Here is a 121,896-nt window from a genome sequence, read left to right as displayed (position 1 = left end):
GGTATTCCTACTGCCTCCTAAACCTTCAGTTTTAACTCTCTGATTACTTGTTGTATAGACTGCCACACTAGCCCTTCTTCAAAAATTCTCATGATGAGGACATTACAGCAATTACACAGGAGGTCAGCAGGATGCCATGGGCCTCCTTATTGACCAGAACTATTTTACTCTTCCTTCTACAACTCTGCCTGCCTAGGTGAAGTACTGCAAGCTCGCTGAAGAAGGAGCTGTGGTTTGTGTTTAAATACTGTGTACAGTGCAAGTAGGTGCTGGTCCAATACTGAGGGTCATAGTTCCTACCAGAAGACAAACACCAGAGCAATTAATGAAAAGACAGCCTGCTGTAGTTGGAAAGGCAGTTCAGCTTCTTTAGTCCAGTGGACAGCACACCTTAGATAGCAAATTCTGAATGACTCAGTGGTGTTTGCTTTATTTTGGAATACTGATAAATCCTTCAGGTATCATCCCAGCAAATAAATTCAGTTCACGGGTGTATAGTGAGTCACGTCTTTCATATTAGCAGAAAAAACCCATATGTGATAAAGCATTGCAAGGGGTTAAAGAATGAAGGAGAAATTATCTTTGAAAACAAAATTTAAATAATTCAATAATAATATAATCTTCAAGTTTCCAGTCTAATTTTCTGTATGCTGCAGTGGCACGCTTGTTACTTCTAAATAAACAGTGGAGGGGGGGAAAAAAAGAAGTTAAAATCTCCTAAAAGCACTTAATTTTAATTTCCTCGGCAGTCTGGTACGGCCCTAGAGCAGGACTACAGCCCCCAGCAGCCCCCGCGCGGCCCCGGGGCGCGCACCCAGCGGGCCGCGCGCGGCGCTGTCGTGGCGCTCGCGGGTGAAGGGTCCGCGGCCGCCGCGCCAAACCCGCCGTGTCCCTGCGGCGTCCCGGCCGCCCCTCCTCGTCCTCGTCCTCCTCGTCCTCCTCGTCCCGCTCCTCCCGCGGCAGCGTAGGGCAGAGCCATGAGGCGCGCGGGGCTGGGTAAGCGCGGCGGCGGGGCCGGGCCGGGGTGCGGGGTTGTGGCGGGGCTCGGGAGCTTTGGCGGGAAAAGGCCGTCAGCCCCGCCTCGGCCTCTGCTGCTGGCCCCGCTGGATTTACGGAGCAGGGGTTGTGTTTTGTTGTAGAATTACAGGATTGGGTTTGGAAGTGACTTTAAAGGCCATGTAGGTCCAACCCCCATGCCATGACAGCTTCCTCTAGACCAGGCTGCTCAGAGCCCATCCAACCCTTCCAGGGATGGGCAGGCACCCACAGCTTCTTTGGACAGCCTGCTCCAGTGCCTCACCACCCTCGCAGTAAAGCATTCTTTATTAATATTGCATTAAACCTACTGTCTTTCAATTTGAACCATTCCCTTGTCCTGTCACTACATGCTCTTGTAAATAGCCTTGCCCCATTTAGTTGTGCTGTTGTTTTGTTGTTCGAATACCATGTTAGTTTGAGCTGTGTTCCAGTTTATAGACAGATTTGTTGCTCTTCTATCTAGTCCTCTCCAAATTCATAAATAGTTAATTTGGGGGTTTTTTAAGTGCTTCTCCATGGTTTCCTGCCATGTTTAGGAGTAAGAAAACAAGAATCCCAACTGTTATGAATTTATTACAGATATAATCTGGTGCAAATTGAGAAATCCTTGCAGAGTTCCTGCTGAGTGTTCGAGCAGCTTAGGCCTCATTTTTCAGCCAGCAGTCATGCTGATGACTAGAAGGAAACTTTGAACTCCCACGTCATGTTCTACAGCCATGTGGGTGCTGTGACGGCACTGCAAAGCTTAGGAGATGTTTACACCCCTCAGTGCATGACTGAGTTCTGGGGCTTCCTCCTAGAAAGTATTTAGGGCTGAACCAGGCGTGTCTGACACTACCTTAGATTTACTCCTACCCTTCAGATTTGTATTGTGCAGTAGTATTTTCATGAAATAAAACAAACCTGGGAACGCTTCTTAGTGAATCAAGAGAGGCGTTAGGATGTGTCTCATTAAGAAGTGGGCATTTGGTAGTGCTTAGGTCTTCAGTCCTTCCCTCTGTCAGACTGACAGCTCCCTCTTGGCTGGAGTGGAGGCCACCCCGCTGTGTGCTGTTCCTGAAGAGGGGATGGATGTTTATGCACGGAGTTCTGAAGGAAGTGTGCCTTCTGACTGTTGTGCTTGCAGGTGATGGAGCAGCTGCAGGGAGCTATGGCTACACCAACAGTGGCTACAGCGTTTATGAAGAGGAGAACGACAGGCTCACAGAGAGCCTGCGGACAAAAGTCAGTGCCATTAAATCGGTACGTAACTGCAGTGGTGCTGCCACAGTCAGGAAATCCAGCTCTATGAATCAGGGAAGCTGTACACTTAGTTTGAAACAGAAATTTAAAAGAGTGATTGTTAGCCTGGTTGGATGACAGGTGACTGCCAAAGCTGCTCAGGTGGATGGACAAGGGAGGAAAAAGCACAAGGAAAGGTTCGTGCCTCAAGATGAGGGCAGGGAGAGATCGCTCACCAACTACCATAATGAGCAAAACACACTCGACTTGGGGAAGTGAATTCATTGACAGTCAAATCACTAGGGTAGTGAGAAACAAAAGACTTAAAATGCCTTGCCACTACCTTTCCCTTTTTCCTGGGCTCAGCTTCACTCCCAATTTCCTATTCTTCTTAACCCTCAGTGGTACAAGGAAATGGGGAATGGGAGTTGCAGTCAGAAAAGATGTCATGTGAAAACAGCTCTTAGAAATAGCATGCTGATATCCTCTGAAGGAAAAGTTTGGTGTTCTGATGGTTCTGATTCCTTTCAGAGATTGAAGACTTCTTTTAAACAAGTCTTAACTGAAAGACAGCTCTGAGATTAAAGTTGTGTGGATTTCTTGTTCTTAAAAGCTTAGCTTTATAAAGCACGTTACAGTGAATTTTTTAGGCCTGAACTCACTCGAATCTTACTGCTAATACTGTTGCTTAAAATTGGTTTAGTCTCAAAGAGAAATTATACAGGTTTAGAATATGAATAGAGCAAGTTAAAGGGTAAAAAAAAAAGCTTTGACCTTTGTTATCAAATTTCATTTCTTGTCTCCTGCTGTGGTGTGTTACATTTCAAAATCCATGTATGTCAACAGAGCAGTTCATGGTTCCCCAAGGAGATCTTTCTGGAGTTGTGTCTTTTAGTGCAATGCAATAATCTTGCCATATAGAATAGCCTTCACATAATCCAAGAAGCCTCATGTAAAATCAGTTTCACTCTTGATTGAAATGTATCAGTACAAGATAATGAGACTCAAGTTTTGACATGTGTAAACAAATGGGTTTTGGCTAATCCAAAGCATGGGGGCCTGGAGTCCCTCCATCCCAGGAGCTGAGCAGGGTGTTCAAGGCCAGCGTGCTGATAACAGAGGAAAGGCCTCTAAGAGTCAGGCTCAGTGTCAGTTCTCCCCTGTTTAACTCCAGAGCTGCTTCAAGCCGAGGCTCTTCTGGCTGGCTCCCACCTTTGTGATGTTGCAGCTCCAGCTGTGCCTGGTCTCATACCTCCCTCATTCCAACCCTAGCCTGACTTCACTTTCTGGCTTGACCTGGGACTGTCTCAGGCTTCTGCCCAGGCTGTTGCTGGGCCTGGACACTGTCTCAGGACTGGCTCCAGTGCAGCTTTCCTCCTCCGTCTGTTCTGTGACATAAAACAGAGAAGGGCTACACAGGTTCACTGAAGAAAGTCCTGTTTATAGCACAGCAGCAGCTTGTCAAAAGAGATGTCTTTGCAGGTTACAAGTGTCAACTCCAGCAACACTTTGAGTCAATCCAATGCTCATGATTCTCTCTGTTGTGTGCCAGCAGTTCTAACAGTTGTTCCAGGAATGGGTAATTGCTACTTCAGACTTGACTAGATCTTGAGTTTTTTAAAGTCCATCCAATAATTCAAGTAATGCATTATCTGGAAAAGGGGAAGAGGAGCATTGAGTACTTCCAGTGACTCTTTAGACTCATCTAGTCAGATGAAAAATCTTTTATTTCCCTAAGGGTTATTGATAGACTACTGTGCATGTTTTTGTTTTTGAAAATATCATGTATTTCACTGGGGAAAATGCTAGTCATGTCATGTATTTTTGACTGGGTTCTCCATGTATTAAATTATTCTTCATATTTGATACTTTTTGATTTTTGTTTTGATTTTTTGTTTGTTTGGGTTTTTTTATAGCTTTCCATTGAAATTGGAACAGAAGTTAAAAACCAGAATAAAATGTTATCAGAAATGGTAAGCATTGAATAACTAGCTTTCTTTAAAATATGGGTCAGGATTAGAAGTTAATAATGTAAAGCATCCTGTCTTTTACTATGAACATTGGTATTAAAATTTTGACAGCTTGTTGTTGACTGTAACATGTGACTGATTTGTCAGCAGTACCAGTATTTCTGTTCAAAAGGATAAGATGTGCAAATACATTGCTCTTAAGGCACAACCTTCATCTTTATGCTTCAGATAGGAGTATAGGTTTTCAATCAGCAAATGTCGAGTATCATTAAAAAGGTACTTCTATATTTAATTGTATTCAAGAATAGAAGAAAGAAGCAAAAAATAAGGGAGTCAGAAATGCCTTTTTTGCTTACACTTTGCTTCGGCTTGGGGTAGTAATAGCACTGGATAAATGGGTGAAAGCTTCTGCCTCTAAAATAATTTTAGTTCTGGAAACTGAAAAAACAGGGAAAACTATATTTAGTGAGTGGTAAGAGTATTTCTTTCTCAGAGTAACATGTTCTTTTGTTTGCTTGGCTGTTTTTTTTTTTAATGTAGGAGAATGATTTTGACTCTACGGGTGGACTTCTAGGTGCAACTATGGGCAGACTGAGAACACTCTCCAGAGGAAGCCAGACAAAGCTATTATGCTACATGATGCTCTTTTCTTTATTTGTTTTTTTTGTGATATACTGGATTATTAAACTGAGGTGATGCATGTTACCTCTGGTTTACATTGTATAATTTCAACTGTAGTCTTAGTTGATGAAGACATTGATTTAAAGTGGCACATTTTGTGGATAAAACAGTGAAATTTTTGTAAATTGCATTAACAATTAATGCGAAATTATATAAAGTTTTCTTAACGTATCAGAGTTTTCCCATCATCCCCTGTTTTGGGGGGATTATTTGTAAATATGCAGAAACAGCCAGCATAGCAGGATGGATTTTTTTAGGGGAAAATAGTTATTAGAATTGATAGAAAAAATTCAAATAACAGTGGTTATTTAAAAATGAAGTAATTGCAGAATTTCAAGGCTTTTGTTTTCATTCTGCTTTTCATTCTGGGCCATGCTCTAAATTAGAGCTCCAGTTTCAGGCATATAGTAATTTCAGTTGCAAGAACACAAAGAATATGTGCATCTTTCTAAACAGATCTTACCTGTGGAGTATCAAAGGCTGGCCTGAAGCTAGCAAATGTAATAGTGATAGCCACAAAAATTACTTTTTTGTTTAGGTCTGATGATGTTTAAGTAACTTTATCTGAGCGTTTTGGAAAGAAGTTACTTAAAACTGGATTTTTTATTTTTCAATTTAAATGTGACAAATCATGTTTACACATCTACTCTTTTAAGCAAATGCCTTTCATCATTGGGACCAACCAATATGGACACAGTACAAATGTTTTCTTTATATTTAAAGTATATAAAACTGAAATGATTCAATTGAATCACTTGAACTTTAACCATTTATGTTTATTTTTCAGTGAGTGATAGTCCCTAAAATCTACAGTGCATGATGGCAGATATTTTGAATTTTATATTAAAGTATATTATGATGCATTTGTTGGAGGTGCAGTCACATTAGGGTATTTTATTTTGAAGACACAGTTTTGGCTCACCAAGTAGTTTCTAATAATTGAGGCTATTACGTTGCTGAGTTGAACATTCAAAAAAAATTAAGTTTGCTAGATATTGAAATTATATCTACAAGTTTTGGAAAATCTTTTTAGAAATACTGTATGATGTGTTACCATTAACAACCAATTATGAACTTACAAATAAAGTGTCCTGTAGTATTATCCTAGCTAGTGTTGTTTATATACATTTTTTTCTACATTTCATTTGGTAGAATACCAGTGTATTTTTTGGAAATGGTGCTGTATTTAGGGGAAATTTTTATTGTTTTAACAATAATACAGGCTGCCTCTTCCAGCGTAAATGGCTGCTTTAGGAAGACTTTTAAGTAATCATGCACAGTTTTCATATGAATGTGTTTATTTTCAATATTTTTCTTAATAATTATGCACACAACATGGTACATTGCTGCTGAAGTTCAGGCCTCTGCAAGCTTCAGATACACTTAAACAGTTGTTAGTAGAATTCTGCAAATAAAAATTTAACACAACTCCCATCACCAAAAATACATGACAGAGTGGAGTACAAATTGATAGGGATTTGGCAAAGATGACAGAGCTCATTTTAATGATTGCTTTCTAAAAGTGAAAGATAGGGAAGGTACCTGTAATTGAGAGGAAAGGCACTGTTCTGGGGTTTCATTATGGCAAGGAATAATTTGTGCCATGATTGTTCATCTTGAAAGCAAAGCTATACTGAAATGAGATTAAGCTACATAGCTTCCATTTGTATGGAGGTTCTGATTCGTAATTGTCTGCATAGATGCTCTGAAGTGTAGATAAAGCTTGATTAAAGAACATATTTTTTTTCTGTCTGATTAGCATGGGTCATTGGAAAACTTAGGTAACCCACTGAGAAAACAGAATGCAAGGTTTCAGAGTGCTTCATATCAACAAAAATTTGACACTGGAAAATACAGAGTGGTAATGGTGAAAAACATTGATGTGCATTCTGATTGCAAAATTACTGATCTGTTTTCTGCTCGAAGTGTACTGGCTGCTTGTCACCTTCATTGTGCAGCACAAGTCATGCTCTTGCTTTCTTATTTTTCAAGGAAGAGTGCAGATGCGTCACTTTCTTGGAAGTATGTCCATGTATTTGCATATGATGGAAAGCATGGTTTCATCTGTGCCACCTCCTATTGACATCAATCTAAAGTCCCTGCAGAAATATAAAGGGTAGATTTAAACATTTGCATGCTGTTCTGATGGTGCTGTGCTGGACAGCTTGCCCAGAATTATTTACACACTGCATACGAACACCACATGCCCGCAGAACACCTCATCCACTGGCTCCTGGGCAGGTGGTCTGTGACGCTTCCCACAGCACCCCTGCTGGGCCCGTCCCAAACCTGAAGGTGCCTAAGCCTGCAGTTGAACTGTAGGAGGGGAGGGAGCTTTTCCAGGGCCAGCAGCAAAAAGCATTGCAACATTTAACTTTCCTTAGCTGTGGTGAAAGAGTCAACCAGTACCTGAGGTATTGGAGAATTGCACAGAAAGGGTACAATTTCCATTCAAGGTTTTTAACCAATCCAGGTTTTTCTAATGGCTATATAAGATCTGGTAAAAGCCTTATTAGTATTATATAGAACCTTAATGTTACATAGTATAATACTACGAGTAGTTCTGTATAGTATTCTAGTGTAGTTTTGTATAGTCTATAGAGCTTCTGTGCTTAAGTATTAATGCCTGCAGAACTTAATGCTTCAAGAATATTTACTCTTATTTGATATTTCTCATCACACTCATTTAAAATCTGCCATAACCATCCCAAGTCAACCCTAACAAGTATTGCCTAAGTTCCCTGTGCTAGCCAGAGTGCTAACTACTGCAGCCTCAAGCAATTCTACTCAAAAATATTTTACCTCAGTGGCGAAGGAAAAAACACCACCAATAAAACTACCAGAACAATTCCAAACTACCTCTACTTAGCAGACCTGGAACAGTGGTAGGTTGCTTGTTCTTAGTGCTGTGGTGCTGTCTGCTTTGTCAAGCTGCAGAAAGCCCCGACCACTGCTCAGCATTTGGCATCTTCACTGTAGCAACAGCAAGTAACTAATCTTCTGAACTCCTCTGTGATGTCAATAGAAATCCTCTCTGCAGCAGGAATCCTGGACACATGGGGCTTGTTTATATGAAATTATAAATAGGCAGTGGTAAGATCTGGCTTCGGTGGTGTGTGACAGACAAGTCAGGCTGTCACATATAAAGACACATTTCAGAAAAACAGAACACTTTTTGTATGTTTTGTGCTTGTGTATATCTTTACAAATTTGCTGATAATTATATTTTTGTCTCCTTGGGTGAGATAAGGAATATTTCTTAGAGAATCTACAGCCAGGTGACTAATGCTGATCTCTCCTCTGGGGAGCCAAGACAGAAGGTTTTCCCCTAATTTAGGCGGATCAAGATGACAAAAGACACAAATGATTTTAATCCAGCAGCCCTCTTCTGGGAAACAAACTTACTTTCATCATAAGAAGATGAGACCAAGGGATTAACAATCCTGCCAGCAACTCTGTAAGTAAGCTGGGAAAGAGCACATAGTGAAGTCAGCTTCTATATCAGTTATTTAATGTATGCTTATGGTTTGATAGTTTATCTTATATCAAGAATGCATTACTAATACAGCACATAAATATTTCAATGTATATAAATATTGGAATTCAATTGCTTCTGCTGTAAAGGCTTTTGATCTGGCACAATAACATTGTGCTTTTGATTTCTGCATCACCATTTTGTTGCCACATGACAGCAGCACATCCTGAACTACCTGCAGCCCTGCTGAGGTGAGCACCAACCTGGGGTGGCTTCCCCCTAACCAAGGACCATGAGGAGCCAGCCTGCAGCCTACCAAGCAGTTTGTAGAGGTCTGCTTTTGAGGGACCAAACCTCTAGCTACTTGTTGAATGTCACTGGATGCTGTTTTCTTTAGAGAGTGAGAGTTAACCTGAGGAAGGAGAGAAATCCAACTATTGTGTTGTATGCCTCTAAAATATTCCCTGTAAGGAGTTTCCTTACATTCAGGAAATCCCATGTGTCTGAAATACTTACTGTAGATTATAAGATTTCACTCAACCAAATCAAGATATACAAATGGTAAAAATTAATCCATGTTTTAACGAATAAAAGCAAAAAAATTCTTCAATGTCAAGTTAAAAAAAATGCATTTAGGAGGGAGGATGAGGAGCCCTTCCCACCCACCAAACTCAATCCAGGTAAGCAATAACTCCTAGTTAGGTAGCAACAGGAAAAAAGAAACCCTCCACATTGTGAAATCATGTTTCCCATCTCTATAGAAGCCATGTCTTACAGCCTTCAGAAATGTGTCAAGCACTGCTTGAAGGAGAAAAAACAAGCTCCCTTTAATCTTGGACTACCCTAATTTGAAGGTTATGAGATAACGAAGTTCTTCTGATTATTAGGAACCCTGTAATTTACAGCCTGAAAATGTGTAATCCAAATAGTCTGCAGTTTAACATTCCTCTGTTGGCTGGTGTTGACCCCTCTGCACTCTGAGGGACGTTTGGACCTTGTTTTTGCACAAGTTAAGCCATGTCTATTACCCTGCCCCTAAAACAGTCCCAGTTTTCCTAAAAATCGGGGCCTTTTCCCAGTCTGAGTGATTTCCCCAGCCATAAAGCAGGGACATGTACTCATTCATAGCACAAGCAAACTTTTAGATCTTGTAATGTGCTATATACAGCTCATGGCACACTAAATCTGTCTGTAGCTTCAAGCTGGTAAAATGTTGTGGTGTTTGCAGTTGTGTCTTCCAGTACCATTTATTACCTACAGCTGAGAAGCTGGGTGTGCTCTGGGAGTTGCTCTACACTACATTTTCCTCTGGAAAACCATATGGAATTGGATTGAGGCACTTTCTGTTCCCAAACAAGCTGAGAGGAGCCTGCTGCACTATCTATGATGCAGGTGTCTTCATGAAACTTCAAATTTCCTGCCAAAATAAACTAAGAATTTTTTTTTCTCTTTTCTGGCAGTGATCAGTGCCAGTCAGACAGGGGGAAGAAAGTGAGTTTTGGTGATTTAAGCCCTGGTATCCCCTAATAGCCTAGCATGATGGCAGCAGTCCCTCAGAGATGCTGCTCTGTGCCTCCCTGTTTAGAAGGCCATTAGTAAAAACCTTACCAAGGTTTGCATAGCTCAGAGCATCACTGCTTCCCTGGCTATTTATACACTGCTGCTTTTCAGCACAAACTGCACTTGATTACAAAACCTTTACCCTTTTTTTCTCATGACTCACAATTTCAGGTTTTAACCATTTTAAGGTTCTATTACTAGCAAGAATTATCTCCAAAAAAGATGAACCCTCAAGCCTAATATTTTGTAATTTCTTCCATATTCAGACTCAGCTAGATTACCTATAGGCTGTCTAAATTAAGCAGAATCTGAAGGAGGCTTTGTTCTAGAGAGAAGAGTTTGAGCTGGTGCCACCCAGTGCAGCAGGCCTCTGACCAGGCTGGCACAGCCTGGTCAAACCCACAGCTGTGCCTGCCAGTTCCCATGACCCTGTTCCTTCCCCCTCAGGGACATTCTGAAGGCCAAGATGAGGAAATGGGCATCACCTTGGCTTGCTCTGAGCATAAAGCAGGGAGTCGAGAATAGCTCTACTTTCAAGTCATCACTGTACAGTTCCCTGCCTTGATTTGCTGTCTTAAAGGTGGATGTCATGCGCTTCATCCCCTAAACTCCTTCTCAAGGTATTCACAAAAGTCAAAGTGGTAGAAAGGCATCTGTCTCAAAGCCTTTGCAGAAAAAGTTGGGAACTGCAGATTTCGTTCCACAGATGACAGGAACTGGTATTAAGTCTTGTCTCAGCAGTTAGCTACGGACTTCAAAGCAAATTGTCTTCGTCAGCAGAAATGGATAAGTTTCATTTTGTTTGGTACAACTATACTATATGGAAATAAACTGATTAAACTCCCCAGTTGTGTGGACTCACTCAAGTTTAGACATGTTTTGTAAAGAATGAAAGACTATAAACAATGAAATAAAAAGTGAAGCTGAATGAAGTATTTGAACTAACTTTTTTAACATGTGAAGGAAAAAAAAATCTAGACGGAAATACATTACTTATAAAAAAATCCCTTAAAATTATACAGAAGTTTGTTTTTTAACTATCCTCAATCACAAATAGACATTCATATTGCAATAACTACATGACATTTGAGGAGAAAAATGAAAATGTGTTTCTTCTGCAGCTATGCATTTGCAATGCTACTTACACTTCTATTTCACATGAATAGTCAATATTTTTCACTACTGCTTTCTTGAGTCTTTTTCAATGTAGCAAGTAAAGAAATGATAGCATTCTCCCCATCACAGCCCACAGGAGAAAAATTTGTAAAAACTGGAAGCAGTTAGACATGATATTTAGCTTAATAACAATGTTAATTAAAAATAAACTCAAGAAACTAAATTCTTTTAAGACAGCATAAGTACTTCCTATAACAACTGAAGTGCACATAATTACTATTAAAATATATGGATCACAACCTGAAAATCTTTAAAACACAGGAAATCTGAAAAATTGCAATAAACTTGATACTAAAAGGTTTCTTTCATCTATCTCTCATAACCTGGGTTTTTCATATAGATGATGGGCCTCTTCAATAATAGATTTTTGCTAAGTCACGATGTCTTTAAGGCCTTCTAGACAGAGGACATAAAAATAAGCATGACTCCAGGCTAGTGCTTCCTTCTCCAGAATCCTACTATTAGGGTACAGTTTGGAAAGTCTATTCTTTATGCTTTATGGGTTTTATATGGCTTGCATTTTTCTGTGAAACCTTTTGGTATTTGGGCTCTAAGCTTCTTTTTTTTTTTTTTTTTAAACCTATTCTTTTTATTAGAATCTGTACAAGTGAGACATTTATATATATAAAATCAACGCAGTATAGACACCTACATGGTGAAGCAGCTCTCTTCATGCTTTCTACAGAACAGGAATTAAGGAATGCCAGTTGTTCTACAAAGTTTAAAATGTAACTGATTAAATGACAGATATGAATAAAATAAGTTGGCAGTTTTGTGCTGTTTCTGTTTATGATCTCTAACTGACTGTAATAACTAAAATTCAGAGACTTCATGCACTAACTATGCATTGTGCTGTATGTTCTTTGAGGAGTGAGTAACAGCCTGGTGTGTCGAAGACTAACCTGCATCTCTGTGGGAACTTCATAAAGATTATGCTACAAAAATGTTTGAACATGAGGACTAGATGTCCTGCTGTGCAATTATACTGCTGCTACTGGACAAACATCACAGTGACGTGAATGGTTACTCAGACTGTTGTACTAAAAAGAAGGGCTTTAGGGAAGTTGCTGCTTTGCTTATTGTTACAGATTAACAAGATTCTATCTTGAACGTGTAATTGTTTATTTAGGTAAAACTCTCCTTGTCCGTTCCTCCTGGACCTTTGGTTACTCAATGATGGAATTTTACTGATTCATAGAAAATTTCAGAGTATAAATATCACACTGTCTTTACTCTCATTTATAACAGTATTTGTTTTAGAAGTATAAAGATACATTTCTTTAGCCAATTGACTGTGTATGCCAACAGGAAACACTCTGGATTTCTAAGGAAAAATGTGACTGTGCTGTTATACTTGGAAATCACTCTGGAATCCACACAGAAAAGCCCTGCTTACAGTTAGCACTGCTATACTGGGCTAGGAAATCTTAAACAAAACTATGTAAAAGCACGTACACGTTAATCTGTCCAGACTACATAATTTACACTAAGTGCTGCAAAGACAGGGATTAATTTTATTCAGATTGCCTACTGTAGCTCTTAACATCTCTGTCACCAGTGACCATTACTTGCTAAAATAAGGCTGTGAAAAAAAAAAACCTAAGGAAAACCATCATATTGACAGCTGACTTAAAACCACCATCATAAAGCTGTCTGTACCTTTTTAAGAAAATTTCAGGAGTCCACTTGTCAAAAATATTGAGGATCTCTTGACTTACTGCAACGGCATTATTGGTCATAAAATGCTATTAAAAATGGAAAAAGTAACTTAGCCTACCCAAGAAGAAACATGCTTTTTGCAGATTTTCTCAAGTGTTCTGTTCTCACTTTACACAGACTCATTTACCGAAACTTTCAACTAACTGAACCTCTGATTTGGCTGACTTTGGGTTAGATATTGTCTATGTAAGGGCTGAACAGAAAGGTGTTACTGCAAGAGAATCCAAGGTCAATTTTGGTCCTTCCACAGAATGTAAGACGCTGAGGCCAGATACCAGGAAAACTGTTTCCTTAAGGAGAACTTTGCTCTAAGTAGATAGAGACTAAAATTTGAAGGGACTTCAATTAATTTGCAAAAAGGCCTCTGTACCATTTTAACAATCTAACAACTTTCTGGAAGCAATTACATCTCTTGTATGTCTCACATGGTATACAGTGTGACTAAAAGGGTGGAGACTGCTATCAGAACAGACTACTGCAGAAGCCCAGTGGGGAACTCCAGTTTCACAAGTCTGGGGAAAAGGTAAAGTTGATTTTTATTCATTTTAGAAGAAAGCTTCTGGTTTTATTTCTGTTCTTGTAATCAAGATTACAAGCAAACAAAAAGCAAAGAGAAAAAAGTCACTGGTTGGTAGCTCTCAATATTCCCTCCCTTTTTTCTACTCTGTGGCAGATACCAGAGGACCATCACGGAAAATACTGAGTTTTCCTCTTTCATTTGACACTTAAGCTAACCTGTGGGCAGTTCAAACTTCAGAACTGTAATGCAAAGCCAAGATTTGGCAAAAGAGTAGTAAGTTCCAACACATGTCTACCCAAAGTTAATTGCACTGGGTGTCCTTTCATTCACAATCCACTTCAGTTACATGCTATGAAGCGGAACAAGACCATTCACACTGGTGAGAAGCTGGAGCTCTTTACAAGTAGGTGATTGTTTAACAGGACATTTAAGAGGCTAAATTTCAGTTAAAGCCACTTTGTATTTTCATCACTCCCTTACCTGTAAAGCCTGCTCACGAGAACTTCACTGGTGAATCCCATTCCTCCCCAAAACTGGAGACAGCTATCAGTCACTTCACGGGTCAGACGACCTGCCTTTAGCTTAGCCATGGAAGCAAATTTTGTCACATCGTTGCCTTCTATATAGAGAGCTAATAAAAAAGAAGAGATAAAAAAGCAGTCACTTTGGAAGTCACCTCCCCATGTTCCTTTAGCCCGACAAAGCTCTTTGCACATCTGGGAAGCCGATGAGGGAGCTCACCCACGGCGCGGTGCAGCAGCGAGCGCAGGAGCTCCACTTCGGTTGCCAGCTCGGCCAGGCGGAAGTGCACGGTTTGGTTGTGCAGGACAGGCTGGCCAAACACCTTCCGCTGCCGTGTGTAGTCTATAGTTTCTTGTATAATTTTTTCCATTGGTGTCAGGGCTGGAAGAAACAAAGCACAGAACACAACATCATTTTAGCCAGATCTGTTTAGCTTCTTGTTGAAAGAGAAGTATTTCTTCACATTGTACAACAAACACATTAGTTTTATAAAGGAAATTGTTCTGTACACCTAGTTTGGGATGCAGCTTCAATTCTGAGAAGAGTCTGGTACTTCCTTGTACCTTGAAGACATCTATCTCACTTGAGCCTTAACTGCCAAAACCTGGAAGAGAGGGAAGAGAAGTGGGCAGGAAAGAGGGAGAGTCATAAAAAGCAGTACCAACATGATGAGGTAAACTTTATGCTTAGTGTCTTATTTAGGGCGTTAGCAAAAGCTTGTGGCAACTCCTACTTTCCATGCTACCTGTGTCCTGAAGGTTTGTTAAAATCCTCGAAAAAAAATCTGAAGGCAGACAGTGTAGTGTGCTTGGTGAGGAAGGCTGTAGAAATGTAAATTGAAGGAAGCCTTCAGGGAGAAGACAGAAACCTATTCTGAGATCAAGGAACACAAATAGTTTGCTTATTATGTCTGTGTTCTGTGATCCCAGCACAGAGAAGAAAAAAAAAATCACACCCACTTAAAAAAAAATTTAAATAATTCTCCTAATGGAAAACAGAATGAAAATAGGGTACTGCTGTAAAACAGGTGAGAGAGGCAGCATACGATGCTTTAAAAGCAGAGCTAGTTTGCTGCTGCTTTTTGTGCAAACTGAGACATCTCATTTTAAACAAGAAAAAAGGGAAAAGTTTCTCTTCCAAGGCAAACCAGCCTTGAAGTGAATGACTAAGCTATCAGTCTCTTGCAGTGTAGCTGGGATAACAGCAGATACAGAATGCGTGGAGAATTTTGTTTGGCAAATATGGACTCGTTACTATGAGAAGCAGCAGGGCATGATTTCACAAATCTATCTGTATGAGAAGAGTCACATTTTCTTTTTCAAAATATGCATATCCACATCCATTTGCATTTAAAGTCTAAACCACAAAACTCTGAATGTGAAATGCAAAATAAACCTAAGCCTTGGACTACTATGAAATCCCTTTTCCTACCTGCCAGTTACTCACATGATAGTCCCTTGCAGGAGCCTGATGTGCTTCCACGTCCCTTTTTCTTTGTTTTCAAGATCACTGTTATTTAAATTTCATCTCTGAACTCCTGTCCTGTGTAGACTCTGCATCCCACCAATTCCCCCTGCCATGATCATTCACCATCACTTCCACAGAGCACCATTTTTCACATAATGTCTCCACACTCCATAGGTCATCAGCTTTTCTCCTTGCGTAAATATTTCCCCCTCCTTTCTCATACAACTAACCTCAATGACTATTTTTTCAGAAAAGCATATACAGGAATGTCCTAATTTCTTCTGTGTTAACACACTATGTTGTCACCCAAATGCTGGCTTTCTGGACAGGAAAATAAATTTCTGTTTTCAGGAACATCTCTGGAATAGAAATACTGTCCTTCCAAAGGACAATATCACAAAACACTGTAGCATGTATAACACCAACAGCTTTTTTACTTCTATGTCTATGGTCTCCAGCTTGAGAAATGTAAGGAAAGAGGAAGGAGTATCCAGACACCACTTGTGCCTTTCCCTCTTACTGAAATCTGGGAAGAATACAGCGCAGTCTGAGCTGCTGGGTGGGAAACTAAACAGTACCTGCCAGTGCTAGGAGAGCAGAAGGGAGGTGGAAGGGATAAAGACAAGGGATTAATCTTGTGTTGGTCTGTCAGTGCAAGGTGCTCCAGCACAGCTTGTGTGGTTCCCAGCATCCAGCACCAGGGAAAGAGGGGATGGGAAACAGCAAAGAGGAGGCAGGAGCAAGATCAGCTGGGAAGAAACAGGACAGAAACTGTTCAGGTCCTGCTTGCAAAAGGTCTAAAGATCGTGAAGGGACTTTGGCCAAACTCTGGTCAGGCTGTCACCACACATGGCTCAGACTGGGGATCCGGGAAAACTGCTCTTATAGTGTCCACTTTTCCAATTCACTGCCTCCTTCCTGCCCCTGCTGATCCAGCCTTCTGTTTCCTTTGCTGCTCTTCTTCTTATTTCAGGAACTGTCATTTGCACACAGAAACAAACAGAGGAAATCTAAGGACACTCCTGGGCTGCTTCAAAAGAGGCCATCAGGTCAAGGGTCATGATTCTCTCTGTCTACTCTGTTCTCCAGAGACCCCATCTGGAGTACTGCATCCAGCTCTGGAGCCCACAATACAAAACAGCCATTGATCTGTTGCAGCAGGTCCAGGGGAGGGTCCTGAAGAAGATTAAAGGGCTGGAGCACCTCTCTTATGAGGACAGGCTAAGAGTGTTGGGGTTGTTCAGCCTGGAGCAGTGCAGGCTCTGGGGAGACCTTATTGCAGCCTTTTGATATATAAAGGGAGCTTATAAGAAAGATGGAGACAAAGTTTTTACTGGACCCTGTAGTATCAGTACAAGGGGGACTGGTTTCAAATTTTAAAAAATGTAGATTTAGATTGAACACAAGGAAATGGAACTACATGATCTTCAGGGTCTCTTCCAACCCAAACTATTCTATCATTTTACAATTCTAAGAAATTCCTTATGAGAGTGGTGAGACACTGGAACATGTTGTCCAGAGAAGTTGTGGGTGCCCCAAGACACATCCATTCCCTGGATATGTTCAAGGCCAGGATGGATGGGCTTTGAGCAACCTGGTTTAGTGAAAGGTGTCCCTGCCCATGGTGGAGGGGTTGGACGTGATGAACTTTAAAGGTCCCTTCCCAAACCATTGGTGCTCAGAGCTCTGAGCACAGCTCTAACATGGCAAAGCCTGGCTGTGTAGCAAACAGCACCAAAATGCAGCACATCATGAATACCATGACAGCCACCAGCCATGTTCAACAAGATAACAACAGACAGCACTTTCCCAGCCATAGGAATTCAGAGAAATGCCATTCATAATAGGGAACCCCCCTCTTTTTCTGTGTATTTGTTTCCTTTTCCTACACAATGTTCCCCACATCCTCAGACAAACTTAGCCCCATGGGATTCAACTGACAGCACATGCAGGAAATGTCACTCTAAAGCAGCCTAAGGAATGTATAGACTACCGCACAGCTGAGAATTGTGAAAGCACTTGAAGCTGCCAAATGCAGCAACTCCATCCAACTTACAGAGTTTCCTCGTAACTCCATCCAACTTATATTATTACACTTGAAATTTCTGCTCACTGTAAAGACACTTTGTCTAGTTGCTGCGTTTCCTCTCAAAAGAAAAGGAAATTAATGTTTTTCCTAGGTTGTGACTGATCACTCTCTAATGAAATGTACAGTGAGCTCTAAGCTGAGCAATCTGATTCTTAAGGACGTGTGTTGCCTATGCAAAAGGATCTGTCATCCTGCTTACTGGCCATGACTCAATGGTGCTCATAAAACTGAAGTTGCAGGAGCAAATAGAATTTATTAGAAAAGTGCCATTCTGCTCTCACATGCACACTGAACTCGCTCTTTGTCTCTGAGTTAAGCAATTCACAAGACAACTGTTTGCTTTTTTTGCCATAGCAACATTCTTTTCCTGTGATCAGTGCAACAGGCCCTCAAACGGACAGTGTTTACCAAGTGTCACAACACAGGACACACATAGCATCTTTTTTCTTTCAATGAAGCAAGAAACACAGTGACTTTGACCAATATCTTTGATGATATGTCACTCAGAAGAAGAGACCACACCTGGGACCAAATTTTGCAATTCCAGGAAGTTAGTTTTCCATTTGTATTTTAAACCTGTTTGACTGAAAATAGATTTTAAAAGAAAAAAAAACCAAACAAACCAAACAAGTGAAGAAAGATACTGGCCACAAAAAAGATAATTAATGAACAAAAGAAGTCTAGAGCATGTGATACTTGAAACTAAAAAAACATAAACTCCCCCACAAAACAAAGAGAAACAAAACAAAAAAACCCAAACACAACAAAATAACACCCAAAAAGGACAAACAGAAAAGTCAACTTTCTAATTTATTTCTAAGTTAAAAGAATTTTCTAAGTTAAAAGAAGCAGTGAAAGTGAGGATCCCAGGACTGGTGCCTAAAGCATTTAAAAGCAGACTGATGATTTTCAATGTCACAGTCATGAACTGGGAAGGAACAGAAATGTCCTACTGAGAGGCAGAAGTGAAGACCAGGATTAAACACGCAGACCTAATCACAAAACTCCTGAAGGCACTCACATAGTTTTGCACATCTGAGCCTTCACCTGAGCAGTCATGGTTGAATGTATGTGGAACTATTTGCAGGACTGGAAGATAACACCTGTAGAGGCTGTGATACAACAAACTGCACCCATCGAGTACTGGGCTCCCTTCTGAACACTGGTTACTCTTGTTCTTGTTTACCACAATTGGTGAAGTTTGCAGCTTGGCCCAAACCACGGGTCTTGTCCCTGCTGGCAGTGCTTTAATGAATTTTATATCAGATGTTTGAAAAAAAGCAAACCCAAGGGGTCCAGCAAGGTTTATACAGCAGCCACTGCAGAAGGCAGCTCCCTCTCCTTGGTGAGCTCCTGGACTCTTCCTCCCTGCTGGCCCCTGCCCGGCTGTAGCAGGCAAGGAGAGATGCCCTTCCCAGGCTGCTCATCCAGGGCAAGGGTTCACCTGCTCCTGCTGCGTTTTTTTGGAGAAAAAAAGGAATTGAAACCTGGTGTTCCAGTTCCTGGCAGAGCACAGTGACAGCCAGGCAGTTGTGCAAGACTGGACAGTACCAAGCTGCCGTGGTTTCACAGGAGTGATCTAACCTGCCAGGCTTTGTGTGCTGATGCTGTCAGTGCGCGTCACTTTGCCTGGGGCATGACTAATGCTGCCGGCTACTCTGCTGCCTAGGGAGTCTACTGCAGCCCAGAGCTTCTTATGGTTTGTTTAATTTAGACTTCAAACTGAGCATGAAAATGCACAATGCACATCCTTGCAGTCTGTCTACACCTCAATTAAAGCAGAAGCAGTGGTAGGATCACAACTCCTGCTTGCCTGAGTCTGCGGTGACATCCTCAGCAAGTGTAACCTCCTGTCCCTTCCTAAAACTACTCTCACATGTACTATTTATCTCAGGCTGAGCTAAGAACTTTGTCTCAATAAACGATTTTTCAAAGGCATTTGAACTCCAAAATATTTGGTCTGTGATGAACCCAAAACAGTGAGTGCTTTTTTTATTTGTTCACTGAATCAAAACACCACTTCTAAGAATGCTCAATCCCCAGCCACACACAGACAGTGACAGACAGGGAATGCACAGGAGCATGAATGCAGTGACATTATTTAGACAACCCTGGAATCTAAAGAGGACCAATTTTCTTAGAGTGAACCACATTATATTTAACTTGAAGAAGCAAACACTGAGGGGTAGGGAGAAAGTTTGCAGGCTGAAAGCAGACAATCCAGACTTGGATCTCGTTTCCTGGAATATCCAGAATCCATATAACCCAAATACATAGATTTGAGTACAGCCTGAGCTCTGAGTAACATAAACTCTGTAACAATATAACTTCAGGGAAAGGAATGTACAACTTATGTCCAAAGTGTACAGAGGTAAAACACATTTGCAATACAAAGCTCTGACATCCTGCAAGAGCCACTTAACTTTACACAGCCAATAATATAATTTTCTAAAATCCATGGTCAGCATCATAATACACAGGAAACTACAGGAAAAGTCACCGTCCTTCTATTTCATGCTGATATTTTGATAGCCTTTGCACTACATTTGTAATAGACATAACATGATGCCATATTTTCTTATCAGCAGAGTAGGAACAAGAAAAAGAAACAAGGCAATAAAGACCCTCTGCAATGGCTCACAAAATATTTTCGGCTTTGGGTTTTTGTAAGAAAAAGGAATTTTTCTACAGAAAGGGAATGTCGTCTGTATCCAGGCTATGACGGATTTCAAAAACAGATCCTAAAAGGTCATCACAACTTACAAGAAGAGAAAAGTGCTGTTAGTCATGCGAAGAGTGACCCCTGTGTCCCTGCCCGGCTGCAGAAGCACGAACGATGACTTACCACTGGCTACTCCCCACAGCCGCTCTTCTTGGAATTGCAACATCTGGTACATGAAACCCTTTCCTTCCTCACCGATGAGGTTCTTGCAGGGGACCTTTACATCTTCAAAGAAGATCTGAGCTGTGTCCGATGACCTCATACCCAGTTTGTCTATCTTTTTAGCAATATGAATGCCTGAAGAGAAAGGCGTATGAGAAAGATCACAAAAAATAGAAACACTATGAACAAATACACTGTTTTCAGAAAGAAAAGTCTGCAGATGTGAATGTATGTTCCAAGACAACAATGCAACCTACCTTGAAGAAAAACATAACAGTATTCTGGAGTAAAATGGCCTAAATCCTATTTTAAAAGATATTTCCACTTTACTAAACCAGCAAATAAGAAATTTTAAATGTAAAATTCCCACTTTTTATTATATCCCCAAATAATAAATATTTACTGGTTATAATACTCCACACAGATCTTCAAACAATGCAATATTTATTTGTTTATGTTTGATTTTTATTTAGCGTTAGAATAAAATGCTGAAATTCAATTTGGCAGTATTTGCCAAGTGCCTGCACTGCTGTGAAACAGTACACAAATATTCAGTAAGGACAAAAACAGAGCTACATTTTAAGCTGCAGCTAAGAGTATTTCTCCTCCTGGAAATCCTCTTCCTTCCCTCTCTTCTTCATTTATCCTGTCCTTCCTCGCCTATGCTGATTTTTTCTGGTGCAGTGATCACTCTCAATTTTCATTGTGTATATGTTTGTGAGGAGGGTTTGTTTCCCCACAGACCTCTCTACACAGCACTGACTCTGACCCCATGTGCGCTGGTCTGTTGAAGATGAGCCTGGTTCATTCAGGTCTGGCCACATGAGGGTTCAGCTACCTCGTCACCCTGGGCAGGACTCCTTCCCGTGGTTTGTTTTTTCATAGCTACAAGTTCTTCCCTGCTGTTGTTCAGATGCAAGCATGGCTTATCCCTGTGCAATGAGAGTTTAACAGGCACCTACTGTTTTCCCAAGACATTTCTCTTGTCTTCAGGTTTTATCTCCCTGTTGATCTGGAGCTAATTCAAATATTCAGGGTGAAAGTCAAGAATGTTTCAAAAGCAAAAGGAGGACAGCAACCAGGCATAAGGATTTGTGCATAACACGTTAATTACATCTGACGAGTCTGTATGTGTAGCAAAACAGTCCTCCAACTCAGCATATGTATCTTTGCCAGAAAACCAAAGCTTTTTACTACTCATGTCCATGTTATTCCAACCAGCTTTGTGATGAGAAGGTATTCTGTTCTTATTTTCCTCTATTCTTTTTCAATCCTCCACTGCTCTCTGGCATGGCTCATTAGAATCTGGTTGGTCACCACACAGATTGTTCTGGTTCCTCTGTCCTTGTTCACATCTTGCTATTCCTCACAGCTTTCTGAAAACATCTCTTTCTGAACTAATACAGACATCTCACCCTTTACTCACAGGAGGCCTTCAGACATATGAAAATTACTTTGGTTTTGTAGGCAGATGAAGTTGGCAGTCATTTCCTTCAAATTTACTCTCTCTGGCTGCACTAAATAAGGTTATGGAAATTTTCATCTCTTCACAGAGATAAAATACTGACATTATTTACAAATGCCAAGACTTCTCTGAGAACAACGTTCATGGACTTCCACAAGTTCCACTCAAGATTTTTTCTCCACCAACTGAGCTGTAAACAGCTTGTATAAAAAATACTTGCTTTGATATATGATCAATGCAGCAGTAAAATCAGGACAGCTGTATAAAAATTCTTGACTTTTGAATTGAAAATTATCCAGCAATTTGTACTCAGTCAGCCAAAAAATCATTTGTGGTTTGTTTCCATATTAAAAACAGAGCTAAATAACCACACACTGAGCACTTTAGAAGCCCAAATGAAATCTGGAACATTGTTTCCCATTGGAATACTGCTATTTGGTTTCTTTGAGAGTTGCAGAGATCATGTATGGTCTAAAGCCAACTGGCTTTATGTAATCACTGCTCCTCCTCCATATGAAGATGCACTTACTGCTCTTGTTAGTGGGTGGTTTAAAAGGACTCTTCTCAAGAAAGCACAACTGCTGCCAGTTCATTATTATATTGCTAAATCAATCCTGCTGTTTACTTCCCAGATCCACATACAACAACAACTATTGAAGAAAGCTCTTACAGGCTTGGTTAGTGAACTAAATATGCTGCTGATTTCTACCCGTAATTCTTCCAGATTGGGTTGTCATTCAATTTTCATGGGTCCAGCAGCATCTCCCTTTATAATGCCCTACCAGTTTCACTTGCTCTTAATTCATGGCTCTCACCCACAAGGAGACCAAGCTGCATCAATCTCATGGGATGCCCCTTCTGAGGCTAGCACATGCTTTACATCGTGGAAGACAATCATACATAATCATCTCTTTGGCCACCACGGGGGCATCAAAATCTCCCTTCGTGTAATTATCTTCCTTCTCTTCCTAAGGAGTGCTATAAATGAAAAACTACCACCAGCAGCAGAAATTACTGGCCCAGATAACTCCTGGTGTTTGTCTGCATTAAACAAATTACACACAATAACTCACAAATCTGAATTTAACAAGGCCAAGCACCCGTCTTACTAAAATCACTGTAACAGAGCCATTTGAGCTACTTGCACCAGTATCATTGAGACGGATTGCTATTTCTCTCCCTGGGCAGATCTTCCCAAGTGTCTTTGATTTTTCATTTTCTCCCATTCCTCCAGCCTTCTGACAATCTCTTTTATTTCCTGTATTCTGTTTTGAGAAAAAGACAGTTGCTCTCTCCTGACACCATTTAGTGCCATTACAAATGGAAACAGACATTTTAAATTGCAATCCAAGAAACACACTCTTTCTCTTTTCATGGTTGCTCTTCTCCTTATTAACTCCTCCTTGCAATCTCCCCTAGAGCTATCTGAGGACTCAGGACAAACCAGAGGACAAAATAGTTGCTATATCAGAGCTGCAAGCCATTTGTCTATATACCTCATACACAGACATTTTGCAACTTGCTAGATTCCCTTTCATTATATTAAACATTCAGCTGCATTTTAAAGACACTGTTATTGTATGAGGAGTATTCACCAAATCTGGATATCTACTGTGGATCCATGGTGCTGTTATCCAAACTTCCTTTATGAGAAATGTATTCAGCAGTGTCTGTCAAATCTAGACCATGATTTGCTTCAGCCCAGATTAGAGAGTATATATACCTAAAATTAAATAAGCAAATCCTACTTTGTCTATCCAATAAACTATATATTGTTGAAATTAATAACTCATTTTCAGACTTGGCATTTTCTTCTCTCTTTTTTTTCCCCCACAACACGATATAAATACAAAACAACTTAGATTTTTAGCAAAAATACACCACAGATCCTTCCTTACCCAGCCATACAGGCTGGTGCCTGCAGAGGTGAGTCAGATATAACACATTTGCTCTCTATTGCAGTTGTTTTTCAGCTTTGACACACATACATCCACAGACGTTTGAGGGTGCATCATTCTGTGATGTCCTCCAGACACTTCCCGTACAGCCTTGGTCTGCTGCCCTCCATGGAGCACAATCTTTAGCAGACAGACATCCTTAGGATGTATCAAACCAGATGGAGCTTCCTGAAAAATCTCACTTCTGATATGACTCACCCACAGAGCACAATCAACAGTCTTAATACCTCATTTCAAAAGGTCACCAATCTTGGTACTGTGACCCCTTTGGAGATAAATATGTGTATCATCACAGAAGAATTAAAACATATGCATTTTGAGGAGCACAAATTTTGTTCCTAGGAAGAATTCTACACTTCTGCAGATCAGAATAAGGTGTCTCAGACAATTTTGCTACTCTAAATCTATTTAATGCAGGTAAAGAAGGTCTGTGTGTAGGCTGTGAGATCTAACATCTGCCCTCCTCTAGACAACTTGTGCCTTTTTGGAATGAGCCAATAGCTGAAAACCTCTAAGTCAATTTCTATGTATTTTATCTGCCACCAACTGTGGGTCAGCTGCTTTGTTGTTTTAGGAAGATTGATCTCAGAGAAGAAGTACTGCATTTGCATTCTGACCCTTCCATGAAAAATCACAAGGACTTCATTCATTTATCATCACATGGCTGATAAGTGAATCTACCTGGAAATTCAGAGCAATTCTGGATGCAAGTTACATGTTTGCTCATCACTTCTCAATAAGGATGAAGTTCACAACTAGTGAAGCAGCTCAGGTCTGCCTTTCACAAACTCCCATTCAAAGCCTGTCTTGCATGAGCAGAGGTAGTAGAAGCTCACAGTTCACTCAGAACCTGCTTGATTCCCAAGGCAACTCACTTGCTTGACTTACTCCATGCTTAAATTCACTTAAAAGACATTCCCTTAAGAAGCTCTCATCATCCTCTTCTGCAACACTGGAGACCTGGGGTTTGTTCTCAGTCTAATCCACTAAGTGAACATAGAGACATTGCCTTCACTGCTGTGGTGGTGTTCCTACATGTGAAATGCCAATAATGGCACATACTTTGTGTGTAAAATACTCTGAATTGAATGAACAAAAGGGCCTTGAGTATAAATATCTTATATATAAATACATTAATATACAATATCCTAGATTTAATAACTATTAAATTGCATTAAACTGTTTGCTCGCATAAAATAAACATTAATTTTAAAAATTAAGCACTAAATATACTATATATTATATAGTATATTAACCTAAATTAATATGTTGAATATTTTTAAATATAAAAATGAGTCAAAACTGAAAAGGTTTAAAAACTTTTGGACAGGTGTCAAAACTGCAAAAGATCCCCATGAGTGCAATCTTAACTGCATCCTCTCTGGATGATGTTCTTCATGCACATAGCACTCGTGCATTCTGCAAGGTCTGCAGAGCACTCAGGAACAGACACTGAGTGGATGTACCACGGAAACTGGTAGCTTTAGCTCAGGAAGTATTTCTTCCATGTCTCCACCTGAATTGCTAGTCTTATTCAAAACCAAGTCCCTACTTCCAGGATATTTGAATCTTTCATTCCAGCCCACATTTAACTCTTAGACTATTTTTATAATTTAACTGGCAATAGCGCCCTGGTGAAAGGATCCTGTTGCACAGCACAGCCATGAAACACTCTGAATATGCTTGCAATTCTCTTCAGCAAGCCCACCGGGCTTGAGAGGTATTTCCCAAGTTTGAAATCTCATCTCTAAACTCTCTATCCTTTTACTTTCATATGGTTATGAATCATTGCCATGAAAATGTATCTGAACAACTTCTCTAAATATATTTTTGGTTAAACACCTTTCCTTCTTGTATTAGGCATATAAAGAATACCAATAAAATCAAATAAGAAGACAAAGAGTTTTGATTTATTACCAGGTAGATTCATTGGCAGACATATGAGAGATTTATTTTGATGGGGAGGTCCTTCGCTGGTGTTTGCCAGGAGGCACATCCAGTCTGCCTGGCTCCCGGATGTAATCCACATCTTACCACCATTTATGACATATTCATCGCCCTTTCTCACAGCCGTTGTCTTGATATCTATTTCAAAACACAGGAAAGGAAGGGTTATTCTTGTGAAGGAGGGGTATATCGGTCCAGGTATGACTGGCAGGCTCACTCCCTTGCTCTCAGACAGAAAACTATTTGGCTCTCCCCCATACTCCCCTGTCCTATAACCCTTCCAGGCCATAAGGCAAACCAGTCTGGAAAACTCAGGGAAGGCAAGCTAGGGAAACAGGACCACTTCTCCCACCTTCCTTTAGATGGAGTCTTCATCCCAGTGGATAAGAGCAGGATAAACTTCCTTGGTAAATGTGGGGGTCAGAAACTTGTGAGAGAAGCATTTCACTGTGAGGTGATGTATTAAGAGTTTCTCTTACTGTGTACCTTAGTCCTGAGGAGGCCATTAATTCCAGAGTCATGACTTAAACAAACACAAGCCTTGGTATCTGTTAATGCATAAACATAAACCAACATGCACTTCCTGCATGCTCTTGGTCACTGTGCTGCATTTCGTTCAAAGCTGGTAAACTACTAAAGGCCAAGACTGAATGCATTGAGTGTCTGAAGGAGTTCTAAACACAATTATTTTATTGCAGATGAAATGCAATAAAATTTATTTTCATCTGCAACGGTTCACATCATGCTGCAAACAGCCCTACCTGCAACAGACAGCCAGAGAGAATCATTAGTTATTATTTATCCTCCAGCAGAGTTTCCAAAGGGATCCTTTCTTTTCCCTGCAATTAAACTTCTTTGACAAGAGCTCCCCTCGTTGACGAAGACTCTCCAACAGATATCCAGCTGTAAGTAGGTGATGGTATAAGAGAACCCTACCACACTCCTAATTGCACCTGTGAATCCAACAAGACTATGAAATCCAAAAGAGACCATGCACTGAAGGGGGATCATAGACTTGAAGGGTAGGAGTCAAACACCAAGTGGAGTGGGCAGGCATGTTTAAGTCATCTGGTTACACTTTCATACACAATCACCTCAGTCTGCACATGCACATTCTTCCCTAGGGCTCTAAACACAAACCAAAAGCAAACCCAAGTATCTGAGCTTAATTTAGGAGATAAACTGGGACTGAGGTCAGCATGGCTGAAATTTTTTCTTGTTAATGAAGGCATAGGAGAAAAATGATGGGAGAAAATTATATAAGGTATAAAATAAGGAAGTATGGGATATAGCTATGGCTAAAGGAATGTAAGCAAGGGAAAGAGATGGTAATCATGTGGATAAAACCAGCAGACACAGAGGAATTCATCCAATAAAAAGACTGTGGCAAATCTGTCCAAGGAACTCAATATGAAATCTGTATAATAATGAATGCCAAGAAGCTTAAGTAATCTAAAGTACTGGCAGTCATAATACATGGACACAGACATTGGACACTCATATACATGGAGACTAAATAATAAATGAAAGACACACAAGAGCTGGAACAAGAAATATGACTGTGCTGAAATGGTGTGACAGGGATGGGAGCATACACAGTGATTTACATCACACATCCCTTTGTTGTGGAACAGCCACTGAAGAGATTAGATAGAAGTCCCATAGAAGGTCTGCAAAGGAACAATGAGCACTGTGATGTTACCACAAATGTAAATAGTTCTTGCAGGCATGGCGTCACAGGGGCCTAACCACCCAAATACAGATTAAAGAACAAATGCTTTACTAATGAGAATGTTCAAGTACTTCAGATTCAACTGATCACAGTTTGCTTCAAACACTTGAGAAATAACTATTTTAAATGATCTTGTGACTAATTGATTCTCTTTAATTAGAGATTATCAATAAAGATTATCAAATCAATATATAATATGTAATATTATATGCTTTATATATATATATGTATATATATAATATGTTTAAAATATAGCAGGCTTTGGAAACCTACTTAACAATTTACTGTGGTCAAATGGACTCAGGAATATGGCTATGAAGATAATTTGGAATATTTGACAAATTATTTTCCCTGACAGAACATATCTCTGGGAAAAGGCTACTTCAGTGGGTGCTCCATAACCCATTTTTGGAGGCACACACCACTGACTCTCACACCCTCTTATACAGCATTCTCTGAGAAGCCCTTCTAGGAAAGAGCACAAGGCATCTCCAGAGGTGAATAATACAGCTGGTGCCATATAAGCAGCCAGGGCTGGTCACACCACTGTTCAAATCACACATACTCAAGCCTCAATTTTCTTCTCTACTGCACTCAAGTCCAGCCACACACTTAAATAGATCGGACTAAAGGTAAGGTTGGCTTCAACTTTTAAGGTCAGTATTACAGTCAAAGGTAGGCAACACACATCCTTAAAGTAAAATATGAAGAACACATATCTGAAATTTACATCATCAGCACAGGAAAAAAAGCCCAACCCAAAACTTTAAAGAAATACCTTCAAGTCTAACTGAATGAATAATCACTTCAAAAACCAGGAAATTACTTGCAGGAAATGAACAAGATTAATCATGAAAGTAAGCTACAATTTGGAGGTTAGAATACAAGTACTGCAATAGGTTGAAGTTAAATCTTGCAAATGAAAACCAACAAAATCAAAGAAGATTGTGGTGGCAAACAAAACTGCTTCAGCCACAGAAATGAAAAGAGGATGGGAAAAAATGAGGCATATAGAGAATACTTCAAAAAAAAGAAATATTTCACAGGAGATTACAGACAGATTCAAATATGATTGACAAAGCAAAACACCTACAAGAAAGATTAAAATTAGTGAAAACAGGTTTCCTGTTTTGGCAATCTGCACAGCCTCAAAATACACTTGGAAATAAAAGATAATTCAATTTACCCATGGTATCTTATTTAAACCCAACCTGATTTATTATGAAATAGGATTTTCTAGAGAAAAATCCTACTGGATCCAAGCAAGTGAAATTAACACTACTAGGTAACTCTGAGTTAAAATTTGAAAATACAACAATTAGGACAAAAGTGGAAACATGCATAAGGAACTCAGCAAAGCAGAAATTGCATCAGGTTACATTAAAAGAAGAAGTTCTGATGTGCAGGGAGAGTACCAGTTAAGCCCCTCCCTGGATATCAGCCTCTGGACAAAACCTACTGAATATTTGCATAATGATCTTTAAAGGGACAGGAATACACTAATTAAATTTGCCTGTGACAAAAACTTGGGAGACATCACCAACAGAGACAACTGAAGTATGGCCCAGCAAGAAAGGAACAACCTCGAGTTTTCAAATGCAACATGGCACGTACAAGTACTCAGACACAAAGCAGCAAAAGTGATTACTAAATCCTGCCGTGTTTCAATAGCAAATTGGTAATGAGGATGATCCACAGTTAATCACAGGATTCACAAGTCTGCAAGCTGTTGTGTAACATCATGTATTGGAGAGTAATACTTCTACCAGGGTTGGAAATGTATTTGTGCCATTATAGACACCATGTGAAATTCTGAGGTTTTAGGCTCAGAAAAGACAACCTCAATCCAGAAAAGCAGAAAGGCTGGATTCCACAGAGACAAAATGGAGCAAGATATTTATGTTGAAGAGGTAGACACGAACAGTGTTACTAGCTGCAGATACCTGAACATAACTTGAAGAAAGAGGACGTGTTTTCCGTGATGTGCTCTTATATATACCCACAGACTACCTTCTATAAATTGTGGGATCAGAGTAAGATAGAATGAGACAATGTCATTCAAACTGACACAAATGTGTACGCTTTGTAGTACCAGAATCCTGAAACTAAAGACACTTTGTGTACCATCTGTACTGCTCTGTTTTTCTTCTCAAGCCAATTCTGTGCTAGTTTTGGTGCACATGGTCGCTACTATGGACAATATAGAACAACTACACTTGAAAGTAGACAGGTGTTCCTTCAAATTGACATGAATCTTGTATTAGACTAATATACACAGTCCCTTTTCTTCTCTTGAATTCTGAATAAGTTAGTTTGAGGCACATTTCAGTTCTCATGTAAACATTGGTTTTGTTTTCTGTGTTCAGATCACCTTCAGTTATTTTGGAACTGCAGGCAAAAATGTTAGAGATACCTTACTCTGTGTCATTCTTCAGGTTAAAGTATACTCGCTCACATGGCAGAAGCACATCCCCAACCTTCACATCTGTGAACAGCAGCCACAGCCCTTCACTTCTCTTAGGGAGACAAACATTCCAATAGCATCAGCAACAAAGGGAAGCACCAAGTGCAGTGTCTCACACCTCAGTCTGTTTACAGCTGGGCCATCTGGAGATGGTGTAAAATGGTGCAACTCAGAACACAAACTATTGTTGCTCATTTAATTGCCCTTCAGAAGCAATGTAAGCTGGATTTGGCATTTATATCAGGGATCAAATCTTCCAGGACACGGGAAGGGAAGGGACATTTCATCCTGTAGTGTGTCTCCAAGATGCAGCACAGGTTCAGTAGATAATCCTCTTTGATTCCAAATTGGTTTTTAACTGCATTCATCTATGTGTATCATACCACTTTAACTAGATGATAAATAAGATTGAAGGAATATTTATATTACTTATTATCTGGAACACTGCATCCAGAAAATTAAATTCCTATTTAGAATTTTCTGATAGTCATCTAATTAAACTAGAGAGGCATTTATTAAAATAAATGATGTTGTATTTCTTACATTAGCAAAATTCAAATTTATAATTACCTTAATAAATAAATTATTAAGTGCTATTATAAGATTTGTTATTTAATTCTTAATAATATTTACATTATAACAACAATAATGTAGTTTAAATTATATTGAAATTCAATATTTTTATATTTATTATTCATAATTAATAAGTATTATTAATAAGTACTATTTAATAAACACCTCTACTAAAATTATGGAATTCTTCTTATGAATAAACTCAATTAACCCAGAAAGGAAAACAGCAATAAAATATGCAGGAAGATTTAGTCCCATTATTTCATTATCTAAATTAATGTTCTTGAAATCTACCTGCTGCAACCTTGCTCGAGCACTGGATGTTTATCTATTTGCCTTGAAAAAACAACAGGAGTTTAGTCACAGAGGTGGATACAGGAGTGCTTGGATTAAAAATATCTGTCATACTTGGCAAGTTTGTCTGCGGGAAGATGTCTCAGTAATTTGTAAGAACACAATGTGGTCAACTTGGCCATGCTCTGTCCAACAACTAAACCTATAAAAGTCATCACTTATCATTCCCTTTTCCGTGAAGTCCATGATTCATCATCAGAGGAGACATCTTTTTTTTTTCAGCCATATATGTTTTAATTTAATTTTTCAAATTTTCGACTGCCTCAGGCACCTCAGAATAATAGTTTAATTTGTCCAGGTTTGTAAACATATTCTTGCGCTAAACCAAGAAAAAGAGTTGCATGCAAAGTAACTAAATCACAAAGATAATAGATTTGACATTGTAAATCCTTCATTAGCTCTAAATAAAGCAATCACCAATTGAGAGATATTTTTGCTTCACAGGAATGACAGAAGGGGCTGAGGTGAAGTAAGGATGAACAAGAGGAAACAATTCCAAAAGTGATGCCGTCATTTTCAGAGCAGAGAGGCTCTGTAGTTTTCCCCCGTTCAGTGGAAAGGTCTTTGTCCAGGCAGTTGAACAGGTGATGTTCCCTGTACTGGAGGTGGCTGTGCAGCTGATGAGGTGCTGGAGTGCTCCTGCCAGCAGTGAGCCTGGACAGAGCAGGACAGCACTACAAGAAAATTGGGGCCAGCATAAAAGTTCCATTAATCTATTGTGCTCAGCCTATACAAGGTTACTCCCTTTATTCACGTGACAAATATGATAAAATTGATTGCTTTTGGATGTATGAGAAGGATGTGTTACATTTCTGGAATGTTACTTTTTGCCCTCGCCACACCAGACTTTCCTTCCTTTTGTTTCTTACAAAGGATGGGGGAAAAGTGAAGGGTCAGGAAAAACAGATTCTTTCCATTAAAACATCAGGCTGTCTAAAACTGACAGTTTGCTAGGTTAACTTACTTGCGACATCTGACCCAGCTCCAACTTCACTGACTCCCAAGCAAGCCACAAAATCACCAGCTACAGTTGGTACGAGGAACTGTTTTTTCAACTCATGAGAACCAAACCTGCAACAATATAACGAAAAAAGTAGGATATTAAAACCCTATGAAGGTAAATTTTATTCAGAAGTTAGTTACAAATTTTGTTCTTCCCACACAGTGATCAATTTTCTTATAACTAGGTAAAAGCTGTCCCAGAGCCAAAAGATAGAATAAATACCCTCCAAAGCTGTGATTCAGTCTTCACCAGAAGCGCAGTCACAATAATTTCAAAGAAGTTTTAAAAAGCATTCAGGCATCTTACTCCAACAGAAACGTGTGGTCTAGATGGCCAAAATCTATCTTCATGGCTGTTACTTTAATAGTTCCAGATCTAAATAAATATAACCCCTGAGCGTTCCTCTCAATGCTCCTGCTCTACTCTGCAACCAACAGGATGGAGGACTTGCTGGTCTCTGCTGTTCTGCACCATCTCTTTGCCAGGTTTTAGTGGTGACTGAAAACTTTTGACATGTGATGGCCACAATCTGCAAATACCTCTATTTAAATTATTTCTATTTCACAACTACATTTAAATGACACAGTAAAATGCATTAATGCTTCTTCCAGCTGTTCCTTTATCTCCACAAAAATAAAAAAGGAAACAGCAAACTGTGGATGGTATTTTAACACAAAAATTTCACTTGGGTGTATTTAAATTCAGTTAAAAGGCACACGCTGTTTTCCTGTTGTTTAGAAGACTGCATCCATTCAAGATATGCTATATCTCATTTCATGCTTGATTTTATCCTAATTAAAATTCACTGAATTCACTGATTTCTTCTTGCAGTGTGAACAGTGAGTTCATGATCTAGTTCTCAGACCTTTCTTGTGCCACTGAAAAATTCCTTCGGTCATGAAATGTCTTCGGTGTCCAGGAACCCATAAATTCAAGTTCCTCCTCAGCCTCCTCTTTGTTGTGAGGCTTCTCAGGTCATCATCACCCCTCACCTCCTTAGGCTCGCTGGGGCCTCCTTCTGAAACATTGTCCCACTACTTCCAAAGGGGCTTGCCATTCAAGCTAACACTAAGTCATGCCCTCCAAACAATCCTGGTCAAAGGACATGGGACAGGCATGTGGCAGACACATTTGGTGTGCACAAGGAGCTCAATTCCTAGTCCTGTCCCTGCTGAAAATCACAGCAGCAATCCCAAATAAATTCAACTAGCAAGTCTGGAGTGCCGACTCCTTCCTCTAGCATTCTAGAGCAAAGTACCCATGTCTGTTAGGCAGCAAACTTTGTTTTCTAATTTTCCATGGGGCCTGATAAAGTATGGCTAGCTGCACATTCATCATCAAAAAAACCCCAAACAGCCCAACCAACAACATGGAAAATCAGATTATGAGAGCAGATAGTGGTGATTTTTGGCAATGCTTTCTAATGCTTGAAACTTTGCTAACCTTTAGCATTTCAACAGAGGATTTTCACAGCAAGAACTTTGCTTAGAATAATATTTTGGTTTGATGTCTTTCTTTGTTTGGAGTTCCAGAAAACAGTTCAGTTCTTTCCAAAAATGTGATTATAGATGTTATTTTGCAATCAAAAAAAAAAAACCAAATTGGTTGGGCAACAATATCTTCAGAAGATGGTAGGTCTCTATGCCTTGCAGGAGACAGCTAGCTTCTTGCTCAGCTGCTAGCTTTTGTGTTAAAAACATGCCACTTTTGTAAAATTCTACCCATCTTAAATTTGCTTACTATTTGCCTATGAACAACTGGAAAAAAAAAAAAAAAAAGGAAAGTTCACTGCCTACTGCTGAGATTAGCAGCTCTAAACTGATTTGGTGATGTGACACCCTACAGGCATGTCTATAAACTCTGGGAAATGTGTCTTATTCACTGCCTCAGCTAGGAGCTGTTTTCTCCACTCTATTTGTAAGCAAGAAGGGCACTATTATATCTGAATGCATTTGAAAGACCTGGCAGAAAGTTAAGTTCCAAGCCATCAAAGGTCAGATCACTGCAGCATTTTCTATTTAGTTCTTAAATTTAGAAAATCTTACTATTTCACTCAGGGGATTGGGAATTACAGGAATCACATTCATGGAGTTTGTAGGTACACTCAATGTGTGCAGCATGAATGCTGAACAAAGCCCAAATTTATGAAAGCCAACAAAAAGCTACACAGGCTTTTTTAGGGTTTGATGGTTGATTCCCACATTATTGTTTGATTTGTGCAACAATGCATAGCCAAGACGCAAAATCTGACTTATCTCTATGAACACGTTTAGAATCCCCACAGCACACAGATACTTTTAAAGAAACCATCCAGGACATGGGTGCCATTTGAATCCATGACCCAGGACAAGCAGTTGGTCTTCCCACACACAGCATGAGGTAAAGATGCACGCAGGCAAAATTTCTTGTAGCAACCAGCTTTCTCTTTTCATTGCCAAGTTGTACTTTTACATGTGGTGGTGGTGGGGAGGCATTGTATAAATAGCCAGTGGAATTGGCTCAGCAGTGGAGGAGAAATTCAATAATGCAGATACAAATTCAATTAAAGATTTTATCAAGTTAACAACAATTTCAGTCTTATTTTCCAAGAACTTCCACTTTAGGATTTCACTAGCACAAATATGCATAATTTTACTGTTTTACTACAGTACAACAGAGTAACAGAAGGCCAAAAATCTGCAGTGGAACAAAATCCCATTTTCTTTTACCGACAGATTTTCTTTAAACCCCTAAATAAAAGGTTGTCATGGGGGCAAGGTAGTACTGTCTGAAGTCTTTTAAAATACTATTCTTATTCTCAGTTGGACTATAGCTAAGCCACTGCTGCAAGAGACATACTGAACTCCTTGCATTTAGCAAGCTTTTCTTGCATTATGTAAAGGAGAGGAGAACTTTAAGAAAAATTTGTTGTAGATGAGACCTCCAGTGAGAGCCCCTAAATTTAAAATTCATAGCAATTCGAGGGGGGCAGGAGGGGGTTTATATTCTCCATTTCAGGAGAGGCTCCTGCCTTCCTTAGCAGGCACCTGTCTTTCCAAACCAAGACAGGGAGGAAAAACACACAACAAATCAGATTAAGAAAATGCAGGAGCCTGAATGATAATACGTGATTAAAATGGGTACACTGATGCAACTGATGAGAAAAAGAAAAATTATTAATTGCCTAGAATGAGCATAGTTAGGAAGCATGATATATGTGCTACAACTTTAGGACTGACACCTTGCAAAGCTGGAAAAAGAGCAAGTAAATTATAAAGCAGAATTAGACTGATCCTAATCATTACAACTAAATGTATCCTTAGTATTACTGCACTGGGATATAAGAAAAAATAAAAACATGAACAAACTGGATTCTGGAATTAAATTTTTTAATTGGTTTTGGTACCAATTTTTTATGTTTGTAAACATATTATCTACTACTCAACAAGGTTTATGTTTTAATATATAATCAATATAACTCAACTATTAAAAAAAAAAAAAGAGACAGTATTTTCTCCCCTAAAGCAAACTGAGAGAAGTAGAGAATAGGTTCTTTCCTCAGGCATTACTGAGTAGCAAGTAGGCAGTAAATCTACACAGTATTGTTTTTTTTCTACTCATGACAATTGGGTTTTAGGCTAAACCAAACTTTCTGAAAATTACCTTGCAAGAGCAGGGGTAGCCATGCCAGTTTGCACTCCAATGGCCATGGGAATACCTCCACAATGGATATTTCCCAGCTCTTCTGCCACTGCAATATTATAGGAGAAGTCCAAACCCATGCCGCCATACTCTGAGGAAAAAAGAAATCTGTGATTCTCGTATTCTAGACTGGCATAAGCAACGAGAAAAACAACAAAAAAAGATTTTACTACTGCAAGGACTTGCCAACTGCCATTTAACTGCTAATTTTTAAGTATTTGACAATTACCAGCTTCCCTTTCACAAAAGCAATACCCCATTATTCTCTACAATACTGAGAACTGAATTGAGAATGACACCTGCTCTAATTATCAATGTGCACATCAGGTCACCTCTGAGTATCCTAAGCAGCCTCATTACTTTTATTGGAAACAGCAGGAAGAAGTGACATGCTGTTGTAAATGATACCAGAAGGCAAAATTATTCTTTCCAACAGCAAGGTCATATGAACAAATCACACCACAAGGTAACAAGTGCTTTTATTTCCCCATGATAGCACCTGACACCCGCTCTCATCACACATTGCAATCATCTTTCTCAGACACAGCAGCCAAGTCAGCACGGACCACGACCACACACAGGTCATGTTTCTATTCTAAATCACTGCTGTAGCTCAAAATTCATGTTAGATACAACTGCAGTACTGAATGCATTTATTCCACACTCTGCACCCAGTCTGTGCAGTCATTAAAGCACTCTTGGTTCACAGGGAACTGACAACCTGGGGTGCTGGCCCAGTGCCAGCACAGCCCATTGCTGCCCCTTCTCCTCCCAACATTCCAATCTGCAAATTCAATTAAAGAAGAAATTATTCTTCACCTCATTCCCATGCCCAGTGCTGATAAACCCACTACACAGTGAAGCACAGAAAAAGACTACATTGCTATGATGGATGAGGTAATTTTTAGCTATATTAAATAGCTTATAGTCCAAAGGAAATACAGTGAGAAAGTGAAGGTTAAGGTTACTACTTGACGTCATTAGTTGACTGAGCAGCTTTGATTAGATAATGTTGTCTTTTTTTTTTTTTTTTCTTTTAGCTCTTTTGAAGACTGGCTAAGAAAATTTCAAATAAATAGATACAGACCGTCACCCCTCACACACACAATAAGGGGCAGATGACCCTTGTCTGTTTTCACTTGCTGACCTCAAACACTGAGTACACCCTTCACTGACCTGCTCTGAAGTTTTCAAAAAACACCATTAAATAAAGGTCAAAACACCACAGTGCATATAAACATGAGGCTTTGCATGCTATCATCTGTTTCCTAAACCCACAAAATCTACCTTTGTGCATCCTTTCTTTGCTGAAAGGAAAAACACAACAGGAAAGGATAAGCATAAAGTTCTGTTTCCAAAAAACATTTCTCCTTAAGTTGTACTGAATAGTCTAGACTCTCAGAATTATAAAACTGCTGCTTCTCAAAGCTTTTGCTTGGAATGTTTTTTTAAAAATACGCACAAAATTAAAGTTCCTGCTGGGAGCTTAAGCAGTGTAATGAAACATCAGCAATGTGGAAATGTGTTTAACATAACCAATAATTTAATTTTCTTGCCTTTACACAGCCCGTATCAATAAATAAATGTTCTGAGGAACAGTAAGGAATGTATGTGCATGCAAAGGCAAGACTATTTAAAGAATCTGTCATGAGAGATTTTGCTAATTTGGTATGGATCTATAGCGGAATTATAATAGACAACCTCATTTTTGGCACCTCACAAATCCTTTTAATTAGATTTTTTAGATTTTATTTTAAATTGACCGATGCTTTTATTGCCAGACTACTGTTATTACTGATTTTATCTTTAGTTTTGTCTACCAGGCAGTTATATTCCCATCTTTCACTTAAATTTCACAGACCAAAACCTTAGTTTCTTGATTTATCCAAAGTAACTTCCCAGGAGGTATGTTATGCACAAAAACTGACCCAAAGAAGGGCTACTTTATCCAAGTGGACAGCTTAGAGACATTCTTTGTGCATACCACAATCCATTGTATTTTGTCACATAACAGATGCTTCTTGCTCTCATTTGAGATAAATTACTAAGCAGTACACTGTAAAAACAAAATAATGCAAAAGGCCAACTTTTAAAGGAATAACAATGAACGGATTTCTGACCAAAGGGAATAAAGGAGCAGAACGAAGCTTTGAGAGCTGGAGGTAGAGAGGGAAGACCTGCCAGGAAAAGAGATGATAAAATCCCAAGATTTTATAATCTGGGGATAGATAATGCAAGAGACTACCACAGATGCAGGCAGGAAGGGCAGAAGCAAATGGTAAAACCATTAATCAGACCACACCTAAGTTTTCATCAGTTCTGTTCCAGGAGCCAAGAAGCTAAAGTTTCATGGAAAAATGTGAGTGATTTGATGGACAATGATAGAGCATGTCTTTTTGAGCCCCGAATACTTGATCGAGGTGAAGATTGATTTGTCAGAGCAGTGTGAGCCATTATATCCCTGGTATTTCAGGTAACTTAGGCCATGGCTAAACACACTTGTGTCCCATCTCTTTGGAGAACTGGCCCTCCACACTGAGCCAGGCTGCCAGTGGTGTCACACACACCATTAGCAGGCAGTGCTGGCTACAAGCACCAAAGGAATTTCCTCTTTTCCTCAGTTCCTAGTGGCAGCCTGGTGCCCACAGACCCACTGCCAGCACTCCAGACAGAGATTTTGGGGCTGGTGTGAGCACATTTCCCTCCATGTCATGGGACGCAGCTCTTAATCTGAGACAAAACCACCAAGCCATTCTTATTTCCATCTGCTTCAGTGATTATGGTAAAAGGTTCATGAAATTAATGTTCAATTTTGATTTGGAACAGAACTTGGGAATAACTCTTTTTGGAAGAGGGAAGAACTTTCTGGAATAACTCTTATTTGTGAAAAAGGCAATATGCTGGGGGTAGTAGGTTTGTATTTGCAGTCTCATCAACAAACATCACTTCCTGGAAATATCTTTACTATGATGTAATGCTAATAGGTCAATTAAATTTTAATTCAGAAGAGCCTAACACCATGCCTAACACAGGAGCGAAAATTTTGGTGAAAAATACACAGTGAAAGAAACCAAATCAATTCCAGACTTGATTGCTTTAGAAAACATACAAACATACACACACACACACACACACACACACACACACACACACACACAAAATAAGCAGCAAAAAACCCATACCAAAAAACCTCCAAATCAAGAATTACAAATATTTAAATATTCACAAGTAAAAACATTTCTGGGGTAAATATTTCAGTTTACTTTAAAATGAGATGAGGGACCTTTAGAGAATTGTTTGGCTACATTACCATTTTTAATTTGCATGAAAATAAAAATAACAAAGCACAAAGTAGATTAAACTAGGCAAAAAGTCTAATGCACTATTGCTTTTATAGCTGAAAACAGGCAGAAAGAGACAACTCAGCTATGTTCAAATTGTTACAGTTTTGATGATAATAGCACAACTTCCAGCTCTTAAATGGGCTAATACAATATCACATTGTTGGATGTCAGGTTCTTTTACAAAGCAATTAACATATAAGGCCCAAAGCAGAGAGCACAGAAACATACAAATAAATAAAGATTCTGCACTGCAGCCCATGGGAAGGACCCAAGCTGCAGGAAGGAAAAAGTGTGAAGAGGAAGGAAGAGCAGAGAGGATGTGCTATGTACTGACTACAACCTCCCATCCCCATCCTGCTGTGCCACTGGGGGTGGGGACTGAGGTAGATGAGTCAGGAATGAAGAATGGAAGATGAACCTGGGAAGAAGGGGAAGACGATGGTGGAACATTTTGTTTTAATTTGCCTTTGCTTCTCACTACACATATCTGCTTTAACTGGAAGGAAATTAAAATAATTTTCCCCCAGCCAAGTCTGCTTTTTACTGCAATGGTAACTGGGGGCCAGTCTCCCTGACTTTCCTCGACAGCCAGGCCTTGGCATTGTATTTTCTGCCCTGTCCTGTTGAAGAGGGAGAGTGAGTTAGTGGTTGGCCAAGATGAACCCACCACACCATGGTCAGTATATTAACCTATTCCTTTAAATTGGATCTCTGCTTTTCTACTAATCACCACCATCACATTATTTTAACATTCCCAACCCACAAAAGCTCCTTATTTTATACAGATCAGCAAAATTTACATGCCATGTTTGTAGATCCTGGCAGTGGAGTAGGAATCCAAAAGAACACAGCGAATCTTAAAAAACATTTGTTTTAAAAGACACAAGTGTACATTCTACTAAATCTGACAATTTAGGGTATCAGGAATATTACATATGAATTCAGGGCAGGTGGCACAAATGATGCCCAAAACTACAAATAAAAGAGCAAGACATGATCTCCAGTTGCAACATGCCAAAAGAGAAGGACTTCTGAGAAGACCAGTTGGAAAAACAAAGGCAGAGAAAGTCTATGAAAAAGGAGTCATAAAGGCAAATGAGAAGCTGAAGTCTTTCATATAATCATTTCACTTTTGTGAAGACCAGGGCATTCCTTGCCACTTGTTCAAGATCCCTGTTCCAATATGACTGTTCCATGATGAGACTTGAAGTTTCTAGTTAAAAATTTGTAAGAGTTTACAAGTGTCTCTACTTGGAATTTGCTTCTGAACCCCATCTAGTAGCTGTTAGTGGGAATGACAATATCTGTGGTATCCAGAACTCCATTTTAAATGCTTATATAATTTATCTTGTTTGCTTACATACTTTCCAAAGTTTCAAAGAAGTGTATCTACACCAAAGAAAATCACTCAGTATTATTTCTACTCTGGGCATCTACCACAGTGCAAAAAAAACCCCCAAATGTGTGCTCTCATATTTGTCAAAGACAAAACATTAATCGAATCCCAGTTTGAAGACAGGTCTGAGAGACTCCTATATTTGACATTAGGATGACAAAGCTAATTGCTAGTTTTCATCACAGCCTACAATTTTAAATCAACAGAAGTAAAATTTAAGTGTTGAAACCTTATTCACCTGTCATAAATATGGTTCAAGAATTTCAACTCCAGAGAAGTACAAAGAACCTTGAATCTACATAACTGCAAATGTCATCAAGTAGGACAGTACAGAAATCCATATCATAGTTCCTTTCCTCTGCTTTATATTGAAGGAATTTAAAGAATTAGCAAGGGTGCACTCTCTGTCCTGTGTAATTTCCCATAAATCCATTCTGAAAAGTTGAGACTGATGAAGTTCAGAAAACACCTCCTGCCTTCTTGATTATTTGCTTCTGGACGGGTGTAGAGGAAAAAACCTCTCATTAAGAGTAGCAGAAAAACTGTGAGTCCACTTTAGCCTTGTGGGGATTAAGATATATGTGGTTTTGGGCTATTTCCCCCCCAGATCAATTCACAAAAAAATCAAAACAAAGCAACAAACTAAAAAAACCGACAAAGGAAAAACCTCCAGACACAAATAAACCATTGCAACAGATGCAAAGATCCTTTTAACAGATTACCTTAGTAAGGGAAACCAAACTCCCTCAGTTTGAATGAAATTTTGTCCCAAACCAGGAAAAATTATAGTGCTTCATTATTTTATTTGGTTGATCCTAGAAAGATCACAGTCATCTTCAGCACTTGCTCTCTCCCAGATACTACTTAATCCAAAAATTTCAAGACAGGTAAGGACTTATGCTGCTAACCAAACTTTTAGTATCACTTATGATCCAGTAGCCCTTGGAAAAGGAAAAATATGGATTGGTTTCTCATTACTTTTCAAGCACTCATGGTTAGCAGCACAAATACAATCCCAAGAGCAATTAACAATGCAAAATGTGTGTTCCTGCAAAACTCCTTCTGTATTCTGCATTATTCTGCACTGTATTCTGTATTCTGTTCCTTTTTGCTACAGAAGTCATCACAGTTGCCACCACAGAAATGAAATTTACTGAGGCAAATAAGGTGATTGCAGACCAGATCAAGACTGGTATATACTGTAAAATAAAGGAGAAACTTTTCACACAGTGTAAGGATAAAAACTCTCCTATGACACCACCACAAAATACCACAGAGGAACTTGGCAGTGCCTGTGACTGAGCAGATAAATACCACCACTGTGCAGATAAATGTACCACACAGACCTGGCCCCAGCTATGGACAGCATGGATACATTTAAAAAAGGTTCAAAGCTGTATAGAACACTTTAAAAAGCCAGAGCAGTATATTCTAAATCACCAAGCTGCCAATGCCTGCACTTGCTACCATCTTATTGCTAAAACATCCCTCAAAATTTTTTTCAAATTTTCCTCATTTTCTAAGTGGTTATGCAGAATCACCCAGTGACACTGAGTTAGCAATCACATTTGCATAAAACTTTGAACTCAGAAGGTTATCAGAGCTTTTAAAAACAGTATCACACAAACCCCCAAAAATGTGTGCAAACAATGCTATGGGGAAGGAAAAGCTAAGCTGCCCAGTACAATAGAATAAAATGTACACATGGCAACATAAGACACATTAACAATGTAAAAGATGCAGCAGCCAAAAAAGAAAAGAGGAGAAAGAAGATCCAAAGTGCACATAGCGCCAGGCACCAGCTATTGCATCAACTCCAAGCCAGAGAAAAACTTTAAGCAATGCCTGCTCACAGACTCCTCAGGTGTCTTTTGCCTGGAGTTTTAAATGGAGCTTATTTCCCCCCAACTCCGCTCTGATACAACATCTGTTCCAAAAAATTGGAATTTAATCAAAATAGCTTACAGCTTTTTCTTTAAGGTTAAAGAGCACAGATCTCAATTACTGTACATTTGAAAATGTCAGTCAAACTAAATGCCACAGCAAAAAGAAAATGAAATCAACATCAAAAACACACAAAATGAAGTCAAGAAGTATAAAGGCTGACTATCACCCTTCCTGAGTTTCAGTGGAAAAGCTGTGTTACTTCTCATCAGGATTCTCTTTGGGAAGGAAACTCATAAACAAATCATAGAATGCATTTCAAGGATATCACCTTTGCAACCTGCCTGTTGCTTGAGGTCAGTCAACCAGCAACAGCTGCCAGCCTCCTTACGTACAACCAGCACACACGCTGCTACCAGCAGGCTGCCAGCCTGCTCTAAGCTCTGCTTGCAAAGTAAGTTCTCTGAGTCAAGTGTATCCAGCAGTGAATGCTTGTTCTCTCTCGCTTAAAGGTGGCCACCCTTCTGATGATCAGGCCACCACTGCATCAAATCCTTCAACAATATGTGTGTCCACTGCAGTTCTCCTGACACATGTCAGCCCTCAGAGGCTCTGAAATCTGTCATCAGCATCTGTCAGCCCCATGTAAAATGTGCACTTCCTCGCAAGAAAATGTCTGAATGGCTGCTCAGCTGTCTTAGACATATTTGTTCACATTGAACAGGTAATAATTAGTCCCACACCTGTACAAGGATGAAGCAGGTATGTATGTGTTGCTGGTGCTTCTATTCAGGACTCGTCCTCTCACATGACTCCCACAAATTCCTACAAAAAGTTTACGTTACTCTGCATCATGGCAAATTTTCTTCCAGTAGGATCTTAAGTGTGAATGCACAAATAGACAGTATAAAGAACATACAGTAATGCACAGACATTCAACCATCCATAGGTCAACAGGGAAAGAAAATGGGAATTGACTTATCAATGGGTAACCAACAGAGATACAAAGAACAAAGAACTCCAGTTTAAGCACAACAGAGAGAAGAGTAACAGGACTGAATACAAGTATGTACATTTGTAAGGAATTTTTAAAAGCTGCATGAAAAGGAGTCACTGTACTCAGTTTTGTAGCTCTCTATGAACAAAAAGCAGACTTACTGCTTTCAATTTTTCAGGCATCCAATTTATATAATTCCTTTAAGGTATCAGGATATACAGTCAATATTAAAAACATAATTCTGTTTCTTCTGAGTTCCAAGTAAATAAATAATTAAACTGAGAAGCAATAGTAAGTGATTTAAGGATTACAGATTTATTACATTTGCTACTTATTGAAACTTCTACGCTAAGATTTAATACAAAGACTAAATATTTATCAGCTGAAAGCTATGTTTAATTTTCTTCCCTACAAAATCTTTTTATTTCAGTCCAAGATAATAAATAGCTTGTTGGAAATTCACATTTTTCTGACATGAAAACTTTAGATATTTAATATGTCACACCGAAAGACAAAAATTTTACTAGATTACACTTTCTAAAAATTGCAATCTACAAATGGAATTATAAATTGAGAATTTTAATTTTGGGCATGGGGGGAGAAACTTGAAATAACGTAAAAAAAATAAATCATCATGTGTGCAGTGAATAATGAAATAAACTTTGGACATGCTCTGGAGCAAGCCTGGCCAGCACAAGGGTTTTAGTTCAGTAGCAGCAAACTTGGAACAGAAGTGCACTGCAGGACATTTCCACAGGAATTCCCAGCACAGACTTAAAGGACTAAATTAATTTCCATTAAAATTTCCATTCATGGCTGACTTCTTAAGTCCTCGAGATATTGGGGTCAGATACTAAGAAAAAGATAACATGCCATCCTAGAATGCCTGCCACATTGCAGGTCAGCATAGTCCCAGCACAGCCACAGCCAGCAGATTATTAAGGAGACATCCATCAAGTAATGCTGCAGCCAGAAGCACACCCTCTGTGATTAGATAATTCCCTTGTTTATAAATTCTCTTCAGCTGGCAACATCTGCATCTGCACACTGACACAGCCTTCAGCTCCTGGGCTCTGGCAGCTCCCAAGCACCCACCGTGTGGGACAGCCCATCGTGCTGCTGGAGCACCTCCAGAGGTTTCAGTTCCCAAGTACAGCAGAAACCAAAGAAGACCATCTTCTGTATTTGTGATTGTTGAGAAACCTGACTGGTTTTGAAACTGCTTTCTGTTAGCAAAAGCAAAGCAATAAAAGAGTATTTCTAGATCTGAGCAATGGATTTTGGTGAGCTCTTCGAGATAAAACCCAAATTTGCAGTTTTCCAGGAAAGGCAATAGGTTTGATCTCAAATGGGGAATAAAAGTCAAATAAAAATTAAACTATTTGATTATTTTTATAACATTAAATTGTATGCTTCTGTCAGGTAACTTTGGTTTTTTTAAAGACACACAAAGGAAAGATCAGAATAAAAGCCACTTCTGGGGTAAAAATTAAAGCATTTTTGCAATGTCAGAACAATACCTTTACCTTCATTTTCTCCAATAAAGTCAATATTTCCATAAAATGGATATATTTCCATGCTTTCTCTATTCTTGACAATTTTAATGGAGAAAAAATTTCATTGGCAACTTTTATTTAGTTTAAAGAATGTGGATAAAGGTTTTAAACCATATTTATAGCTGCAAATATCTAGGTAATTTCTCATTTTCGCTATGATTCTGTGTGCATCCTTGTCCTTAAGATTTGTCAGCCAGACTGTATCATGAAACAGATTATTCCTCTCTGTTTGTAGAACAGCTGACACAACAGGATTCTCATCTAAACTGCAATCTCCAGTGTGAAATATGCTACTCTACTATTTTTATTTATGCTGACATTGCAGGTGTGCTTTGTATGTGCTACTGGCCAAAACCGAAATGATTTTCAGTACAGTGCAAGCATACCACAAATAAAATTCCCCATTCAAGATTATTTTCTTCAAAAGGACCTTCTACTCAGAGTGTTATATTACTTCTATAAGCATTTCATCACACAATGTTGTCTCCTCCAAGAAATTATTAACATTATTGAACAGGATTATATTTTTCTTCTTATACATTTAGTTCTGAAACCAGCAACAAATCAGCTCACAAACCAATGAAAAGCAGGCTGTTCCAAGGGGGAATAACAGCACCCTGCTGCAGACCAGATAAAATGATAATACAGTTTGCAATAAAAATGACATCAAACTGCCTATTACACAATTACCAGTGTAACCCACTGGGGTCCATAACATACCTACGATTAACCTAGGGCAAAAGGGAACAATGACATTGCTAAAGAGATGAGTTCAGACTGAGATGAGTTCAGAAAAATAACAGAACCTCCTCCCCAGAATATCCCTGTCGCCTGCCTTGATTCCCAATCCCACCTGAATTATAATTAATGATCCTAAGAATCCATGCACCCAGTAGTTAAGTACCCTTTTGCTATATAGTTTAGCTGTAATTTTTTACAACAGAAATAGAAACAGATTTATCCATAGCAAATTAAAGTCTACAGCAAGGATGCATTTGCACCAGTTGCTATTTAAACACTTAAGACTAAAGTCAGATCTCTCCCAGTTGTGAATATACAGGCCATTCAGGAACCCAAGAAGGGTTCACTCCTCATCTCAGTAATTTACTTTTTCATAACTAGCTATACAACAAATTTTATTTCAAATTCTTGTTCTCAAAATATCACTCTAGAGTTACATAGCAATAAATGTGATTTTCATATTCAACATACTGAATATGTGGTGACATAGTAAATTTTAAATTAATCAAATTTCATTGTTTTCTCCATGAAATTCTGAAAGGCAAATTACATTAAATCAGCACGTGCATTGTATTATTACGGAATGTCCCTGAAACTGAATTTAGAATATTTATATTTTAAAATAAAATAAGCAAAACAATTTTTATTGAGGGGAAAAAACCCACCTTCTTCATAGAAATTCAGAAATTATTCCAGGAGATATTTAAAAAATAATCTCAGAAGTATTGGCAAATACCTGAATTATCTTTATGGCTCAATCATCTAGCCAATAACACACCTTCCTTTCAAATTAAAACAAACAAACAAACAGAAAAACAACAACAAACGAGGGAGGCTAGAGTCCCCTCCACCTTCCACCTCCCAAGGACACAGATTTTCCAGTGTCATCATGCTTTTCCTCTCCCACACATCTACATGTAGACAAAAAGTGAGAATGATGGGGGAGGGAAAAGTAGCCTTTTCATGCAGGAAAAAGCTTTTGTCCAAATTTGCGACTAATGTTTTTAACTGGTCTTGTATGAAGGAATTTCCATTAGATCCATCTAACTGCAAAGAATTTTTAAAGCACTTGCAACCATCCATCAGACACCTGCGGTTTATAAAGTGTTATGTGTACTGTTTCTAAACAAGTAATTGAAACATGTGAAATAAAAAATAAAATGCCATGCAATTTATTGGCAAGTAGTCTAAGAATCTCCAAAAACAAAACACACAATTAGAAAATTATTTTATTATATTAAGGATCCTTGTCATGTTTCTGAGTTACATAACTTTCCATTCCATAAAAGGCACTATTTTAGAAGGACACCCAATAGTCACAAACTATTTGCCTAATTTTCACCTGTGAGCATCTGTCACTGCAGGCTTCTGTGGCCATGAGACCCCAGTGGGCAGGACAGGCCTGTAAGAAAAGGAACTGAAGAGGATTTTATTACCATAAGCACCTTTTATCACAGTTAGCCATCTCAATGTGCAGCCACTGTAAGTAAGATTGCTGATGAATCCTTTGTTTCATGTGGTCTCCTGGACATTTCTGTTCAGAGACAGAAATATTTTTCATCACCTCCTTGTTACTCTGAAACAACATCTCCAAACAGCTTGCTGATAAGCTTTCCATTATTTCAGAGGCACCCTAAAGAGGCGCTGGGCTAAATTTGTTTCCTCATGTGTGGGCAGCACATGACACAGGAGGTGACTGAGGCTGCAGGGATCATCCTGCTGACACACAAAGAGCCCACTGCTGCTGGACCCTTGGAGTTCCCCTGCAGCTCAGACACTGCGGGCTTTCCCTGCTGCACAGTGGAGGCAGCAGATGTGCGGATGTCTGTCCTGGAATGGTTCTGGCTTAAAAAATGGTTCTGGCATTTCCAGCACACCTCTTGAATCTCACAGTTCTGCAAGAATACAGCACGGTCAACATCTCTGAGTACCCTTAGTCTGGAGGAGACACCAAGCCCACACTGACTCAGACTGTCTTTATAAACTGCCCAGGGGCCAGGGCAGCTGTTCAAGGGTGCAAAGCAGCTTTTTCATGATCAAAGTGCAGAGAGAGATGCTGAAGAAACAAAGTGATATATAAGCATCTGTTATGTGAGCCATTCTGAAGCTTCTGCAGTGTCTCAGACAAAATTATAATAAATGTATTACAATTTATGAGCTTCATGATCCTGAGCATACTGCACATCCTTTCAGTGCTGCATTATTATAATCCTTTTCCTCCTTAAGAACTATTTGCTAACTCATTATGATTAATCCAGTGCATAGCATCTCTCAGCATCAGGTAGGCCCAAACTGAGTGATTCTGGCAACAGCAAATTAATGGTGAGCAAAGCAGCAGTGACTCTGCCTCCTTTTTCCCAACTACATCATTCTACAGAACCATAAAGAATGAGAAAGCCCACACCAAAGACATCAATTTATGCTCAACTCTCACCCTATGTTTAAAATAGTTGAGGAAAGGACAAATACATTGTTCATTGAATAGTGAACACTAAAAATTAGCATTAAGATTTAAGGCCATGCTATACATCATTGAAGCATGAACAATTATGAACATGATTGTTCATAATTACATGAACAATTCCTCACTTGTAAAGCTGGAATTTTCTTTCCATTAAAAAAAAAAAAAAAACAAAAAAACAAAAAAAAAAAAAAACAAAACCCAAAGCAACCAACCAAACAACAGCAACAACAAAAAGGGAGAGGGAAGTGAAATAAGTTTTTCTGTCTGGAAAAGATCACAGCATCTTCTAGGCTACAGCCTCATCACTTCAAATCAGGTGACTTAAAACAAGTAAAATATTAATTAAAGTATATCTTGTATCTCAAAAAAATTCCAACACAGAAGCAAAGGAAGAAAAGGAGCTTATTTATGTTAATCTCATTTATGGAAAAATTGTATAGCTGTAATGACTGAGCTTCTGTTTTTCTTACACCACCAAGCATCAATAAAAAATTGATTCTTGTTTGAAATCTCTCTCAACTATGGTTAATCCTGTTTTCTAAATTTTGGAGTAGCACTGCTAAAGTATGAATTAAGAGCAATTAACAAAGCAAGACAGAGGAAAAATGCAGCAAATACAAATTCACCTAAATAGCATGCTAAAAGACAGACCTTAACAATTACATTTTCAAACCAAACCATGCCACTGTTCTCTGCATTTTAAGGAGGTTTACATGAAAGACTAGATACATATTCCTGTTGCACAAATTTTTCTTACGTGTTAGAAGTACTGCCATGGAAAGAAATAGAAAATCCCACAAAAGAAACCCCAACCTTTTACCATTTTAGGGAAATTGCTGTTTGGAAGCTTTGCTGCTGCAGACTGAGGTCACCCACACTAATGTTTTACCACTGGAAAATGTATTCCACTTGCAATTTAATTGCAATTCACTCTGTGAGATTTGGCTTGCTTCTGACTTTGTGCTGGAGTGGTTAGTGCTGTTGGAGTTCTGTTTAATCTTGCCCTGCAGTTGCAAAGATGTGTGCAGCCTGTCAGCTTCCAGAAAGCTTTAGGCTAAAACTTTAAGCAAAAGAGAAGAACTAGCAAGTTTTACTGTGTTGGAAGGAAGAGATACAAGAGACTGTCACTCTTATTTGAAGATGAATATACTTAAGTAACCAAGCAACAAATTTTGATATGATTTTTTGTTTGTTTTTCATCTCTCAGTGTATCCTTCCATGCCAGCTTTCCAGAGCTAAGATGTGTCTTCAGACAAATCCCATTCTCTGGTTTGTGTTTTCCATTCTAACCTGGGGTGAAAGTGCTCTCTAATTTCTTCCACAATGAAAAGTCTTTATCAGTGTAAATGCAGCTTTGGGCACTGTGCTTCACTCAGTCCTGTTTCTTATGCTAATGAAGATTTATCTTCTTTATCCCACATACAGGATGTTTTTGGAATATCTTAGCAAGATGAATGGGCCTTATCGATCTGATTGTTTTGTTGATTACAAACACAGAAAAGGTGGAAGAATCCGCACCAAATTCATACAGATTTTACAGCAGGATCAGAAGACCTTTTTGTTTAGCCTGCCAGCAATGGAGAATGTGCTGCAACAAGGTTATATAAAAACTAATCATATTGAAATTTAATTATTCCAACTCTTTCCCTGTTGACTCAATTTTTATTTTTTTCATCTGACCTCTAGCTAAGTTTCTCAACTGCTGTCAACAACAGCCACAGTGCTGTGCTCTGCCCAGTGCTAAGCAAAAAGCCCTCAGCTCCCCACCCTGCCTTGCTGCCTCCCCATGTCTTGATGGTCAGATTCCACTTAGAGATACAAGGCAGTACCTGCTATGAGGTCTTTCCTGCTAGGGAAGAGAGAGGCCAAACAGTTGTACTTCTTGTGTGCTTTAACTGGAGTTTCCTCCTGGAAAAAGCAAACAGTAAGAAAAAGCTTTGGAGGCAGGTAGAGACTGGAGAAACAACCCAGCTCCACCACTCAGAGGAACTCAGCTTTAACAGACCACAGTTTTTTATTGCCATCCCTTAATAATCTTAAGGGATAATAGTAATTATCCCTCTCATAATCTTGTCTGGTATAAGAATGGCCTCCATGGAAATGGGCATGTACAGGACAAACCTAACAAGTGGGTGAGGGCTCACGGCTCTACAGAGACTGCAACCCCAAAAGGTAAAGGTTTGGGACTTTCACCAGCTGGGACTCTCATTTTCCTTATCCCACAGTGAGGACTGGTTTGAAGGTAACAGACTATCGCTAAGTGTGAACTACATCTGCAAGCAGAAATCAGCAGGAGAAGGGTTTCTGACTCCTGGAGCAGCCACAGCTGTCACACTGTAGAGCTGCCAGCAGCTCTGCTGTTATTCCAGCCTAAGCATAATTTGTCTCTGGCTGCTTGTTTCCCCATCCCTCAGCCACACAATCACAAGTGCCCGGAGCAACACAAGAGTTATGAAATAACCAGTAGTAAAAAGTAGCAGATTGTTTTAAATTATACCACAGTGTCCTTCACTGGTTATGCTATCTCCCTGCACAACACAGGGGCCCCCACTTTTAACTATAAGAAGGATACTTTTTAAAATGAATTTGTAAAATTTACACCAGCTCTTTAAGAACCCTTATGGCATGAAAGTGTGCTTCCACTTTAAAGTTCCCTTTTTTCCTAATTCTAATGGCCACCCTACACACTCTTTAATGAGTGTCACCAATCCCAACAGGGATGTCTGAATAATATAAAACCAAACTAGATGTGTATGAAAAACCTTCTGTCCCATACCCAAACTCTATATAGAAGTTTCATATTTGTCTGTTTAATACTCTATCTGGGTCTTTTACATGACAGAATAACAGAAGACATAAACAAAATCATACCAGTTTTGGTGGTTTGTTCCCCAAGATTTGCTTTAGAAGTGTTTCCATGGCATACACTCTAACTTCAATGTGACTTAACAAGCTGTCTAGAGGGAGCAGTGTGAAAACTAAAGACTGATGGTTTCCTTACTTATCTTTTTCTGCTTACAGTTGAGTTTATTTTCTCATTAGCATGATAAATGACTTAACATTTTTCACTACTTTCAATGATGATATAAGCCAGGTTGATTTTACAAAGACACAGAGAAAAATTTTTTTATAAAATAAATGTATATGTGATTGAAATGTGTATACCAACTAATTTGCAGTCAGAAATGGTCTTTTTGCCTGTTTGCTAATAGACAACAAACTTATAAATGTGCTTGAAATTGTTTAATAAACACTTTTTCTGAACAAATACATGGAGGTTCTTAAGACAAGCTGCCTATTAGCAATACCAACCTGATTTTTTTCCATTATTCATACTCTTGCACTGTTCACTGAAAAGAGACTTATTTATTTCTGTCTTATCTATACAGATGCTCTTAACAATGATTAAAGACTTGAGGACATGAGAAAGAAAGCCAAGAACCTCTACAGAAGGTCCCAGAAGACTGAGTCACAGCATGTCTTCTCCGTCAATACATCTGGTATGTCTTCATCAGTAAGGTTTTCCAACTTTTGGTGAATAGTGATAATCTCAGAATTTCATTTGCGGGCAGTTTTTCAGTCTATATTTCTCATGTTCTTCCACTGTCCTAAACAGGTCCTCATTTCCTTGTTTATGCCAAACACTTACATTGTAATCACATTACTCTAATCACTCCATAGTTCAGCTGGAGAGCCCTTCACTTGTTCCTACAGATCAATCCTTTGAGCTTTCTTAATTTCTTCCTTGACCTCATTAGCTTGCCAAAAACTCCCAGGCCAAGACATGCCCAGATAATAGCTTGCATTCCAAATCTGTCCTCAGTGTTAGCAAAATATGCAGCTAATTTAGTTTTTGTCCTAAGAGTTGTAGATGAAAATTTCCTGAAATGCAGAAAAGATTGAGTTCCTCTTTTTTGAGCTTTCACTGGAAATTACAGTGATGACCTCTGCAACAAAAATGGTAAACAGATGCAGAAAGAAAAGCAGCAAAGAGAAAGAAGAAAACAAATTTTTAAAATAAAGAATGGGATCAAATTCTGCTCGAACATAAAGGATAACTGCAAAACTCTTACAGCAGAACATGCTTCAGTGCTACTTACTGAACTTAGGTCTTTCACTGGCAGAAGCAGCCCAGCACCACAGCAAAGTTATTCCAACAGTCCGACGAGAAGACCTCTCAAAAATGTCTTTCTAGCTCACTAACAGATGGGTAAAAAACTAAATCAAGATCACAGACTAAATGAAACTAGATAAAGTACATTACTTGTCTCTAGCAGCATATAAAACAGCAATTTTCCAGTATTTTGTATTTGGGAAAAACAAAAGAATCATAGGAAACTAAGGTGAGTTAAAAAATTAAAAACTGATCTAAGTTTATTTTTTTTTTTTATTATTGCCACTAGACATGGCATGTGCCAGGAAAAGGGCTCTGTTGTTTCTACAGTTTTAAACAAATTAACCACAGCTTTCCTAGCCAATAATGCACACTGCATTAACTCTAGATAACAGACTAAAAGACATCTTACTTAAAAATATTCTCAATTGCTACTTGGGATTTCGAGAAACCAAGTGCATGGAGATGCAATTTTACCTCAAGTAAGTCATCTTACTGTCATCCAAATATGAAGGGTGACAGAAACTGCAGTCACCCTTACTACTACAGACTCAAGTCATTCAGTCTGCAGCTCCTCATGAATATTCTCATGAAAATAAGATGCACTTCATCTCCTATGTGTTTCAGGAGACAGCTTCTTTCATTGCATCCTGCAATGAGAGGCTGGGAGACAAGCATGAAAGCAGGCACAGTTTTGTTGTCAGTGTGAAGAACAAACACTGAAAGTCCCAGTGCACAACTGCAATTCACAGCAGCTGAGGGTCTCTGAAAGTGCAGAGCACCTGCAGCAACTTGTTTGGAACACCTACTGTGTTGTAAACACACAGAAATAAATCTTGCTAGTATTTTCCTATCAGTTACTGCTGCACTGGCTTTGATCAGGCACAAGTGGGGTTCATGCTGCCATTTGAACAAATGATGGACAGAAAAATCTAATTCCTACTTCTCTGCATGACCAGACCCCACAGCTGCATGGTGGTTTTTCAGACAGGCTCTCTGCTCTGCCATCCACACCTTTTGCTGCCTGGCAGGGTTGCAGGTCTATGGAAAAACAACTAGCTGGGCAGGATTTGCACAGCCCACTGCAGCAATGCTTCCATGCCTGCAAGTCCACTGCTAGCAAGTCAATCCAAACACACAGCAAGATGAAGACTAAAGTATCAGGTAAGAACCAAGGTAACAGCAGGAAAAATGGACAGGACAGCACTGTTTTGGAAAATATAAAAAAAAAAAACCAAACAAACACCAAAACCACATAATTTTCTTTTGTATTCTTCTAAGAGTGAGATCTAAGCCTCTGTGTCTTTACTGAAATAAAAAAAGAGACTCAGGTATACACTCCTTATGAAAACTTGAGACTGCTTAAGAAATGTTTATACAAAACCACAAGAGTTATGAAGCATGAGCAAGCTTCCTCACTTCAATCAAGCTGGCAAGTTTACAAATTTCAGTAACACATTTCATGACACATTTATTGCAAGATTACATTATTGCCCATCTACCCAGAAGCATGAATGGAAAACTTAAGATTGTAATGCTTCACTGAAATTTCACTTGCTGATTACCAAACGAGCATTTCCATCTAGCAGTATGTCTAGTTCAGGACATTGAACCTCTGAAAAAACAAGACCTCCTGTACAGACTCCCATATCTGTAAATCCAGTCAGGAGAGAGCCTCAGAAAAAGATGATGTTCCTTAAGCAATACAATTATTTCACCCTTTAAAATTATGGCAAAATGAAAGTTGTTCATTAATTTAAAGATTGGAAAATGCATGTGTCTGGATGATGCTCTTAGTCATATGGTTTAGTTTTAGATAGTCCTGAGAGGAGCTCAACCCTATGACACCTGTGGGTCCCTTCTGACTCGAGACATTCTGTGACGTGTCACGATGTGCATGTGCACACACAAACATGCATGTGCCATAAGACACACAGCTGGTATGCACATCTCTGCACCAGCAACATGTCCTGCCACTCTGACTCATGTTTCAGACATGACTGAACACCACTGCTTGGGGCTGACCTGGTTCTCCCTGCAGGACAAAGGCCAAGCACAACATTAGGTTGTTATGCCACTCCCCTCTTCCCTCCTTTGAAGGACAAAAGGGGTACAGAGAATGCTGGAGAGATTTGCCTAAATCTGCTCAGCCACACCTGAGACTCAGCCTTGATATAAAACTGCACCCAGTGTCTTCAGATGAACTGATCTCCCACCACTCCACATCTGCAGGTTTGGGTAATTAATAGTCAGGGAATTGGTCTAATTAGTTTCAAATTAAATATTTTCAAAACTCACTGGGAATTAGTGAGTAAGCCATGCTAATTAAATATTGAAGGAATAAGTGAAAATAAGCATCAAGAGAGGTGCACTACTCTCAATGCACAAAGGATTTAAGGGCATTTACTAGAACTCATTAATTGGATCTGTGAGCATCTTCTTGACCCCTGATTTTTCTTCAACATATTAAGGCTGTGTAAAATATGTATAAATGCAAGGCACAGCTTTGAAAATGGATTTATAATTACTTTCTTAGAAAAACCAAACCAGTGAAGGCTTTGATAATATATCCAAGAGAAGAAAAAAAATACACTCAACAATAATAATGTACCATCTCAAAGCAATATAGAAACACTCCATTACCAGCATGCAAAATATATAGTAAAAAAGCACTCCTGCAAAAACTGTATAGTCATTCTTCTCACAGATATCTGAATATATGCAACATTGCAGTAGCCCACAAGTGTAGAGTGATGAAAAATGAATCAGGTGGGTAACTTGACAACAGAGAAACCTCAGGATAAATACCTCATTGAATGTGGAAGATGAAAGGGAATTTTTTTCTATAAATATTTATGGCATCAGTGATGATCACTACTCTGCCTGGTGACCCAGCAAACAAAAAATAATTAGATTGTGGTATTTTTTTGCCATCATGTGGAGGGAAATCCTGTCTCAGCAGGGTGCTCTGCTCCCCCTGTTCTGTCTCAGGCTTTGCACCAGCAGCTCCCCACTCCAGGCCCCTGGGCTGCAGCCTGGAGAAAGGCTGGGGTGTATGGGGTAAGCAGCTCCAAATGCAGCTGCCCCAGCTTGGCCAAGGGGGCGGGCAGCTTCAGCTCACACCACATTACTTTTCTTGTTGGCACACATTCTTGTCTCTCATTTCACCCATTAAGGACTTTCTCAGACATTCAGGAACTGGTTATCTTTGGGACCTCAAATTAATCTGGCTAAACTTCGTAATATCCCAAAGTATTAGAGGAAACGGAGCACTTAATAAAGAGTTTTTTTCAGAAACAAACTCTAACCACATCACTGCTTCATAAAAACAGCTTCCAGTGTACCCCCCTTGCTTCCAAAGACCACTGCTGCAGACCAGGTAGCATTGGTGTTATTTCATCACAGGTATCCCTCTGCCCAAACTTTAAAAACTTTGAAAGCAGGCATGGTGACATCTGCCTATCCCCTGTGAGACATGTCCATGAGTGGCTCAGAGAGCTTCCCTTTATTACAGAGAAGTTGCATTAGATGTCTCCTGCCCTTTAATCCAGGGCTTATTAAAGTCAGTGAGGATTCTGCCTTTAAAATCGCTGCAAGCAGTGATTGCCACCTGTCTCATCATTCCCTTGCTGTGCAATGCAACAGTGCAATAATTCTGAGAGACAGGGGAGGTCTGCAGCAGACACATACCCAGGACAGACTGACTGATCTGGCTACATGGTTCCAGGTAGCTTGAAGTCTTTAGTAGAAACCAGCAAGGAAAGATGTTCTAAGGAGGCAAACAAAGAGAAAGCATATTTATCACATCGTTTCCTTTCTCTCATTACAATCTCAGTTTTCAAAAAACTAAAATTGCAAGTATGTCCCCAATTCTCTTTGATGTTCAACAGAGCTAAAACCCAATAACTCAGGCCTTTTATTGCACAGAGGTTATTTAAAGAAAGGTGATATTTGACCTATAGCAGCTAAAAAGACACAGGCAAGCAAGAGGGATGCTATATTCAATTATCCAAATCTCAGCCAGCAACCCAAGTGTTGAAAATACTGTTGCATGAAGAAGATCCATGTTGACATGCGGTTTTAACAGAGGATCAGCTTAAAACCAATCTTGACTATAATTCCTCCAGTTTCATCCTTTGCAGATGGCACACATCTCAGACACCAAAAAGAAGAGCAATGTTTTGACTGTGCTCTTCATTAACTATCTTCACAAACATAGTGAGTTCAAAGCCTGTGTTGAATGTGGGTGTTTTCATCTGGCCCTGTGCTTTAGAATGACTTCATACCATTGAGATATTTTTCACTCTAAATTTTGCCCTGATTAGTTGTAATTTGTTACTTATTAAAATTGCAGCTGACTATTAAAAATGCATTTGGGGCATTCCTCAGATTCTCCAGAGTCAACTGAAATAGAACCACCCCTGCCAAGGGGTTTCACGGCATGATACCTGAACAGCAAAAACATTTTCTACAATGTTCTTAAAACATTCACATTTTTTTTCTGAAATCTACCACTCTCACAACAAAAGAAAAAAAACCCAAAAAACAAAAAAGAAAAAAAACCCCAAACAAACAAAAAAAAAAACCACAAAACCAAACAACCTTGTCTCATAAACATCACAGACAAGAGTGGGAAGAGTGGCTGAAAGCTAAGCAGGGATGATGGGAGATGCTGGAGGTAAACACTTCTCCACAAGGTTCATCTGTTGGGATTTTTCAAGTCTTGGACTGCAGTAACTCCCTCAGGATTGTCTGAGAGCAAGCACAAACCATCCTGATCAGAAATTTCCTGTCTCCCACATTCATCACAGCTACCTCGACCCCCAGATTTAGGGTTCATTTTCTGGCTCTGCTCCAGACTTTGCCATATCTGTATTTCAGCTCCCAGCTGTGAAGCCTGGCTCCAGGTGGGCACCCACCATCCACCCAGCCTCACAGACCTGGTTACACTGGTGGCCTCTAATAACTCTGTAAGTGTAGCTCTTGGAGCAGCTTGGTGGTTTGTTTGGTTTGGTTGTGGTTTCTGTTTTTGTTTTTTTTTTTTTTTTGTTTGGTTTTTGTTTTGGTTTTTTCTTTTTTTTTTTTCTTTTTTTTTGGTGGGGGGGTTTGGGGTTTTTTGGGTTTTTAGGGGGTTTTTTTGTTGTTTTTTGTTTTCCTTTGGTTTGGTTTGGTTTGGTTTTGGTTTTTTGGGTTTGGTTTTTTTAGGGTTTTTTTGGTGGTTGGTTTTTTTGGTATTTTTAATAAATTGGCATAATTAGAGAGAAAAAGGAAACATGTAAGGGCTTGTACCATTCCAAAGCCAGGGGTAATTGCAAAATACAAGTCTTACCTCATCACTGTCTATTTCACATTTTGCAACTTTAGCCACAGACAAATCGGTGGCCTTCTTATGTTTTGATTTTTCCTCTTATTTGCTGCCTAATTTTTTTTATTTCTTTTTAAACAATACATCTAATAAATGGCAATCCTTTTCTTTTCAAGCTTTTGTTTACATTTGTATGCCTGTGAAATTAACTATGTAGAATCATAGAATGTTTTGGCTTGACCTTTAAATGTCATCTAGTTCAACCCCTCCTGTGCTGAGCATGGACTCCTTGAACTAGGTCAGACCTCTGTCTAACCTGACCTTGAATGTTCCACGGAAGGGACATCTACCACCTCTCTGAGCAACCTGTTCCAGAGCTTCAGCATCGATTGTAAAAGATGTTTTCCTTGCATCTAATCTGAATCTACCCTCTTCTAATTTGAAACCATTACTCCTTCTATTATCACTACAGGCCTTGCTAAAGAGCTTGTCCCCACCTTTCTTAAAAACTCCCTTAAGGTACTGAAAGTCTGCAACAAGGTCTCTCTGGAGTCTTCTCTTCTCCAGGCTGAACAACACCATCCCTCCCAGCCTTTCCTCATAGGAGAGGTGCTCTGTCCTTCTGATCGTTTTTATGACCCTCCTCTGGACTTGCTCAAACCTTCCCCATGCTGAGGACCCCAGAGCTGGATGCAGCACTGCAGGTGGGGTCTCACAAGGCAGAGGAGAGGGGGACAATCACCTCCCTTGACCTGCTGGCCACATTGCAGGCCAGGATACTTTTGGCTTTCTGGGCTATGAGTGCACATTTGCCAGGTCATGTCCAACTTTTCATCCACCAATACCCCCAGCTGCAGTATTCTTTGCAAGGCTACTCTCATATTTACAGCTCATGGATATTTGAGACTCAGAGAACTTTGGTATTGTTCCGTTTTACCTTTTCTCACCAACCTCTGTTATGATCAGAAATTAATAATTTCAATTAATCCCTTTATTATAATTTAGCCTAACTTATATTTAAATTTCCTTTCCCCCTAAACTTGCTTAATATGCTTCAACAACTACCTCTAAGGATACTCCCTCACAAGAAATTAAACTCTAAAGCTTTGTGATTGTTTTTTGAATGTTGTCAGTTCCAAGTTAGTATTAAATAAAAAGCTGTTTCATAATGTTAAAAAGAATGTTCTGTATAATATTCTGCCTTCTGATGGTAATTTTGTATAATTAATGCCACCTTTCTGTGCAACCTTTTGTGTTCTAAAGTTTATTCTGTACTCCCACATGGAAAATTAGATCATTCAGCATGTGGAGGCATTTACAGAATACAGCTCACAACTATCCATTAAATAAATAAAATAGTGAAATGAAGGGAAAATTATGTTAAAATATCAGCTATTTTTTTCTTTCAAGCACTACCAGTATCTTCATTCAAATGACAGGAAAGGAGATGATGTCTCACTGTGAGAGACCACCACCCTTCACATGTGCTGCTTCATCTCTCATCAGGACATGGAAAGTCTCTGCTGGAGGCTTTTTCCACCTTTCATTACAGACAAGCTAATTACAGAGCTTGCTGGAGTGGTAGGAGAAGGGAGAGGTTCAAGCCCCAGATCTCCTGGCCATGTCCACGTACCCAGTCTCTATTCAGCTTCTCCTGACTAAATCCATCACTGGAAGACTGCACACACCACAAACACACATCTGCTGAAATCCAGGCAAAATATTTTAAAGCCATGTTGGACAGCCTATCCACAGAGCTCAGCATGAATCCCAGACAGCTTGAAACTATGACAGAAGACCTGAGGGTGCCTCCTGAATGCTCATCATGCAGGCACAAGGCACAAGGCACAATGTGTCCCCCCATCCATCTTCCCCACTTTGATGTGCATTTTTCCTTGCAGAAACCACACTATGCTATAGATCTAGATAGTGGTTGCTGCAAAGGTAAAAAAGTCTCCTATAATCTCATCATTTTAGTTGTTGCATCTTCGATTGTTTCAAAGTCCGTTGTCTGAAACCTGGGAGCAATTAAAACCTGTGAAACATTTAGCAAGATCAAAGTTAGAAGATTTTTCTAATCCTCTGCATTTACATGTTTTTTTTCAGACACCTAACTAAACTGCCTGAAAAATATCTTTAGGGAAGGTCCAATTCATTATCTTCCACTGTTTTTCCAGTTTCCTAACAGAAAATGGATATTTTCACTCCCTTCCCTGATTTAGCAGGCAGCCCCACAGAATGTGTGCAGTGGTCAGATTCTGATCCATCTCAAAGATGATACTCTGAAATCCCTGGAGCTGCTTATGGGTTACACAATGCAATGACTTTACAGGCCAGGCCAGTTCTTGCACAATCAGTTTGCAGAAGCGTGTTCAGTGGGCACCTCCAAACACCTAGGGTTTCTTCAGTTTTAAATGTACTATCTTTCATGTGCATTAAAGATCTGCTGGTGACTTTAAGCTGATGATGAAGCAAATTTTTCAAAGACCAAAATACTAATCTATCTCCTAGGAGAGAAGAAACTGGATTCCCAGTAGCAAGACATAAATGCAAAAATGAAACAAAGTGAAATTAGTATCTTGAAAATAGTTACAAAGTTCTGCCGGAAGGAGCAAAACATTTCCTGTCAAAATGAGTTGTTTGTAAAGAATTTTACTCCTGGTGTTTGTTTCCTCTTGTCTTCTCCTCTTCCCAGATCCTCCTATGGAATCTGATGACACACAGTTTCAGCCTGGGCAGAGATAGAGAACGGGACTCCCAACATTGTGTTGTAAGAACACAGGTTAAAATGTAGGAAACTGGCTTTATTCTTGAGAGAATCAGGTTTATCTGGGCATCTCATTAGTGTGGTGCCAGGGAGTCCAGATGAGACCTGTCCAAAGGTAACAAGTGCATAATTGTTCCCTTTATAGGTCCAGCAGCCCACAGGTTTTACAGGAACAACCCGAACGTACAGCTTACACAACTTTTCCCATGCAGAAGCATGTAAAAGGATAATACAATCCACTAGGAGGTCAGAGGATGCATCATGATCAGCTCAAATGCCCCCAGAATACAAAGATGCCAAAATCTCTTCTTAAATGCAGCACTGCTACAAGTATCAGCTGCCATAACTATTTTCTTTTAATAATGCAGAACCTGACATGTGCAGAATATGAATTAGTGTAAGGCTTTAAAAATAAATAAATATAAATTTTACATGGTTCGTATTTGTTCTTCTAAACAACCCCAAGCACAGTGTCACTGTCCCAACAGCAAAACTGTCCTCCCTCCATGGTGCCAAAGGACCTGGTTAAAAGCAACATAAAAAATAGCTTCAGTATGATTTTTTTTTTTTTAATCATGTGCCAAGTATGACAACAGCTTTGTGCACAGGAAGCATCTGGACACACTGGAAAGAATTTCCTGACCAGCTCTGAGTGACAAACTCAAATAACAGCTCTTTCACACCAGCTACAGAAGAGCAAATTGCTCCCATGCTATCGCTCTTGGAGGAAAAAAAAAAAGGGGGGGGGGGACGATGGGAGGGGAAAGAGCCCCTACCCAAAAAAAGCAAACAGTCAAAGCCCAAAAAGCCAGTAAAATGGATTCAGAGGCCTTTCTCATTATTATTTTGCAAAATATTTTTATTGTTTTCAGTCCTTTCAAAGTCAGTTAAAATAGAAGAAGCAGCAAACAGAAGTTGTTAGGGAAGTTACACAAGGACCCACCAGAATCCTCTCAAGAGGGAAAAAAAGCAAGAAGAAAGAGATCAGGCTCAGTGGGAAACACAAGTAGATAGAGGTGGCTGAAAACAGTTGGTAAGATTTAGAAAATAAATATGGATAGTAGTAACCTGTAAAAAACATGTTCACAACCATTCCAACATACAAAAGTATGAGAGAAAAGTACAAAAATTAACTTGGCAGTGCTGGGTTAATGGTTGGACTTGATGATCTAAGAGGTCTTTTCCAAACTTTATGGTTCTGTGACTAATTAAAGGCTTCCTTTCTTGGGCTGAAGGATCCTGAACAAGTCGAAATATGTATTGTGAATGTTTTTGCCAGGCTTAGACTCCAGTCCATGGAGAAGTGCTAGATGTGCACTTTGTTCAGGGGGGAGTTGGTGAGGCCACGGAGCACAAGAAGCTGTGAAATGGTGTATTCACCTGCTAAGTGAGCAGCTGATGATCAGAAATACAGTTACTCTCCCTGTAATAACTGTGGATGGTGCCACCATCTGTACATTTATTTAACATTCTCTGGATTCCAGTTAAACTTTGCTCCTTGTGATTTCCGTGGAATGAGTTTCATGGGTTATACATAATGTACAAAGGAAAAAAAATTCCTTTCAGAAGGCTTATTACTCACTGATCTTCTGCTCTGTTGAGAGACCCCTGTTCTTGAATGATAAAGCAAGGGTGAGAACAGTCCCATTCATTTCCTCTGACACACAGTATAGGAAACAGAAGAAATGCTGACTAAAGTCACCTTAATTTTAAAGCGTTCAGTGATGCCACAAAAAACTCAAACACTTTTTCCTGTGATACACATTCATGGAAATTTTTCATTAATTCTATCTTTTTTCCCCCTTTCAGGTGTACAAGTGGAGCTGATTTGTAAGTGGTTGAGGCTCTGGGCAAGTGTCCATTTTCTGCCAGTTCTCAGGCTCAAGGGAAGTACATGTACACGGGTCATGGTGTTCCAAAGGTCCCACGCAAGAAGTTCCTGCCCTCCTCCAGGGTCATGCCACGTTCCTGGCTCCTGCTGCCCAGCACTGAAGGTATCTCCCAGGGCAGGCAAGACCACAGAGTGGGTTTGTAGCCTTATGGGAAACTATAGCTACTGCACTAGAGATAACAGAAATCAGCAATTCTAGGCCACCCAAGAAAGGCACAAAGAGAACAAACAGACACATTCTTCAGGAAATACATTGTCCTGCAAGAAGTAATTTGTTTATCACAAATGGCCTCCCATGCCTCTGCTTAAGAAACAAAACAAAGGGAAAAAAAAACAGAAGAAAAACTGACACTGAGATCTTACTTAATTTTTTTTTCTGTAAAACAGAAAACTTAAAATTAAATTTCAGTATATGTACAATTCTGGTGATTGGAAGAACACTTTTCTTATCACTGTCTCACAGTTGGTCCACACTTGGAATGTGTGACATGTGTTACATGTAAGTGTAAGGGGTGCATTTATACTTTCAGAAAGCTTTTAAATTGTGCCCATTTATGTAAATGACAGATGTAAAGAATCTTGAGACTGGGAAAAGACAGTTATGTGCAAATTAAGACATATTTGCAATACCCAGGTTATTTTAGTATAACCTCATTCATTGGCCAAGCTTTGTCAAGAGACAGTCTTGCTATTTGATCTACAGAAGTAAAGAATAAACAAGACTCCTCTAATAAAAACTTCCTGAACAGTATGTCTTATTTGATAATGTCTCAATCCCTGTATTCTTTCCAGGTGTTATATTATTTCATATTTCTTTAATATGTTCTTTAATATGTTTCTTTAACTGTTCTCTTCACTGTGCATTCTTCTCTTATTCATAATTATAAAATCAAGAACATCAGATTTTTATCAGATATATCTCTTTGACAATCCCCAAGCCCAACAATTTCCTACAAAACTGGAGGAAAGTCAAGCACAACAGAGGATAAACTCTCCTGCACAACCCAGAGTAGAACAGGGACAGAACAGGGAGAGAACAGGGACAGCTACTTGTAACACTCAGATTCTAAGTGCTCCAAGTCAGATTGAAGACACCACGTGGGTCTGACAGTTTGTGAAAAGCCTGTGATTGACAGAAGTGAATTTGGCATGGCAGGTCTGCTGTGAGAAAAATGTGTGTCAAGAGCTCAAGCATTAATTGCACATACATAACCGAGCATTTGCTACCAGTTAGGTGCTTCTAACTTTCTCCAGGAAAGAGACATTTTAAATTGCCTTCTCCATATAATTTTGACATAACCTCTACACATACCAGATTTCAGAAATTCCCATGTCTGACCCCTAAGGTATTGTTATTAGCACACCTGAACTGCATGAAATACTGCTGTGTTCTGCATTACAAGCCACAACTGTGAGGATTTGCCTTATCTGAAGCACAAAAGCAGAATCCCAGGAACTAATCTGATCCCTCTAGCAACAACACATTTAAAGGAAGATTATCTCTTCTGCAAAGACTGGGTGTCCTTCAGTAAGTCAGTTCTCTGCTGGCTGCTATTGACAGCTGAACAAGCTATTCCCAGAGTTACCATTGCATTTCCCAACCAGCCACGAAGAAAAGAAACACAACCATTTCCCAAGTCGGATTCACAGTTAAAGAAAAACCAAAGATGAACTCAAGCGCTCATTTCCCTGTCTTATCAGAAATACCTGATGGTCTGTGAAATACAGCAAACTGTCTCCCACTCACCATTTTCAACTGAATTTCATCATGCACTTGCAAGATACTAGATGGGACTTGAATAGTCAGCATTTCACAACAGTGGGGGAGGGAAAAAAAGCCTCAACTACACAGAACTCAGGTGCATATACACGTACAAAACCCTGTTTTCCTGAAATTTCAATTCAATTCACTGAATTAGGAGGTCCAATAAGAATCTGAAATTTCTTATACTTACCTGATCAAGGTCTTCAAACCCCTGCCACACATCACAATTTTTGTCATCAAATAAATTCAAATAAAGCAGTGACTGATTTGGTCTACTGTTTTTGAAGGCCTATCAAAATTATTTCTTGATTGCAAAACAGGTATAAATTATAGCTGGTAAACACTTGAGAGTGCTGATTTATTGGTTCATTGGTGTCTGAAACATGGCCCAAAGGCTTCTCTTGCAAACCTTTAGAGTGCAACTACTATTTATTAATGATTATTGCACTCTTTTGTAAGCAGGAAAAAGATCAAGTATTCGATTCAGTTGACTATACTTAAATCTACTAAACCAAGAACAAGCACTGCAGCTGGTCCACTACTGCCATATAGGAAGCGTTTGGCGTAAATTAATTCACTTCTGACAAATATATTACTCCTAGTTCTATCCACAGAAGTACCTGAACATCTTCCATTTACTTTCTAAGTTGCCATCAAATCCTGTTTCACCTGAACTACTAAATCCCTTTCTACTTACTGCTCCTCCCATGTCCTTTAAAGCTTGTTCTGTTTAATAACAAGGCTTAGTATTACAGAAAGGGGAAAAAATAACCCCATACACTTTTTCCAAGTGATTCTCCATGCCCAAACTCTCACAAGGTCTCATTTTACCAGAGAAATGTATACTTGCAAAGAAAACAACAGAATTAACCTTAGAGAATAGTATAGATCTATATTCCCTCCTCACATTCAACATAGAGACACTTGTGATAGACAGGCTTTCTGAAGGGAAGGCATTGTATCATTTTCCAGTTGCAGTGCAATCATACTTGAAACATTATTTTTGTTTTATCAGATGCTTCTCTGTTTGAAATGACAATAAGGTAATGATTATTACTTTCTCCAGTCCCAAATGTGGCCTTTGTCCCAGCAGGAGACGAAGGGGACAGACACTTTACATCCATGTGCAAATCGTATCACAGTTACTTAATTTTCCTGAAATATATAGGAACATATTTTCTACGTTCACTGCTAGGTGTCTGACAGTAATAAATGAAGGCTACTATTCGGACAAACTTGTCATCATTATTTCTAGATGCTAATGCCTTCCACTAAATAGTCCTACAGTACTGCCAGTGTAAACACTAAAGAAACAGCCAGAGCAGGCATCGTTATCACTCATGTTTCACAGTGATGCCATGTGAATACGCAGGAGAGCAAACACTGCTCTCCCACAAACCCTCCTCTCCCATCCTTTACAGAATTCCTGTGCTTTTACATCAGCTGATAAAACAACTTTTAATCATCTACATTGGCATATGCAGGCACACAGTGCATTTTGAGCCTGCATTTTTGGCAATTCATCCTAAAATTTAGCAACAGCCAAGGCTTTGATTCATAAACCATACGATCACAAATAACCAGACAGATACTTTCCACTTTTAATCCAGTATCTCATCTAATCTGCACATAGAACAGTTCAAAGAATATGTCTTGCCCACTTCCCTTAGCAAAACAGACAATGGCAAACTACCAAGACTGGTTAAATATTTCTGCTGCCTGGCCTAATATTCTCTACCCTTAGTTTTGGGACTGGCAGTAGCTCAGTAACTCAGAATTTTATGATTTATAAGAAATACACAGTAAACATAAATGCAGAAGAATTTTATAATTTATGAAGACATACACAGTAAACATAAATGAAGAATAATAAGCATATAGGGATGTTGGTTTTTTTCTTCTTAATCCTGAATAAAGTAATTCTGTAAAACACATTTTGCATGCAGCAAAAATACACTTTTTATGCATAAATGATATTCACTTTTCACCATGTGTTTTACTAGCAGGAAGAATCCTGCCATGTAACAGAAAACAAAACCTTTCCTAAGGAAAACTAACATATGCACTATTTTTAAGTCATGTAAAGAATACCAGAGCAGAAAAATTATTCAAAGAGAAGACTCTTTCTCTGGCAGAGAACTGACCAGACAGTAAGTTAAATCTACTGATGATCTTAAAAATTCTCCAATTATGGGTGCATGTCTGAGCTTTGCCCACAATGTTTACATGACCTCCAATGAACATCCTGAACTACAGCCAATATTCACTAGAACCAACTACTGTGTAAACAACTGTGAAAAAATGTACAGGAAAAGCTTTGCAAGTTTGTAGCCTGCAACTGCATACAGTGGGAACTGATGGAGCTTTTGCAATAGAAATAGTGCCCCAAATCAGTTCTCCACACAGAGAAAGTTTCCAGTGATAAAGGACACATGTAAGGCACACTCTTTTAAAAACCTGACTCCCATGAAGCAGCTCATTGTTCATAAAGGGAATGGTGTTTACACAGGAAAAAGTCTACTTTCAACAAATCTAAAATCCAACAGATGTTTCCTTCTATCTAAGCAAAACAAGTTTGTGACCCATTTCTGCCCAATCAGAAAGCTTCAAAATTATTTCTGCAGGAAAAAAAACCCTCCATACTTGACAGAATGATCTTCGAAAACAAATTCAATAAAACTTGTATTTCAAAATTGCAACTATTACTTAAGTGAATTAGCTTAAAAAAAATCAGTGTTCTTTAAAGAGAATGTCTTATGATCTGGATTTGAAGAGATACAACATGATAATTTTGGTTTGTGAACAGGGCAGACTGTTAACTCACAAGTGCTCTGCATTGCAATTGCTCTCCTCAAATCAATTTAACCTCCCTTCTTCAAACCTCTTGCAACACCCCTCCAAAGCTCCTGGCTGTTCTGCTTCAAATTTCATAAGACTTCTCCTCCTCTGCAAACAGTAACTAAATAACAAAAGCGGCTGAGCAGTTAATTCTATTTTACATAATCATACAGCAAGCCTAAGCACTGTGCAGAAGTGTAGAAGACAAAGAATTTCAGCTTTTGGCTTTGCCAAAGCTTTGCAGTTACATACACTGTGCTGTTACACACCTTACTTTGACTTACCATGAGAAAGTTTCAGGGCTTTCAGGATGTACCTGGTGGCATTAACTATTACAGAGCACAGCTGGATCTGGTGACATCCTGTTGCACAACTGAATGCTGCAAAGACAGCAGCTTCCAAGGAGTTGGTGCACTTTCTGTGCCCAACAATACTGAACTGAGGTGGATCACAGGTTGCTGAGGATTTTATCAATTTTTTATACCTTTTATGAAAAGTAGCTGCAGAGGTCAAATAAATTACGTTAACAGCTAGATACAAACATCAAAGCCAAAGTTAAAATAGTCTTAAACATGAGTATGAGAAGTGTTATAAGTGCATGTAACCTTCTGTGCCACCTTTACCTCCACGAGTCCCTTCTTCACTGGATTTTCCTCCAGTTATTGCTTGTCCAGATATTTTGTGAGCATTATACAAGTTCCCACCTCTGTAATGCTTTATTAGCAGCACCTTCAGCATTCAGGTTCCTTACCCCAGCTGAAGCCTCTGCATGCCCTGAGATGAATATAAGAAGGCAGAACAGAAATCTGCCAGCCATACAATACACCATTATTACACCAAACAAGAATCTCAGCAATGCAAAGGAGACCCACTGAGATACATTTCAAATCTGCCTATCAAACAATTATGCAGAAAGTAGAAGAGGTTTTCTCTCTTCCCCAGTAATCCTATTTGTCCTTTAAATAGATCTTAAGCATAATCTTGAACTGTCAGCATTTTTGTAAAGAAATACCAGCTCAGACCTAATTGGATTTGTCAGACAATCACAGCCCAACAGTTCTCTGAGATCTAACAGCTGTGGGACAACCTTCCACATTATAAGAATTTGAGTTCACTTCAAGAGGGAATATCTCCTCTGAAATTAAGTGATAAAAAGACATAATGTGTTGCATAGAACCCTGTGCCTTAGCAACATCATGATGTGGTGTGGCATAGCTGAGGTTATGTGAGCCACCCCACACAGAAAATCATCTGCAGTTAACTGTCAAACACTTCAGGCTGCTCTGAATGTAGGAAAATGGGTAAAAAAATCATCGAGAACTCTTGACTTGAACATGTAACAGCAGTATTTGAAAAGAAAACAAGTATATATTATATCACATATTAAAAAAATAGATAGCAGAATATGTACCTTAGCTGAAAAGCAGAAATACTTCCTATTCCTCTGGACTTTTTGGGTCACCTAAATATATAAACATACACACAAAAACCTGCTCTCTGTGTCATCAGTGTCCTGTCCTGTTCAGGCTTCTGTGGGCTGGAACAATGCATTTTAAAGACAATCTAGGGGATAATGGCCTAAAGGCCACACTATCCTCATCCTTTGAAATGACTGAGACATTGCACGTTCAGGAAGTACAATAAGCCAAATCTTAAAATGCTTAAAATGCCTACAAATGGTGGTTTCCTTAATGAAGACCTGGATTATTTCATACATATCTGGATGCAGAAGAAAAGTTCTTACACAGATTTTATGTTGAAAATTGAAGTGATGTTCATTTTCCTAATTTTAAAATAACAGTCATACAGATTTTAACCTTTGTATTTAGAAGAACATCAACTTAAGTACTCAACAATGTTATTTTGTGTATTTGCAGAGTTGGTAACCAGCATGTATGTGACTGAGGAATATAAGCAAACTTTGCACTGAATTCCAACACATGCTTTGACCTGGGGCAAAAGCAAATTAAACTTTTGAGTCTATCATTAATAATAGTCAGGAGTTACGCGCTCGCCTACCTGTTGGCTTATCCACACCAAGGAATCCAGCCTGTCCCAGGATTTTAAAAACTTTATGGGCTGGGAACTGTCCTTCTTCTTCCCACTTATCCACAAAGGGATTAATCTCCTTGTCAATGATCTAGATTTGGAAAACAAATTGTACAAGTTATAAAAACAGACATCCTGCACAAAAACTTTTGACTTTCATCTAAAAACTGCAATTCAAGAAGAAAAAGAAAAAACAATATAAAAGAGAATATAAAAGAGAAAAGCCCACTAATTTTCTTACTTACTGATGGATATCCTTATTTTCCACTCACCCATAGCTATTACAACAAATGTAATCAGGCAAATGTAAATAATTCTTTTAGCAATTACTACTAGAACAGGGCATCAGGGCTAATTTAAGCCTCTCCAAGGTCTATGAAAATGGCTGTTTCCCTCATTATTTGTTACCTTTTTGGGTACAGTTTCTAGAAAGTGACAGGAAAGAAAATCTGGATTTTCCTGAAAAGAAACTTGGCAAAAAAGGTTGATTTGTTCTTGATGACTGTACACAGTACTAAGAAAGTAGAAGAGATTAATTTCCTCTCCCTTTGCCTGAAACACTCTCAAGGAAGCTGGTGCTCTTTGGGGCATTTACATCTAGTCTATATTTAGACTTCCCCACAAGTCTGACAGAACATATACTGGAAAAGTAGGACCTTCTGCCAGAATTGATAATATTCCAAATCTAGTCCCTGAGCAACGCTTGACTGTGCTACTGCTAATGCTGCACACTTTCCAAAAGTCAGTGTCCTAAGCTGCCTGCCTGCAGTCCTTACACCGTTCAGGCTGCAGCATTCCCTTCCAGCCTTTGCAAGCCACACACATCTGCAGTACAGCCACGACATTCAGCAACACCGTCAGGTTCCAGGGCACAAGAGCTGGATGTTTCGCTCCACAAAGTCCCAGATTTCCATGGCCATGGGAAAGGAGCAAAGTGGGCAGCCTGCAGGTGTGTTCTTGCTGCCTACCAGCTCATCATGAGGCAGCTGGGTTGTGCCCACCTGTACCCAGCTCTGCAGCCCAAACCAGGCCTTGGCACAGGCTGCTTCTGCCATGCAGCCCAGGGCACCACACAGCTTGGTCAGCCTCACGAGGGGTTCTGAACAGGAAACATCCTCCCCCAAATAAACCCTACCAAAACAAACACCAGCTCCCATAGAAAGGTAATGCCTTTAACCTGGGACAATGATTTTACTGCTATGCTGTGTCATGAAGAGAGAATTTGTTATTTCAAGAACTTACTCCTCTTAGTCTTCTTTCCCCACTAAATAAACAAGTCCTGTGGTGCTAACTATTTCTTGAGCTGGAAATAGAATCCTCTCCCTCCATGACTGCTGTGTTCTTGAGACCCTGTGAAACCTTCTTCCAAACTATGTATTTATTACACATTCTTTGGAGAATTTCAGCCCATATATGGCTGCTTTCTGTCATCCAGTTGGCCACAGAAATAAGCACACTTGAATGCTAGTAGCAGGAAAATCACTTTTTCACTTCTCTCACCAAATTCTGAGAAAACCATTACATTCAGTAATTATTATCTCTCTCCCATTGTTATATTGATTAACACAGGCCTAATGATCAAGAGAAAAAAAAACACTTGGCAGAACCCTATCTAGGAGAGCTCACATTTCTCTTCTTTATTACCATATCCCATATGCTCAGATCCTAAGATGCTGACCCTCAGTGTTGAAGGGGGGTGAAACACCTTTTTGGCTGTAATAGCCTCTGGCAATGCTCGTTGGATAACACCCAGGGGAATACCTGAAAGAGCATACAAAAAGTTATTCCAGTATTTTGATGGATCTTGACAAAAATATGTGGTGAATATACTAACATATAGTTTTGTTTGTTGTAGCTGGTACTGGGCCAAGTTTTTTGTAGCCTACATACAAAGCTACCTTTGAAGTTAAGCAGATTCTGAATGACTAAGCCATGATTTCTGCAGGTTTGCTCCTGTGCCTTTGAGTAAAACTCAAATTGCTTAACAGAACTGACTTATTACCAGGTGAGGTTTGCCACGTTGAGTAAAACAAGATGTTCCTTGCATGACACAACAATTAAACCCCCAAAGGCAACCTCACTGCACAAACCATAAATTGTATATGGCTTTAATTTTTTTTTTATCACAGTCCAGATACCAACAGCCACAATTTCTTCTTCGATATTGGACCATTCACTGTCGTTTTGCAGGAACATCTTCCCTTGTACAACCTCATAAAAACATAAGCCAAATTCCTGAAGAACTACAGTACTCCTCAACTGGCTGGTGTTTCAGCACTGATTACTGGGTATTGTCATCCCTTCCTAGAAAAGCTAATTGAAACAAGGAGAGGTATTTCTAAAGGGCCAAGCCAGCAGTGACTGAATGATCACAAAATTAAACATTTGCTTAAAGCCTTGCTGAAGACAGGTCAAATAATGCTTTGTACTTTAACCATCTGATTTGTCCCATCCCTTGGATTTAGCTATTTCCTCACATTTGTGCCCTCAGAAAAATATTTCACACTTGAACTGCAGGCAAATATTACGTAGGCATCTCAACTTAAACCCTAAGGTATCCATGCAGTGTCTGGCAATTACACAGAGGCAAGCTTTCAGCAGTATGTGAGCAGCTGGTCTGCTTATTTATACATGCTTTATCATGAGAAACTTGGAAATCATGGGAGCTAGCATTTAGACTTCCATCACCAGGATACCAACTATAGCAAGATCTAAAACTTCTAACAGTAGAAATATTTAGCACGGCATACTACAGATGTCATCTGACAGATATTCCCAGCCACAAAATAAATCATTCCATCTGACCTAGCTGGCCAAATCTCAATGGCATTTGGGATGTAAAGTTGATTAAGAAGCCATAAAAGTTTCCCACCTGCTGAAGTACCAGTATACCACAACAAAAACTATTATTTTCCTGACAGCAAGGGCACAGTAAGTCTTATGTATGGAACTGGTGTTTTTCCCAGGCTACTTCATCTGAACAATAAAGATGCAAACCTAAAGGACTAGGCTCTGGAGGCAGCCTTGGTTTAGCCTGGATCCCAGCAGGAGCTCAGGCTGCTCTCTGGGGAGCCTCCAAAACATGACCTCAGGGCTGTTAACAGCTGTGAATTATTAAAAACACTCTGGATACTTGCCCAGTCGGAAATTAATCAAGCCAACAAACTTACTTCATGATGAATGATAGTAAGAAAAATAAGTGTTTTCATTACAAACTGTCTTGACAAAGTTTTGTGAAAACAGCACCTGTAGCTTCCTGCCCAGGACTGGGGAAATGCCATGGCAGGGTTGGAGAGGGGACAGAGACATAAATTCATATTTTTTTAGAAATAGGTAATTTTAATATTTCTTCAGCAAAGAGCAATGAAAATATCCCCCTAAATCACTGCCATAGTTTCGACTATTTTCCACTGAAACTTAGTATGTCATTTAAATGAGAAAAGTAACAAAAATATATGATGCTGATGCTCAGTATTTTGCGCTGATATTGTAGTTGCATCAGCAACTACCCAGAAACATTAGACATGCCATTTAATTCTGAATTCTAAAAGAAATGCATTCTACAACAGTAGAAACTGTACCTGAATTCATCTGGGTACTGAAAGTATGTACAGATGTCCTTTACAGCAATTAAAGATTAGTTTTCATTATTGACCAGCATGTTTATCTTCTATCATGCAATTCAGAAATTAGACCACACCAGTTCTACACACAGTACTTCTTCTAAGTAACCCTTATCAGACTATACACTGAACAGCTTCAGCACACTATTAGCAAGATGATGAATTTTGAAACAATAAACTGAATTCTTAAAAAATTACACGAATTTTTACTACAGCTTCCTGTGAGTTATACCTCAGATGAGATTAGACTAATTTATTAGAGAAGCAAGAAAAATGTCTTAGAAAAAGGTATTTTGTATTAAGAAGATTAAATGGAGTCTGTGGACTCAGGATTAGATTAGGTCTTAGGAAGAAATTCTTTACTCAGAGGGTGGTAAAACATTGGAACAGGCTGCCCGGAGAAGCTGCGGGTGCCTTGTCCGTGGAAGTGTTCAAGGTCAGGTTGAAAGGGCCTTGAGAAAGCTGATCTGGTGTCCAGCATCCCTGCCCAGAGCAGGGAGGCTGCAAATACATGATCTTTAAGGTCCTATCCAACCCAAACCATTCTATGATTCTATGATTTTACAACATAACTGTTCCATATTATGTTAGGAGCAGCATTTTTTTCTCTTTTAAATCAAGGTACAGCAACTGAAATTAGCTCTATTGACATAATAACCAAAGATGACACAGTTAATAGGATCATTAACGTAAAAAGTAAATAAACAACAAACCACTAATAACAGTTCTTGCGTGGTTATACCTAGACATTAGCGCAACAATATCTTGAACAGGAGACAATAGACCAGAGATTCCTTCACTTTCTATATCAGCAATAAATAAAGCAAATAATTAACAGCCTTCAAAACAACATTTGTCCTTCAGTTTTAATCAAAATCACAAGGAACAATGACTGCACAGTGAGACAACTCAACATTGTAGCAACACTGTGTTGAGGTCAAGGTAGTACTTTAGAAAGATGTTAAGGCAAAAAAAAAAAAAAATGCAAAGCTGAGGTGGGAAAACCCATGGGCCATACATTGGTGCTGCTAAATCTGGACACTGAAACCACTGAAACTATACATGCAGCCTGTGCAGGTCTTCTCAGCTCCTGCCCAGGAGGACCTAGGCAAGGTTTTCCATGATGATATGGGGTTGAACTGAAAAAGTTCCATTTAAAAGTAGACACCCATTTCATGACCCTGCGAAAAACACGTGGAAGAAAAAAGTCCTAAGTCCAAAGAGCAGCTGTCCACTTCCTACATGTTGATCTCCTTCTTGGTTCCCCCAAGGTATGCATCCCAAGCACACCTGAATGAGTTTCTCAGAATATATTGCTCATTTCTTCTCACTCCTGGGCTTGGAGGTCACAGCCCTCCTTGACTCTCTCAAGACTCTTCCAAAGCCCCAAATCCTTTCCCAGTAATACTCCTCAGAAAGGTAGGGAAAGGGAAGGAGACTGACATGTGGAAACATATTCAGGACAGAACTAGGGAGAATACAGGTGTGTGAGAAAGGCAGGTCAGCTCCTTGTAGCTGCTGCCTACTAGAGAGGCTGGGGAGAGCTTGAGCTTCTGCCATGGCAGCTCACTGATGAGAATGTCTACAGCACGCAGTAGGCAAATCCATGTCCTTCTGTCCCTCCTGCATTTATGAAGTCTCTCCAGCACTGGCTGTGCTTCCAGCCTCCATGACACATGCCAGGAGAACCTAGCAGAAGCCAGGAGCTGCCCATGTGCCAGGGTCGCCCAGCATGGTGGCGGAGAGCCTGACCCAACAGGCGCAGTGCAGCAGCAGCAGAGGCAATCATTCACTCTGCGATGACATCGGGTGCAGAAGCAGAGGCAGTATGTGACTTAAAACACCACAACAGGCTAAAAATAACTCCATTAAACAAATATGATTTAACCACACAACAGCCAGAAAATGTTCTCTGCAGTGCTAACCTTGCAGGCTCATACAGAGTTATTTAGTGCATTTTCTTCTGGCAAGCTTCTGCACCCAATCTTTTATTACAGGCTTGCCTGTGGTCTGCAGTAATCGAGAGAGCAAAGCTGCAGCCAACTGCTTCCTCTTTCAGGATGCACCACCAGCACAGGGCAAAGGTCTTCAGGAAGTTTTGCAGGACTGTTTTCTGGGGATTGTTTTCTTTGTGGGTGGGTTTTTGGGGGGGTTGTTTGGGGTTTTTTTTGTTGTTGTTGTTTTTGTGGTTTTTTTAATGCTAACTGAAACAAGGCCTCAATCCTGCTATAAAAACATGCATTATTATTAGTTAGGAGCTCACCTGGGAGATCTGTGTTAAATATAACTCACTGCTATGCAAGGGGTCATGTCCAGATAGCAAATGCCCCAGATGCTGCCAAAACACTTCTCTGCCTCAAAGACAAGTCTCCTCTTGCCCACAATAGAGAAGATTTGGCATTTGGATACAATATGCATCTCTTACTCAATATTCCCAGCTGGCTACCCAGCCAAATACATCATATGACACAAATGGGCAAATGATCAGCCACAAGAATTGTCAATGAAAAATTTACTGTATTTGCATAAGGGATTTGAGGCTAGGCCTCAATGATGATATGGAAACTTTTGTACCCTGAGCTGTCATCAGACTGTTTCAGGAAACAAGACAAGAAAGCATTTCCCATGAGGATATGGGGTTGAACTGAAAAAGTTCAATTTAAAAGTAGACATCCATTTTGTGACCTTGTAAAAAATGTGGCAGAAAAAAAAAAGTCCTGGATGTAGAATTTCCTGATAATTAAAATAAAGAACAAAAATGAATTTTGACTAAAGTTTTTCAAACATTTGATTTCCCCAGCTTTCCATACATGTCATATGCAGAAGCCAATGGCTCTACTTGGTGCCTGCAGGACAAGGTGTAGCCCACACAGAGAAAAAAACCCTACTGGATGAAGAGGACACTTCAAGCCAGCTGGTATATATCACTGAGAATAAAAAAAAATTGGGTTTCTCCAGTGCTGCTTCACATAGCTGTGGCCAGAACTGACCTTCCAGAGAAGTTTCCAATGGATTTTAAACCAATATTGAGTAGGCTTATATAAGGAAAAAACACAGAAAATTTTCCTAATAGCTGGAAAACATAAGGCTTAAAGGGGAAATGCATGCAGTTAAAACTGATTAATCAGAGCACAACAATTCCTTTCTGTACCTTCAATTAAGCTGTGCCACAGGCAACAAAGTAATCTGCAATCTGCTACTGCACTGAGTACCAAAGACTGCAGTGATCACCAAATACAGGAACAAACAGTTACTAAACGAAATTTTCCCTTTCTCAGAGGAAAAGAAAATAGTGGAGGGAAAAACCCTATAATGTAAGAGCTGTCAGTTTTTCATTGTGTAATAAAGCATACCTGTCCTAATCTATTTTTACTAAATCTGATTTTCCATGGGAAAAAGCATGCACTTTATAAGTATTCTGCAATTGTGCCTGGCCTATTCATTTGCCAGTATCTAGACATGTTTCTGTTTAAATCATTGTGTTTCTTCCTTTTCACTGCAACACAGTTCCTTGCAACAAACCTAACAGATAAAGCAAGGCTGATTACTGGTTCAGAAATTTGAATACTTATTATTTTTGGTCCCATGCATCTGACTACAGTTTTTACTTCAGGAAACCAAAAAATCCAAACACTGAATCAATTACAAAATTTTTGCCAACACTTGCTGAAATCTTAAAATGCTACAAGTTCACCAGGGAGTGCAGAAGCATGTTCTGCCCTCCACCCCATACAGATGCTGGCACATCTGGGAGCCCCACTGCTGAAGCAGAGAGGGCACACATCATCACTATACTAAGAAAATGAAAGGTTCAGCCCCCCACCCTGGAGCTGAGCCCTGCTCAAGCATTTCCTGAGGAATGAGAGGCTGGAAGGCAGCTCCAGCTGGGAAGGAACACACATGATCCCAGCCAACACCTTCTCCCTCCTTATGTCATTTTTCCAAAGACAGTTGCAAAGACGAATCCCTCCTGTGCAGACCTGAGTGTCTTGGCAGTCCCTGCACACTCACAAATACACCCCCTTCAACTGCCCTATCCAAGAGTATGGCAGAAAAGGGAGCATCCCAACATTTGTGAAAAAGTGAGTGCCGAGGGCACAGCTATTCCAAGGATCTGAGGGCAGATGCTTTTAAACCAGGGTAGTCCTACAAGACCAAAAATGTGTGCTGTGCCAATCTAGGCACTGATCTGGGACAAGCATTTTGGGTGACAGGGAGCTCTGGCTACTGGAGTATATCCAGGCTACTTGTAATGAGTTATGAAAGAGATACAGGATTGAGCAAGTGATCACCTTTTCTTGCTCCTGCAAATCATACTTTCCAACACAGAGATGCAGCTTAGATAGAGTGCAATGTTCACCAGAGGCTGGCATTTTGGGGTTTGGGTCCTCTTTCTGAATCTGGGTTACATCCCTGGAGAAACAAAACAAGTTCTCTCATTGCAGCCCACACCATCACATTTGAACTGTCAGACAAAACCAGTCTCAACCCCAGCTTTTTCCTCAGGCATAAAATGCTTATTAAGACACCATTTCAGTAGTCATAAATGTATAACTGTATTGCCTAATCAAATGTGGCAATGATAAAGCAATATAATAGCTAGATCTGAGACACAAAAATATCCACTAGGCATAGCTCTACTGAAAACTGTTCACTGCAAAGTCTAACTAGATACAGTGGAAATTTGTTCTAACATTGATATGAGGCAGGAAAAAAAAACAATCCAGTGTTAGGACACAACAACTCAATCTCAATGTCAGCTCTACTCTGACACCAAGTAACAAATAGGAGCACCGAGTACAAAATAGCCTTAATTGCACTTTTGCTACACACTGAAGCATTTGTACAGAAAGTGACATTTTTCCTATTATGAGAAAAACCTTTTTACAGAGCTTGCTTAAATAAAGTGAACCTCATTTTTTTCCTCTCCTGTTCTCCTACACTGATTTAAAAGCACTTCTTGGTAGGGCACTAGTAGGTGTACTTGATGGTCTCTCATATTACAGTGATGTATCTCAGCTTCCTCCTCCAATAACAACAAAATTCAATTATGAAGATTTCCTCTCCGATCAATTGCCACCAAAACTTCTTGGTACCAGCAAGACAATTAGCCTCTAAATGTTTGTGTGATGTTTCTGTCAGACACAAGACGAAAAAGACTACTGCAATACCCCAGAAGCTGGGAATACATTTTGCTTCCCTTAGACAGAATGGCAGTCAGTGCAGAAACTGTGAGCCTTGCCAGTGTCACATCTAACTGTTTTCTTCCTGAAACTTTTAACTTGGATGCATGATAAATTAGGTTTTAAAATTACAGATGCTAATCATGTATTGTTCAGATTCAGCTGCATGTTTTCTCTCTTCCAACTTAGTGAGAAACTGGCATTTAAGTGATTCTTCCTAATACCAACAAGTTATTACTTCACCATCCTGTGGCAGAGGTTTATGTTTTCTTACAACGACAAATAAACCAACTCCATCCAAGGTGCTCCAATGCTAATACTGGTCACCCTTCATTATTTTGCAGGTAGTCAGAAGGAGACACATTATTTTGATGGAAAATTTACAGAAATTTTACCAGAAAGTTAAAGTTAATGTCAATATTAAATTCAGATCCTGCATGCTCTAATACAAAGAGACACTAACTGCTGCAAAGATACATAGATATACATTAATAAACAGAAACTCATGACATACAAGCCAAGAGTGGCAAACAAAGAAGCAACGTCCCTCAGTGGAGTCTCATTGTCACAGGGGAAATTCTCATCCTACAGACACACAAAAACAATATAACACCCAGTCACCACTGGGCATAAAATGAAATGTCATTTAAGCAAAATACATGTCAAATTTCACCATTTCCCAAAGTTTCTTACTAGTAATGCCAGAGAAAAAGACAAATAGGAAGCCCATAAACATTCTGTATGTATATGAATACTGTTAGACATACATACACAGAATAAGTTAAACTTTTTTCTTCAAACCAGCTATACTAATTACTGAAGCAAGCTGTAGGATATCAGTGTACTGCAAGCATTGTTCAACAAGTTAAGGAAAAGTTACGTTTTCAATTTCCAAGAGGAAGGGTGGTGACCTATAAAGTTGTAAAGGAAACCACTCACAGAATTATTTCAATAGCCTTGCTAAAAACAGCCCCCTGGAATTATAAGAGTCTCTTCCTCATCCTGCTCAGAACAATTGGGAAATTATAGATCATTTAAAGTACATTAATACACTAAAAAATAAAATTAATGCCAACAAGCAAACACAAAAACCCAGTTCTCACTCATTTCTCTGATTTCTCGGGTACTCGCATCTGGATTTAGCTACTGGAAAGAGTGCCCCAGAATATATAGCAGGTATACTTAAAGTGTGTTAGAGATACTGAATGGTGACTCTCTCCCAAAGACTTTGGGGACACTTTTCAATTTATCCTAAAATCACTGGGAAAAGGTTTAACTTAAGACAAAACAAACACTGATTGCTAGAAGCTTTGTGTGAACAACATCAGAGTGGATTTGACATAAATAGTGATTTTTCTTTCTTTCCAATATGATCAGAGCAAATCTAAAATAAGCACTACATAAGCATTTTTTACACGCAGGACAATGAAAAAAGCAATTTTATATTGTCTACTGTGATTTATTCTACAATATATTAATCACAGGGCTTTATGTGATAAATGTGGCATCACATTCCCTCTTAACCCATGATTTAATTATCTGCACTGAACCCAGCAAGGTAAAGCATACTGTTAACTGCACTTCAGTAGTCATGGTGGGCATAAAAACAAGGGAGGGGAAAGTTTTACCAAAAAAAATCACTGTGTCACACAACAGACCAGCAAACACTGCACTAGCAGACACTAATATAGCTACTTGCCTTGTCCTCAATAAATACACAGCTGCAAATACTTGGGATACAAAACAATGTGTGCCTTAACTGATCCATGGCAAAGAAGCAGGACTTAAAATCTCCCAGATCACCTCCTTCACAAGCTCTGGCCTTGTCCTCTGCATTTCAAGACACTATTTTTTTATTAATGCAGTTGTTGTCCCTGGGCAGGTAATGAAGAGCAGCATGCCAGGAAACAAGTTCACTGGGCAGACAGCTCTGCAGATACACAGATATATGAAGGCTCTCTCCAGACAGAATCAGCACAAATTTTACACAATGTAATTAGCTACAAAATTCTACACTATTAATACGGGTGAGGGAGGAGGATTCATTTCCAGCTTCTGGGTCTTTCTGTATCATCTTATTTCTGCTTTGCAGAGTCCAGGAATGTAGAGCAATGAAACTAATTTACTAAGAAAGTGACAGGTCATGCATCTCTTTTCCTCCTTGCTCATGTTTCTTTTTTATAACACAGAAGATACATCCCCTTCTCCCAAAGCTTGATGATAATGGGTATCAGATATCAACAGATTAATCAGATTTTCTATCACAGATATCTCAGTGATAGAAAATCTGATTAATTACACTCGGTTTGGGATATTTTAACACTGAAATGTGCAAGTTTTAAAAAAATCAAACCTAAGGTAAATATCACTTCATTCAGAAGGAACTCCACTATCTTTTGTCCACAGTGGACTGGAGGTGAGGTGAAATTTGGAAATAATTAAGTTTATTCAGGGAAATACAAGATTCTGCAAGTAATTATTAAAAGCACCCATGAAAGATAGGACAGCATAGCTCCAAACTCACACAAAAAGTATCTGGCAATCCAGAGCATACTGTTTTTAAAAAACTACAGCAGAGCACTGCACGACCAGCTAGAATTCGGAAACTTGCCTACAATCTGAGACAAGTCCTTACGCTCCTTTCTCCTGAAGCCATTGTATGTTCTTATGTAGTCACAATAATGGTGTTTGGCCCTTGCAGCAGGTACTGAGCTCCAGCACTTTTCTCAGCGGTTCATAGGTTAAAGGTGGATTTCTCTTTCCCACCGCTGCTCGGCCGCACAGTGGGCACCACACCAGGGCTCCCTACAGCCGAACCGGCCGATTCTCCGGCTTTGGCAGGTGCTCTGAACAGTACCACGGAGATCTGCAGGTGACACTGACCTCGCTGACAGGAATACACTGAGCTCGCCAGCACTACTCTTATTTGCAGGTTGCCATTTGGCATTCAATCTACACGCTACGTTACCAGAAGCGCCCCGTTTCCTCTTGATTTATGACTGAGTTTTGCAGGAGGCTCCCGATATGAATCCATCGTGCGCCTCCAGAGCGGGGACAGTGCCCGGTGGGCAGCACATGCCGGGCAGGGCTCTGCCAGCCGGGCAACACGCCAGGGTTCCGTTTCTGGCCTTGCCAGAGGGAAGTTTACTTATTTAAGCACACCCCGAGCCGTTCTGTCGTCTCGCTGCCCTTGCCCTGCTTCATTCCCCGCACGGGGCAGTGAGGCCGGGTGTCCCGCCGCTGCCCGGTCCCCCCTCGGTACCTTCCGGAGGGCTTCCCGCAGGTCGCGGTGCTGCGGGGTGTCCCCGGCGTGCCGCGGCCCCGAGCTGCGGCCGCGCAGCGCCCAGCCCAGGCGGGCCCAGCTCCCGCCGGCGCGCAGCGCCATGGCCCCGCCGGTTCCGGCGCCGGGCAAGGCCGGGACAGCCGCTGCACTCCGACAGCAGCCCCCGCCCCGCCCCACCCCTCCTCCCGCTCCTCTCGCCCCTGAAGCAAGTCACGACAGCTCTCGGGTTACGGGCAGCTTTTCTTTAATGCCAACGAACAGCCATGAAGCGACCGACAAGCGGGTGGCGAGCGGGCCCCGCGCAGCGACAGAGGCCGGCCGCGGCGGGGAGCGGGGCACAGCCGGCCCGGCCCAGCGGCCGGCGCGGGGCTCGGCAGCTTTCGCGCGGGTTTCTGTATTTTTGTAAGGAGAAATGGAAAATAAAAAGAAATCCGCTCCTGTGCTCGCTCGGCACGGACTGGCGGCGGTGGGGACACGCTAGTCACTCCCTACGGGTACGGGAGGAATGCCTGCTCCAGGGGCAGGCGCGGAGCTCCTTCTCCTAAGCGATGACACAGCCTCCCTTCTCCTTGAAGGGGTTCTTGTCCTCGGGAACCCCCTTCACCAGCGGGTCCTCTCCCGACCGCTCCTCGATGTAGTTCTTGATCTCTTCGGAGCACTTGGAGACCTCGAGGGAAAGGACAGACAAGTGGCTTCGTTACGGCCTTGGGAAATGATCAACAGAGGAAGAAACCCATGAAGTTATATCCTCTCACATTCACCTTCCCACCGAGCATAAAATATCTGGCCACAGAGCACTAAGCACGTGCATGCTCAGCTTCCTTTCTCTCTTTTCACAGCCTAATATTGACAGAACATGTGAGTACCTCTGAGAATGTAAACACCACTCTGAACAGCCGTCGCTGCGTAGTTAAACTTGTGTTCATAATTAGCCAATCTAGTTTTATTAAGCTGCAGATCACACTCTCCCTCAGCATCAGCGTGACTTATGGTCAATAGTTTCAGGGTCAGTAACTTTCAACTCAGTTTCAAAGTAATGATGGCTTTATGTGTTTTTCACAAACAAAACATTCAGCAATGATTTTTCAGTGGTAATACCAATTCTTACTTTGTAGTTCTACTGTAGCAATGATGCACCTTGAATGAGAGCCTAACCAGGAAAGACAATTTATTTACTGGTTACCTGGGGTTATTTTAAACAATGGTTAATAAAAGAGCCTGTTGTGTTTTGAGACCATAACACTTCCCATAGTGTTCATACCAAACCAGCACTGATGTAAGTAAGCCTGCACAGAACCCAGCTATGAAGAGGAAGAGTGTTTAGTTTCTGTTCACTGACACAAAAGCACATGCAGCACGTGTGGTAGTGGTGTCTGGGAGTGCACAAGTGAACATCGGGGGCTCCTGAGGTTCCTTATGCACACACATCTCTTGCTCTCTGTGTCAGCAGAAACTGTCCCTATATGCTCAAATAGCTGACATGCCTGAGGACACACTCCTGCTCTGTCCCCACCTCCTCCCTGCCTACCCACAGGCCCTGCAGTGGTACTGCTGTGCAGAGTCAGCAGCAGGAACCAGCTGTTGGCCAGGCTGCTAGATGATTAATATTTCTAATTGAAGACCCCTTGCCTCCTCTGTTAACTATATTTTATTTCAAAGGTAAAACTACAACAAGAGAACCAATGAGTTTACCTGCTGCATCACAAACAACAGAGAATGGCCTGTGCAAAATTAAGCTTTAAGCCAACAGAAAGAACAGAGTTAATTCCCAATTTAACAGTGCATAAAATAAGATCTAGCTGCCTTAGAGCAAAGAAGAAGCTGGACCTACAAATCCCATTACACGTGTCTTATTCTTCTGTGCCCTGCAAACTTTGTTCACTCAAATTGGAGCACCTAACACCATAGTACAGTTGCATGCCAAAGTATATGAAATACCAGGGTTTTACTTCAGTCAGCAGTGCCAGGATCACTTTCACTACTAAGAAAAGAAGCCTGCTTAAATACATACTTAGAAATTTTTATTCATTCCAAAGGCCACTTCCTTTTTATTTCGTAAAGTTGTTAGTGGGGGTCAAGAAAATTTTGGCTGATGTTTTTCTTTTGGTACCAACAGTAATGTGGTTCCTGCATTTCCCAGTCCCTGTAACACCCATACAGGTACTAGGGGACTGTGGCAACTACAACACCGATTTCATTCTCACAGTGAAACTTCTGTTACAATGCACTGGTAGAATTAAGCATGCTTTACTACAGAAAAATTGAAAAATACCCATTTTCAAAAAGTGATCAGGGTTTTGGTTTATTCCGAAAATGTGGAAAAGTATTTAAAATTATTATTATTATTTCCAAAACTTTATATTCTGCAGAGTGTATTTCAGTTGTCTAAGAATCACCTCTGAGAGATGATATAGGTATCCACACTAGTTGGATGTTGAGCCTTCAATACTGCTGGAGCTTTAAACTATACTGTAACATCAATCACTGATACCTAACTCACAGCTAAAATATAACTCCAGCATTTTTATTTTTGGGGTAAAACCTGGACCTTCAGTGTAATCAACATGATTAATATTACTGATTCCCACATACAAATGTATTTGGTTCTAACCTGAAGGGTTTGTTTAGGTGTAATTTGCCTCTGCTGGCATGCAGAATTAAAAAAAAAATTAGTTTCATCATGCAGCAAGATCAGTTCTGCACATCTTTCGTTTACAGAAAATGTACAAAACCACAAACCTTTAAGGGGAAAGTACTTGTGGGAAGGAATAATCAGTGTAAATGTCTAAATGTCTACGGAACAAGGCTGGATAGGTCACGGCTCGACACGGGCCGTGCTTTGGCTCCTGCCTGGCACTGCACGGCATGGGAAGCGGGACGGGAATGCGGGCAGCCGAGACCCGGCTACGGTCCAGGCAGGGTGTAGTGCCGCGACAGGGCTCTCTGGGCTTCCCAGGGGAGCACCACCCCTCCCCTAGAACCAGCACCTCCCTGCCCCTTCTGCCTCCAGAAGAGGGGAACAGAGCGCGACGTGCTCCTCCCTCGCCTGGCAAGGCGGTCTTGTGCCGGCCTCGGGCGCCAGGGACTCACGGGGAGGGGAAGTTAAAGGGTGCCAAATCCACGGGGAACAGCCGCGGCGGGCAGGCCCGTGCCAGCCCCTCGGAGCGCTTTATCCCAGGGATGGTGCGCTCTTTTCCCCGGGCTCCACAGCCACCCCCGGCAAAGACCGGCGCTCCTACGCGCTGTTAGCGCTGCTGTGCCAACAGCGCCGTCCCCGGCCCCTGACCCAAAGCGGTGGCAGGACCCGTCGGTGCAAACCACGGCCGTCCCAAAACAGCCGGGGCTGTACGGACGAGCAGCTCCAGAGCCCCGCAGCCCCTGGCGCACCCGGCTCCGCCGCCCGGGGAGGAACGGGCTCGCTCCCCGCTCCACACCCGGCCCCGCCGGGCAGCTCCGGGCCCCTTCTCCGCGCCCGCTCACCGGCTGCCTTTCCAGCTTCACTTCTTTCCGGAGCTGCTCCACTTCCATTTTCAGTTTGTCCTTCTCGCTCAGGTCCTCGATGTTGATGGCTGGCATCGTCTACACTACCGGAGCGCGCAGGGAGTGAGGACAAAAGGTTACGTCTGGGCAGCGAGGGCGCCGGGGCCGGAGCCCCCGGGCGGTGGCGGGGCTGTGGGACGGCCGCCCCCGGCCCGCCCCCGGGCTCGCTCTCACGCTGCCGCCCGAGTTGCCCCGCTGCTCGGCCGCGGCCGCTCCCTCTCCGGCGCGGCTGCACCCCTTCCCCGCGCCGCTCCGGCCTTTAAACCTGCGCGCTAATCCCCCCTAACCGGATTAGAGCCCGGCCCGGCCCCGCTGCCGGGGCGTTGACACGGGGCCTGCCAGCACAGGGAGGTCCGGCCATCCCAGCAGGAGCCGGGAGCTGGAAGACCCTCCTGTGCAGACCTCCCTGGCTTCAACCTCTGCAACTCCAGTGCGGGGCAAGAGCAGCGAGGTCGGCTGGGGCTTTTGGCCCAGCAGTGAGATCTTTCTCCACCTTCTCCTCCTGGCCATAGAAATGACTCATGTTCTGTGCCACCTGCATCCTTGGGCTCTGTGTTCTTCTCCCCAGCTGCTAAGGCAGAAGCAGGTGGTGTGCATGGGTACCTTCCTCAATACTTGTGCATTACCACTACAGATGAACTGGACTAAGAGAGGGGAAGAAATCGCTCCTATATAAAATGTCTCAACAGGTGGCCAGCCCATCAATGCCAGACATTGCAACTTTTTGGTAGGTATGTCTGCAAAGCAGAATTGCAATGCTGCATAAGAGGGTTATTGTGCCTGGCTTGCACAAAAGTCTCTGGACACATGGAGTTATGACAGGTGTTGGGGTGGAGTACTCAACATAAGGGAAGTGATGCATTCAGAAAATGCAAGAAGGAGCTAGGAAGTTCTTCTCCTGTGGTTGCATATGGTTTTGAGGTCTAGATCCCAAATAGATTTCTATGCTTTTAGAAACCGAGTGGTCCCTCCATGCATGTTTGTACAGCACCTGGCATCTCTCATCCTAGCAGCTGCTTTCCTGCAATAGTAATGGAAGCACAATTCAGGACCCCTGAGACTGAACATAGCTACAGGCCATTAAAATGGGCTTGCAGTCCTTCTGTTATCTGCCACTTCAAAGATCTTTATAGGCAGTTAGCCCTCCCTCTTTCCTCCTCTGGTTTTTCCCATTAAACACATTTCTTTCTCCAACCTCTTCCTACTCACCAGATGTAAGCAGCTGTCAGCAGCATGTAAGATTTACATCTTCTCCAGCGCTGCTCCTATAGTGCTCTTGGGGTTTGTATTCGTTTTACTTCAGCCAGTTCACTAAGATCAGTTTTTCTCTCCCTATGGCTCCTGAATTCCCCTCCCCAGCTGGTGGTATGCACTTTCTACACCCCCATGACCTACACTGACAGCTGCATTCCCAAACCCCACCAGCTCCTGGTCCTGGGCCAGTCAAAACAGGTGGAAGGAGCTGGCTGGTGGAAGAAGTGTCTCAGAACAGCCTGGGCTGCTGGTGGCAGCAGAAACATTGTGGTGTGGAGAGGCAGAGAGCATGTGATGTGGGGGAGGCAGTGTAGGGTGCAGGAGTGAGCTGAAGGTGGGCTCTGGAACATCACTGGCACAGTTAGGGTGGGAAGAATTTGGTATCCATAGCTCTGAAATGGAAAGCTTTCACTGACCTGTTTGCTGATATGACCAGCTCTGCAGATGGCAGTCAGTAATGGACTTTCTAGCACTCGCTGTGTTAACTTTTATTGTGGTTCATATATTTTTAGAGATATTTATGTGATCTAAGTTAAAGCAAAGGAGAAACTGAATAGCAGCACTGATTTATCAGTCAGGTGGCTTTAATTCAGACTTTGATTTCCATGTGTTTGTGCACAGAGGAAATGGAAAATATTGAAAATGGTATTTGTATTACAGCATTCACTTTGCTGCTGTTGTTTAAAGTGGCATTTAAATTTCTTTCTTTGCAATTCCAAAAAATGTGATGAAAACTAAAGCACATCAGTCTAGGACAATATATTAAAGAACATCATATTAAAACCACTTTAGCTTCCCACTATTAGAAAGATGACCTTTTGCTTTCTTTTGGAAATAGAAAAAGTATGTGGGTTTTTTTGTTTGTTGGTTCTTTTCTTCTGGAGGGACATAAGTTTTGATATAGCTGCTCTGCCTAATAAGCTGAACAAAATGCTAAAAATGAGGACACCCATTAGTAACCGTTGTAGCTATACGAATCTAAAGAATGGCAGTTATATGTCCCATCATGATGACTCAAGCTGCACCAGGGTTTATTTTCTTGTCACTAAAGCACCCATTTATCCTTCAGCTACTGGAGATTCTGAAAAAGGAGGGAAAGAGGTGCCATTCATACCCTTTCAGAAGTCATGTAGGTGGGGTAGGGATTAGATTTGCTCCTTTTTTTGCCTTTATAATAAAATAAAACTATGTGAGGAAACTAAGTTGTAGTCCTCCACGACATAAGTAAAGCACAGAAGCTGTGGAGAGAAAGTCAGTTCAAGTAATCAGGGTGCTCTGAAGTGCCTCCTGCTTGCAGCCCATCTGTGGCTTCTTTCCTGCAGGCCACAGATTTCCAGGGCCCTGTATTGCAACCCATCCAGGGCAGTGCCTGCCTGCAGGACTGAGGCCCAATGTCACTGGAAAGGGAGCAGAGAAGAACAATAGGAGATCAGATTAGTTTGTCCTTATCTATGGAGAACACGCCTAATTTGCAGCCACTCTTATCTCTCTTACTGTATTCAATCTGGGGTAAACACTAATTAATTCAATGTGTCTAATAGATTAGAGAAGGAAAGTATGCTGTTTGCTGCTCACCCCCTCCTCCCACAGATCACACCTCATTGCCTGGTGGGGTTACAATCTGTAGAATAAACCAGGTCATTATATTTCCTGAAATCCATCCCTCTTTGCACTGCCAGAGTTGTTACCCATTCGGCTCCTCGAGTTTCCCCAAAGTCCAAGCCCTCTGACGATGCCTCATTTTCTCAAGTTCATCAGCTTTTTACACTATGGAGGTAAACTAATGCGCGTTTGTCTCGGCGGCACTCGCTAAGCAGCCTCCACTCGATCCGGCTAGATCAGGACCTGCAGCAAGATCAGCGTTTGATTTTCGGTGTCCCACCGTCCTCTACCCGGAGCTTCCGAAAAGGGAGCGGCCTCGGGGTGGGGGAAAGGCGAGGATGACGGGGGAAGAGAGGGGGGCTTTCGCTAAGTGACCTGTCCCGGATTTCGCCGCGGTTTACAGGAAACGCTCTTTGAGCATCATCCCGTAACGTGAGTGGGGCGGGGGGTGGACCCCGGCCAGCTCGCCGCGGCCCCGGGGCGGAGGCCCCTGGGCTGTGGGCGGCGCAGCTCCGCGGGAAGGCAGCCCCGGCGGCGCGCCCCGCCCGGCCCCCGCTGCTCCCCGGGGCGGGGGCTGCCCGCGCCCCAGGACTGCCGCACCGCGCAGCCTTCCGCGCCCCGCTGACGGCCGGGTCAGCGGCGACCTCCTGCCCCGCTGAATCAGACCTTCCCCTCCCACCACCTGCGCAAGGAGGCGGCCCGGGGAAGCCGCCTCGGCGCATATAAAGCGCTGCCGTCGGAGGGGAAGCGCCGCTCGCTGCCCGGACCCCGCTGCCTGCCGCCCGCCATGGCCCCCGGCCGCCGCCTGCCGCTGCCCGCGCTGCTGCTGCCGCTGGCCTGCGCCGCGCTGGCCCAGCGCTCCCTCACAGGTAGGAGCGGGCCCTCAGTGGGACCCCGCGGGTCGGGGCCGCCCCCCGGCGCGGTGGCCTCAGCCCCGGTGGGTGATGTCTCCGCAGAGAAGCAGCGCGCCTGCCTGCTGCCCCCCGAGGAGGGGCCCTGCCGCGCCCTGGTGCCGCGCTGGTACTACGACCGGCACACGCAGAGCTGCCAGGAGTTCACCTACGGGGGATGCTACGGCAACGCCAACAACTTCCTCACCTTCGACGACTGCGAGAAGAGCTGCTGGACCATCAAGAGTGAGTCCGGGGATCGGCAGTGCCCCAGAGGGCTCCGGGGTGCCAGGGGGGCTGGAGGGGACATACCAGGCAGGCTGCTTGGCTTTGCGGGACGCTTTGCACCCGCCCGATATATCACGGAGTCTTAGAATCATAGAGTTGTTTAGGTTGGAAAAGACCTTTAAGATGATCGAGTCCAACTGATGACCCTCGTGTTTGTTGCAGCTTCTTGCTGATGTCAGTTTTAGGCAGAAAATGCAGAGTGAGTTGACCCAGAGATGACATGTGGAATTTCTCTATTAGTATTTTAAATGTGATTTAATATAGCACTTACTCGCCAATTAATGCACTGTATTCCTCCAGTAAAAAGCAGGTGGGACAGACTGGGACTTGCCTTCAACTGAAGTAACACTGTTCTGCCTACACTACCATGAGTTCTGTATGTGAAGCATGAAGGGCTGGCTTTACAGAGGGCAAAATTGTTTTTTTTGCAGAAGTGCCCAAATTATGCCGACTGGAGGCTGATGGAGGACCTTGCAGGAGTTATCTAAGAAGATATGCCTTTAATTTGAGCTCGATGAGGTGTGAGGAATTCATCTATGGTGGCTGTTACGGAAATGGCAACAACTTCAGAGATTTGCAGTCTTGTGTGGACCACTGTCTGCCAGAAAAAAGTAATGGTTGTTCCAAGTTTTTAATAAAATAGATGGTTTGAAAGTGATATGAAGATGATACTTCATTTGATATTTTCCTCTGAATACCCATACAGTGGTATTTTTGAAGACTTGTGTAAAGCAGATGTTTATATTGTTCACTTTAATTTTAATATGTTGTCTTAGCTGTTACTGAAAGAACAAAAATGCTGAGATCTTAAATATGCCCACAGCTATACCAAATAAATTTCTTGACTTCTAGAGAGCTGTACAGGTGTATCTGAAGAGAAATAATAAGGTTGAAGATCTGTGTTGAGGAAGATGTATCAGAGATTGTGGCAGTCACATGCAGGGAAGTGATAGTGTAATGTAAAGCAGAAGCACCTTTCTAAAATTCAGGCCTGAGAGATGGTGGTAGGCAGCTCAGGTTTTTGGCACTCAACAGCTCAGCTTCTAACAGAAGTGTTTTGTCTGATGTGGTTCTTCATTGTCTGTCCATTTGAGCTTTAGATAAAATTGGTGGCAATTATGAGCAGGTGACTGTAACTAAGTTTTGATGTGAACACCAGATTAATATCTAGTTCAAGATAGGCTCTTTGAAGATCTACCAGAATGTGTAAAAGCTGTCACTGCCCTACGCGTTATTAGTGCTTGATGACATTTATTTGTGGCTGATGACAGATTATTAGCATTTTTTTAGGTGAAAGCTGAATTATTTATGTTGCACGTACAATGAGTTGATAAAGGGGCTACAGCAGAAAAAATAAAATTTTGCTGAGGCAAAGAGAAACATGCTCTTGAGGAAAGTTGTTGGATTTGTACTCTTTGCTGCAAGCAGAATTTGCTGGGAAGTTATAGCAAAGTTGTGTCTTTTTTTTCTCTATAGAGATTGTGCCACTGAAATTATTACTGTATTCCTGTATACACAGAATAAGATTACATAAAAATCTTCGCTGTCATATGTATAGCACCACAAATGGGGGAAGCTGATGAATTTGACTTATGGGATCTAATCCTGTTTTCTAGGATGATCTGTTGCTTTCTCAAATTCACCTGGAATAATATGTAGAAAGTCTCTGAGGTCATTGGTAATAGTGTCAGTTCAAGGGAAAAAAGAGCTGTTTAGACACAAAATGTATTTCAGGATCAATTTTAAGAAGCCATATACAGAGATTACGTTTATATAATTTTTCTTTTCTCTCTCTTCTTTTTTTCCTTTGTCATTTTTTCCCAAGCTGGCCCCTTGCTATGCTATAGCCCAAAGGATGAAGGATTGTGTGCCTCTTCTGTGCCTCGCTATTACTATGACACCAAGACTAAATCATGTAAAGAGTTCAGATATAGTGGCTGTGGTGGAAATGCCAACAACTTTGTCACTGAAATGGATTGCTACAATGTCTGTAGAAAAGGTAAGGGTTTTTGGTTTTGGGCTTTTTTCTTTCTTTTTATTTTACTATTTTTTGTCAGTCACAAGCAGTTAAACCAATCCACGTACCAGTAACAAGTGTTCATAGTGTTCTTTTACTCACCTTGACTTGCTATAGGGGTATGTTTTTTGCATTTTGGACTCTTATGTTTTTAAGGCCAGGGAAAATTGAAACACAATGCTAAATCCTTCTGGCACGATCAGTGTGATGTGAGGTAGTTACACCATATTTGAATGAAGTGTAGAGGAGGACACACAAAAAGACAGAGCCTACGAGGAATCAGTCTTTAAACTGTTCAGTATCTCCACTACCACTAATTAAAATATACTTTTATTCTGGATAGTTTTAAATAGAATTAAAGTCAGTTGTGAAATCAATTTACTTTTTTCTTTTGCATTTTCAGAAGTTACTATCCTTCCTCAATTCCTTGTTGCCTACTCACGTTTCCTATCCACATTACTAAAGATTACTGCCTCACCAGTTGTGCTGCGTCAGCTCTTTCTCTGGCTGTGGGGGGAAAGCTTGGAATGATAATTGATTTTCCTAATGCTTTTATTCAAACCAGCTAGTGACTGTGCTTGTAAATCAAAACAGTTGTGCTCTTATTTGCAGTCATATTGCAGCCATAGCAAGTTTTAATACTCTTAATTTAATTAATTTGATAGGGAAATAAATGAGAGAGATAGAGAACTGTATGTTGTTGCCCAGAACACTTAGGAAGCAGACACAGTGCAGTATTTTAAAAATGGTTATTAATGGGAAAGATATTTAAGGCTGTATCAAACTTGTACATTGTCTTTGGGAAAAGGAAAAACTAAAAAGCAGCTATGTTTTAAACATAATAAGCACAAGATCTGAGAACTTCAGTATTGAAGTTGTATAGTCAGAAGCCTTATGCTGGGAGATGATTTGTCAGTTCTGGGCTGGAAATCCAGGGCTGGGGCAAGGATTGAGCACAGTCCTCAGAAATAAAAGTTCTGCCTGCCAGTTAGTCATGACAATAATACTTCTGTGGATGACAAGTCTGAGTGTGTCTCTGCCACTGTATCATGAGAGAGTCTCTAATCGTATGTTAAGTTTATCTGAGATGCTTGTGTTTATCTAATTTGCATCCATTACTACCTGTGAAGTGGTCAGGCCAGGCTCCAGTGTGGAGAGTGCAGGGAGAGGAGGAAGGAAACTGCTTCTTCAGCATCTCACCTCCACACTGCCCCTGCCCACACCCAGCCAGATTCACCTGGTGATTCTCTCTTCCTCACTTTTTTTTGTTTGGTTGGTTTGGGGTTTTTTTTGTTTGTTTGGGTTTTGTTTTTTTGTTTTGTTTTGTTTTTTGTTGTTGTTGTTGTTGTGCATGAGGAAGAAAGAGGTAAGGAGATGCTGTCTCTCTTGAAACTGGAGCACCAGATAGCCACATGCAAAGTATCAGCTATGAGCTTTTTCATCTACTCGGGGATTTCACAGTTCAGTAGGGCTTGGTGCAGCTGAAGACCAAAGTTAAGGGCATAATTAGTGCTGATTAATGTTGTGCTATGCATATTCATTTCTGTAGCTTGGGAGTGCACAGCAACATTAAGCAAATAATTCAGGCAACTTAAGCCACTCCTCCTCTCCTGCTTCCATTATTTCCTCCTCAGCAGCTTTCATGTTACCTCTTGGAGTGTTAAGTTGAATTCAGTTGACCTTCTCTCTGCAAACATACAACTGTTTGTTAAACTGATCTGTAGTGTTTTGAGTGAAAAGGTTTGTGATGAATTTCATCTTTTAAGAGGTTATATTGGAAAAGAAAGCAAATGCATTGGGGTGACAGCAGAAGAATTGGGAACTGGCCACAGTAGCTCTGCATGCTGGTAAATAGGTAGCATAAAGATTAAGATTTCTAGCTAAGATTGCAGAATACTTGTTTTCTGAATTGCTCTCACACAATTCTTGCAGACTTTGAAAGCACGTCTGGCATTAGCTGTGACTGTCTTAGGCCACTCTGCAGCTTCTCTGAGTTTTGTGCAGAAACTCAATTTTATCTTTACATCTCCCACAAGCACTGGCTATGTTTTAACTTTGCCCCACTGTTTAGGAAAATATAAGAATAGGTTGGGGTATTTTGTGTGTGGTTTTTTGGTTTGATTGTTGGGTTTGGTTTTTTTTGGTTTTTGTTTTTAACAGAGGACAGTGTATTTAGTTTCATTCTGCTGTCACTGCAGGACAGCCTTGGATAAGGCTTTGATGCCTGCTCAGGAAAAGAGCAGCAAAGTAGCATTCCAGTGCCAAAGTGAACACACTGGAGACCTTACAGTGTGAGAATAGGGAATAGGAACACATGTTACAGTTGCTGGTATGTTTGTTATTATTGGACAGTGAGCAGTGTAACATGAACAAAACTCAAACAATAACAAGTGGTAACAGTTTTTTCATTGAGTTTCCCTAACTGCTTCCTTTGTTTTGTTAGCAGGAAATCAGAAACTGAGTATCAACAAGCCAACAAATGTATCCCGCAGAAAAATAGTGAGAAAACTGAAGAAAAAGTCTCAGATGTATAACCTGAAGTCTTAAAGCTGATGTGCTTTTGGATGTTTGAAACACTTTTTATCAATTCCACTTTTTTATTTTGTAAGATATTTTTCACAAAGTTTTATACTGACATAGTTCTGTCATTCAGAGCTGCTTTTTATGCAATTTACCTTTTTATAAGGAACTGTATTTAATAGAAGAATGAACCTAAGTTTGGTTCTTCTGCTGTGTTGTCTTTGCAATAATATTTTGGAAAGACTTGTTTAGATTTCCATATTTTTATGGGGGGAATGTTTCAGCTGTTGCAAATCAATTAAAATTTGAAAAATCAAATATCTGTTATTAGAAATAAGGAGAGTCCAACACTGAAAATCTACCATGAATTTAATTTTTTTTTTTGCATCCTCTGCTTGCTAAAGAAAAGGAAATTTTCACAAGTGTGTTCAGAGGTTTATTGCCTTGCCATTTACATACTTTGGCCCTATCATTTAGATAGACTGTCAGAAGCCTTCATAACAGTAAAAGAAGTATAAATTTAAATGCAGCTCATCCTGCAGAAGAGAATTTGGATTAGGGTTGCCTTGATAAACACTCTGACAAAGGCAATGAATAAGCTAGTTGAGTATTAAAATAAAAATGTAGCCGTTACTTTTCCATGACATTTGAAAATTTTGCTAAGTTACTCCAGATCTTCATATGGCATTAATCAGCATAGTTTTGCTGATTTTAATGGAGCTATGCTGATTACATCTGCAGAAGATTTTGATATTTGTGATAATGCAGTGGCTGTTGAAGCAGAGCAGCAGAAGTTTCTGCAAATTTCATCTACAAAAGAGTAATCCCTCTTTTGAGGCACTTTTATATTTCTTAGGGTAGGTTATGCCTATGGTGATACTTTTGCACATTCTTTTATATTTTGTATTTTAGTCATGTCTGAATTTCAGTTAATTTCACCTACAATATTTCATAAGTAATGTTAATAAAATGTTTTTTTGTGGAAAAAAAAGCTTGTTTTGTCATTATCCTGAATGAGTTGTATAGACCAATATGTGTACTGGAACCTGTAATTTCTTAATTATGACTCTAACAGAGTTTAGTTGTCTCTTCAATTATTTCCTTACACTGAGGTCTGTATTTGAAGAAAGCCAATAAATTGCATTGATATTAATCATCCCCAGCAGTTTTGTAGCTCAGCTGGCTTTCTCAAAAGGGCTGCTCTCAAAGGGGTGCTTAGTTTAGTTTATTGTCTGCTGCTGGGTCTCCTGTTTGATGTTGCACTATCTGAATAGCTTTTGTGTGGGTAACAAGCTATTTGTTTGAAATTTCACTGGCTTTCAGTTAGAATAATTCAGGTGTGTGCTTTAAACCTCTTTTGGAGAGGGAACATGACGGGCAAACTAGTCAAGATCTGATTTGGTTATTGATGTTTCTCTCACTGCCAGATTTTCAATTAAAGCAGTTGTCTGTGCTTGCCATTGTCTTCCTGTCACTCCATTTCTGATTTGTGGTCTCAAAACCCCTTTTTATTTTAATCATCTCTTGCTTGGTGCAGATGAGTGAGGACACTGTGGCAGACAATGGCAGGTAACTAGTGACACAGTTTTGAGTGTTTGTCCCATGCCAAGCCTCTTGGTATCCAGCCTTCAAACAGAAAGGGGCCAATATAACCTCCCTGGGGGGAGCCAGGGCACAATACCTGTGGACATTGCCCATATCCCTTCCTGCTGGTTGTGAACTTTGGCTGTGCTGTTTAGAGCAGCAGCCCACAGTGTCCTCTGAATATCTTTTCATACCTAACACTGACTTTTAGGGCTGTGTTCATTTCATGTTCAGACCATGGCTTATAAAAACATAAGCCTGCTTAGGAAGTTGAAATTCAATTTAAACAAAGTTTATAACTGTAAAAGATTGTCTTTTAACAGCAACATGGCTATATAATATATATAATTTTTGGAATTGTGTTTGAGGAATTACTATTAGTCCTTATCTCTCTGTGTCTTTGACTTTCACAGGAGTATCTTTGGATGGGATGCAAAAGTGGACCTAGAATTTAAAGGGAGCCCCAAATCTGAGAGCAGCTTCACTCTAGTTTTTGATCCAGAATTGGGTGCCTTCTCACACATCATAGCATGCCCTGAGTAATCCAAAACCCTGCTCATGTCCTGGAAAGGATCCAAGAGTTTGGCACTCTGTTCATGCCAACTCAGGGGCTCAACAAGAGCTGTCTTGATAGACTAGGATGCTGCAGTGACCATTGCAGCACCCTGTGTAATGCACTGCTGCATGGGCACTTATATAATTTAAAGGCTGAGGGCTTGCTGCTAAAGTACATAGCGAAATATCACAGGCTTGGGTTTTAATCCCTTATCTACCTGGTATCATGTAGAAATTTAACATAAACCATGTTTTTCACAGGGTTTCATAGTGAGCAGGCTGTAGAGTATTCTGGAGGAGGTGGGGCAGGGAAAGGAAGTGCTCATGGAAGATTTTTTTCAGTTCCTTATTGAAGCTATTACATAAGTTGTACCATATTTCCAGGTAAATGCCTTCATCTCTTTTTTTTTTTTAACTACAAAGTTTCAGCTGTCATTGTGCTGCTCTGCTTTGTCTTCTTAGGTTACTCTTACATCCCTTCAGCCTACTGTGAGTTTGACTAATCTAAACACTCGTCATCTAAAGCCCTTTATGTGATTCATTACTTACTTCCTTTTTCAGTTTGCTGATGAAACAACACTGGCCCAAGGTTGGGTCAACTGTTAGTGTTTTGCCACGTTGAAAATTAATGCAGGCCATACCATCCTGCAAATTAACTTTTATTATAGTAGCCAATGTCCAGCATCTGGTATTGTGTGTCACAGTGCAAATTTCTACTGCAGAGGAGGGAAGCAGTGATTATAATCAGTTGGGTTTGCATAGGCAAGCTGCCACTGAAACTCCTGACTAGTGATTTGCACAGGACAGTCATACCTGCCACTGAAAAGTAGTTGCTGGAATAAGCAGATTTTAATAAACTGCATTGCAACATCCCTGCTCTTTAACTTTCCTTGTGACCCATAATTCCAGATAATTTCTTAGTGATATATTGCAAAGAACTGTATAAAAATTATAAAAATTAAAATCTGTGTTGATTCTTCATCATGTGTCAGTACTCGGGGAATTGCTTTGTAAATTGTTTCCAGAGCAGAAGATTGGCTTCATCTTTATATTTCAATGGAACTTTAAATGTCAAAAAGAGAAAAGAAAAAAAATCCATGTGGAAGCACATAATATTTTTTATTGATAAGCTACATGATGGCAAGCACATATCATTTTAACAGTGATTTGCCCCAATAAAAGGCTGTCTCACAATTCCATACTTTAGTAGTGAACTGACAATGAGTTCAGCTTGAATGCCTGCAGGCAGATTTCTGATTACCAGAAGCATTCCTGTTTCTCTGTCACTTCTCATCAGTTGAGTAGGTAGAAACCGTGGAACTTTTTTTTTAGAAAGAAGCATTTTTTAGAAACAATGGGCCATGTTAAAAAAAATAAATAAAAATCCCTAAACTTGTGTCTCAGATCAGAGGTGAGGGATTTTATCCTGAAGCTTGCAGTCAGCCGTATGGCTGAGGGCAGCTGTTCTGACCAGGCAGGGACAAGAATTCTGTTCTAGTAGAGAAACATAGTCCAGCTGTGACTGTGTGAATCTGGAAGAACCACACTGTGGATGTGCCAGGATTATGCATTTACAGCAGTGTTATTGAAAGCAAAATGTGCTTCATTTTCTTTCTAATAAGAAGGACCGTCACTTAAAATAATTAGCACAGAAATACATGCTTTTGTTGAAGTAAGCCTCAGTTTTCAGTGTCTGGTGGTCCTGTTCAGTAATGTCTATTATCTGATAAATTGCTTAATTGCTGAGGAGAAGGGGTGTTAATCATATGCAGCCTAAGGAACAGCAGTGATATTTAAAAAGTAATCTATGTAAACAAGAAGCACAAAAGCATTTGCCACTGTTGTGATCGTGAGCTGTGAATTCCAAATAAATTCCAGAGAAATGAGTGTTCCTAGCTCATGTGTGAACTATTAATGAAAGATAGTTTAGGCAAGTTAAAGACTAATCTATGAAATGTGGAGCATTGTATCTATTATGTGGGAATAAAAAGAGTCACTTTTAAGGAAGGCTCCCTTTGTACTGGCAGTGCTGACCGAAATTTCAGATGAATGTGGACAAAACTGGTGCTCTTCCAGACTGATCAGATTAGGTGCCTATCTGCTGTTGTGTGAAAGGTTTTAAATGCAGTTGCTACTCAAAACACCTCACATTGTCTGGCTTGGTGGGGCTAAACTTCAAGCTGGTGAGCATACAGGAATCTTAAATCTTATTACTTCCTAGGCCAGATCCCCACGAAATGCCTTAATATATTAACTACAGGTTAAGTACTTTATCTGCCAACTGAGTTACAGTGGTTTTGCCCAGTGAGCTTTTTTGGAGGTAGAGCACTACTCAGGAAGTTTGCAGCAGCTTTTCTAAGATGGCAATGCCTGTTTATATTAAGGCTCAGAGTGAAATGCAGTAATAAAACTCATAGTGTCTAATAAATGCATATGAAAACTGTTCTCTGTGAGTTTTTTTTCCTCTGCGTGGGAAGCAAGATAAAGAGGTTAGATTATACTAATAAAAGCTATTTAAAAAGTCAAGAGAGTAGAGAGTGAAAAATATACCACATAACCAAATCAGAAGGAAGCTTTCCATCATTACAGTAATTTTCAACAGGGAGAATCTTGAATTTCACTGATGTTGAAAAAGAACACTTTATAGAAATGCCTCCAGTAGAAAGTAGCCCAACTCGCAAGTCTTCTCCCCCCCACCCCCCCGCCTTTGTTTTGTTTCTCTAAAAGTGGGAAGGAAGTCCAACGAGAAAAAAGTGATGACATGGCATTTACTGCTCTCTCATGGGTCCAGGCTGCTGCACTGGAGCAAAAGCAGCCTGTACAATTTCCACTGTGCCAGCCAGAGGGACTCTACCACGGTTTCAACAAGAGCTGGAGTGAATCCAAAGACTTCAATAACCTCCTTTTAACTGCAGAAACATGATCGTGCACAGAGCAGTGTTCCCCTGCAGCAGCACATGCATCTGCTTTACCTGAGATCTACTTCACCAGTGTCTATCAGTGGGTGCAAGCAATTAAACAAAGGCTAAACAAAAAGTTTCCAAACTTCATTTCAGTGCGTACAGAGTTGGTGAATGTGATTGCTTGATCTGGTGGGGCAACTAACTCATTGCTTTACTCCAATACATCTTTAAACAGGGTTAGAATGAAAACTGCTGTGAAGCCTATTTTACAAAAACACTGGAAAATATCTGTTTTAATATTACAGGTGTTTCCTTGATTAGGTTTTCTCAGGATTTGTTCCTTCCACCTTTTTCAAGACTTCTTTTAAAATCTAAAACAATATTCAGAAAATTAGAGATCTGTTTATATTGAAGCAGGAATTTAGTATGTTTGAATTCATCAGATATTTTGGATACTCTTTCCAATAGATTACACATTAGTAGACACCTAAATGCCCCTTTGGTACTGGCAATTAAAATGAGTTCCTTAAGAGCAGTTTTGTATCCTTCTAGTGTGAAATAACCTAAGCAATACACGAAAAAAACTGTACAGTATGACTCACATAAGTTTTAATAAAACTACGCTTACTAAATAAACTCAGTTTACTAAAAAGTAAATGGGTCACTGAAGTATTGCTCACCTCCTTTTTTCTCCAATTTTAATTTTTTTTTTATTTGGGATTGAAAAAAAGATTATAGACTGTACTCTGCAGTAATGCAGATAGAAATCTGCTCTTGAACTCCAGATATAAGGTAAAAAAGTTATTTGCAAAACTATTGCAATAGAGCTGACAGAGAGTTATCCAACTCTTCATTGCCTCATTTTTGTACAGACGCCTGCAGTTTTTCTATCCTAAACAGACAGAAATATGCCTCTAAATATGATAGTGAGCACTTAGCATTGAAGTTTGAGGTTTTATTTTTTCTCCTTATTGAGAAATCTGATTTCTCAAAATAGCTTTCTGATTTCATCCCATAAAGTGTTAGGGAGGAGCGTGCTGAGTCTCAGCTGCAAAGGGTGAGGCTTCAGATCTCAGAGCCTCAAAATGCCCTCAAACTATTTATTGCTGAAACCCTCTGCTCTGTGAAAAAGCCACTGACAAACAGTTCAAATGGCTTTCTGGAGAGAAAAGAGATAGGACATACTTCTAGCTCTTGAGAAAGATAAATCAAGGAAAGTAAAGTAGTCCCAGCTCTTGCATTCTCCCTGCTAATCATGAGAGACATTTTTACAAGTTGTGCAACGATGCTCATTCCTTGGCTAAGAAATCCTGGGCTGGAAGGAAGAGGGGAGAGCCTTTTTTTGACTCACTGCACTTCTTTGCTCTGCTCTCTTGAGCAGCCTCTGCCTGCACCATGTTCTTGAAGAAGCCAGAGACCGCAGGACCTGACCATGTTCTCTGTGCTTATTAGCCAGATTGTCTGAGCTCCTTTCACTCCAAATTTTCTTATGAGTGTGAGTGACTCCCTCAAGTGAAGAGTAACATAATGCTGGAAATGCAAATAAGTTTTCTGAGGACATTACAGAAAAACTAATGATACAACCGAGTCCATCCACACTTCTGGACACCCAGGGCACTTAGGATTGCCATTACCTGAGGAAATCCCTATTCCCAATGCAAGTCACAGCCTGTGCTAGAAGTATGACTTTGATTTGAGGAGGACATCTGTCCCAGTGCTGTGCAGAGCTAGGGGAGCTGATTGCCAGGGACATGAGCTGAGAGGTACAGAGCAAGAGGAGCAGGGCCTGAGCTCCCTGGCTGCATCACTTGGGATGGGGATGGGGAAGTGTCTATGGCGAGAGGGAGAGCAGGAGTGAGCACAGGGCTTCCACCACATGATCCAGCCTGCTGGAATGCTGAGGCTGGTGACAGAGCCCTTCTTCCCTGCCCCTTCAGCCAAATCCATCCCCCCGTCTCTTCTGTACAGTATGCTCATATAAAAGCTGCATATTTTATTCCAAGGAACAGTGTTGATTTATATTCTTTGAGTGCTACATCATAAACTTGTTGGTCATGTGGTCATATTGCAGCACTACCACACACTAGCTAATGTACAAAAAGCAAAATAAATTAAAATATCGGCTGTCTGGACTCTCAGGTGGGCGCATAGGGTGTTAATAGAGTCTTGAAATGCACCACTATATTTGGCAACAGCCTAAAAGTAGTGTTTTTCACCATCAGACAACTGAAAACACAAAATAATGACAAATTTGTTTTCCAGCTGATGGAATTAATCTCAGCAGCAGTGAGAGCTCCATAAAACACACTAAAGCATGATTTTGAGACTCTTGGAACAGATGGATGATGGTGACAGCTTTCTTTATTTTATTGCTTTCAAACAAAGCAGATGTGAAAAGAAATTGTAATTCATAACTAAATCCATATCTAGCAGTGTTATGGATTATTGGTAGCATTCACTCACAGTGGTTTGATAATGTCTCTTTCAGATGTTTGTATAGTCATGGTTTGATACATAATTAGGACTCAGTCTTCCTGTGTGTTATTTCTGCTAAATTTCCATTTAACTGTTAGTCAATATTCAAGAAAAATGCTTATTTTCCTAATCAACAGGTATGGGACTCAGTGCATGACATTATAGGATATGTTTGGGGTGTACAATGTCTCCTTTACTAGTAGCAAAGATTTTGCAATCTGTGCTTTGGTCTGTTACATTTCTTCAGTTTTAGTAATGAAGAAGAACGAAAAGGAGGTTGTTGTTGAAGGAGCTGCACAGTCCTGTATCTGCACAGAGTGTTTGTGTAGCTGAAGGAGAAAACAGAAGGGGTCAGGGAGCAAAGATTGCATTTGCAAAGGTTTGATTTGTGTGATTTTAATAAGTGCATAGCTTTCTAACCCCTACTGATAGAGTTCCCAAGAATTTCCCAGGAAATACTTAAAAAAGTGTATAGTGCACCGTATCTCTGTTGTTGGACATTTATATCTATCTTCATTTATTAAAGTAAATACCTTTGAAAATCTGGCTCCACCTTTCATTTTCAAAGTGGTTGAAGACCAGGTGGTTCACAGTTCATGCTAAACGTCCTGCTCAGAATCACACAACTTGGCATTGCTGAACATGAGACTCTTCATTTCCCTGTGTTCCAAGGGCCAGGATCTCACCATGCAGTGCTCAGCAGGTGGGATCACCATGAAAAGGATGTGCATAATTCTATCCATTAGGTGGGCAGTTGTTTAGAATGGGAAAGCTGAAAAACAGGAAAATAAGTGAAAAGTGCACGTATAAATGTCCAGCTTGGTGAATTAGCCAGAAATGGTCAGAGGCTGAGCCAGATCCCAGTCTCTGCTGCCTTCTGCTTTTGAATGTGAATTTGGGAGCTGTGAAATTTTGCAACATTAGGAATTGCCAAAATTTAATTGATTTGAGAAAAGGAAAAAAAATATACATTTCATTAATACTGCAGTATGAGAAAGCATCAAAATGTGAACCACTCCTGTTTTCAGGTCTGCAAACCAGAAACCCATCTGACATTTTGTGCAATCAAAACCACACCCTTTTCCATTCAGCTTTGATTTCTTAACAAGAAAGCTCCCATATCGTTCCCTCTTTCCATGGTTGATGGTACTATCTACAGTTTGAGATAACATAAAACTGGCTGTGTCAAAGTGATTATAATATTCATTTTTTAACACAGTTATCATTTTTACATTTCTGTTTTATGTGGTTTTGAGTTCTGAAGTGAATCATACATGGAAAAAAATAAAACACTTTATATTAAATCAGTCTCAGAATGCCAAGAAAAAACATCTACCGCACCCTGTGATTAATTCATTAATCCGTCTTTCAAAACAAGCAATGTAATTAGCTTGCAAACAAGAACATGACGCACACGTGGATCTTCAAACAGTGTTGACATACTGAATAGTTTGGATTCCTGCAATACACAGCCTTTACCTTGCTAATTCCAGTTCCAGTAAGACCCAAGACTACAATATTTTTGATATCCAAGTTTACTTGATGCACAGTATGGAATGAGCTTGTGGTCTGAGGCTGGGACACAAAGAACTGATTTTTTGAAGGAAGTTGAAATTTCAAGTGCTTCTTAATGGCAGACCTGAAATGAACAGAACTGACTAAAAAGTATGCAGGTGTTCAAAGATCTGAGCACTATTGTTCGGCCTTTTCATGAGATCTAAAACTCAACTGATGGCTCATGCCATAAATACGTATTTGCATACATGAAAGAGAAGGAGAATTAATGAAGGCAGATTGTGAAGATTGCAAGAATAGATAAGTCTGCCAGCTCATTTAAGGGAGTGATACCACATCAAGAGGCTTTACAGTGCTGCATAAAGTAAGGGTGATGGTTTCAGGGGGGAAGGTGGGACTGAAGTGGAATTTCATATGTACCTCTTATCCAATTAAAAGGCAATCCAGAAAACCTACTGAATAAAACCGTTGCCGTTCTATTCATAATGATACAATTACATTAAAATATTTCTGAAAGATCAACCAGGATAAACACACTGGTTTTAATATCTTATTTTTTGTCCTTAGGCAGTAGTTATTTTTATTTTCTCTGTGCTTATGTCTTGACTCTGCTACTATGTCACCTAATCTCAGAAATGAGACTGAGATGAGCACGTGGTAACCCTCAAGGTCTCTGCCATTTCACCCCCAAGATCAGTCCGTTCAGCTAATGGAGGCACTGTGGCACCGAATTCGTCCCTGTCATCATCCAACACAACTTCTTGTACTGACTTCTTGACTTTTGCTAACATTTTTGGCATAGACTGCAATATAACTGGAAATACAAATATATTTTTTTTTGATGTTCAACACAAAAGAGAGAATTGAGTTGCTAGATATGTTGCTTAAGATTTTGTTTATTTTGGAAATCTGTAAGGAACACAATAAGTTTCTGAGACTTAAATTCTCTCATTGACTACTGATAAAACAGGACAGCTATAATCCTACAGCAAAGACAAGGAAGATGACTGATCTATCACATTTACCTACGTTTGACAATATGTCTTCTGTCACACCTCATGTTTGGTTAGTGGCTGGGATGGGTGAGGAGTAATGTGGGAAAATACACATACACCTCATGTGTTGTGAAATGGTTCTTGCGTTGGTTCCCTGCACCAGCTGAATCAGAAAGCTCTGATGGGGTGGCCTTGAAGCAGATTGTGGGAAAGGCCAGAGATTTGGGTTCATGTGGATCCAGTCATGCTAGTAAAACAGCAGGGAGGTTCACAAATGCATTGATGGTTGAGAATGACCAACATATGAGTAAAAAGTGAACTGATGGAATTTCTCCTGCAGAGGCCACACAGTAAGGAACTGGTATGGAAGCAATCAGAGTACTCAATATGTGTGAAATCCAGGCCTGGTAAGCAGTGCTGCTTGTAATAACCCCAAATTTCTGTCCTTTGGGTAATCTCCAAGTTCCAAATATTTTCTTTTACGGCTGGCTTGGAACAAAATTAAAAGTGTAAATCGAAATATTGTTTTTATAACATTGAATTTCCTCTCAAATATATAATTTTTAATAAAAGAAGAACAAGAGTAATCAAGTCTAACCAAAGCATCCTTCATGTAAAGAAGCAAAATGCTTTGTTCCTTTCTGCCCTATGTGTGGAGTAGTATGTTCTCACTAAACAGCCAGTCTCACACAGATTGATATTTCTTAACACAAAGTGTGTTTCTTTTGTAATGCTTTGACAAATTCAAGTCAGAGATTTCATATATACCGTGCATGTATATAATTTCCATATCAATGAGAAGTTTTTGAAGCCTGGTAGATGAAAAGTTGTTATGTTCATTTGACTGAGAAGTCACAAAGAAATACAGGCAAACCCCAGTGTTACATCTTTTGAAGAATTGAAAGGCCTGGGAGTGCTTTCAGGGTGCTTATACATCCACTGTGAGTATGTGTCAGAGATGCTTAATCTGCAGAGTGGTGCCCTTTATCTGAGGCATTGGGGCTAAAGCTGAGTGGACAAGGGAACATAAAGAGTTTCAGCTTCTGAAGCTGCCCAGATCCCTGCAGAGCCGTATCATCCATCTCTGTGTTGTACCCCCAGGGCTTTCAGCCTGGAGATACCAGCCCAGCCTTGCATGAAAGCACCAAGGCTGCTGTTTTCCTGCATGACTTAAAAACATTCTGCATTTTCTTAACACTGCACATAAGCTAGGAAATGAACAGGAAAACTGGGGACATCTCAGCACCCAGCATATGGCTAGGACTCAAGGCAGAGTCTCCCAAGTCATAAGTCATTGGTTCCACTCACCATGGCCTGTGAACAACAGAGTTCCTTTCACAGTCACATTTCACAAAGTTAGTGGAAATTGCCTGAAAGTTGGATCATAAAGGACCTAACTGATTTGCCTAAAACAGAACAGAAAGACTGGGATAGCAGGCAAACTTCAGTTTGGGTAATTCTGGTACCTAATGCCATGAAAACCAGCTCTGAGACAGGGAGCTGGTTTTAGCACTAACACAGTCATATACAGCCAGACCACAGCAGGAGCAAGGCAAGGCTGGGCCATCTGCAAAAAGGAAGATGGACATACTTTTAGTCTGATTAGCCAAATATTTTATAAATCAATGCAAATTTATTTTATATTTTGTTCTCTTCTTACATAGAGTTTTTGTGTTCCACATTAAATATTTGGATTCTTTCTCTTTAAACACAATGGTTTGAAATCTTGTATAACGGAAAGCAAAGTTACGACAGCGATATTTGACATAGGCAGACACCAGAGGGATTCTTCTCACACATTGAGCCATTCTTGTATCTCAAAACTGTTTCAAAAAATAAAATCTCATCAACTTTTTACAAGCTGCATGAACAGCCATGCTATTTTCCGAAGTTAAATCTCATCAGCAGTTCTTCTTGTTACACAATACTGTTCTTGTCTACTTAGATGAACAGCTTATTTGATATTTTGTAAAAGTCCTGGTCCCTAAAATTTGTCATCTAAAAGACAGATGCATAGAGCACAAATTATACTGAGGAATGTAGGAGGATATACATTAATTCCCTTCTATTAATTTTTCTAATCACATAAAGTGGTTCTAGAAAGCTAAATGTGTGTAATCAGCTATTCCTGTTAAGTCATAATCTTGGGACTAAGCATTTATATTTTTAAACTCAGGTTTATTATCATGCTGTAGTCTAAAAGAAGCTATTGTCTCCCATTTAGTTTACTACATAAAATACTGTCTAGTTAGAGGTATTTGGAAGAAACATAGATGTTTCCTTTACTTCTGAAATCAAATTTTCCTCTAAAGTTAAAACAGAAAGATTGGCTTACACAGTGTTTGCAGTTAGCTGCTATTATGCAGTGCTGATTTTATAGCCCACTGTTTTATGATGTTCTGTAAAACAAACCCAGAAGCATCTCACATGTTCTTATTAGCCAAAATTCTAACTTTCCAGTCTTTTTTTGAGGCAACACTCTTACTGAAATTCTTGGGAATGCCATAGAATTTGGGTTTCAAACATTCTTAGTTAATTTGATGTTTCCATTTTCTTCATCAGTTTCAATTTCAGGGATGCCCTGGTGTAACCAAATATGATGAGCAGCAACTTTCAGAAAATCGTACCAGCTTTTCTCCACTAGTTTGCTTCCCTAAAATTTTGCTTTGCACTCTTGTACCCCTTATAACTCAGCTCTTTTTTACTGCCTTTTACTATTGATGGAGAGTATTTTTCAATTCTTCCCACACGTTTGGTAAAGAAAATGAAAACCAGTTAGCAATGACAATTAAATGAGGAAGTGTTCTCAAAAAAATAACAACCAGGAAAAATGCTAAAGTAACTCCTTTGTTACCATAACAAGGATTTCTCGCCAAGTTCAAAAAGTCCTTTGAATTGTCCTGATGACTGTCCATTTTAATTTTTTTCCCTCAAAAATGTATAATATACAGTCTCAATAAACACAACATTTCTGTCTGTAAAATCATTATTGCCTGGAATTGCTTTTGAGAAAACATTTTCATGGCTCAAAAGGGGGATAAACTCACTTTGAACAATTAATGTCTGTCCATCAGATTTCCAGCCCCTGCTGTCACAGTGGTGTGAAGCTCAGCCCTTGTGGTATCATTTCTTTCACAAACCTTACGTTTTTAGAAACAAGGTTTGGATCATGCTGGGCTGGATTTGGACAGAGAAATCATGTGGCATTTCAGGACAGCTACACAATCTGAATTTTCACTATGGAGCAGACATTACCCTGTCCCCCATATAATTCCTCTTTTTATTCCAATTTGGTTCTAGGCTACACAGAGCTGACACACCCAACAATGAAGTGAGATTCATTTCACTAATTACTGGAAACAGAATGGGAAATTATATATATTGACTAACAAATTTTTAAAAATACAAAATATCACTCAAATTGAAAATCAATAAAAAAGTAGATTTATCTCTTTGCTCATTACAATCAGAGATGATCCTTCATAAATGCTGAACTGCTTCAAAGTACAAATTGTCTCATCTTTCAGGAAAGCCAGTTTTCTGTGAGATCCGACCTGCACGTTATAACACAGCAAGAACCTCCTGTTCCCAAACTGGACACATACTTTTTGTGTTGTGCCTCCCCATCAGCCTGCAAGGACTTGGAAACCTTCCAGAGTGCTGGGCTGGGCTGTATTCTTCCTTTCTAGAGCAGGAACTCTGAATTGTGCTGTTTCCCACGTGGACAAGCACTGGTCCCAGCTGCTGCAGTATCCCCCCCTCCCAACTCTGCTTTCCACTCTCCAAAACCTGATGAGGAGATCCCCTCACTGCAACAACCACATCTCCCTGCTTGCACAAAGGCATGTATGCCATATGACCAAAGCCCAAATTCACTGGGTCCTGAAAAACAGCAGCTTGAAAATGGGGATCAAAAGGGCAAGATTCTAATTAGATCAAGGCAGAAATTTTTCCTTTTCTTCCTCTAGCCTGTTAGAAATACTGAGGAGTTTGTCTTCAGAGCTCCCAGAGCCTTTGAGGTTATTTTTGTCTAGACAAATTAAATTCCTCTTTTCAAGTGATGGGTATTTTTCTGATATGCAGGTAATCTGAGAAATAAATATTTCATGCCCATGAAAATATACCAAGAGCCTTGAGCACGACCTGTTAATGCCATATAGCGAGTGACTCATTTTGCCCCTCATTTAGCAAGGTACAGCATTGTCAGGCTGTAATGCATACACCCAACAAGACTTAGTTGCTTAAAAATCCCAGCTCAGTGTCCATGACAGCTCACACTTACTGCTGTCACGATATTGCTGTGAATTTGTCCTTAGCAGCTACAAATTAGAACTGGTCAGCTGGATGGGCCACCTGAAAACCTGCACCACATCCTTAGTGAAATAGTCGTAGTGATCCCTTTTTTAGCAAATTTTCTGATTTCATTGCCGTATTTTACATAAAAGCTTCTTTTCTGCTGATGAGGAAATTAGTGACTTGGTGGCTTAAAGTGCAAGGAGCTCTTTTGAACCATTTTGATTTCTTTTGAATTGGATAAATACCTGCAACATGACTTGAGTTTCTGCCTGAGTGTTTTCCTAGATGTAAGCTACATTTTCTTTGTTTCATGAACCATTGACTTTCTGAGTAACTACACTGAGTATCTCAAGAAATCCCCCAAAGATGGATAGGTAACAGGACATTTCCTTGCTCCCTCTTCACTTAAACCCCTTGAATGCTTGACTTGAATGAAGTAAAAGGAAAGAGAAGGAAATTTTCACTAGAGAAAGCTAAATTTTTTTAATCGAATTTTGTCTGTAAATATCTCACCTGAAGATATTCTGCCAAGTGTGTGCCTATTCAATAGAAAGTCTCTGCCTAGCTACAGAGTCACTAATAGAGAGAATGAGAGGATAGGAAGAATTTCAGATTAGAAAGGAACAGTGGCTATTGGGAAGACATGAGAGAAAAGACCCTGCTCTGGCTAATGTCATTTCACCATGAGTACTGTGAACATGACATTTGCTTAGAGGTATTAGCTGCATCTCTGTGCATGCTACTTCAATCTCCTTTTTATCTGTAGCATTTAGCCCTAAAACTCATCGTTTTATTGAACAGATAAATGAACGTATAATATTTTCTATAACTGATAGAAAACATTGTTTTGAGCTGTAAAAAGGCCACATAAAAGCTTAAGACAAAAAAGAAATATTTCTGGCTGCAGGGCCTTGTGACAGGCTGACATACAGAATCCTGTGGGAGTCTTGCCTTTCAGTGTCACCATCAGATTTCTGCTCCCCAGGAAGAATAATCTGGGAACATTTAGAAGCTGATTTCGATAGTTTCTAGAGAGATGGCAAAAACACATTATGGCCATGGGCCAAGCAAGTGTTGGAGCACTCTTGGTTGTTGCTGTTGTGGGAGTCTACATGTCCCACCCTCCTGCCAGGAGCAGGGTGCCAGTACCATGACGTGTGCTTGTCTGGGTGCCAGCAGAAGCTCAGAAGTCTACAGGAAAGATTAATCTGTGTTCAAAATCCTCATTATTAGTTGAAGATGATTCACCAAAAGAAAATATAAATTCAAGCATATTTATTCAGCCTCATCACAGTTCAAATGCAGAAACACATAACCTCCAGTAGCATTCTTGAGGCCCCTAAATTGTACTTGGGGAAGACAAAGAAGTCTTTTTAATCTAATTTTGAAGAAGTAGCATCTACCACAGCTAACACTTAAGGTAGCCAGTAAAAAGCAGTCTTCAAGTGGGACAGTGGGACACAATTCAGTCTTAGCAGAGTCAGAACGGCCTGTCATTCTGGCAAGGAACACCCCACTAGGCTCTTCCTTGCAGGGAAGTTTGAGCTAAATAATATTGTTCCTACTGTTTCAGTCATCAGCCCAATGGTTACAGCCCTTGCAAAGATGTGAAGACCCAGAGTCAGTTCTTTCCTCTGCTAAGATATTATAAACCCACACATTCCTCTTAAACACTCTAGCCTCACAATACAGCCTATCTCTTCCAATCCAATCTTTCTTGTTGAAATTATTTAATATTTCAGTATTCATTGAAAGAGAAAGATGCTATTAAACATAACTATATCCCAATGGAATAAAGAAAAAAAAAAGAGAGAGAGAGCTGGATTCCAGAAACTTGAAGCAGGGAACATTTTTGTATGAAAAGTTTAAGTATTTGCCATCTGAATTTCTGCTTTTTCAAAAGAAAGGAAACCAGCTTTAGAGTCAGATTCCAGCATCTGATTCATCACCCATCTCCCATAGCCCCTTTGTGTGCAAGGCTTCTTCATTTATGTGATCTAAGAATGCCAATGTCTAGATGATTATGAGACATGAAAGAATGACAACTTAGTAAATCTCACCAGGGTGGTTATGAGAGAGATGTTTGTTTACTTCTGACTTTGTTTAAAAGACTTTTATTCACTTAGGACTTTAGAGGAAAAAATGTAGGTATGTACAGAACTTAGAATCTCCTAGGTTAGCTGGAAATCTGAGGACCAAGATTTTGAATGCAGAAAACTGTAGAGCACAAATGAACAAAATATTTTGTATGTGCTCTTTAATTTTTGCCCTCCATAACAATTTCCTGGGCTGGTTCTCCAGTGTTACTCCTCTGGAGCCAGTACTGTTACACCAGCATGCTCTGCTGGTGGGGTTGGTCACAGCTGCCTCAGCCTCACCAGACTCCTTCCCACACCAGCCTCTTTTCAACATTCTCAGGTTTTGATTCCATACTGCTAGTCAAATAAAACAATTCCTGAAATTTCCTGTGAAACAAAGTACAGTTACAGACCTAGGACTAAATGAGAGAAATTAAATTTTCACCGTTCCAGATTAATTACTTCACCCTAAATATTTCACATGTATTTCTAAGTAACTGTGTGTTCCCTCCAGAGAACTGACTTCATTTTTCAGATGCAATAAATCCCACAGGTTAAATAATTCCAGCTGCTAAGAAATCCTAGTTTATCTCTTCTAACTGGGCATTGCATAATGCAGAGAAATAGCCAAAGTAATTCAAAGTAATTCACATTTCCCTGAGGTAAGGACACCTATGCTAACTTGAGGACTCCTCATCATGCTCTAAAGATCTGTTTTTACAGCAATATGTCCAGACCAATTGCTAGATTGATTCCATGGAAAGAAAGGTGTCATCTTGTGTTGTGGTTTTAATTACCTTACACTGCCACAGCACCTTTAGGCTGAATCTCTGTGAGCTGTGAGAAACAGGGGAGGTTTAAATGAATCCATTTGGAAGACTTGGTTACATGAGTCCAGATCACTTTGTGGAGATAATTATTTTAAATGTTGAAAATAAAAAAAAAGAAACTATGTAAAATTTTCTTGATTTTGTGGGCTAAAAGAACATGATTGCATTTAAAATTCTGCTTTCTCAGCGATTTCTTTCATTGTACTTAAGTCTGAGCTGTATTCCCTGAACAGTCAGGCAGATAAATTTTAAAATACTTAAGAAAAGACTTCTGGCAAATGAAATATTGCAATGATAAGTTAATTCCCAAGTAACTCAATAAAGATAACACAAATAATGTTGTATTTTTTTTTCTCAAGTGACTTTTAAAATAAAACTTTGTAAAATTGTGAATGTTTTTATTGATACAGAAATCAGGTCATGATGAAATAGTGTTCTTACTGGAGTCAGAGGATTAATATAATCTACCCAAACTGATTCTAATGTTTGCCTTCATTTTTCCCTGCTTCTTGAAAAGTTGATCACCTCACCTACCCAAGTAGGCTCCAGGTGTCCTTTTGTAGAGGAAATAAATTTTCATGTTAAAATGATTAACTGAACATTTATGAATAAAATATCCAGTGATGTTTGATCTACAATAAAATACTGATTGATAGTGACTATCTGTAAAATGGTCAGCATTCAGCAGACAAAAAGTGCCTCAGTGCTTATCTCAGAAGATGAGGAATGTCAGAAACTGAAATATCTTGCCAGAGGCTTTTTTGCATCTCCAAACCCTTCTCTGTTTTGCTCCATGCTTCAAGCCCCACAAGTTGCCTGAAACAGTGTGTACAGGACTGCACAATGTCATTGCTGTGTGTACTATTATGGTCTGCCCTGGAGGTGTGAAGGAAATAATTTTCTTTACCCTTTCTTCCTTGTTTTATACACATTTATGCTATTATGTGTTTACTCCAGTTGGGTCATATGTTAAAAGTTGAGGACAAAGAAATAGAAGAGCAAATGGCTTAAATTCTTGATTTGTGTCTACCAACTGGACAGGCTTTAAAAGCTAATGAGAGTTAACCTGTGGATTCAAAGCTTTGGTGAAGTTTTCTCCTTCAAGGAAACTTGCACTCAGCCACTAATACACTTGTGCCTGTAGAAAACCTTTCCCATCTGTTCTTTTTTTACAGGAAAAAGCCAGTTTGAGTACAGAAAAAAAGAGGAAAAAAGGCTAAGAAAGATTCTGTTTCTACCAAAAACTTCCTCTAAATCAAGGGGAACTTCTCATTTGCTGAACAAGAAAGGTCTAAGCAAGCACTTCTAGCTCTGGGTCTCAAGGACATAAGCGGTAATCCACAGCAAACCAGATCAAGCTGTTTAAATACTCAGCATTGTACCTCACCTGGAACCCCTAATACTGTTTGTCAAATATCAGTGGCATTCATTTCCTGTCATTATTACTGCTGGCTAGCTGGGAAACTGCAGCCTCCAAAAGAGCCACAGCATTGAACCAGGGTAGCACATTTGTTCTGTAAGGAGTCCAGTCTCATGACCAAGCACAGCTACCTTTTGATGTCACTCCTACATTTGTTTCCACAGCAGTGCTGCCCTTCAATCTCACTTAATTTTCTTTCAGTTTTCTTTTAAAATGTTGTCTTGATAGCTTTTGCAAAAATGCAAACATAAATGTTGGATTTCACAGTTCAGGCTGGACTATGAGGAGCCAGATATTTTGCCTAATGAGTTCATGCCTGGTACTTTAAGACTTTGCTTTCCTTGAAGGAAGGCATTCTTCTGTACCAGCTGGAATTTTATTTTGACTAAATCAGGCAGAACAATGAGAGTTTTTACTTCAGCAATTACATCTATGCAGATCTCAAGTGGTTTATTTTGTGACTTAGTTTTTCAGGTGTCTTTTTTTCCCTTTTGTTTGCACAGTGCCTCCCATAGTAGTGCCCTGCTATGGTGAGAACTCCCAGCCACTCCAGTCTTGGCAAACAAAACCAATCATAGAAATGTTGAATATCAAATTAATTCCTATTTGGTAGCACACAGGAATGCATTCTTGGGCAGTTCTTTCTTATACTTACTATGTCTGGGATTACTTTTCTCCTTCATTTTTACAGGTCTCCCAAAAAACATGTCTCTAGCAAACATGTGGAGGAGGTGTTGCTTTGTGATAAGTTTAAGGAATGAACTAGAGGAAAATAGTAATATGACATTGAAGTCCTTTTCAAAAGAGAAAGAGCAGGTTAAAATACTTGTTTCTTCAATAAAACTAAATAAACATAATGGCCACTATTGAAATAATAAAGAATAACATTTTACAGACTAATTTTTACAGCAACACAGGGCACAGGAAAGAGAATATAGGAAAATGCTTTGGTACAAGCCTGGTTTCTTTGCACCCAGTTTTGCTCTGGAGAGCACTCAAAGGAGCCAGAAGAGCAATGTAGCTTGCCAAGATCAACACGAATTATTATTTGGAGAGTACATGCACTACCAGGATCTGGTAACTGGGGGAGTTAGGGGAGGAAATTATGTGTTTAGATGAGGGAAAGACTAACAGAGATAGGAGAAATACCAGCTCTGTTGTGGAATCCAAGAAAGGAAGGGAAGCGGTAGAGGAGAGGAGGGAGGGCAGGGGTCACTACTGCAAAGCTGACCCAGAGCTGACACTATTCACAGCAAGGTTAAAAGTGAAGATGATCAGATTTTAATGCATTTTCTCAGAGGAAATTTCAGAAGTCTATTTTTCTTTTTTTTTTCTTTTATTTTGCAAATATAAAAATGTTTTCTATGATGTGAACGTTATTGTCTAGCTTCCTTTTAACTTTTGTTCTCTGCTTATTCCAGTATCACATTTACTTTGGATGACATGTGCTTTATGTATGATGTTTGAAAGCTGAAAAATGGGTAGTTTATCTTTCAAAAATTACGTTTTATCTTTCACAAGGGCATTTCAGTGGAAATTTCCTTCAGGTTTCCTAAAAATATTTAAACTAATAGAAGTTAAATAAAATCTAAACTGGGAATTTTATATAAAGGTTAGCCAGGTGAGTGTCTACTACCACTGTCAAGTTAAAGAGACTGTGAGTGGTGTTGAATAGAGATCAATGATTTTCAGCATTAAATGAGGTTGAATGAGGAAGAAGTAAGCTATCAGGCAGCCTCTGAAAACTAGCAGGACACCCGCAGAGCTCAGACAGAAGCTGTTGGTGTACCTGCAGCTGTCAGCAAAGCCTTGGCAGCAAACTCTCCTCTGGGCACCACTTACCTTTCAGATCCATAATCTGTTTCCATAACCCACTAGCAGGGAAAGCTACTCCCCTACTTCAACACGTGAAAACTGGAGAATTTCACCAGTGACCCAAGACAGAGGTGACGGAAATCCATGCTTAGCTTTATGTTTAAAAGAAAAAAAGAAAGAAACAAAAAACTCTAAACTCTTCCACTCACAGCTGTTGTCACTGGTTCTGATCACAGTTTCATCCTTTTGGGACACTGACACAGTGTCCATATGCTCCCAGTTTGTAGGGTAAGTGGTGACCTACTGGGTACTTTACCCCCAAGCTGCTGAGAAGGTTGGCCCTTGGGGTTGAGCACTGTGGCTCTTGCCTTCTGGACTAGAGGGTGCTGTATTACAGACCTTGGAGGAGCCCGAGCTCCAAAGCCCCATATGTGTGAGCAGAACTTACAGCATCACTCCTTAACTCATTTAAGGGTTTGTTGGAGCAAGGATGAATGTTGTTCCCTTGGATTTGCAAGTGCAGGATTGTGAGCAAGTGCTAGTGGTGCAGGCAAACAGGACTTAAAGGGCAAGAACCATGAAAAGAGCAATTTCAGACGTTAATCTTGTTTTAGTAAAGGGATTATATCCCAGAAGACTGACTTTCAGATGCACAGGAAGCATGAAAAAAACACTGCAAATAAAATTATAAGCAATTCTTGTAAGCTTATAAGATAAGGAGAATTTGTAAAGAAATGCATTTCCAGACTGTTGAATAAGAAAAAGCAGGACATTTTAAAAGCATCTAAATTTCTAGAAGGCTCTGAATTCCAACCCTTTTGTAAATTAAAGCTATTTATTGTGCAGCATATTTCAAAATCAGACACAATTGTTCTTTAACCTTAACCTGTTTGGATGTTGCAGCAATCTGAAAAAAGAAGAATTTATTAAGCAAACAATTTTACTGAATAGTTATGGGTGAAATACATATCTGCCCATATTCCTAAATGTTTTATCAAGATAAGATGGGGCTTATCAGTAGTAATTTTAATTTGTTCTTGAAAGCACACACTAGAGATTGAGAGATTGCTTCCTGTTGCATAAATTCAATCCTTAACAGTCTCCTGCTGGGAAATGGTAGGTCAATAATAGATTGAGAAGCCTTCGTTGTTTCAAAATGAATTTTTTACAAACAATTAATAGAGAGATATGACGCATTTGGCTGTAATAGCTGGGATCCAGAACATGGATTATATTCTTCACTTGAGTTTCGACTGTCAGATAGTGTCATTGCTGCTCCCCTCATGGGAGGAAAATATTTTAGGTTTTCAGAAAAAGGATCAGAGTTGGAAGAGAATCATCATTTAAACCAGGGATAAGGGAGGTGCCCCTTTCCAGAATAAAAAGTTCAGTGTTGAAGATAAATACTGCTGCTGCAAAATGCAGCTCTCTTGGGGGCTCCAAGTGCTGAACTTGATCCCTTTGTGTCAGAAAGTAGCAGGGAAAGAATTGGCATTGTGGTTAAGATGGCTCATTATTTCTCCATCTCTGGTTCCCCTCTGGCATCTTCTGGTCATTCTTCTTCCTCATGTGATTCTTCCCACAAAAAAAAACCTTCTAAATACGTGTCAGAGGATCTTTAGCCACAATGCCAGCATGGCTTTTGTTTGGCAGCTGCTAAGAATCTTCTCTGTTAACTTGGGCCTGTAAGGAACCACCAGTTCTTGCAGTTCATGCTAGCTTAGGTGTGAGAGAACTGGACTGCATTCTAGACCAGCATTTTGTAACATGAGCTACATCTTCAGTCCCACCAGGTATTTGGAAAATATCCTTCTGGTGACTTAAGCTCTTTAGGTTTGTTTTGGCTGTTGAAATTCCCATAGGTACAGAACAAAAGGTTTGTGAGCAGAGAGCAACTGGTTCCCTGGCAAAAGCACTCTGGAAAGAAAAACAGCCTTTTTGGCCTTAAAGAAAATGTAAACTGGAGCAATTCTGTCATCTAAAAATCCACGACAAGGAGAGGCCTGGAAGTTTCATTCACCTCCTCAGATGCAGTTATGCCAGCTAGTGGTGTTATAGATCTGTTGAAGGACAAGCCTGGATGGTACATAGAGAACACAGAATAACAGTGCATTTCTTCTACATCATGGTGCAAGTGCATTAAAAATTAAAAAAATCTTTCAAGAAATAAAGAATATTTGCTCAAACCCAGTGATGTATCCTGGTAGTTACTGTCTGTGTCAGGAGCTGCCTTGGCAGATTTTCTGCATCTCATGGTGAGTCAACACCTGCAGGGATTTGGAAGAAGGGAGTTACTTGTGCGTCAAGAGCTGATCGAGAGTTTGATTTTTGGGAGGAAATAAGAACTGGTAATCTCACAGGGATGTTTTAGACTCTCTTCCCCATGCCTGTGATGTTTACGTGCTGAAGCTTAGCAGTGATCAGTCAGTACCTGAAAATGCATTAATAAAAAAGGACATATTCTTCCTTCCTACCTCAAAAGTTAATTTTGCATTCTTCACATAGTATTGTTCAGGCCTACAGGTCTGTGGGCTTTCCCTGCTTAGCAGATGACTGACAGTTCATACTGTGTTCTCTACACATATATTTTTCATGTTATTTCCACTGTAGAAAATACACTATCTAGTGTAAACAGAGGTTTACACTATTAATTTGAAAGATTGTCATATATAGATTTTCAGCTGTACAACAGTGGGATAAAAATTTTTCAGAAATCCAATCAAACCATGGCAGAAAACCAAGTCCAAGTGTTATCTAGAAGAAAATCTAATGTTTTATTTTAATTATAGTGAGAGCAGAAAGAAAACGAGATGCTTGGGGCTCTTCCACTTGGTGCCTGTTCTTCATGTGAGCAACTTTTTATTATATTAGTGATTTGAGCTGAAGACATGAAACATACCTAAATGACTTTTCCATTTGTTATCAAAGGAAAGTAATTTTAATGGGCCAAGCCTATACTGTGCTTCTTTATAGGCCCAGACATTATCACAGTATCATGTAAAAGTTTGGGTTTGGAATGGACTTCTAAAGGTCATCTTGTCCATTCTCTTGAAATGATGTCAGGGACATCTTCAACTAGATCAAGTTTCTCTGGACAACTAGATCAGCCTGACCTTGAACACTTCCAGGGATGAGGCATCCACTACTTCTCTGGGCAACACATTCCAGTGTCTCATCACTTTTATTGTGAAAATCTTCTTCCTTAGAGCTACCCTAAATTTACCATATTTTAGCTTAAACCCACTACACATCGTGTTACTGCAACAGGCCCGGCTAAAAAAGTCTTTCTCTGTGTCTCTTATAAGCCCTCTTTTAAGTATTGAAATGCTGCAGTAAAGTGTCCCCAGAACCTTCCCTTTTCCAGGCTGAACAACTACAACTCTTTCAGTCTTTCCTCTGACCACTTCAGTGACACTCCTCCACACCTGCTCCAACAGGTCCATGTGTTTCCTGTGGTGATGACCACAGAGCTGGACGCAGTACTTCACATGGGGTCTCATCAGGAGAAAGAAGAGGGGTGGAATCCCCTCCCCTGACCTGCTGGACTTCAGAAGCAAGTCATTCTGTTTTGCTTTTCTGGGGCATTTGTGTGAATCTCACTGTTTACTTCTAACACTAATAGGATGTTATAAATGTGGTGTCACCACCTCAATGATGCTGAACAGCTCTGGGACAAAGCCTGAAAATATTGCTGTTCTTGGAACAACAGTTCTTGACCACTGTGCCAGATATGCAAATAGGGACCAAATAGCCCATTGCTAACTGTATTGTATTTCCATTTCACTGCAGCTGGCTTAAGGGAGCAGAGTCTGAAAATATTAAAACCTCTCAAGCTGTTACCTGTGCTAGCACCAGCACAAATCTTTAGAAATAGTCTATAGATAAGAAGGCATTATAGGTTAGAGATGGAGAGGAGACTCACCTTGAGAGCAGCATTAAGCTACTGTTGGCTGTGAGCCTGAGAATGAGAAAGCACCTAGTGCACAAGGATATGCACTTCAACAGCCAATTGCCTACAAAACATACAATTCCTGACAGGAGGGGATGCCAGACATGGTGAGGAAGAATCTTGACTTAGTTATCTTACAGAGCCTTTTCCTGAACATCTTTATTTGTTAAAGAATGAAATGATATCAAATTTTGCTTCCCATCAGGAAGTACTTGGCCTATTTACAATCCTGTGTGCTAGGGTCCAGGTTGGACTCTATTTGCATCCAAACAAAGCAGGTTTCTGATAGAAATACAGTTAGATTCTTGCACTTATTCATCAAGTAGTTATCCAAACATCCATGTGCTTCCTTGGAATATTGCAGCACTTATCTGTGGGAGCTTGTTCTTCAGCTGTCAGTTTACAAACTGCATTCCATAGGAAATTTTTTGCTGATATTTTATCTCAGGGATATTTTCTTGAGGGCATTATTACATGTTGTGATTTGTGGTAGATCTGGCAGTGCTGGGTTAACAGTGGAATTACTGACCTTAAAGGTCTTTTCTAACCTAAATTATACTATGATTCTGGTAGGTCAGCCCAGATCTCCCCACTGCCTTTTCAGCTTTTCAAAATGGTTATGTATATTCCCTAGTGGAATAAGTTCTGTAGTGATTGACACATATTATTTCGTAAAAAAAATGGTAATAAACAAAAAAACCCCATCTTTTGTAATTCCTTACAGCAGATAAGAGTATGGTCATTTTAATTCAGTTTTATTCCCAAATTGCTGAAGAATTATTGTATTTTCCTCACATTCACAAGGAACTGGAAGCACACAGAAAGGATAAGTGCACAATTTGACTGACTTCCTGACCTGCCACCCTGGATCTGGTGACTTGCAGCCCTGGTGCTCTGTCCCTGGAGGTGATCTGAATGCATGCTGCTGGTCATCAGAGTCATGCAGGTTCAGTGTGTAACACTTCTTGAATAATGGGTTGAGAAATGAGCCAGAGCTGGTTGCATAAACCTTGTCATATTTCATGCAGACAGCTGCCAGTCTTTGCACTGTTTGCTGTTGTCATTTGTGTTTTCTGTCACCCAGATAAGACATCACCAAAAATAAATACCCAAAGGAAAAAAATGATGGCTTTGCAAGGATTTCTGTGGTTTTTCTTTCTGCAAAGATTGCTGTGCTTTTTCTCTCAATGTGTATATATTGTGTTTCTCTTTCCCGAGGGCTAAAAGAAAAGAATAAAACCCAGATATTAACTCTCCCTTTAAACAACCTATAAGAAAAATATCGCTTGGTACTCTTAGTCCAAATACACATAGTCAGTTTTTTAAGATAAAGGTTAAGTTTTGGTTTGAAGAGAGGGTTTAAAAATCCAGAATCTGTAACATTTATCCTGTGTCTTTTGAATAATATTTTCACTGCTTTAGCACAGGTCTTATATGTACTGGGAAAGGTGTTCAGAGAAACCAGGCTGCTTTATGTGGAGCTCATTGCTAACAAAAATGGTCTGGATTTCTCAGGCATAACTGACTGCAGCCCTCTGAAGTCAGAGCTCTGTGACTGAGCCTGTATTTTTGTGGGTATCTATGTCTAGATTTTGGAATGCATTTTTAGCAGCCAAATGTTAAAGTTTGGGAAATGTAAAAATTGCTGCTGGCGAGAGGTGGAGATGAAAACAGAAGTTTCATCAGAGATGTAATACAGTGAGATGTAATAGAAAGACTGACCTTACTAGTTCATGAAAAATCATGTGGTAAGGGACTGCCTAGACCTCGTAGCAATGCAGATAGTGTGAAGAGAAAAGCCCTAGCTGCAGGAAAAGACCAAGGGTCATGGAAATGCAACATTTCTTCTTTGCTGAATTCTTCCTGGCTATTACCTGTCCATGAAAGAATATGAACCAGAATTAGAAGGAGGGCAGAACTGTGATTTTTTCTCTGTCCTGATTTGTCTTTGTTAGTAATGGTGGTCAGTCACTGACCCAAAGCCACACTGCATCTTTCCTGAGAATTACAGAGCTGCTGCTCTGGATGTGGATATTGGATCAAGTTCCTGCCAAAAATTCCTTGACTGGATTTCAGCTACAGCATGTGAACTGCTGATGGCTCCCCTCATCCCAGTGTCTCAGGGAAGACCCTAACCCTATCCCTAACCACAGCCCAAATTCACACTTATTGTGTTAATTACCTCATAGCATCCTCCAGAAGAGCTGAATGACCCCAGAACTACTATCATCACTCTACTCCTTTCAGTGACACTGCAGCACCACTCCTGTTTTATTAAGCCAGCTCCTTCAAGCATTACCACAGGGATTATTATGCTGTCTATGGCTCTGAAAGTGAAGGATCCTTACCTTCTTCAGATAAAGAGCAAAATGAAGCTTGAGACAGGATATGGCTCCTCTCTGACCATGAAAATTGAATGACATTGCTAGAAAATAACAAATTAAATAGCAAAATACTGTCATTTTAGGATAGAAATTCAAAAGTGGTGTGAATCATGAGTTCAGTGTGGTTTTGGAACAGCTGCCTAGAAAAATAAATGAAGCAAAAAGTCCTTTTTTTGAGAGGGATTTTAGCCTTTTTTTTAATAAAAGAGATTTTAAGATGTGGTTTACTGAGCAGTCAGAGGCTCGGTCACTTCCAGTCAGATGTGCTGTGTTGTGAGATCGCTCTTCCCTCCCAATCTCCACTTCATTTTTTTTTTTTTTTCAAATGAAAATTTGCCTGGTGGTCCAATAAAGCTTTTATTCATGTGCCCAAATGGCACATTCTCCAGACAGCCAAGGCTGTCATGGACCTGATCACTGTATATGTATCATGCTGCTGCTCTCCTCTTGCACAGCTTTATCCTCCCTTGGAGGAGCTCAATTAAATACAAATCTGATGACAAGGCTCAACTATTATTTTCTGCTTCCATCTCAGGTACCTCTTTTAACTGGGTTGAAGTAAACCCATTACCCTTGATGTTTGGTACATGGTAGGAATATTTGCCTAGCAGAATTCATAACTCTTTAATGCTTTCTAAAGGATGTATTGATTCACCTAACCTTGAGGTCAGTCTCATTTCTGTGCAGATGAACAGTGCAACATTTGTATGTTTTGATAGCAGTGTTTCAGGACCAAAAAGGAGATGCTCTGATGTGCAAAAACCACCCTTGAGACTTTCCCTAAGTTCAAGACATGCACAGCAGGGCTATAGAGATGCCAGGCCATTTCTGATGCAGGACAGGCAAGGGCAATTTCTCTGAGCAGATTCAGAAGCCCTGGCAGGCTCACCTCTGTCCTGGCCATTCCCAATGGGCATTTTCCAGTTTGAGTATTGCCAACTGAAATCTGAGAGAGATTCTCTAGGAAACATCTATTTCCATTTCAAAGTTAAGCAACCACAGGCAGAGGCAACCCATCAAAGCTGGCCTTGCACGGGCAATCTGTGGGACCTTGCTCTTACAATAAAGGCCTCTGCTGGGAGGTGTGAAAGCAAATTTCTGTAGGAAAAGGCAGATGGTTTTCTTCTTCAGGGACTTTGCAACTGCAAATTCTACAACCTATTTTGCAAATGAGACTACCCAAACATATTTATAATTTTCAAGTTTGTTCTAAAATCTAACACTTCTCTTCTCTGCCTCTACTTAAGCTGAATTTTTTGTCTTGCTCCACCCTGACAGGTGGCCTTGATAGTCACCATTTTTTATATTGTTCAATAATGTCCTAATTTAGCTATCTTTTTTCTATACCAAATTATTATATTTTTCTCATTTTTTAAGTTTATATTTTTTAAATTTCAAATAATTTCTACAACTATTTAAATGTAATTTATTTTAGTCTTTATGGGTGCTAAAACTAAGCTGCCTAAGGTGTAGTTCTCTGGATCACCATTTCTTCCACTTTTAAAACAAGTTGTTCTCTTTATAGTATTTGTCCTTCTCGGTCCCCTTCTCTGGGACTTAATGTTTTTTTAGTAATTTTTTTTTTTAAAGTTAAAAATCATAATTATTCAAGCACGTACAGTTTGGCCAGGTCTGTAAGAAATCAAGGATATATTCATCTTGTGCTTTCAGTCTCAATATATTCCACTCACCTAAACAGTTTTTAATCTGCTCTTTCCTCTCTCCTGGTATGGACTTTCTTCCTCAACGTCCTTAAATTGTTTAAATAACAATCACTATTAAAATTTTTGTAAAAGTGGCACCTAATAGGTTCCAAGCATTTTAATCCTCTTCCTGACTACTATTTTCTCTCCCTTTCTCATAAAATATATATAAATGAGAATGTAGCATATTATTTAATTTTTTATGCATTTAGTCAATGTTGGTTTCACTTGACACCTTTCTGTAGCTTTCACTTTGAAATAAACTTCACCCCCTTCATTTGTTTTGTGTCCTTGATATTGCTTTGCATAGGAATCAGCATTACTCCTGAAATATTTTTACTCTTTAGTATTCTTATCCATGGGCACCTTTCCTCCCTGTCTGCAGCATGCTACACTGGCCTTTTGATGCACAGTGCTAATAATCATCATCTGCTCAAATTCAGTCCTTTCTCTTACAACCATGAACTCTATCAGGACAAGATAATTTTCACTTAGATTGTTTTTTGTGATTAAAAAAAAAATACTGGTCAAACACAATAAAAACCAAGACAATCAGGGACAATTAGAGACTGAATTCTAGGACA

At 40.1% G+C, this 121,896-nt stretch overlaps 4 protein-coding genes and 1 long non-coding RNA gene across 10 annotated transcripts; 2 read left to right on the top strand and 3 right to left on the bottom strand.

The window, feature by feature from the left end:
• The first annotated feature begins 837 nt into the window (after positions 1-837).
• Positions 838-4,934, top strand: BET1 (Bet1 golgi vesicular membrane trafficking protein). Its single transcript, XM_064410373.1, has 4 exons — positions 838-996; positions 2,165-2,280; positions 4,176-4,232; positions 4,770-4,934. The coding sequence occupies exons 1-4, from the start codon at positions 978-980 to the stop codon at positions 4,923-4,925; spliced, it is 348 nt and encodes a 115-aa protein (XP_064266443.1). The 5' UTR covers positions 838-977; the 3' UTR covers positions 4,926-4,934.
• Positions 4,935-5,102: 168 nt separating this feature from the next.
• LOC135294700 (probable acyl-CoA dehydrogenase 6) lies at positions 5,103-80,854 on the bottom strand. Of its 5 annotated transcripts, none has more exons than XM_064410305.1 (10): positions 80,679-80,854; positions 68,581-68,701; positions 66,846-67,061; positions 35,461-35,590; positions 31,780-31,886; positions 25,663-25,830; positions 20,284-20,457; positions 14,102-14,263; positions 13,841-13,991; positions 6,191-7,009 (listed from the first exon to the last, which is right to left on the bottom strand). In XM_064410305.1, the coding sequence occupies exons 1-10, from the start codon at positions 80,799-80,801 to the stop codon at positions 6,919-6,921; spliced, it is 1,443 nt and encodes a 480-aa protein (XP_064266375.1). In that variant the 5' UTR covers positions 80,802-80,854; the 3' UTR covers positions 6,191-6,918. The 5 variants fall into 5 exon arrangements, with proteins under 5 accessions (XP_064266404.1, XP_064266413.1, XP_064266375.1 ...); XM_064410323.1 differs by lacking the exon at positions 80,679-80,854 and adding an exon at positions 80,385-80,476; XM_064410313.1 differs by lacking the exon at positions 80,679-80,854 and adding an exon at positions 79,116-79,378.
• Positions 80,855-80,926: 72 nt separating this feature from the next.
• Positions 80,927-84,497, bottom strand: LOC135294733 (guanine nucleotide-binding protein G(I)/G(S)/G(O) subunit gamma-11). The gene is made up of 2 exons (XM_064410387.1): positions 84,180-84,497; positions 80,927-81,366 (listed from the first exon to the last, which is right to left on the bottom strand). Exons 1-2 carry the CDS (start codon positions 84,273-84,275, stop codon positions 81,241-81,243), a joined length of 222 nt encoding a protein of 73 aa, XP_064266457.1. The 5' UTR covers positions 84,276-84,497; the 3' UTR covers positions 80,927-81,240.
• A 920-nt stretch (positions 84,498-85,417) lies between these two features.
• Positions 85,418-87,427, bottom strand: LOC135294740 (uncharacterized). The gene is made up of 2 exons (XR_010356800.1): positions 87,182-87,427; positions 85,418-86,890 (listed from the first exon to the last, which is right to left on the bottom strand). It is a non-coding gene; the product is annotated as an uncharacterized LOC135294740 (long non-coding RNA).
• A 181-nt stretch (positions 87,428-87,608) lies between these two features.
• TFPI2 (tissue factor pathway inhibitor 2) lies at positions 87,609-94,270 on the top strand. 2 transcript variants are annotated; one of them, XM_064410361.1, is made up of 5 exons: positions 87,609-87,964; positions 88,052-88,231; positions 88,705-88,884; positions 90,099-90,272; positions 92,737-94,270. In XM_064410361.1, exons 1-5 carry the CDS (start codon positions 87,883-87,885, stop codon positions 92,835-92,837), a joined length of 717 nt encoding a protein of 238 aa, XP_064266431.1. In that variant the 5' UTR covers positions 87,609-87,882; the 3' UTR covers positions 92,838-94,270. The 2 variants fall into 2 exon arrangements, with proteins under 2 accessions (XP_064266431.1, XP_064266425.1); XM_064410355.1 differs by having other exon boundaries at positions 87,623-87,964; positions 92,734-94,270.
• Positions 94,271-121,896: the final 27,626 nt, after the last annotated feature.

The sequence above is a fragment of the Passer domesticus genome, chromosome 1 (assembly GCF_036417665.1).
Source record: "Passer domesticus isolate bPasDom1 chromosome 1, bPasDom1.hap1, whole genome shotgun sequence".
NCBI classification, from domain to species: Eukaryota; Metazoa; Chordata; class Aves; order Passeriformes; family Passeridae; genus Passer; species Passer domesticus.
The sequence above is the reverse complement of the archived record's forward strand: the minus strand, read 5'-3'. Positions and strand labels throughout refer to the sequence as shown.

What these genes read in the sequence shown, in the direction of transcription:
- BET1 (XM_064410373.1), top strand. An exon ending in AAGTCAGTGCCATTAAATCG is followed by an intron (nt 2,281 to 4,175) that starts GTACGTAACTGC and finishes GTTTTTTTATAG; the next exon opens with CTTTCCATTGAAATTGGAAC. An exon ending in ATAAAATGTTATCAGAAATG is followed by an intron (nt 4,233 to 4,769) that starts GTAAGCATTGAA and finishes TTTTTAATGTAG; the next exon opens with GAGAATGATTTTGACTCTAC.
- LOC135294733 (XM_064410387.1), bottom strand. Translation starts at nt 84,275, where the DNA reads ATGCCAGCCATCAACATCGAGGACCTGAGCGAGAAGGACAAACTGAAA. An exon ending in TGAAGCTGGAAAGGCAGCCG is followed by an intron (nt 81,367 to 84,179) that starts GTGAGCGGGCGC and finishes CTTTCCCTCGAG; the next exon opens with GTCTCCAAGTGCTCCGAAGA.
- TFPI2 (XM_064410355.1), top strand. Translation starts at nt 87,883, where the DNA reads ATGGCCCCCGGCCGCCGCCTGCCGCTGCCCGCGCTGCTGCTGCCGCTG. An exon ending in GGCCCAGCGCTCCCTCACAG is followed by an intron (nt 87,965 to 88,051) that starts GTAGGAGCGGGC and finishes ATGTCTCCGCAG; the next exon opens with AGAAGCAGCGCGCCTGCCTG. An exon ending in GAGCTGCTGGACCATCAAGA is followed by an intron (nt 88,232 to 88,704) that starts GTGAGTCCGGGG and finishes TTTTTTTTGCAG; the next exon opens with AAGTGCCCAAATTATGCCGA.
- LOC135294700 (XM_064410305.1), bottom strand. Translation starts at nt 80,801, where the DNA reads ATGGCGCTGCGCGCCGGCGGGAGCTGGGCCCGCCTGGGCTGGGCGCTG. An exon ending in TGGTGTGGATAAGCCAACAG is followed by an intron (nt 67,062 to 68,580) that starts GTAGGCGAGCGC and finishes TGACCTCTGCAG; the next exon opens with CTACTTTTCATAAAAGGTAT. An exon ending in TCTGCCAATGAATCTACCTG is followed by an intron (nt 20,458 to 25,662) that starts GTAATAAATCAA and finishes CTTTCTCTTCAG; the next exon opens with GCATTCATATTGCTAAAAAG.